This window comes from Nerophis ophidion, linkage group LG01 (genome assembly GCF_033978795.1).
Source record: "Nerophis ophidion isolate RoL-2023_Sa linkage group LG01, RoL_Noph_v1.0, whole genome shotgun sequence".
NCBI lineage: Eukaryota > Metazoa > Chordata > Actinopteri > Syngnathiformes > Syngnathidae > Nerophis > Nerophis ophidion.
Genome location: NC_084611.1, coordinates 89,838,605 through 89,982,783, shown reverse-complemented (window position 1 = coordinate 89,982,783; position 144,179 = coordinate 89,838,605). Strand labels below are relative to the sequence as shown.

The 144,179-nt window shown below is 41.5% G+C and overlaps 6 protein-coding genes across 11 annotated transcripts in view; 2 read left to right on the top strand and 4 right to left on the bottom strand.

Annotated features, from left to right (window-relative positions):
• The window catches only part of col9a1a (collagen, type IX, alpha 1a), a 19,978-nt gene extending 16,061 nt beyond the window's left edge, over window positions 1-3,917 (top strand). For both annotated transcript variants that reach the window (XM_061915311.1, XM_061915302.1), the window contains 9 exons: window positions 1,830-1,901; window positions 2,042-2,077; window positions 2,148-2,192; window positions 2,274-2,306; window positions 2,377-2,523; window positions 2,707-2,761; window positions 2,842-3,030; window positions 3,138-3,215; window positions 3,371-3,917. In XM_061915311.1, the coding sequence (XP_061771295.1) occupies window positions 1,830-1,901; window positions 2,042-2,077; window positions 2,148-2,192; window positions 2,274-2,306; window positions 2,377-2,523; window positions 2,707-2,761; window positions 2,842-3,030; window positions 3,138-3,215; window positions 3,371-3,576 (861 nt within the window). In that variant the 3' untranslated portion in view covers window positions 3,577-3,917. The remainder of the gene's footprint in view (window positions 1-1,829; window positions 1,902-2,041; window positions 2,078-2,147; window positions 2,193-2,273; window positions 2,307-2,376; window positions 2,524-2,706; window positions 2,762-2,841; window positions 3,031-3,137; window positions 3,216-3,370) is intronic.
• Window positions 3,918-11,614: 7,697 nt separating this feature from the next.
• Window positions 11,615-16,996, bottom strand: ptp4a1 (protein tyrosine phosphatase 4A1). The gene is made up of 5 exons (XM_061915268.1): window positions 16,856-16,996; window positions 16,689-16,781; window positions 14,861-14,991; window positions 12,428-12,502; window positions 11,615-12,358 (listed from the first exon to the last, which is right to left on the bottom strand). The coding sequence occupies exons 1-5, from the start codon at window positions 16,958-16,960 to the stop codon at window positions 12,241-12,243; spliced, it is 522 nt and encodes a 173-aa protein (XP_061771252.1). The 5' UTR covers window positions 16,961-16,996; the 3' UTR covers window positions 11,615-12,240.
• An 18,693-nt stretch (window positions 16,997-35,689) lies between these two features.
• Window positions 35,690-38,456, top strand: lgsn (lengsin, lens protein with glutamine synthetase domain). The gene is made up of 3 exons (XM_061915255.1): window positions 35,690-36,641; window positions 36,772-36,938; window positions 37,131-38,456. The coding sequence occupies exons 1-3, from the start codon at window positions 35,930-35,932 to the stop codon at window positions 38,322-38,324; spliced, it is 2,073 nt and encodes a 690-aa protein (XP_061771239.1). The 5' UTR covers window positions 35,690-35,929; the 3' UTR covers window positions 38,325-38,456.
• LOC133561735 (protein FAM83B-like) lies at window positions 38,363-54,934 on the bottom strand. 2 transcript variants are annotated; one of them, XM_061915233.1, is made up of 5 exons: window positions 54,574-54,933; window positions 54,038-54,507; window positions 50,791-50,955; window positions 42,694-42,818; window positions 38,363-42,576 (listed from the first exon to the last, which is right to left on the bottom strand). In XM_061915233.1, the coding sequence occupies exons 2-5, from the start codon at window positions 54,482-54,484 to the stop codon at window positions 40,722-40,724; spliced, it is 2,592 nt and encodes an 863-aa protein (XP_061771217.1). In that variant the 5' UTR covers window positions 54,485-54,507; window positions 54,574-54,933; the 3' UTR covers window positions 38,363-40,721. The 2 variants fall into 2 exon arrangements, with proteins under 2 accessions (XP_061771217.1, XP_061771226.1); XM_061915242.1 differs by having other exon boundaries at window positions 54,038-54,934.
• Window positions 54,935-55,053: 119 nt separating this feature from the next.
• On the bottom strand, window positions 55,054-123,386 carry LOC133561717 (M-protein, striated muscle-like). Of its 4 annotated transcripts, none has more exons than XM_061915190.1 (34): window positions 123,268-123,386; window positions 117,796-117,927; window positions 110,845-110,937; window positions 108,736-108,892; window positions 108,384-108,535; window positions 106,810-106,902; window positions 99,471-99,559; window positions 99,343-99,381; window positions 98,170-98,334; window positions 97,935-98,096; window positions 97,673-97,814; window positions 97,291-97,502; window positions 92,148-92,322; window positions 87,889-88,010; window positions 81,458-81,645; window positions 81,260-81,386; window positions 81,019-81,197; window positions 78,841-78,955; window positions 78,609-78,768; window positions 78,438-78,544; window positions 78,332-78,376; window positions 78,121-78,257; window positions 74,357-74,501; window positions 68,176-68,235; window positions 65,115-65,182; window positions 64,933-65,046; window positions 64,779-64,866; window positions 64,669-64,707; window positions 59,385-59,490; window positions 58,910-59,073; window positions 58,812-58,848; window positions 57,297-57,319; window positions 57,116-57,171; window positions 55,054-56,747 (listed from the first exon to the last, which is right to left on the bottom strand). In XM_061915190.1, exons 2-34 carry the CDS (start codon window positions 117,903-117,905, stop codon window positions 55,956-55,958), a joined length of 4,461 nt encoding a protein of 1,486 aa, XP_061771174.1. In that variant the 5' UTR covers window positions 117,906-117,927; window positions 123,268-123,386; the 3' UTR covers window positions 55,054-55,955. The 4 variants fall into 4 exon arrangements, with proteins under 4 accessions (XP_061771174.1, XP_061771183.1, XP_061771193.1 ...); XM_061915199.1 differs by having other exon boundaries at window positions 108,736-108,880; XM_061915209.1 differs by lacking the exon at window positions 117,796-117,927 and having other exon boundaries at window positions 123,268-123,371.
• Window positions 94,222-97,268, bottom strand: myom2a (myomesin 2a). Its single transcript, XM_061915281.1, has 2 exons — window positions 94,989-97,268; window positions 94,222-94,916 (listed from the first exon to the last, which is right to left on the bottom strand). Exons 1-2 carry the CDS (start codon window positions 95,250-95,252, stop codon window positions 94,689-94,691), a joined length of 492 nt encoding a protein of 163 aa, XP_061771265.1. The 5' UTR covers window positions 95,253-97,268; the 3' UTR covers window positions 94,222-94,688.
• Window positions 123,387-144,179: the final 20,793 nt, after the last annotated feature.

The window sequence follows — 144,179 nt, the reverse complement described above, 5'->3', positions numbered from 1 at the left end:
TCTGTTAATGCTAAACTCAAGACAAAGTTTACTTCCATTGGAATGTGAAAATTAGGAGAACATGTAAAAACTCGAGCTACGGTTGCTAGCATAGCTGATGCTAACATGCTACTTTATGATATTATTCTGTTAACGCTAAACTCAGACAAAGTTTACTTCAATCGGAATGTGAAAATTAGGAGAAGACGTAAAAACAGGAGCTGCGGTTGCTAGCATGGCTGATGCTAACATGCTACCGTATATTATTATTATGTTCACGCTAAACTCAGACAAAGTTTACTTCCTTTGGAATATGAAAATTATGAGAACACGTAAAAACAGGAGCTGTGGTTGCTAGCATGGCTGATGCTAACATGCTACCGTATAATATCATTCTGTTAACGCTAAACTCAGACAAAGTTTACTTCCATCGTCATGTGAAAAGAACTGGAGCTACTGTCGCTAACATGGCTGATGCTAACATGCTACCGTATAATATAATTCTGTTAATGCTAAACTCTGACAAAGTTTACTTCCATCGGACTGTGAAAATTAGGAGAACATGTAAAAACTGAAACTACGGTTGCTAGCATAGCTGATGCTAACATGCTACTGTATATTATTCTGTTAACGCTAAACTCAGACAATGTTTACTTCCATCGGAATATGAAAATTAAGAGAACACGTAAAAACTGGAGCTACGGTTGCTAGCATGGTTGATGTGTGGGGGAGGGGGGTGTATATTTTAGCCTGGAAGCGTTAGGGCCTCATGGGATTCTGGGTATTTGTTCTGTCGTATGTTGTGTTACGGTGCGGATGTTCTCCCAAAATATGTTTGTCATTCTTGTTTGGTGTGGGTTCACATATTTGTAACAGTGTTAAAGTTGTTTATACGGCCATCCTCAGTGTGACCTGTATGGCTGTTGATCAACTATGTCTCGCAGTCGCTGATTGTGTCTACAGAAGCCAAATACAACATGTGACTGGACTGGCACGCTGTAGACGGGGACTCCTTGATATTGTTGTTTGGGTGGAATCCGGGAGAGTGATTACCCCTGGAGGGGCGCTGAAAATTGGGAGTCTCCCGGAAAAATCGAGTACGACGCTGTAAAGCGCCATTCATATAAAACCCGGGGTCTCAAACACGGGCTGCGTGTTTGAGACCCCTGAACTGAAGTCTCTGCTCCTCCACATCAAGAGGAGCCAGATGAAGTCATTCGGGGGTCTGGTCAGGATGCCACCCGAATGCCTCTCTAGGGAGGTGTTTCAGGCACGTCCGACCGGTAGGAGGCCACGGGGAAGACCCAGGACACGTTGGTAAGACTATGTCTCCCGGATGGCCTAGGAACGCCTCGGTATACCACCGGGAGGAGCTGGACGAAGTGGCCGGAGAGAGGGAAGTCCGGGCCCCCGCAACCCGACCTCGGATTAACGGAAGAAGATGAATGGATGGATGGAGGACAAGTTGAAAGATGCTCCTCAGGGCTTAGAAACCAGCCTGCTTCCCTGCACGTATGATTCAACAGAGGGTGATTGAGCGAAATAAAGCCGATATGCTGCACTTAAGGTGTTTTTAGCACAACCATGAAAGGCCTCTCTTGTTCCACGAGGACTCTGCAGGATTCGGGACAGGAAAAGAAGCTGGGAAGCCTCAAAGACTTCTCTGTTCCCAGGAATGCTTGAGAGCAATCAGCCTAAAAAACCGCCCCAGAAACCCGACGGCTGAGCACCCGGTGGGGGGGTTGACTCCGATTATGTGGGCTCAGTGTGGTTAGGTTAGCGTGTGGGGCGGCACTATACATCCTAACAGTGGCGCTGGTGTTTGAATGTTTATGTTTGGGTTTGGACAGGGAGGCAAAGGCGACATGGGCCTTCCAGGACTTCCTGGACCTGTTGGATATCGAGGACAGAAGGGCGACAGGGTAAGTAAGAAACATCCCCATGAATCAGGATATTTTAGCCACTGATCCACAACCAAAGATGGCTTGTTAAAGCATGTCAGCTGGTCCATCACCTGGACAGATAACAGTTCTGTTGTTGGAATGGTTTTTTGTCTTCACAGGGCGCTGTGGGTCTGGACGGTCCAAAAGGAGACCAGGTGTGTGTTTCTGAACAAAATGTTCAATAAGAAACTTGGTGTTCTAACAAACCTGTGCGGTCCACTTTAGGGAGGTTCAGGTGCTGAGGGAACACCAGGAGAGCCAGGAGAACTGGTGAGGGACCAGACTTCTTAGAACACACATAAGTGGTCTTGTTGTGGAACTGCTTGTCATCTTGTTGGTGGTCTCTTGCAGGGTGAACAAGGGGAACCAGGAGAGAAAGGATCGGTGCGATTTTACCCAAATCACAGTAGCGCTTTCTTGCTAATGCTAACAATAACAGCCCTCCTCCTTGTAGACGGGACCGCCAGGAGAGACCGGCAACAAAGGACCAGAGGGGGGCCGAGGGCAACAGGGCAAGGAGGGCAAGTCGGGCCAGCCCGGACCACGGGGCATGCAGGGTGACATGGGAGTACCTGGCCTACCTGGGCGTCAGGGACCTTCGGTGAGGTGTTGGCGACGTCACAACAATCAGGACTAGTTTTGTGGTTTTGTTCAGTTGACGTTCGACAGAAATGTGCTGGAGGACTAAACTCTGTGGGACGCCACACAGTATCCGCAGTTTAGATTGAAATGCAGTACTAAGGTTTGGCCTTCTTTTGAAGTGGTTCTGCTTGTGTCGGCGCAGGGAAAAGCACCGAGTGACTCGCACATCAAACAAGTCTGCATGAGAGTCATGCAAGGTGAGCACTTCTGGATCATCCTGGGACCCAATCCGCAACAATTCGATAAAGCTGTTTTTTTTTCTTCTGTGGTATCACAGAGCAGCTGGCCCAGCTGGCAGCCAGTCTGAGCAGACCTGAGTCTGGCGTCTCCGGGCTCCCGGGACCGCCTGGCCCGCCCGGACCTCCCGGGGCGACCGGTGAGAACGGTTTCCCCGGACACAGTGGCTCTCGAGGACTACCAGGTCTAAAGGGACCGCCTGGGTTGCTGGGCCGTAAGGGACCTAAAGGTGGGATCCGGAAGGTTCTGAATGACCATGGAAAGAAAAGATTTAGGCTTTGGACATTACTTTTACCAGCAGGGGGCAGCAAGAGTCTTTTCTGCTTCTGTCCACAGGTGATCAAGGGGACAGAGGGGACAGAGGACCTACCTCCAGGGGGCTCAAGGGATCTCCAGGTGCTCCAGGTCTGCCAGGTAAAGACTACTTTAGTTATGTGAACTATATCAGGACCTGGACATAGCATTGTGCTCTCAGGAGAACGTGTCTACAATCTGATGACCAGCAGGGGGCGACCCCACATCACTGACCTAGTTTGCTGATCCCCTAATGTGTATTTGTGTGGTCCCAGGCCAGTCAGGCAGGGCGGCTTACGGCTCAGACGGCCGCGATGGTGAGCGAGGGCCTCGTGGCGCTCCCGGGACTACCGGCGTCCCCGGGCCTCCGGGTCCGGCAGGGCTGAACAGCTACTGCGAGCCATCGCAGTGCGTCCTCCCCATGGTGGCCTCGCCCGTCTCAGCCAAGGACTCCAGCATGAAGGGTCCCAGTGAGATGTGAGGGTCCAGCATGGAAGTGGACTCGCACAGAGAAACCAGTCAGAGAAGAGCCCAGAGTCGTGTTCCGTGCTCATCTGGCACTCTTGAAGGATCAGCAAACCTTCATAGGGTCAAGTCCATCAGAACCAGAAAGGTCCTTCAGTAGGTCCATGGAAAGGCATCATTTACTGCTGGAAGAACTCTTCCTCCAAATGTTTTCAGATTGGAAGTTTTTTGAGCCGGGAAGGCGGATTCTTTTGGAACCTCGGCGCCGCTTTTATGTGAACTATTTATTCTAGCAAGGTTCCACACGTGTACAGAGAAGAAAATAAAACACATTTTCTAATAAACTTCTGCATGGTTCTTCTTCCTCTGGTGCTCAATTCTTCTGGATTTTGAAGGTTCTTCACCTTCAAATGACAGACCGTTAAATATATTTTACTAATTTTAATAGTACACACACATACACACTTATATATATATATATGTATATATATATACATACATACATATATACACATATTTATAAATACAAATACGTATATATATATATATACATACTTATATATCCATCCATCCATCCATTTCCTACCGCTTATTCCCTTTCGGGGTCGCGGGGGCGCTGGCGCCCATCTCAGCTACAATCGGGCGGAAGGCGGTGTACACCCTGGACAAGTCGCCACCTCATCGCAGGGCCAACACAGATAGACAGACAACATTCACACTCACATTCACACACTAGGGCCAATTTTAGTGTTTCCAATCAACCTATCCCCAGGTGCATGTCTTTGGAAGTGGGAAGAAGCTTGAGTACCCAGAGGGAACCCACGCATTCACGGGGAGGACATGCAAACTCCACACAGAAAGATCCTCAGCCTGGATTTGAACCCAGGACTGCAGGAACTTCGTATTGTGAGGCAGACGCACTAACCCCTCTGCCACCATACTTATATATATACATATATACTGTATATATATATATATGATATATATATATACAAACACACACATCCATATATATATATATATATATACGTATGTGTATATATGTGTATATATGTATATATATATATATATATACATATATACATATATATATACATATACACAAACACACACACATCCATATATATGTATATATAAAATCAGTATATAATATATTTATATAATAACGTGTGTGGATCGATATGCATAGACAGTAACGATTCCAATTGTAGTATCAGACAGTATATGGTTATTAGATTTGATCCGTGTTAAGGAAAGAATGAATGGGGCCATGTATCCTGAGATTTTGAGCCAAAATCTCCTTCCATCAATGAGAGCTTTGAATGGTTGACCAAATACTTATTTTCCACCATCATTTACAAATAAATTCTTTAAATTCTTTAAAATTCCTACTGTATCGGTTGGGGACGTCTCTACGCTGCTGATCCGCTTGAGATGGTTTCCTGTGGACGGGACTCTCGCTGCTGTCTTGGATCCGCTTGAACTGAACTCTTGCGGCTGTGTTGGAGCCACTATGGATTGAACTTTCACAGTATCATGTTAGACCCGCTCGACATCCATTGCTTTCGGTCCCCTAGAGAGGGGGAGTTGCCCACATCTGAGGTCCTCTCCAAGGTTTCTCATAGTCAGCATTGTCACTGGCGTCCCACTGGATGTGAATTCTCCCTGCCCACTGGGTGTGAGTTTTCCTTGCCCTTTTGTGGGTTCTTCCGAGGATGTTGTAGTCGTAATGATTTGTGCAGTCCTTTGAGACATTTGTGATTTGGGGCTATATAAATAAACATTGATTGATTGATTGATACAAAGTGAATTCCTGGATTTTTCTTTCACATTCTGTCTCTCACAGTTGAAGTGTACCTATGATGAAAATTACAGACCTCTGTCGTCTTTTTAAGTGGGAAAACTTGCACAATCGGTGGTTGAATAAATACTTTTTTGCCCCACTGTATACATATACATATACACATAACGTATATATTAATATCCATATATATTCACTGTTACATGTAGCCATACTAGCGATGTGGCCCTCAAAAACGATTGTTTTGACACTCCTAGATTAAGCATTTGGATTTATTTTACGCGCACAAATACAAAAATAGTTGCCTCGGTAAGAGGCGACTTATTACCACAATTTTCTCACCGAAATCTGCCGGTTGACATGTAGTCGGGATCCATGTTCGCTTGACCGCTCTGATCCATAGTAAAGCTTCACCTCCGGGAATTTTAAACAAGGAAACACCGGCTGTGTTTTTTGTGGCTAAAGGCTAAAAGCTTCCCACCTCCATCTTTCTACTTTGACTTCTCCATTATTAATTGAACAAATTGCAAAAGATTCAGCAACACAGATGTCCAGAATACTGTGTAATTATGCGATTAAAGCAGACTTATAGCTTGGATCGGGCTGCAACATAATGTCCGCTACAACCGGTGACGTCATTTGCACGCGTCATCATACTGACGTTTTCAACAGGACACTCGGGACATGGCATTTAGGTCAAAACATGATTTAATTTAAAGTAAAAAAATATACAAACAAAAATCGCTCACAGGGGAGGCACAACTTGGGCTAAAAAACAAAGCTAACGCATAAACAGACTAAGAACATAAATCAAACAAAACTTACTTGGCATGGCATGAAACAAGTCAGCACAGGGCGACTGACTGGCAAAGACGAGCTTAAATGCTGCCTCCGATTAGTGCTCGGGAAGCAGGTGAGCGGGAATTTTGTCCACCAGAGACAGGTGGACAAAATGAGTAACCAAGGAAACCAGACAAGGGAGTGGAAAAAAACAGGAACTTAAAGAGTCCAAAGGACAAACAGCAAAAACATGATCAACAGACATGACATTTTATTTATTATTGGTTAGCTTCAGAATAACAATGTTATTAAAAAGAATAAGAGACTTATTATACTCTAAAAATGTTGGTCTTACTTAAAAATGCACGCATTTAGTTGTATTCAGTGTTAAAAAATATGAAATACATTTTGAAATATTTGGCTTTCATGGACTCTCTCAGCCAAAAAGGTTCCCGACCCCTGCTCTAGCCTTTAAATAGACCCTTTTTAGATCAGTTGATCTGCCGTTGTGTCTCTTTTTCTCCTATGTCTCCCTCTCCCTTGTGGTCCAGGTCCGGTGGCCATGGATGAAGTACTGGCTGTCCAGAGTCGGGACCAAGGATGGACCGCTCATCCAGAGTCGGGACCCAGGATGGACCGCTCGCCTGTGTATCGGTTGGGGTCATCTTTACACTGCTGATCCACCTCCACTTTGGATGGGACTCCCGCTACTATATTGGATCCACTTTGGACTTGATTCTCACGGTTACGTTAGATCCACTATGGATTGGACTTTCACAATATCATGTTAGAGCAGCTCGACATCCATTGCTTTCGGTCCCCTGGCGGGGTGCCCACATATGCGGTCCTCTCCAAGGTTTCTCATAGACATCATTGTCTGATTGATACTTTTATTAGTAGATTGCACAGTTCAGTACATATTCCGTACAATTGACCACTAAATAGTAACACCCCAATAAGTTTTTCAACTTGTTTAAGTCGACGTCCCACTGGGGTGAGTTTTTCCTTGCCCTTATGTGGGCTCTTAACCGAGGATGTCGTTGTGGTTTGTGCAGCCCTTTGAGACACTTGTGATTGAAGGCTTTATAAACATTGATTACCCTGCCTTCCGCCCAATTGTAGCTGAGATAGGCGCCAGCGTCCCCCGCGACCCCGAAAGGGAATAAGCGGTAGCAAATGGATGGATGATTGATATATTTTTAGATTTATTCTCATCTACCAACCTCTTTTAATTGGCTTTTTAAACAATTAAGTCAAACATAAATTTAAGTTGTTTTTAGTAGTTCATTAACATTATCATCATGTCAAATTTGATTACATGCAAGCCAAGAACTCTTTTGCAATATTTTATTCTGTAGCCACGCCCCCTCGGTGACATACTTCCGGCATTAGGACCTCCGTTTACATCATTTTAAAACTTTATTTTCTCCCAGGCTTCTAATATATACAATAGAACTACAATTGGTTCAGAAAAAAATTGTGTTCGGATTGTAATCATCCAAATGTGATTAACGGCAAAGGAAAAAGGCGTCAACGTTGTGGCGTCAAGCAAGCTAACTTCGACGATGCTAACTAGCGAGCTAACTAACTTCCGGCGCCACTGTCCTGTATTAAGTGCAGTGTTTAGGCAAGAGGAACAGGGAGTAACTGCAGCTGAGGTGAACGTATAAAAAAATTATGTTAAAATACATTTTTTTTGATGAATGTAGTCAGTGGATTTACATTACTCACCCACGGCACTTTTTGTTAATAGTTCCGGTCGGACGGATTATCGCGTCACACGTTTCCGGTGCTTAAAAAAAAATAAAAACCGGAAGTGTGCTCTATTTGTTTACACTCCCAATGTGAAGTGAATTATATTTATATAGCGCATTTCTCTAGTGACTCAAAGCGCTGTACATAGTGAAAACCAATATCTAAGTTACATTCCCCATTTACTATAAAAGAGATCACATTTGGCATATTTATAAAGGATGGTCACATAAAAATGTTTGTCAATATTACCAAGCATTTTTTTAGTACATAAATGTTGATTTATTAAAGTAAAACCTACATTTTCTAATAGTCTTAATATTAAATCATCAATTAAATCTTGGAAAATGATTATAAATAGAAAGCCTTTAAAATGATTGTTATTGCAAAAAAAGTGATTTAGATTAGCCTCTTTTGTCTCTTATCCTTTTCATGTATTTATTTCATTATTGATATTTATTTCCTTTACAAGTTTTGCAAAAGATCTTTGCCCAAACTGATGGACGTTTGAAATTGTTGAGATTTGTTACAAGTTATTTTATGTACATTGAGAATGTTTGTATGTACATTGTTCAAAAACAGAAAAAAAACAAAAAAAAACGTCAGCACTGTGGTACAGGGGTTGAGGCATGTGCCTCGCAATATGAAGGTCCTTAGTAGTCCTGAGTTCAATCCCGAGCTCAGGATGTTTCTGTGTGGTGTTGAATTGATTGGCGACACTAAAATGGCCCTAGTATGTGAATGTTGTCCATCTGTGATGAAATGGTGACTTGTCCAGGGTGTACAGCGCCTTCCACTCAAGCGCCATGCTGGCTGCACTCCCCGCAACGCAAAAAGGGACAAGCTGTAGAAAATGGATGGAAAAGAAAAACTCTCAATCGACTCAAATCCGTACACGGTGCAATATTACAGTAAATAAACGCGGGATTGACATTTGTGACGCGGAAATAAACGTTTAAAAAGAGACATTCACATGCCTGGATTTATCGTGGTGCAGCCCCCACCACCCCAAAAGGTACAAGCGGTAGAAAATGGATGGATGAATGGAAAAGAAAAACCCTCATAATCGACTCATATCCGTACACAGTGCAATATTTCAATAGATAAACGCGGAATTGACATTTTGACGCGGAAATAAAGATTTAAAAACAGACGTTTCACATGTCTGGATTTAATGTGGTGCACTCCCCGCAACCCCAAAAGGGACAAGCGGTAGAAAATTGATGGATGGCTGGAAAAGAAAAACCCTCAATCGACTCACATCCATACACAGTGCAATATTTCAGTAAATAAAATGCGGAATTGACATTTTCACGCGGAAATGAAAAGGTTTAGGAACGGACGTTTCACATGCCTGGATTTAATGTGGTGCAGCCCCCTGCCCCAAAAGGGACAAGCGGTAGAAAATTGATGGATGGAAAAGAAAAACCCTCAATTGACTCACATCCATACACGGTGCAATATTTCAGTAAATAAAATGCGGAATTGACATTTTCATGCGGAAATAAAAATGTTTTAGAACGGACGTTTCACATTCCTGGATTTAATGTGGTGCACTCCCCGTGACCCCAAAAGGGACAAACGGTAGAAAATAAGGGAAAAGAAAAACCCTCAATCGACCCATATCCATACACAGTGCAATATTTCAATAAATAAACGCGGAATTGACATTTTGACGCGGAAATAAAGATTTAAAAACAGACGTTTACATGCCTGGATTTATTGTGGTGCACTCCTTGTGACCCCAAAAGGGACAAGCGGTAGGAAATGGATGAATGAATGGAAAATAAAAACTCAATCGACTCAACAGTGCAATATTTCAATAAATAAATGCGGAATTGACATTTTGACGCAGAAATAATGATTTAAAAACAGACGTTTTACATGCCTTGATTTAATGTGGTGCACTCCCCGCGACCCCAAAAGGGACAAGCGGTAGAAAATAAGGGAAAATAAAAGCCTTCAATCGACCCACATCCGTACACGGTGCAATATTTCAGTAAATAAACGCGGAATTGACATTTTGACGCAGAAATAAAGGTTTAAAAACAGACGTTTCGCAAGACTGGATTTATTGTAGTGCACCCCGTGACCTCAAAAGGGACAAGCGGTAGAAAATTGATGGATGGATGGATGGAAAAGAAAAACCCTCAATCGACTCACATCCATACACGGTGCAATATTTCAGTAAATAAAATGCGGAATTGACATTTTCACGCGGAAATGAAAAGGTTTAAGAATGGAAGTTTCACATTCCTGGATTTAATGTGGTGCACTCGCCGCGACCCCAAAAGGGACAACCGGTAGAAAATAAGGGAACAGAAAAACCCTCAATCGACCCACATCCATACACGGTGCAATATTTCAGTAAATAAACGCAGAATTGACATTTTGACGCGGAAATAAAGGTTTAAAAACAGACGTTTTACATGCCTGGATTTAATGTGGTGCACTCCCCGCGACCTCAAAAGGGACAAGCGGTAGAGAATTGATGGATGGATGGATGGAAAAGAAAAACCCTCAATCGACTCACATCCATACACGGTGCAATATTTCAATAAATAAAATGCGGAATTGACATTTTCACGCGGAAATAAACGTTTAAAAAGAGACATTCACATGCCTGGATTTAACGTGGTGCACTCCCCGTGACCCCAAAAGGGACAAACGGTAGAAAATAAGGGAAAAGAAAAACCCTCAATCGACCCACATCCATACACAGTGCAATATTTCAATAAATAAACGCGGAATTGACATTTTGACGTGGAAATAAAGATTTAAAAACAGACGTTTACATGCCTGGATTTATTGTGGTGCACTCCTTGTGACCCCAAAAGGGACAAGCGGTAGGAAATGGATGAATGAATGGAAAATAAAAACTCTCAATCGACTCAACAGTGCAATATTTCAATAAATAAATGCGGAATTGACATTTTGACGCAGAAATAAAGATTTAAAAACAGACGTTTTACATGCCTGGATTTAATGTGGTGCACTCCCCGCGACCCCAAAAGGGACAAGCGGTAGAAAATAAGGGAAAATAAAAGCCTTCAATCGACCCACATCCGTACACGGTGCAATATTTCAGTAAATAAACGCGGAATTGACATTTTGACGCAGAAATAAAGGTTTAAAAACAGACGTTTCGCAAGACTGGATTTATTGTAGTGCACCCCGTGACCTCAAAAGGGACAAGCGGTAGAAAATTGATGGATGGATGGAAAAGAAAAACCCTCAATCGACTCACATCCATACACGGTGCAATATTTCAGTAAATAAAATGCGGAATTGACATTTTCACGCGGAAATGAAAAGGTTTAAGAATGGAAGTTTCACATTCCTGGATTTAATGTGGTGCACTCCCCGCGACCCCAAAAGGGACAAGCGGTAGAAAATAAGGGAAAAGAAAAGCCCTCAATCGACCCACATTCGTACACGGTGCAATATTTCAATAAATAAACGCGGAATTGACATTTTGACGCTGAAATAAAGATTTAAAAACAGACGTTTTACATGCCTGGATTTAATGTGGTGCACTCCCCGCGACCCCAAAAGGGACAAGCGGTAGAAAATAAGGGAAAATAAAAGCCTTCAATTGACCCACATCCGTACACGGTGCAATATTTCAGTGAATAAAACACGGAATTGACATTTTGACGCGGAAACAAAGGTTTAAAAACTGCCGTTGCACATGCCTGGATTTAATGTGTAAAAGAGCAACTTGACGTTGTATGACTTTAATAGATTTGTCACAAGTTGGGTGAACAAGGTACAAGTTTGCCGCTCAGTACTAAATCACCACTCACATCCATGGATAGTATAAATAGCCCACTAGTCCACATGTTCACGTACATCAAATCAGCAAGTCTTAATTGGGGGGGGAGAGGGGGACATCAAATGAAAAAGGCGTACAAAAAGAAGGAAGTCCAGTTAGAGGGAAAACAAACATGGCGGCAGTTCGTTCATTAGTAAACAAAATCGCGACAGTAAGCCGGAATATTAAAAAAAAAAAAAAAGTTACGCACGTTCGAGGTGGAGGACTTCCTGCACGAGACAAAAGCGGCGTTTCCTTGTTGGGACCGGTAGAAAAAAAAAAACGCCGGCAGGGTTGGGGGAGGAGGGGGGGGGGGGGCGTGACCCCCAGCTGCTTGTAAGGCATTGATGAAGCGACCATGTGACCATGAAGGAAGGCAGCGTGCACCTCTTCTCTCTTAAACCCACACCCCCCCCCCCCCCCCCTCAAACGTAAACTCACAACTTTAAATCTAACGGTTAACATTTGAGCCTGAAGGATACTAAAGTACTTCAACACGATGACGGGAGGGGTCAAGGGGGCGGAGCTTGGCTCTACTGGATGCAGCAGTTGTTGCGATGGCTGTTGGAGTCTTTGAAGCGGAGACGCATCTTTGGACGATACTTCTCCAGGTAGAAGAGCTGCTTGCTGTTGAACGCTCCGCGGCGCTTCCTGACGAGAAAAAAAACAACAACATGTTTAACGTCGCCGTGGCAACGGGCGCGGGAGACGACGCCTTACTGTCGAATGAACTGGACAGCGTCTTCGTATTTCATGCCGCATTCGATGAGGGCCAGGGCGACCAGGACGGGAGCTCTGCGGACAAACAAGATCTCTCAGTCCTGCCTAGTTGCGTTTTAGCCTCATTCCCGTGAGAATCCTGCGCGAGACTAAGGCACTAAGGAGTGGGACTATCGTATTTCCTTGAATTGCCGCCGGGGCGCTAATGATTTTAAAACCTTTTCTCACTCTGGCGCTTACCAAAGGCACGCACTAAATTTAGGCCTGCGCTTATAAATTTGAGTGTGATGTAAGGATACCATCATAAAAAGCACACTTAATAAAAAAAACCTCTTCTCACTCTGGCGCTTACCAAAGGCACACGCTAAATTTAGGCCTGTGATTATTAATTTGAGTGTGATGTAAGGATACCATCATAAAAAGCACATTTAATAAAAAAAACGTCATTGTGCGCAGCTCCTTCTGATCAAAAGCATTGACAACTTGTTTATAGAAGTCTTCCTTATCTTTCTTCAGTTTTAAAAGTCTCTGTCTTGATGGAGATCTTCGATTATTACCTCCTACGTCGCCGCCGGGGCGCTAATGATTTTAAAACCTCTTCTCACTCTGGCGCTTACCAAAGGCACGCGCTAAATTTAGGCCTGCGCTTATAAATTTGAGTGTGATGTAAGGATACCATCGTAAAAAGCACATTTAATAAAAAAAAACCTCTTCTCACTCTGGCGCTTACCAAAGGCACGCGCTAAATTTAAGCATGCGCTTATAAATTTGAGTGTGATGTAAGGATACCATCATAAAAAGCACATTTTATTAAAAAAAAACCTCTTCTCACTCTGGCGCTTACCAAAGGCACGCGCTAAATTTAGGCCTGCGCTTATAAATTTGAGTGTGATGTAAGGATACCATCATAAAAAGCACATTTAATAAAAAAAAACATCATTGTGCGCAGCTCCTTCTGATCAAAAGCATTGACAACTTATTTATAGAAGTCTTCCTTATCTTTCTTCAGTTTTAAAAGTCTCTGTCTTGATGGATATCTTCGATTATTACCTCCTACTTCGCCGCCGGGGCGCTAATGATTTTAAAACCTCTTCTCACTCTAAATTTAAGCCTGCGCTCATAAATTTGAGTGTGATGTAAGGATACCATCATAAAAAGCACATTTAATTAAAAAAAACCCTTCTCACTCTGGCGCTTACCAAAGGTACGCGCTAAATTTAGGCCTGCGCTTATAAATTTGAGTGTGATGTAAGGATACCATCATAAAAAGCACATTTAATAAAAAAAAACTTATTATGGTCTTACCTTTACTTATAAATGAAGTCCATGCGCAGCTCCTTCTGATCAAAAGCATTGACAACGTGTTTATAGAAGTCTTCCTTATCTTTCTTCAGTTTTAAAAGTCTCTGTCTTGATGGAGATCTTCGATTATTACCTCCTACGTCGCCGCCGGGGCGCTAATGATTTTAAAACCTCTTCTCACTCTGGCGCTTACCAAAGGCTTGCGCTAAATTTAAGCCTGCGCTCATAAATTTGAGTGTGATGTAAGGATACCATCATAAAAAGCACATTTAATAAAAAAAAACTCTTCTCACACTGGCGCTTACCAAAGGCACGCGCTAAATTTAGGCATGCGCTTATAAATTTGAGTGTGATGTAAGGATACCATCATAAAAAGCACATTTAATAAAAAAAAACGTCATTGTGGTCTTACTTTTACTTATAAATGAAGTCCATGCGCAGCTCCTTCTGATCAAAAGCATTGACAACTTGTTTATGATTTTAAAAGTCTCTGTCTCGATAGAGATCTTCCATTAATACCTCCTACTTCGATTGAAAGTCCAGTTTAGAAAAGTGTTTTATTTTAGATATGTAATCCTCCATGTTAAAAGTGCAAGCAAGAGGAAAAAATAAACTCTTGCTGCTTGTTGTCACTTCTTCTGCAGCCGAGTAGTCGCAAGAAGGATCACTAGCGCCTTCTAGCACCAGGAGGCGGGAGTCATTTAATGACTCATATTTGACACACGCAGCTACGGTATATTAATAAAACATAGCTGCTTACTGTTCTTAACATATTCAATAGCTTGGACCTTAAATCCTACTGAATAGCTCTTAATCTTCTTCCCTTTATGTGATTTCAAATGATTAAAATCAGCCTCCTTCATGTGAAATGTCACTCGTGACGTGACGAGTTTGACCCAGTGGAAATTCTAGACATGCGCTAATAAAAATAATATTTTGCCAAACGAGTTTGACCCGGCAGTAATTCTAGGCAGGCGCATACTATCTACCAGACGGCCATTCAAGGAAATACGGTATACGGGACTAGCTGCGGTGTGCTCAAACAACCACCAGGTGGCATCTGTGGGCGGATTATACTGTATGGCTGATCAGCTGGAGGCTAAAAGTGCCCCAGACCTGCAGTGTGCTCACCTGCCAAGGCCGGCCACGCAGTGCACGGCGATGCAGCAGCCGGGTTCTTCTCGGAACTTCAGTTTGAGCAGGTTGAGCCAATCATCGACAATCTGGGTGGAGGGAGGAGCGCCGTCGTCAAACGGCCAATCCTGGGGGAGGAAGAGGGACATGTGACCACACTTTCTTGAAAGGCAAAAGTGTGTACTTGTTTTTCTTGAAGTTCCCTATTCTGTGTTCTTAAGCAATGTGTCAATATTAGTTCATCTTTATCCTTTAGTAGTGTTTGAGAGTTAAAGGTGGGCAATGTTCACATTTCAACAAATAATGTACCGATTCCCGGGAACTTGGAACACATGCAGCTAACAACGCTACAAATGTTCAGTACTTTTGAGTGTAATACATTTGTATTGTAAAATACAAAAAGGTGTTATTTAATTATTTTGTGTTCTTCATTAAAGTGTCAGTGTTATTTAATTATTGTGTTAATCATTAGTGTCAGTGTTATTTGTGTGTTCTTCATTAATGTGTCAGTGTATTTTATTGTGTTTTCATCAATGAGTCAGTCTTATTTAATTATTGTGTGTTCTTCATTAATGTGTTAAGTATTATTTAATTATTGTGTGTTCTTCATCAATGTCAGTGTTATTTAATTATTGTGTTCTTCATTAATGTGTCAGTGTTATTTAATTGTGTTCTTCATTAATGTGTCAGTGTTATTTAATTATTGTGTTGTTCATTATTGTGTCAGTGTTATTTGATTATTGTGTTGTACATTGTGTCATGTTATTTAATTGTGTGTTCTTTAATGTGTCAGTGTTATTTAATTATTGTGTTGTTCATTGTGTCATGTAATTTAATTATTGTGTTGTTCATTGTGTCATGTTATTTAATTGTGTGTTCTTTAATTATTGTATTGACCATTGTCATGTTATTTAATTGTGTGTTCTTTAATGTGTCAGTGTTATTTAATAGTGTTGTTTAGTAATGTCCCTGTGTTATTTAATTATTGTGTTTTTCATTAATGTGTCAGTGTTATTTAATTGTGTTCATCACTGTCAATGTTATTTAATTATTGTGTTGTTCATTATTGTGTCGGTGTTATTTAATTATTGTATTCTTCATTAATGTGTCAGTGTTATTTAATTATTGTGCTCTTCATTAATGTGTCAGTGTTATTTAATTGTTGTGTTGTTCATTGTGTCACGTTATTTGTGTATTCTTTAATGTGTCAAGTGTTATTTAATTATTGTGTTGTTCATTGTGTCATGTTATTTAATTATTGTGTTGTTCATTGTGTCATGTTATTTAATTGTGTTCTTTAATTATTGTGTTGTCCATTGTGTCATGTTATTTAATTGTGTGTTCTTTAATGTGTCAAGTGTTATTTAATGGTGTTGTTTAGTAATGTCCCTGTGTTATTTAATTATTGTGTTCTTCATTAATGTGTCAGTGTTATTTAATTGTGTTCTTCATCACTGTGTCAGTATTATTTAATTACCGCGTGTTCTTCATCAATGTGTCAGTGTTATTTAATTATTGTGTGTTCATTAATGTGTCAGCGTTATTAAATTGTGTGTTCTTTATTCAAGTGTCAGTGTTATTTAATCATTGTGTGTTCTTCATTAATGTGTCAGTGTTATTTAATTATTGTGTTTATTCATGTGTCAGTGTTATTTAATTGTGTTATTCATCACTGTGTCAGTGTTATTCAATTATTGTGTTCTTCATCAATGTGTCAGTGTTATTTAATTATTGTTCTTTATTGTGTCAGTGTTATTTAATTATTGTGTCATGTTATTTCATGCATGTACTGTGAGTTCTGGAAATATCCGCAATGAAGACTCACCAGGACTTGAATGCCCTCCTTGACCACCATGGTGGTGTCGTACGTGGCCTCGCACACTCTGACTGCCGTGGTCACGCCGTACTTCTTCAGCTCCTGTGGCCGGGTCACATGACACGGTGAGACTCACTTCATGACAAAATCAACATTACCCGCGGACGTGCGCGCACCTCGATGAACTTGTTGAGGGTGGCGTTGGTGGGGTTGTGGGTGATGAGGAACCTCATGTTCTTGTAGGTGATCTCCACGGGCGCGGGCCTGTTCATGCGCGCCATGGCCACAGAAAGCGAGGCGGCGGCTTCGGCGGAGACGTGGAGCGTTTGGCCGGAAAAGACCGCGGAGGCGGGGGAGCCTCTGGGCAAAACAAACCAAGCGTGGACGACTCAAGAAAAGGGACGGGGTGTGGGGGCGAGGGGGGGTGGGGGGATCAAGGAAAGCGGGCAGCTTCCACCGTGGTCGTGGCCGGGCGGGAGCCGAAGGGGGGCGGTGTGCAGCGGGTCAGGTTACCCCATCCAGGCCGAGTTGTCGCTGGTTCTGGGAGGCGTCCCGGAGACGTCGGGGGCTCCCCTCCTGAGGCTCGGGTCGGTCGAGACGGTTGGCGAGTGTGGCCGATCACTCGTCTGCATAGGCGGCGTGCTGGGCCTGGCAGTAGTCTCCGCTGCCCTTCAGAAACTCCATAAATGTGCGACCCAGAACACCACAGAACTGCTGCAAGCAAACAACAAGCAACTGAGTGACTTTGCTTCCCACTCCCACTACGTTCACACAGTGGCCCACAGTTGCTTTCAAGTCGGATTTTTTCACTGCAAGTAAAATGGGATGTTTATCAGAGGTGGATAGTAACGAGCTACATTTACTCCGTTACATCTACTTGAGTAACTTTTGGGATAAATTGTACTTCTAAGAGTAGTTTTTATGCAACATACTTTTACTTGAGTATATTTATAGAGAAGAAACGCTACTTTTACTCCGCTCCATTTATCTACATTCAGCTCGCTACTTTTTTTTAATCGATCTATTAATGTTTGTTTCGTTTTTTTAAAGTAGGATCTACGCTTGCTTGCGTTTCACCAATCACATGCAGTCACTGGTGACGTTGGACCAATCAAACAGAGCCAGGTGGTCACATGACCGTAACACGTAAACCCGACTTAAACAAGTTGAAAAACGTATTGGGGTGTTACCATTTAGTGGTCAATTGTACGGAATATGTACTGTACTGTGCAATCTAATAATAAAAGTTTCAATCAATCAAAAGTGTAAAGGAAAAAAGACACTTTTTATTTCAACCGTACTTCCCATCAAAAGCCTAAAGACTAATCGCACAGTTCCTATCTTCACAATAAAAGCCTGCGCTGACAAAATAAGAGTCTCCGAAAGCCAGAGCATACAAGCTAGCAAACTACGGAGTTTTCCGCCAATAAAGTGTATAAAAACGAATATGGAAGCCGGACAAATAAGATGCCAAAAACCAACGAGTTTCATGTGGTATTAGACAGAAAGGAGGAACTTTTTGTTCTCCTCCATTTGAAAACGTGGACGTTATCAGCACTATACTGTCTGATTCCAATCAATGCAAGTCATCAGAATCAGGTAATATACCAAATTAAATTCTTGTCTTCATTAAAAATAGAAATCTATATGTTAAACATGCATGTATATTCATTAAAACACCTTTAACATGTCAACAAAAACGGCAAATTATAAATTATATACTGTATATATATATATATATGCTATGTGTGTATGTATATGATATATGTATATATGAGGTAGATCACCTCGACTTGGTCATTTATTAAGTAATTGATTAACTTTAAAAAACCTCTTTGGGGTGTTACCATTTAGTGGTCAATTGTACGGAATATGTACTGTACTGTGCAATCTACTAATAAAAGTATCAATCAATCAAAAGTGTAAAGGAAAAAAGACACTTTTTATTTCAACCGAACTTCCCGTCAAAAGCCTAAAGACTGATCGCACAGTTCCTATCTACACAATAAAAGCGCTGCTCCATCGCGCCTGCGCTGACAAAATAAGAGTCTCCGAAAGCCAGAGCATACAAGCTAGCAAACTACGGAGTTTCCCGCCAATGTATTTCTTGTAAAGTGTATAAAAACGAATATGGAAGCCGGACAAATAAGATGCCAAAAACCAACGCGTTTCATGTGGTATTAGACAGAAAAGAGGAACTTTTTTTCTCCTCCATTTGAAAACGTGGACGTTATCAGCACTATACTGTCTGATTCCAATCAATGCAAGTCATCAGAATCAGGTAATACACCAACTTAAATTCTTGTCTTCATGAAAAATAGAAATCTATGTTAAACATGCATGTATATTCATTAAAACACCTTTAACATGTCAACAAAAACGGCAAAAAATTATAAATTATATACTGTATATATATATATATATATATATATATATATGCTATGTGTGTGTGTATGTATGTATATATGAGGTAGATCACCTCGACTTGGTCATTTATTAAGTAATTGATTAACTTTAAAAAAACTTTTTTGGGTGTTACCATTTAGTGGTTAATTGTACGGAATATGTACTGTACTGTGCAATCTACTAATACAAGTTTCAATCAATCAATCAATCAATCAATCAATGTCTACTGAACCTATGGTGCTGTCAAGTTATTGTGGCTCAATGTGCCTTATTTTAATGTAGTATTATTTAATATATATTATTGTTTTAGTTGCTTAAGAGATATTCCTGGCTCTGAATTTGCTCGTTGCTATTTTTATGTTTTTGTGCATTATTTGTTGCCGTAATCATCAAACAAACAGGTTACTCATCAGTTACTCAGTACTTGAGTAGTTTTTTCACAACATACTTTTTACTTTTACTCCTTACTTTTACTTGAGTAATAAATCTCTAATCTCTTGAGTACAATTTCTGGCTACTCTACCCACCTCTGGCTGTGAGATATTGTCTGGTGTGATTATGCACCTTCACCTAATTGGTCCCCCCAAAATTTTTTGCAAATCAATAATCAGAATAATGTGTCGTTATCTACTGCCTGTGCTGTGTAGAGCTTGGCAGGGTACTCTTGTTATACTCCATATCAGTAGGTGGCAGCAGGTAGTTCATTGCTTCGTAGAAGTCGGAACGCGTCGAGGATGGTTTGTCGTGATCCCGATATGCAGTGCACAGCGGGAGACAGCGTGCAGGTAAAAAAGGTATACAACGCCTAAACCAAAAATTAACAGAATCCAAGTCCCGCTAGGACAGGGGTCGGCAACTCGCGGCTCTTTGATCACTCTGATGTGGCTCAGCTGCTAAATTGCCGACCCCAACGATTATTCCAGGAGATTTCCGGATTTTAGTGCCTCTCTCAGAAATCACCCGGGGATAACATTCTCCAATTGTCAGCAGGAATACATTATTGAAGGTGTGCAGTAGAGATACGCGGATAAGCAATTATATCATCCGCAACCGCATCACCAAAGTCGTCATCCACCCGAACCAACATTTCATTAAAGCCACACCCGCCCGCCACTATATATCTAATATAGCCGATGCAAGGCATTAGTGCAGTTAAAAAGTGTAACTCCCTCCAAATAGCACGGACACAATTACTTTCTTGAACTGATTTATTTGAAGGCTTACTTTCCCTTCAAATTCACCGTGAAAACTGTAATGAATAAAGCACATTACAAACGTAAAAAATAGGGGTGGGCAAATTAATGCGTTAATTACGAGTTAACTCATCAATCCATTAACGCCGACAATTATTTTATCGCGCATTTGCGTATGTTGTTTACATGTTTTTATTTTGTTAACGCCTTTTCTTATAAAGATGGCGGCGCCCGGACGGGCTTCGGCGTCGAGGAGCTCTTGGTAAAGATGGAACATTTGGCAAAAATACCGGACAATTCTGCAAATTTCATGGCTGGCTTACAGCGTGGTCACTCCGGGATCACTTACGACCGCCAGACAATTCTGAATGTGGATAGATCGGGCCCTTTTGGACTGAATGAGGCGTGCTTGCTAGACCGGCTAGCTAGCATGGGAATACTTTGCCGGCTACATCCAGCGGCCTGTGATGCAGCGGAGTATATGTGTTGTCTGTCTGTTTATGAATAATGCAGACCAGGAGTGTTGGCTGAGTTCTTAACGTTTGCTTTCAGAGCGTGCATATCACAACATACAAGATGCCGTCATGGCGACACACAACCTATACCGGGCTACCGCGCATGCTCGTCACTCCTGTTGCATGCTGGGTAGGGTAGTTCTTTTTTTCCCTGGCTCATAACATCACAATATAGTACCATGTATATGATGCGTTCAGTTTATCAAAGCACCAAGCAAACAATCGGAAAATTCCCATCATATCAATTCCTAGATATGGTCATAATTATTTTAAGTGCACTACGCAGAATAAACACAACATTATTAATAATGCTACTACAGATAATTTGATCAAAAATTTCCTAAAACAGCCCATTACCTATAATATAGGTTTTTTAAACATAAAAAAAAATGTTTCTGCTGTTACCTCAGAAATTGCCTGTTCAGATGTTATGATTGTGGCTCAGAGATTTGTATGTAGATTATATTTATTTTCCATAACAAACAGGATAACTTAAATACCCTGGCAGTGGCAATAAGCTTAAATGTTTGTATTTACATTTTTTGAGTTGATTTTCATAAAATATGCTATTTAACTGCTACTGTTTAACAAGGACTGATTTAAAATGTGTTTGCACAACAAATGTTTTGGCGCTTTTGTTCATGTGGGAGAATATTCCAATAAAGGTGCACTACACACTACTTTGGAATTCATTATTGGGCTTTGCGTATACAATGCAGTTAATCGCGATTAATCGGAGAAAAAGTGCGATTAACTTTGATTAAAATTTTTAATCGTTGCCCAGCCCTAGTAAAAAAATAATAACATGCACAGCATGTGGATCAAACATTTTACCAAGTAAAATACCAACAAATGACACTTTGTTGGCCATACCCGGAAGTAGCTTCCTTACATCCGTCGACGGACCACACGAGACACTTCAAAATAAAAGTATGCCCACGTACTGTTTCAAAGAGCGCTGCTCGTTTTTTGTATGTGGGTAACAACATTTAACGGTTTATAAATGGTTGATTTCTATAGGCTAGTAAGGTAAAGCAGGGGTGCCCATTACGTCGATCGCGAGCTACCAGTCGACCGCGGGGGGTGTGTCAGTCGATCTCCAGCCAGGCTTTTAAAAAAAATAGACCTAAAAATGAGTGATCATCAATCTTCACCAAGACGTCACTTAAATGACATTCACGGTACCGGAGGGTCTTGTGAGATGACGCTGGCTGCTGCAAGATCATTATTATGAAAATATGACCGAGAGGAAGGCGAGAAACACTTTTTATTTCAACAGACTCTCGCGCCGTACCTTCCGTCAAAACTCTAAAGGCCGACTGCACATTTCCTATCTTCACAATAAAAGCCCTGCTTCATGCTGCCTGCGCTAACTAAATACAGAGTCTCGGAAAACTGCCGTGCACAAGCGATCCCTCAGAAAGCTGGCGTGCACATCACTTGTGCACGCCAGCTTTCCGAGACTCTTATTTAGTTAGCGCAGGCAGCATGAAGCAGGGCTTTTATTGTGAAGATAGGAAATGTGCAGTCGGCCTTTAGAGTTTTGACAGAAGGGACGGCGCGAAAGTCTGTTGAAATAAAAAGTGTTTCTCGCCTTCCTCTCTGTCATTTTTTCATAATAATGAACTGGCAGCAGCCAGCGTCATCTCACAAGACCCTCGGGTGCCGTGAATGTCAATCAAGCAAGCTACGGAATTTGCCGCCAATGTTTTTCTTGTAAAGTGTATGGAAGCTGGATGAATTAGATGCCAAAAACCAACCACTTTCATGTGGTATTGTACAGAAAGGACAACTTTTTTTCTCCTCCATTTGAAAATGTGGGCGTTATCATCATTACTGTCTGATTCCAATCAATGCAAGTCATCAGAATCAGGTAATACACCAACTTATATTCTTGTCTTTGTGAAAGAAAGACATCTATATGTGTTACACATGCTTGTATAATCATTAAACACATTTAACTTGTTTACAAAAATGTCTCTTTCGTAAATAAATAAATATAAATGATATATATAAATGAGGTAGATCCCCTCGAGTTGGTCAATTGAAAAGTAGCTCGCCTGCAGAAAAAGTGCGGGCAGCCCTGAAGTAAAGTGTTGTAGCTGACAAGTTTGGGCTACCTTGCTTCTGCAGCCCTCATCAGAGGTGTCACGTGATGTTAGCGTGACGTCGTATGTGACGTGTTATATGGATTGTACCATCAAGAGTTGTCAGGTACAACTCTACCTACTAGCCCGTATAAACCAACCATTTATAAACACACGTCAGTAGGCCGAATTAACCTCTTCAACATAACATTTAACTATGTATAATGTAGCGGCTGGCTACGGGGTGTTAGCCAATGACTTCGGCTGGGGGGCGGGACTTCCGGGAGAGATAGGGAAGTGACGTTATCGACAGGAAGTTCGAGTTGTTCCGGGGAAAGCGTTAAGAGACATGAGAGCTGTTGTGTGGTTGTATTACATCTTGTGCAATAAAGACAAGACAAACAAAGTTTTATGAGCCTACATTCCTGGGATTATTACAATACATATTTCCGAAATGGTTCAACCGCCACCCGCCCGTATCTATTTAAAATCTATTTTTTCGTCATGTCACCCGCCCGACCCGCGGATAAACCTAGTGTGCAGTGATTGCAATGCCTTTAACCTCCTCCACAACACGTCATCGGGCCCGCTTTTACATCACGCGATCTGCATTTAATATTTAGCCTCTGTTAACATGAAAGCTACTGCAGTGCATACAGGTTACACTGAGGGTTGTAATATGAATAACTTTAACACTCTTACTAATATGCGCCACACTGTGAACCCACACCAAACAAGAATGACAAACACATTTCGGGAGAACATCGGCACTGTGACACAACATAAACACAAAATAACAAATACCCAGAATCCCATGCATCCCTGACTGTTCTGAGCTACATTATACACCCCCCGCTAGCACCAAACCCCGCCCATCTCACCCAACGCATGGAGGGAGTGGGGGGATTTGGTGCTAGCGGGGGTGTATAACGTAGCCCGGAATAGTAGGGATGCATGGGATTCTGGGTATTTGTTCTTTTGTGTTTATGTTGTGAAACAGTGCCGATGTTCTCCCGAAATGTGTGTGTCACGCGTTTGGGACGGTGTGGCGCGGTGGAAGAAGTGAAGTGAATTATATTTATACAGCGCTTTTTCTCTAGTGACTCAAAGCGCTTTCCATAGTGAAACCCAATATCTAAGTTACATTCAAACCAGTGTGGGTGGCACTGGGAGCAGGTGGGTAAAGTGTCTTGCCCAAGGACACAACAGCAGTGACTAGGATGGCGGAAGCGGGAATCGAACCCGCAACCCTCAAGTTGCTGGCACGGCCACTCTACCAACCGAGCTAAACCGAGTGGCCGTGCGCAACCCGAGGGGTCCCTGGTTCAATCCCCACCTGGTACCAACCTCGTCACGTCCGATATGTCCTGAGCAAGACACTTCCCCCTTGCTCCCGATGGGTGCTGGTTAGCGCCTTGCATGGCAGCTCCCTTCATCAGTGTGTGAATGGGTAAATGTGGAAGTAGTGTCAAAGCGCTTTGAGTACCTTGAAGGTAGAAAAGCGCTATACAAGTACAACCCATTTATCATTCTTGTTTGGTGTGAGTTCACAGTGTGGCGCATATTAGTAACAGTGTTAAAGTTGTTTAAACGGGCACCCTCAGTGTGACCCGTATGGCTGTTAAACAAGTATGCATTGCAATCGTTTGCGTGTGTCTGCAGAAGTCTCATACGACACGTGACTGGGCCGCCAAGCTGATTGAACGCCAAAAACAGCGCCATCCTAGGATGCCCATTATTATTGTAGGTCGAGGGAAATCCTGTCAACATTCGTGAGAATAGTTGATATGACATTCGGTAGTCTCTCTGAATATTCGGAAGAGTTTTTAAATGTGATGCGGTCTAGCGGCATTCATATAAAATTTGCGGGTCGGGTGTCTGAGACCCCTGGTTTATACATAGCACAAAGTAAAAATAAAACTCTGTATGCAGTGTCATTAAATTTTAAAAGAGTTTTGTGGCTCCCATTGTTTTCTTTATTTTGTGAAACAGGTCAAATTGGTTCTTTAAGTGGTAAAGTTTGCCGACCCCTGGCCGATTTGTGGCGAACATGTGGAAAAATAGGTTTTGTTGTAAAATTCAGTGGGTGCGGCTTATATACCGGTGCACTTTATATTCCAGGAAAACAGGGTAATTGTAGGCCACGCCCCTGCTCATTAAGCAATGTAATTAAGGCTGGGCGATAAAACTATAACGATATACATCGCGATAGACATGTGATCATTATCAATAGAAAATGGGGTCGATAGAGTTCTGTTAGAAAAAAATAGTAAGAAACGCAGAGCCGGAACCGCACGGCATTCTGGGGGGTGTAGGCAAAGGAAGGGCTTTAGCCTTACGACCTATCACGGCCGAGCCTGAACCGCAAGGCATTCTGGGAAATGCTAACAGGGAAAAAAAAAAAAAAAACTACGATCGCTTGATACTTTTATTAGTAGATTGTACAGTTCAGTACATATTCCGTACAATTGACCACTAAATGGTAACACCCCAATAAGTTTTTCAACTTGTTTAAGTCGGGGTCCTCGTAAATCAACAAAACGGGAATATGAGTGCGGCAGCACGAGATGAAATTGTAAATAAAAACGGAAACGTCACGTCACCAGTTTGGCAGTATTTTGGATTGTTTAAGTCCGATACGAATCATAGTAATATCAATCAATCAATCAATGTTTATTTATATAGCCCCAAATCACAAACGTCTCAAAGGGCCGCACAAATCATTACGACTACAACATCCTCGGAAGAACCCACAAAAGGGGCAAGGAAAACTCACACCCAGTGGGCAGGGAGAATTCACATCCAGTGGGACGCCAGTGACAATGCTGACTATGAGAAACCTTGGAGAGGACCTCAGATGTGGGCAACCCCCCCTGCAAACTTTGCAAGGTCGTAGTCTTGGAACACGACAAACTTATTTTACCACCTGAGCCGCTCTCACCCGCTGGAGTACCGCAGCAAACAGACACAACATCAGCCGGTGCAAGCGGAACAGCACCGAAGCGGCAACAACAGACCACCATGAAGAGGTACTCGGCGGCAGTGCCATACGACAAATATTCAAAACATTACAAAGAAATAAGGGATGCAGCGGTGTATCAATTAGCGGAGGACATAGTTGGGTAAGCATTTATTTAATGTCAATATTTTCAGATCGACCAGTATTTTCATTTATTTGACGGTTTTTCTTAATGCTGACCTCGTTCTAAAGGTTATATTTGAAATAAATATTTAAATTCAGCCTTTTTTTCTCCTGGTCTTTATTTACAATTTTTTTGGGGGTTTTTTTAATCGATAATTATCGATATCGACTGATATGAAACACTTATATCGTGATACATTTTTTAGTCATATCGCCCAGCCCTAAATGTAATGCAATGTTCTGTATTGGCTGGTGTACCTAATGAAGTGGCCGCTGAGCGATCGATCGACTTTCGGGATTTGTACAAATTACGCCAACGCGGGCCCGGAATTTGCATGACGAGTGACGTCACGCCATCATCGCGCCAAAGAAGCGTGACGTCATGAAGCTCTTCGCCATACCAGCGACGAACGCGATTAGGGGCAGGGGGGGGGATTTTTACACAAGGTCGCCGGCTTTGAGTGAGGCGTAATTTAGCCGGGAGGCCGACTGCAAGAGAGGTTACGTGACGTAAATACGTCAGCGGTTTTAATCCGCCATTGTCCGGTGTAAACCGCATCTGGCAACATGGCGGCCGACAAAGAGGAGGGGGCGGCGTACTTTAACACACCGCGGGGGTAACAAAGGGAAGAAGGGCCGTTTAGTTGACGTCATCATAGATTTTTTTTTTTTTACCACAATATTGAACGCAACGCGGCGCCATGTTGGTTTAGCTCGGCGCAAGGCCGTGATTTGACAAAAAAAAAAACTAAAAAAAAACGACGTCGAATAAAAGGACAAAACTAATGTTACTTACTGGGATATGCTTACTCATTGAAGATTGTAACTTGATCATACAGCCGGTTTCCAGGGAAAAACGTCAAGTCGAGGAAGGGTTGTTCACCATTCGAGGCCGCCTTCTTGTGTCCGAGTGGAGCCGAAGTCTCGTCCTCAGCCCGAGCGACGCTTGACGACTTTCAGACCCCGCCACTTCCTGTCGTGACCGCCAAAATAAAACAACCATTGGCCGTCTACAGGACGTTACTCTCGGCGAAACACACAACAGAATACAAGCCAGTATGTATGAAATTGAACCATGGCGAATGTGGGGGGATGACTATAAGACATACTTCCTGTATGCGGTATCGTCTTTTTCGACTGACATTATTTTGAAGGGCAGGTACAAGCGCGTCATTTCCTGCGAGACTAACCTTTACGCAGCTATTTTAAACCCCACCCTGAAACTGTTCAAAATGTAACCTATCATCATGTTACACAACTAACCAACGGCCTGTGAACACTTATTCTGGAGTACACATCACCACAACAATAAAAGCCGTTTATTAACGGCGTAATGTTAACAAAATGTCATAAAATTGTTGTAAACAGCATGGGTGTCCAAAGCGACCCAGAACTAGTTTTTTATCGGCCCTCTAATAATTAAATACAGTACTGAATTGCCGCCGGGGCGCTAATTATTTTAAAACCTCTTCTCACTCCTGCGCTTACCAAAGGCATGCGGTAAAAGTAAGCATGCGCTAACTATTTTAAAACCTCTTCTCACTCCGGCACTTACCAAAGGCATGCAGTAAAAAATTGAGCGTGATGTAAGGATACCATCATGAAAAGCACATTTAATAAAAAAAAAACATTATTATGGTCTTACCTTTACTTATAAATATAGTCCATGCCAACTACTTCTGATCAAACGCATCGATAACTTGTTTATAGAAGTCTTCCTTATCTTTTATTCAGTTTTAAAAGTATCTCTGTCTCTTCCTTTATTTACCTCCTCCAGCACATATCACGTCACTCATTTCACTTCTGCAGCCGAGTAGTGTTGGATTTGCTTGTCTTTTTATTTCCTCCAACAGCTAAAGTGTGAGCCTTTTACATAGACCTTGAATTTGGGATGTTGGAATGAAGACATAACATCCTGTTATCTCAACTGTCCAAGGTAGGGAGGAGAAGGAGAGGGGCGGCTGAGAGTGAGTGAGGAGGGAGAAGCTCCCATTTTAGGATTAGATCAATTTGGACCGTGCCTTTGAAATGTTGGATCTAGATTGATCTCCCTAAGCGCTTTGGTTATAAAATATCAAAATGAGCAACCTCTGTCTCTGATTGATTTAAAACCAGCTTATGTGTCATAAAAAAAAACCTGGGGGCGTTGACCGAAGGAAGAACGGGTCAGAACGCAACAGTAGTCACAAGAAGGATCACTAGCGCCCTCTACCACCAGTAGGCGGGAGTTATTTAATGACTCATATTTGACAGACGCAGCTACGGTATTGCGACGGTCTCAAGCCGTCGTCTTGCGGGTTCCCAGGACCACCAAGGAAGGACATGGCTTGAGCAGTTTGACTTTGTTTATTTTTCAATAAAACCTCAGTCCAGGTCGCTCTTCCGCTCCTCTCGGCTCGCTCGCCGTTTCCTCGCCGCCATCTTGGGCCGGGCTCCAGCGTGCCCTACCTGTCTGTCGGCTCCACCTCTCCACAGCTATTGTTATAAAACATAGCTGCTTACTGTTCTTTTTAGCATATTCAATAGCTTGGACCTTAAATCTTACTGAATAGCTCTTAATCTTCTTCCCTTTATGCGATTTCAAATTACCGGTATTGAAATCAGCCTCCATTTTGAAAATGATGACAGGGAAAGTGTCACTCATGACGTGACGAGTTTGACCCGGTGGGAATTCAAGGAAAAGTGGTAAATGTATTATTGAGGTACATAAGGAAGATTGTATAACTCTTAATAACAATTTGCTTTTACTACTCAAAAGCTAATATTTTTTTTTTTTCAAAAAGCTCAACACAGGAGTATCCCAACATAAAAATAAAAGCATATGGAAGGGACCAGTTTGATATCTTTTATTTTCAAAACCATAAGAAATATGATATAGAATTTCATTTGAACCTTTAGAGCAGGGGTAGGGAACCTATGGCTCTAGAGCCAGATCTGGCTCTCGGATAAATCTGAGCTGGAATTGCTTAACACGATAAATAATGAATAATTCCACTTGTAATCACAGTGTTAAAAATAACGTTCAAAATATAAAACATTCTCATGCATTTTTATACCATCCATACGTTTTCTACCGCACCTGTTCAAGAACTTGCGTAATGGTAAGAAGTTCTTTATTGGGGGTTCTTCAGACCACCAAGCACCGACATAAGAGCCTGTTTCAGGGTTACAATATTGTTTTATTTTTCAATAAGTCTCAGTTAGTTTCCAGCAATTGTATTATTCCATTTCGTTCTCGCTCACACTCTGGCTCCAGCCCCAACCCCGTCTCTCCTCCTGGCTGCTGCTTGCAACAGAGCGACAGGTGATTAGATAACAAGGCCCAGGTGGGTCATCTACGCACCTGTCGCTGATTTCGAGGCTGGTCCTGGCACACCCCAGTTCGCTGCAGGCCCGCAGGACACGCCCCCTCCACAGTTAGCTTCAGAATAACAATGTTATTACAAAGAATAAGAGACCTATTATACTCTAGAAAAGTTGGTCTTACTCAAAAATGCACACGTTTAGTTGTTTTTAGTGTTAAAAAAAATATTATATGGCTCTTATGGAAATACATTTTGAAATATTTGGCTTTTTGGCTCTCTCAGCCAAAAAAGGTTCTCGACCCCTGCTTTAGGGCTTCCCTCAAATTTGCCTTAAAGTCTTACAATTTTATTTTGATTCCAGGCATCAATCTGTAGATCAGGGGTCATCAACCTTTTGAAACCAAGAGCTACTTCTTAATGCGAAGGGCTACCAGTTTGATACACACTTAAATAAATTGCCAGAAATAGCCCATCCATCCATCCATTTTCTACCGATTATTACCTTTTGGGGTCACGGGGGGCGCTGGCGCCTATCTCAGCTACAATCGGGCGGAAGGCGGGGTACACCCTGGACAAGTCGCCACGCCAGAAATAGCCAATTTGCTCAATTTACCTTTAATAAATAAATCTATATATAAATATATATAAAAAAATGGGTATTTCTGTCTGTCATCCCGTCGTACATTTTTTTCCTTTTACGGAAAGTTTTTTGTAGAGAATAAATGATGAAAAAACACTTAATTGAACGGTTTAAAAGAGGAGAAAACAGGAAAAAAAATGAAAATTTAATTTTGAAACATAGTCATAATCTTCAATTTCGACTCTTTAAAATTCAAAATTCAACCGAAAAAAAAAAGAGAAAAACTAGCTAATTCGAATCCATCCATCCATTCATTTTCTACCGCTTATTCCCTTCCGGGGCCGCGGGGGGCGCTGGCGCCTATCTCAGCTACAATCGGGCGGAAGGCGGGGTACACCCTGGACAAGTCGCCACCTCGTCGCAGGCTTATTCGAATCTTTTTGAAACAATTAAAAAAATAATTTATGGAACATCATTAGTAATTTTTCCTGATTAAGATTAATTTTAGAATTTTGATGAAATGTTTTAAATAGGTTAAAATCCAATCTGCACTTTGTTAGAATATATAACAAATTGGACCAAGCTATATTTCTAACAAAGACAAATCATTATTTCTTCTAGATTTTCCAGAACAAAAATTTTAAAAGAAATTCAAAAGACTTTGAAACAAGATTTAAATTTGATTCTACAGATTTTCTAGATTTGCCAGAATAATTTTTTTGAATTTTAATCATATAAAGTTTGAAGAAATATTTCACAAATATTCTTCGTCGACAAAACAGAAGCTAAAATTAAGAATTCATTAAAATGTATTTATTATTCTTTAAAAAAAAAAAAAAAATACTTGAACATTGATTTAAATTGTCAGGAAAGAAGAGGAAGGAATTTAAAAGGTAAAAAGGTATATGTGTTTGAAAATCCTAAAAAAAATTTTAAGGTTGTATTTTTTTCTCTAAAATTGTCTTTCTGAAAGTTATAAGACGCAAAGTAAAAAAAATAAATGAATTTATTTAAACAAGTGAAGACCAAGTCTTTAAAATATTTTCTTGGATTTTCAAATTCTATTTGAGTTTTGTCTCTTGGAATTAAAAATGTCGAGCAAAGCGAGATCAGCTTGCTAGTAAATAAATAACATTTAAAAAATAGAGGCAGCTCACTGGTAAGTGCTGCTATTTGAGCTATTTTTAGAACAGGCCAGCGGGTGACCCCTGCTGTAGATTAACTTCAGGTCCGTCATTATAGACTATTTATTTTATGTTTTATGTCCTTTGTTTCAAAACTCTTGTTTTTTTATGGCAAAAACACAAAATATGCAATATTGCCCCCACAAATAATGTCAAAATGTAATATTGGGAATGTCGTTGTGGCTTGTGCAGCCCTTTGAGACACTCATGATTTAAGGCTATATAAGTAAAAAGTATATGATTGATTGATATTTGATGTGAACTAATTGGAGGCCTGAATATGTAAATACTTCATTATATATATTTTTTGGTTTGAAAAAACAATTTCATTAAAATTCCTGGGGAACCCACTCATAAAAATGTTACAAAGAAGTGATATTTATATATATTTTTTACTTTCAAAGCATAAGTCTCTAGATCCACTTTAAATCTATCAGTCGATAATATTTTATTATTTTTAAATGTTTCTTTTTTGCCCTTTTGTCATAGAAAGCTTTGTTTTTTATACAGTAAACACCCAAAATATGCAATGCCCCCCCCCCCCCCCCACCCCCCAAAAAATATTTCAAAGGTTAATATTTGATGTGAACTAATTGGAGATTTAAAGATGTCAATAATTAATAAAAACATTGATTTGGATTCATTATTATTTTTGGAGAAATGACAATTAAAAAAACAAATATTAACCTTATAAATGTCTTAAAAATAAGTCATATATATTTTTTTGTTACCTTTAATGCCTAAATATCTACATCAACTTAAGATCTAGCCTTTGATTATATATTTTTTAAATATTTTTACATTTTTGCTTTCATGCCCCCCAACCAAAATATGCAATTTTTCCCCCAAAAATACTTAAAAGTGGAATATCTAATGTAAACTAATTGGAAGCCTATATATATATATATATATATATATATATATATATATATATATATATATATATATATATATATATATATATATATATATATATATATAACGTATATATATATATATATATATATACATATATATACATACACATATACATATATATATATATATACATATATATACATACACATATACATATATATATATATATATATATATATGTATATATATATATATATATACATATATATATACATACATATATACATATATATATACATACATATATATACATACATATATACATATATATACATACATATATATATATATATATATATATATATATAGGGGTTAGCGGCAGCGGCGATAACCAAAGAAGAACGCGGAGTTGGAATATAATTACATTGGCGGAGTTACAATGCATAGTAGGCTACCGCCACCTACTGCACCGGAGTTGTAACTACAACCTCCATTCACAGACAGAGTCCCATTGCTTTTATGAGCGGTCGAGCGAGTCAAAAGCCGAAAATGTTTTATTTTGTTTAAAAAAAAATTTGTGGCAGCCATAATTCTTTCGTGGCTGGGCCGCCACAAATAAATGAATGTGTGGTAAACCGTGCGGCAAACACAACAAAATATGCAATATTACCCTCCCCCCCGAAAAATATTTCAAAGTGTAATATTTGATGTGAACTAATTGGAGACTAAAATATGTCGTGTTGGATCCATTATGGATTGATCTTTCACAGTATCATGTTCTCATAGTCATCAGTATCATCAGTATCACAGTATCATGTTCTCATAGTCATCATTGTCACCGACGTCCCACTGGGTGTGAGTTTTCCTTGCCCTTATGTGGGCCTACCGAGGATGTCGTAGTGGTTTGTGCAGCCCTTTGAGACACTAGTGATTTAGGGCTATATAAGTAAACATTGATTGATTGATTGATTGAGTAATTCAAAACAACATTGACTTTGATTCATTATTATTTTTGGAGCAATGACAATGAAAAACAAACATTGACATACTCGGGTTACAGACTAATAAAAGACTTAAAAATAAGTCATTAATTTTTATTTTTTTTTACCTTCAACATGTAAATCTCTACATCAACGTCAGATCTATCCGTCAATTATAATTTTTAAAAATTGTTTTTTAATGTTTTGTTAGTTTTATGCCCTTTTTGCCAAAAACGACTTGTTTTTTTATCTGGCAAACACACAAAATATGCAATAATCCCCCCCCCCAAAAATATTTCAAAGTGGAACATTTGATGTGAACTAATTGGAAGCTTGAATATGTAAATACTTCACATTGAGTCATTGTATTTTATTTTTAGTTTAGAAAAACAATATCATTAAAATTCTTGGGTATCCCATTCATAAAATGTTAAAAAGAAGTCATATACACACACATATATATATATATATACATACACACATACACACATATATATATATATACATACATACATACATACATACATATACATATACATACATATATATATACATATATATATATATATATATATATATATATATATATATATATCTTGATTGGGTTATCCAGAGAATAGTGCTCGATACCGTGGTAGAGCGCAATATGTAGGTGTGGGAAAAATTACAAGACTACTTCGTCTCTACAGAACTGTTTCATGAGGGGTTCCCTCAATCATCAGGAGATTTTAGTGGAAGCATTCACATACAATGGTTTATATAGGGCTGCCTACCCCCAGACTAAACGACTCTGAAACCAATAAGGAATGTACCTGCCGCAAGAAACCTGATTGCCCTCTCAACGGAGGGTGCTTACAAACATCAGTCGTTTACCAAGCAAAGGTAACACGCAAGGACATTAACACATCCGACACGTACGTAGGATTAACCGGAGGAGCGTTCAAAACAAGATGGAATAATCACAACGCCTCCTTTAGAAACCAGACTTTGCGGAATTCTACAGAACTCAGCAAACACATTTGGAACCTCAAAGACAATAATGTTGAATATTCAATAACATGGCAAATTCTTGCATCCAGCACACCTTACAACAGTGGTAATAAAAGATGCAACCTATGCTTAAAAGAGAAACTGTTTATTATATACCATCTAGACCTGTCATCCCTCAACAAGCGAAGTGTAATCATTTCAACATGCCGCCACAGACGGAAACACCTCCTAGGTAACACATGAGGTAATCACTACGCCCCTACGCCTGCCTGTACCCACCCACTCTGTGCTCTATATAAACCATTGTATGTGAATGCTTCCATTAAAATCTCCTGATGATTGAGGGAACCCCTCATGAAACAGTTCTGTAGAGACGAAGTAGTCTGGTGATTTTTCCCACACCTATATATATTTTAACGTTCAAAGCATAAGTCTTTAGAACTGGGGATTTCAAACTCATTTACATTGAGGGCCACATCGCAGTAATGGCTGCTTTTTAAAAATTAATTTACATTTTGCGTGTGGGTAGTAACCAGTGATTAATCATGATTAATCAAACATGCATCTGCATTTGATTATTATATTTTTTTTATGTATAACTTGCTTTAAAATCATAAACGAAGGTGACAGGCTATGATGTGAAGTCATTGGAGACTTAAATATGTCAATAATTCATAACAACACTTATTTTGATTCATTATTATTTTTGGAGCAATGACCATTTTTAAAGCAAAAATCAGCCTGCATGGCAGCTTTGTGTTATTAAAAGTCAACATTGCAACTTTTTATGTCTGTAAATTCTAACAAATATGCTCTTTTTATTACACTTTTTGTAAATATCGCTGCGGTCCACATTTTGGACACCCGACTTATTAGCACATGCAGTACAGGCTAAAAGTTTGGACACACTTTCTCATTTCAATGCATTTTCTTCCTTTTCATGACTGTTTACATTGTAGATTATTACATCAAAACTATGACACCAGTGACGTGAAAACCATTTCCGGCGACTACCTATTAAAGCTCATGGAGAGAATGCCGCAAGTGTGCAAAATAGTAATCAGAAGAAACTAGAAACAGCAGACAGGAAGGCCCTGCCGATGGAGACCACGACAGCGGAGAAGATTATCGGCCGGCCCGAGGTCATTGCTCGCCCTCGCTGCCTCGGCAACGAAAATCCTGTCAGAGGCCTCTCACCCCGATCAGCACTTAGTCAAGTTACTGTCAAGAGATTTCGGTAACACAAGATCAGGACAAACAGAATCAAACAGTTTTTACGCGCGGGCCAATAGGATATTGAATCCGTCCCAATAGCTTACATTGATTTTCACTTTTGCACTGCTCTTTGTGGCCCTGCGATGAGGTGGCGACTTGTCAAGGGTGTACACCGCCTTCTGCCCGATTGTAGCTGAGATAGGCCAGTGCCCCCCATCACCCCAAAGGGAATAAGCGGTAGAAAATGGATGGATAGATAGAATATAAAACATGTTTTCAGTTATTTCACATTCTTTTCTCCCCCCGCATTCATTTTCCAGTTTGAGTGAGGAACCCGGGAACGGGAGTGGAATTGTAGGTCTTAGTAAGTTTTGACCTTTGTGGTGCAATCATGCAAAGTAGATCCGAACGGACGGGAGGGCGACTCCGTGTATAAAAAAAAGTTGCTTTGTGTGCTGCTGGTGCGTTCCTGTTGTCGCCATGCAGGATCCCAACTTTCTGGAAAGATAAACCGCCGCTGAGCTCAGCAGTTCCCATCCGCAGTGACACAAAAGGCCCTGAATGGTGGACTCTGTCAGCCAATCGGCTCAAAGCTTTTATGCCTCCCGGACTGACAGCGAGCGGCCGGCAGGTGACAGTTCCCCAGCCGCACGCAGAGAACTGTCGGAAAGGTGCGGGAGGGGGTGAAGGGATGTTTCTCGTGGGCCACCATTGTAGTAATTGTCTATAAAAATTAATGTGCCGGCGGTGCTCGCACCTGAAGGCCATCATAATAGTTCTGATGAAAGAGCACACATGAATAAGTCTGAGGTTTTGTCGCCGACACTTTCCATGAGCTCTCATGACATGTCGGTCATCCTCCAGGACGGACCGTGTAGGAGCAAAGACCAAGTCGACGGCACAGGGGTGAGCATGGAGAGCAAGAAGGGAGTCAGGGTGACAGGAAAATGCGCCCCCCCTGTGGACTGGGTGGGCGGACGAGGCCCCAACATCGACCACACAACCTATAGCTCCTTCAGCCCTTCAGACGTTTCTACCGTCGTCGCTATCCGATGTCCCAATCCCAACGACCACGGGATGGACAAACCCGACCTGGCGGGGGATCGGATCCAGGAGGCGAAACCTCAAAATAGGGTTTGGCCCAGCGAGACAGGACTGGCCAGGCACACCGTAGAGGAGTTAAAGACCCTGGTGCGGGACAGCCCCGCACTCAACCCTCCGGGGAGTTTTGACTCCCACCAGAAGTGCAGCGGCCGAGGCGGGTGGGCTGTCCCTAGCATGCAGCAGGAGGTCAACTCACAAAGAGCGTTCAGGACCTTCAAACCTCCACCTAGCGCTTCCAGAGAGGGGGACACATTCAGTGACAGCACTTCTATTCAGCCTCCTCCCTACGTGGATTCTTCCAGCTCGTTCACAGCTGATGCCAACAAAAAACGGCAACCGCAATTCCACACTCTCAAATGCGACAGCTGCGGTTTCTACGGAGAGATGAAAGCGCTTCGCTCAGGTCAGTGCTGAAAAGATTTACCACTCAGGTCCACTGTTGCTAAAGAACGATAACACACGAGAGTTGCATCCGTGTGGTTTGTACTTCTTTTCGTTGGACATCATCACAATGTTCAAACTGTTGTCCACAGATAACGGAAACGAGATCCTGGACATCACAAGGAACCAAAGGTTCATCTCCCCGATGGAGCAGATCAAGCAACAGATTGCCAGAGAAAACATCAACTTTGTCCGCTTTGAGGCCACAGACTTGCATGGCGTGTCCAGATCCAAGACCGTGCCCGTCCGCTTCTTCCATGTAATCCCCTCATCGAGTCCTCTTTCCATTGTTGACTTGCATGAGCGGCATGTCACTCACCAGACAGTTGTAAATTAGCTGTCAAGTGGGACTTGATCCTGTGCCAGCTGCGCGAAAGTCCTCAATGTGAACCACTACCCAACCTTCCCCTCTAGCAGTTGGTATTTAATAGAAACAATGTGTGTTTTACAGGAAAAGGCGGTGTATGGAGTTCCGATGCCAAGGAGCTACTTGGAGCTGACACTGAGTCCAAAGAGTAACGAAGTGGATCACGCCAACGCCGCCAACTTCAGCAGCGACATCCTCCTGATTCCTGATCTTACCACGTTCCGGATCCTACCCTGGGCCGAGCAGACGGCGAGGGTCATCTGCGACCCCTGCACGGTGACAGGAAACCCCCTCCGCACCTCACCTCGCCTCATCGCAAAGCAGCTGCTGGGCCAGCTCCAAAGCCTGGGCTTCTCCCTGCATGCCTCCTTCAGCTACGAGTGCTGCGTACTCGGTGCGCCGGACCGAATCGGACCTAAGACGCTCCTGTTCCCAGCCACCACCCTGCTGAGCAACCACGACCTGCCTTTCTTCCAGCAGCTGGTGGACAGCATGTACTGCATGGGCGCCGACATCGACAGCATGGCCTCCGCCAGTGGGCCCGGCCAGATGGAGATTAACCTGCGTCCGGAGTTTGGGATCGCCGCCGCCGACAGCGCCTTTACCTTCCGCACCGGCATCAAAGAAATGGCTCGCAAACACAGCTACATCGCGAGCTTCTTTACAGACGATGGTCTCTGCAACGCCGGCGTGCTGTCCCACAGTTTGTGGGATGCCAACGGCCGCCGCAGCCTCTTCCAAAGTGGGGAGAAGCCGGGCGACCTGTCGGACATTGGCCGCAAATGGCTGGCCGGGCTCCTTACACACTCAGCCGCCCTCAGCTGCCTGATGTCACCTGGCCTCGGATGCCGCAGCCACATGGCCAAGACCATCAAAGACCCTAAGCGGATGCTGTACGCCACCTGCGGCTGCAACGACAACAGCAGCTCCTTCAACATTAAGAGCCACGGTGGGCGGGAGACCCACATCGACAACAAACTGGGCTCAGCCATGGCCAACCCTTACGTTGTGCTGGCGGCCACCGCTGCCGCCGGACTGGACGGGATCAGACGCAACCTGAGCATGGAAAGCAGCTTTCACAAGGCGCCGAACCAGCAGAAGGACTTTGCCATTCCGGTGAAACTGGAAGACGCTCTGGAGGCGCTGGGCGAGGATCACATAATCCGCAGTGCCCTCGGGGAGCCGTTCGTCCAGTACTTCATCGCCATGAAGAAGTTTGAGATCGAGACCCAAGAGCTGGACGACGAGCGAAACAAGTGCTTGGAGTATTTTATCTAGAAAGTTCTCCCCCGTCAAATCAAAGCATGAGACTTGAATAATGTTTGAACAGATTTCATTTTGGATTTATATCATGGCTTTTTTGATATTCAAAATAAAGGTGAAGTGGCCCTCCATGCAAAATGTGTTATTTATTCACATTAATATTTACTGCTGCGCCCGAGTGAAGTCTTCATTTTGACTTTGTACTGTACAATTAAGAAGGGGACATATAAAGTATAGAAAGTGTGAATTGTGAATTATATTTATATAGCGCTTTTTTCTCTATTGACTCAAAGCGCTTTACATAGTGAAACCCAATATCTAAGTTGCATTCAAACCAGTGTGGGTGGCACTGGGAGCAGGTGGGTAAAGTGTCTTGCCCAAGGACACAACGGCAGTGACTAGGATGGCGGAAGCGGGAATCGAACCTGCAACCCTCCAGTTGCTGGCACGGCCGCTCTACCAACCGAGCTAAACCGCCCCACAAGAAAGGGTTGAACTGCAGAACATATACAAACCCTGTTTCTATATGAGTTGGGAAATTGTGTTGGATGTAAATATAAACAGAATACAATGATTTGCAAATCATTTTCAACCCATATTCAGTTGAATATGTTCCAAAGACAACATATTTGATGTTCAAACTCATAAACTTGGTTTTTTTTTGCAACTAATAATTAACTTAGAATTTCATGGCTGCAACATGTGCCAAAGTAGTTGGGAAAGGGCATGTTCACCACTGTGTTACATCACCTTTTCTTTTAATAACACTCAATAAATGTTTGGGAACTGAGGAAACTAATTGTTGAAGCTTTGAAAGTGGAATTCTTTCCCATTCTTGTTTTATGTAGAGCTTCAGTCCTTCAACAGTTCGGGGTCTTGTTGTCGTATTTTACACTTCATAATGCGCCACACATTTTCAATGGGAGACAGGTCTGGACTGCAGGCGGGCCAGGAAAGTACCCGCACTATTTTACTACAAAGCCACGCTGTTGTAACATGTGGCTTAGCATTGTCTTGCTGAAATAAGCAGGGGCGTCCACGATAACGATGCTTGGATGACAACATATGTTGCTCCAAAACCTGTATGGATCATTCAGCATTAATGGTGCCTTCACAAATGTGTAAATTACCCATGCCTTGGGCACTAACACACCCCCATACCATCACAGATGCTGGCATTTGAACTTTGCGCCTAAAACAATCCGGATGGTTATTTTCCTCTTTGTTCCGTAAGACACCACATCCACAGTTTCCAAATATAATTTGAAATGTGGACTCTTCAGACCACAGAACTCTTTTCCAATTTGCATCAGTCCATCTCAGCGAAGCCGGCGGCGTTCCTGGGTGGTGTTGATAATTGGCTTTCGCTTTGGATAGTAGAGTTTTAACCTTGCACTTACAGATGTAGCGACCGACTGTAGCTACTGACAGTGGTTTTATGAAGTGTTCCCGAGCCCATGTGGTGATATCCTTTACACACTTATGTCGGTTTTTAATGCAGTACAGCCTGAGGGATCAAAGGTCCGTAATATTTTCGCTTACGTGCAGTGATTTCTCCAGATTCTCCGAACCTTTTGATGATTTTACGGACCGTAGATGGTAAAATCCCTAAATTCCTTGCAATAGCTCGTTGAGAAATGTTGTTCTAAAACTGTTCGACAATTTGCTTACAAATTGTTGACCCTCGCCCCATCCTTGTTTGTGAATTACTTAGCATTTCATGGAAGCTGGCTTCACGTCTGCCTCACAATACGAAGTTCCTGCAGTCCTGGGTTCAAATCCAGGCTCGGGATCTTTCTGTGTGGAGTTTGCATGTTTTCCCCGTGAATGCGTGGGTTCCCTCCGGATACTCCGGCTTCCTCCCACTTCCAAAGACATGCACCTGGGGATAGGTTGATTGGCAACACTAAATGGTCCCTAGTGTGTGAATGTGAGTGTGAATGTTGTCTGTCTATCTGTGTTGGCCCTGTGATGAGGTGGCGACTTGTCCAGGGTGTACCCCGCCTTCCGCCCGATTGTAGCTGAGATAGGCGCCAGCGCCCCCCGCGACCCCAAAAGGGAATAAGCGGTAGAAAATGGATGGATGGATTCATGGAAGCTGGTTTTATACCCAATCATGGCACCCACCTGTTCCCGATTAGCCTGCACACCCGTGGGATGTTCCAAATAAGTGTTTGATGAGCATTCCTCAACTTTATCAGTATTTATTGCCACCTTTCACAATGTTTATCAGTTTGAACATCAAATATGTTGTCTTTGTAGCATATTCAACTGAATATGGGTTGAAAATGATTGGCAAATCATTGTATTCCGTTTATATTTACATCTAACACAATTTCCCAACTGATACGGAAACGGGGTTTGTACAAGTCGAACAACATCCGAGCACACCCGATTGAAGGTTGGCATCATCTACTTGTTCTTGCCTATGAAATTCCCAACTCTCTGCATGAACTTTTCCAGTTTGTTCTCCGCGCCGCCTTGTGTTGAGTGATACGCTGGATAAGCGGAGTCAGTCTTTGCTTTGTCCAGAGGAACGCTAGAACGCAGCAAGTACTCGTAGCGACTGTACGCCTTCGCCTTGCGGCTCTCGAAGGCCGTCGTTTCCTGCTCTTCCAGTTCGCTCCGTGAGCCCTGCTCATGCTGGGCTGCTCGAGTTGTTTTATGTTTGCTGGAACGGTGAGAGGATAGTCTAGAAAAGTTGAAGGAAGACTTGGGCTTCTCGGTCTCTGACGACCTGCTGGTGAAGTTCTGGCTCGTTTGGTCCTCTGCAGTGGAAGGTTTTCCAGTGGTACACGCTCGAGACCCAGAAGAATTCTGTGATTTCAAGGAGGCCATTCTTTGAAGCGACTTGTCCTTTTTGGAGGCCTTCTTTTCTTCGGGGCTTTTCGTCCTCATGGAGTTCTTCCTCTGAGGCGATGCATCCTTTTCTGTCGGAGTTTTCACTTCTGAGGTAGTTAAGGTCTTTGGGACGGTTTCCGACGTGCCAGGAAGGGATTTCTTTCTTTCTTTAGCAGCAGGAGATGCAGACTGTCCGGATGAGGAGTCAATGTTTTCCTTGGCCACCTTTGCTTGAGGGTGGCTCGCATTCTTTTTGTCTTCTCTTCCGTTTTTGGGTCTATCGTCATCTAAGCTGCTGATAAAATGACTTGAAACTTCCTTTTCTTCAGGAATTTCAATCAAGGACTCCATTGTTCTGGGACGCTGGAGACCACTGGGGTACTTGAGGGACTGCTCTTTGAGCTTTTCATCCAGATACCCTGCTGGAGAGGACCTGGAAAGAGGCTCGTAACCGTTGTACAATGGTATGGTTTTTAATTCCGGACCTGTTTGAATGTCAAAGTATGTCGCAGAGCGGTTGCTGTCATCCTCCTTGCTGGGCCCAGAGTCTTTGTGATTGGTGGACTCCAGGCTGTTTGCATCCTCCATGTTCTGAGTTAAACAAGACTGGAACTTGGCACGATCCAGACTTTGGTACATACACCTCAGAGACTCTTGGCTCTGCCTGAGATTGTTGTATTCCTGTAAACTGAGTCTCTTTTGTCGGATTTCTTCCAACCTGGACTTCATGTCCCTGGACCTGTTGGGAATCATGTGGGGCTGTGGGTCGTTCAGGCCTGTGCGGCTGCTGTATGGCGAGGTCACAGGCGACAGGGCATCACATGATGCATCGAAATTCCCATTTAGGTATGTGTCCATCTTCCACCTGTGGAGGGACGTCTCAGAGTTGAACGGAATGAGATTCTTATCGGAACCGTAGCGACTCTGGTGTCTAACCAGCTGGTGAGACATCTTGTTGGGACCGGGCATATTAAAAGTATTGTCAGGAGCGACAGGCACGCCAATGTCTTTGGTTCCCATTCTCAAACGGGTCTTTGGATTTAGTCTCTGAAGGTCCGCACCAAAACTGTGTCCCCTCACCATGTGGCTGGTGTCCGCAAAATGGGACTGATGCAGCCGGTCTTGCATGCTGAGGCCCCGAGACATTCCAGCAACATTTGCGTAGCAATCCTCCTGAGCACTCCTCAGGCCCCGTAGGCCTCTGGAACGCATGTGAATGTGATTCAGGGACAGCTGGCTGGAGTTTGGACTGCGCAGGGTCATGCCGTTCCTCAGGTACTCCACGGTCAACCTCTCGTTGTACAGTAACTCAGGAACAGTGGAGCGGGCGTAGAGTCGGCGAAACTCCTCGTCATACGAGCAAACGAGCTGACCTGTGACCACCAGTACCATGCTTAGGTTGATCTTCTCAAAGGACCAGGTGTAGCTAGCAAGGAGGCAAGAGGGAGGGGAAAATAGCTCCTTTTAATCTTTTTGTCAGGTCAGCTGGATAGTTTGGTTACCTTCTAGAGCTACAGAAAGTGTTGGCAAGGTCTCAACTCACCTGTACGTTCCGTACAAAACAGTTCTGCAGTCCACCAGAATGAATCTCTGCTCCAAACTGCCGTGGAACTTCAATCCGGACTGACAGTGATACTGCTGACCTCGCACTGTGCGGACCCGGATGTTCTGGTAAAGAAACCAGAGGAAGGTAAAGGAACACATTAAACAAAGACTTGGTTAGTTAGCAGGATTACGGGACATAAACTTGACAGACATTGCATTTCTGATATAAAGGACTTTGTTGTCACTCTTACGAAGTGGGGAGATTTCAGACATTTGAATGCAGGAATGTTAAAGAAGTCTGAGAAGGTGTGTCGAAGAAGGAATGAGGCTTGCTGGCAGCTTTGGCAAGTCTGCATAGTCCATACTGGGCTTGTTTTGGTTTTCTTCTATAGTCGTTTGCAAATTTCCTTCGCGTTTTTTTTTTGGAATTGTTTTTGAACGTGCGTGGTAGTTTATTTGGGCTCGCTTTTCTGGGCCTGCCATAAAGCAAAATATAAGGTAGTTTTTCTTTCCTGCACCACGTTTCCTGGTTATGGCTCCCTGGTCAGCTCGGCACGAGTCCAAACACAATCCTAAAAATCAGAAATACCCGCCCCTAAACACATTTTTTTCTATAAATGTTTAAATGGAAGTAAACAAGGTAGAATACATACTTTCACATACTCTAAATATCCAATGATATTAGTTATAAATTATATATATAATTGGCAAGTATGATATGTACATATATATATATATATATATACATATATACATACATACATACATACACACACTCTCACTAGAGAAAAGCGCTATATAAATATAATTCACTTCACTTCAGGAACGGAGCTACTTCTCAGCGTGTGTTTATTCCAGCCGGCACGTATATACACTGACAAACACAACATCCGGATTACTATCATGCATTGCTTCAAAACTACGGCAAGTAGTAATGTCCAAAAATGTAACGGAGACAAAGCAGAAGAACAGAGAAGAGACATGGCGACGACGAGTAAGAAGAAGAAGTACGCTTGCAAGTTCCAAAATGATTGGAAAAAAAATAATTTCAGTTCATCCAGGACAGCTCGAAGGGAAAGGGGGTATGCTGCTTGCAAATTTTTTAGATCAGACTTCTCCATTGAACACGGTAGCCGAACGGATATACTCATTCATGAACGGATTATTTATATATATATATGTATACATCCATCCATTTTCTACCGCTTATTCCCTTTCGGGGTCGCGGGGGGCGCTGGCGCCTATCTCAGCTACAATCAGGCGGAAGGCGGGGTACACCCTGGACAAATCGCCACCTCATCACAGGGCCAACACAGATAGACAGTATACATATATATATTAAATACTTGAAAATATATAAAACCCCCTTTTTAGACACACCTTCTCGTTCAATGAGTTTTCTTTATTTTCATGACGATTTACATTGTAGATACATTCTTCGTATTCTAGTTTCTTCAAAATAGCCACCCTTTGCTTCGACTACGGTTTCGAACACCCTCAACATTCTCTCGGTGGGTTTCAAGAAATGGTTTTTTACTTCCCAGGTGTGCTTGAAGCTCACGGAGAGAATGCCAAAAGTGTGCAAAGAGCAGTAATCGGGGCAAAGGGTGGCTATTTTGAAGAAACTACAGTATAAAACGGATTATATCACCTTTTTTTTGTTAACTACACTTGTGTTCAATCATGGTTTTGATGTGAAAATCTACTATGTAAATAGTCATGAAAATAAAGAAAACATACTGAAATCAGAAGGTGTGTCCAAACTATTGGCCTGTACTGTACACACATATATATATATATATATATATATATATATATATATATATATATATATATATATATATATATATATATATACATACATTTTTTGTCCTGTAAATTAAGCATGATGAGTTGAACATATGTAAGCATGTGGCCCCACCTTTAAAGGGGAACATTATCACAATTTCAAAAGGGTTAAAAACAATAAAAAATCAGTTCCCAGTGGCTTGTTGTATTTTTCGAAGTTTTTATCAAAATTTTACCGGTCCCCGAATATCCCTAAAAAAAGCTTTAAAGTGCTTGATTTTCGCTATTTGCGATGCGACTATCCATTTCCCTGTGACGTCACACAGTGCTGCCAATGTAAACAAACAATGGGAATACCACAGCAAGATATAGCGACATTAGCTCGGATTCAGACTCGGATTTCAGCGACTTAAGCGATTCGACAGATTACGCATGTATTGAAACAGATGGTTGGAGTATGAAAGTATTGAAGAAGAAACTGAAGCTATTGAGCGAATAGCTATTGACGCTATTCATAGCCATAGCATGGTCGAATAGCTGCGTTAGCATCGCCGGTAAAATGTGCGGACCAAACGATCAGGACTTTTGCATCTTTTGACACTGGAGCAACTTAAATCCGTCGATTGGTAAGTGTTTGTTTCGCATTAAATGTGGGTGGAAGGAAACGTAATATAGTTGCAAATGCATCTACAGGTTATCCATACATCTCTGTACCATGTCTGCTTCAGCACCGTCGGTAAATAGCATGTTAGCGTCGATTAGCACAGCATGTTAGCATCGATTAGCTGACAGTCACGCCGCAACCAAATATGTCTGATTAGCAAATAAGTCAACATCAACAAAACTGACCTGTGATTTTGTTGAATTTATAGTTGCAAATGCATCTGCAGGTTATCCATACATCTCTGTGCCATGTCTGTCATCGCCGGTAAAATTTGGAGACACTCCGGCACATTCAATGGGGGTCTGGCAGCAGACACTTTGGCATCTTGGGGCCAGTGGTGCAACTTGAATCCCTCCCTGTTAGTGTTGTTACACCCTCCGACAACACACCGACAAGGCATGATGTCTCCAAGGTTCCAAAAAATAGTCGAAAAAACGGAAAATAACAGAGCTGAGACCCGGTGTTTGTAATGTGAAAATGAAAATGGCGGGTGTGTTACCTCGGCGACGTCACATTCTGACGTCATCGCCTCCAGCGCGATAAACAGAAAGGCGTTTAATTCGCCAAAATTCACCCATTTAGAGTTCGGAAATCGGTTAAAAAAAAAAGATGGTCTTTTTTCTGCACCATCAAGGTATATATTGACGCTTACATAGGTCTGCTGATAATGTTCCCCTTTAAGTATTTTTCAAACGCTTCTAGCAAATGTTTATTTACAGTAAGTCATCAATTTGACTTAGTCATTATTTTGTCTTAGTAAATATTGACTTACTAAGACCAAATAATGACTAAGTCAAATTGATGACTTGCTGTAAATATCCATCCATTGATTTTCTACCGCTTATTCCCTTTGGAGTAGCGGTGGAAGGGGTTCGCCGGTGCCTATCTCAGCTACAATCGGGCGGAAGGAGGGGTACACCCTGGACAAGTCGCCACCTCATCACAGGTACTGTAAATAAGTGTTTGAAAAAGAGTGGCACTATACGATATATATCTTGACATTTTTTCCGTAAAGTAAAAACAAAACACAAAACAGTCCTAGTTACCTGAGATACTAAGTATGTCATCATTTTGATTTAGTAAATATTGACTTACTAAGACAAAATATTGACATAGTATCTCTGGTAACTAGGACTGTTTTGTGTTTTGTTTTTACTTTACGGAAAAAATATCAAGATACTGTATTTCGTTGAATCGCCGCCGGGTATATAGTATGCACCTGCCTAGAATTACTGCCGGGTCTAACTCGTTTTGCAAAATAATTAGCGCATGCTTAGCATTAACGCCGGGTCAAACTCATTTGGCAAAATATTATTTTTATTAGCGCATGTCTAGAATTTCCGCCGGGTCAAACTCGTTTTGCAAAATAATTAGCGCATGTCTAGAATTTCCGCCGGGTCAAACTCGTCACGTCACGAGTGACACTTCACCTGTCATTTTTTTCAAAATGGAGGAGGCTGATTTCAATAATTTGAAATCGCACAAAGGGAAGAAGATTAAGAGCTATTTAGTAGGATTTAAGGTCCAAGCTATTGAATATGCAAAAAAAAACAGTAAGCAGCTATGTTTTATTAATATACCATAGCTGCGTGAGTCAAATATGAGTCTTTAAATGACTCCCGGCTCCTGGTGGTAGAGGGCGCTAGTGATCCTTCTTGCGACTACTCGGCTGCAGAAGAAGTGACAACAAGCAGCAAGAGTTTATTTTTTCCTCTCGCTCGCACTTTTATCATGGAGGATTACATATCTAAAATAAAATAGTTTTCTAAACTGGACTTTCGATCGGAGCAGGAGGTAATAAAGGAAGATCTCCATCGAGACAGAGAGAAAGATAAGGAAGACTTCTATAAAAAAGTTATCAATGCTTTTGATCAGAAGGAGCTGCGCATGGACTTCATTTATAAGTAAAGGTAAGACCATAATAACGTTTTTTTTATTAAATGTGCTTTTCATGATGGCATCCTTACATCACACTCAAATTTTTAAGCGCAGGCCTAAATTTACCGCATGCCTTTGGTAAGTGCCGGAGTGAGAAGAGGTTTTGAATTAATTAGCGCCCCGGCGGCAATTCAAGGAAATACGGTATGTATCGTACATAGCCACTCAGCATACGGAGAGGAAAACACAACTAAAAATTGTAGGCTTCTTCATGTGACGAAGCAGGCCTACTTCACCACAGTCTGTAGTCTACTGCCCCCTCCTGGCTGTGTGGTGAGATGGAGACGGGATGGTGGCGACAGGACAAATTACACAGTTCCTTAAACCCACCCAGCCGCTTCCCCGTCTGTCCACCTTCCCCCTGGAAAGACAACACCTTAACTAACACATTTTCTGGGGGCCCCAAGTCAAAAACTTAGGACACCCCTGGTCTACATCGACACATTTGACACAGGTGGTATGTCGGGCTTCTTTTAGACTTGTTTCCACAGAGCTCGCATCTCGGGTGAGATCTGCAAGGTTGCTCGGCGGAGGTTAGCAGGAAGTCATCTTAACAAGGCCGGGCTGTTTGCACACGCTCGCGGGTTTGGACGGCGTTTGCCTCCCTCCCTCCCTCTCTCGTCTTGTTTGTTCTGCACAGTCGGAACCCGCGCCGCTCGACAGGAAAATCCTGCCGCGCTGAAAACGAGCGGACTTTGACACCCCGCCGGATGGAGAGGAGTAGACGGCGAGAGCGGGGAAGTGTAGACGGTGACGAGTCGCGCGGCGGTATTTCAGGGATGTGGTCACGTGACCCAGACAACTGCATTCCAGGTGGACTTTCCAAATCCGCATTCCGACCTGCTTGAGCGCCACAATTACTGAACGTGACGAACGAACCACTTTGTATTTGCGTTGTCCCTTTTTGACGCCGTCCTCGGCATTTTGAAACGTCCGTCTCGGGATTGACCAAGAAGCTCTTTGACTATCCAGCTCGTTAGCTTCCTTCCTCGCAAGTAAACAAAAGTAGGTAAAGAGACAAGGGGGTGGAAATCAATCAATCAATCAATGTTTATTTATATAGCCCCAAATCACAAATGTCTCAAAGGACTGTACAAACCATTACGACTACAACATCCTCGGAAGAACCCACAAAAGGGCAAGGAAAACTCACACCCAGTGGGCAGGGAGAATTCACATCCAGTGGGACGCCAGTGACAATGCTGACTATGAGAAACCTTGGAGAGGACCTCAGATGTGATGGTGATGCTGTATAAGAGTACAGACCAGACGTCTCTCCTTAAATGAGCCAAATTTAATTCTGTCTCTGTTTCAATCAATCAAGCAATCCTTCATACGCGTTTGTGGTTTTGTTAGAATAATTGCATCTAAGTTATCACAGAACTTTGTGTTTCAACGAGTTCCCGGCGAGCAGATCCTACCAAGCAGAAGGCTTGTACGACTCCACTGTGTAGGATGGGAAGCAACATGAAGGCGTTCTGTTTCTTTGATGTATTGTAATCCACAGAAAGATTTTGTCTTGACCCGAGATCTACAAAGCGAAGAGGACTCCCCTCCAGGGACCTTTTCTTTGAACTGTTTTACGACCGTCCTTGAACAGTTTTAATCAAAGACAATGGCTGTTTATGACCCCCAGTCCCTTTAGAAACAACTGTTGCCATGTAATCAGGGAAAGTCCAAATAAAAGAGGAGGCATACAATCTTTCGTCAGGAGTGTATAAGAGTACAGACCAGATGTCTCTCCTCAATTGAGCCAAATTTTATTCTGTCTCTGTTTCAATCAATCAAGCAATCAATGTGTATTTATATAGCCCTAAATCACAAGTGTCTCAAGGGGCCGCACAAGCCACAACGACATCCGCGCTACAGAGCCCACATAAGGGCAGGGAAAAACTCACCCCAGTGGGATGTTGGTGTTTAACTCCTTGCTTCTTGTCTTGTTTAATAGATGTCATCAGTGTTTGAACCTGACACAACACTGCCTCTAAATGCATTCAAAAACTGTCAACAACAGTTCAGTGACCTGTTTAATAACCAAGTTGTAGCGACATTGGTGCGCTACGCTATTAGCCTCAGACGCTAACTACGGAAAGAGATAAGCTAGCTTCTATGTCAGCACAAAACATGTTTGAGTTAGTAATGTACACCAATGTGCTCTAACACCAAACTGTACTGAGCGAAAAACATGAACTATCATATTAATCAGGGAAAGTCCACATAAAAGAGGCGTACAATCTTACGGCAGAGCGTGGAACAATGTACAAGGGTACAGGTGTACACGTTTCTCCCCAGTGAGCCGAATTCAATTCTGTCTCTGTTTAATTCCTTGCTTCTTGTCTTGTTTAATAGATGTCATCAGTGTTTATATTGAAGCTTGTGTCATATACATCTGATTTATGGCACCAAAAACGTTCAAAGTTTGCAAGTAAATAAATATGATCAATACAGTGTTGGTACCGGTACCAAAATTGTTTTCGATACTTTTCTAAATAAAGGGGACCACAAAAAATGGCATTATTGGCTTTATTTTAACAACAAATCTTAGGGCACATTAAACACATGTTTATTATTGCAATTTAGTCATTAAATAAAACAGTCAACATACTAGACAACCTGTCTTTTAGTAGTAAGTAAACAAACAAAGGCTCCTAATTAGTCTGCTGACATATGCATTTAACATATTGTGTCATTTATCTAGAAGATGTGATGCCAAAAAATATTGATGTAATCATAGTAGTATCGACTAGATACGCTCCTGTACTTGGTATCATTACAGTGGATGTCAGGTGTAGATCCACCCATGGCGTTTGTTTACATTGTGACGCCGGTGAGCTATTGTATCCTCCTACGGTGTGTAGTGAAGCATGTTTAGCTATTCCTCGTCGACCGGTACTTTTTAGAGGCGGTATAGTACCGAAAATGATTCATTAGTATCGCGCATACCATAGATCAATATAGTATCAATCTCTTGGAGATTCCCGAGATATTTCGAGAGATAATGAGGAAGCCAGTCATGTGATCCGTGACGTAGAAGAGGACTCACTGATCCCTTCCCCATCAACAACAATGCTAATCAAGCAGACTTTGTGAGAGCCAACAAGGATTACTTTGTGGGAAATTATGATCCAAAACCAAATGTTTTTGAGCCCGAAGACAACGAGGACGAGCAATAAGTTTTAGAGACGGAATGATGGATGTAGTTTTATCGCGATACATTTTCAGGTCAGTTTTTCAATGCTATCAGTGCACCGTTAAAATAGTCCATCTGTGTAAGTGCTTATAATAACAATATCACTCATATTTGGTTCATTTTCAGAGTTTTGTTGGTGCCTTTATTCGTGAAGAAGCGCATGTAAAATGCCAATAAATGCATGACAGGGCGCTTCATATGAAATTTTTACCTCAACTCCTTTTTGTTTTGTCATTGATAAAACTATGACGGCAAAATGGCCTAACATAGAAGGACTGTAATTTTATGTTTTGATTATCCCAATTTGTTTGAACAATTTAGTTTACATGAAACGATTTTTAGTACAAAACGTTAACCAAATGAAATTAAAAATGGATTTAAAAAATATAAAGTCATTGTAACGTGTCCTCTGAATGAGTCCACGCACACGGGAAGTCGAGCGCTAAAAACAAACCAATCATGGCCCGCTTTTTTTTTTTGGAAGCAGACAGGAAGTGCGGTGGGAGGAGCCTCACCTTCAGGTCCTGGATGTTGACGCCCACTCTCTGCGACATGGCGTGGAAGCTGCCGTAGCGGCTCTCGTCCAGGAGGATGTAGACCGCCACCCCCCGAAGCGTGGCGCCGATGACCTCCTTGAAAATGTCCACGTCCGTGAAGACGTCCATCGCTATGGCGACCATCTGGGGAGAGCATGTTTGATCAGGTTCAAGCAGAAGGTCCATTTTGTACATGGAAGGTACTAAAACCAGTACCAAAGTATGGTAGGCCAGGGATTCTTCACCTCACTGCAATATGGGACGGCGTGGCGCAGTGGAAGAGTGGCTGTGCGCAACCCAAAAGGCCCTGGTTCAATCCCCACCTAGTACCAACCTCGTCACGTTTGTTGTGTCCTGAGCAAGACACTTCACCCTTGCTCCTGATGGGTGCTGGTTAGCGCCTTGCATGGCAGCTCCCTCCATCAGTGTGTGAGTGTGTGTGTGAATGGGTAAATGTGGAAGTAGTGTCAAAGCGCTTTGAGTACCTTGAAGGTAGAAAAGCGCTAAACAAGTACAACCCATGTATCATAACCCATTTATTAGTCCTGATTGGAATCAATCAATCAATCAATCAATCAATGTTTACTTATATAGTCCCAAATCACAAATGTCTCAAAGGACTGCACAAATCATTACGACTACAACATCCTCGGAAGAACCCACAAAATCAAGTTCAATAATGACATCAATATTATCTACTTCACACATGAACCTTAGGCTTAGGTTTCGACCTTGTTAAAGTGAAAAAACAATATTAAAAAAATTATTTTGTATTTTTTTTATCCATCCATCCACCCATCTTCTTCCGCTTATCCGAGGTTGGGTCGCGGGGGCAGCAGCCTAAGCAGGGAAGCCCAGACTGCCCTATATATATATATATATATATATATATATATATATATATATATCCATCCATCCATTTTCTACCGCTTATTCCCTTTCGGGTCGCGGGGGGCGCTGGCACCTATCTCAGCTACAATCGGGCGGAAGGCAGGGTACACCCTGGACAAGTCGCCACCTCATCGCAGGGCCAACACACACACATATATATATATATATATATATATATATATATATATATATATATATACATTAAAAAAATAAATATATATATATGTATATATATATATATATAAAAAATATAGATGTGTGTGTAATGTATATATATACATATACATATTTATATATATATAGACGTGTGTATAATATATAAATGATAAATGGGTTGTACTTGTATAGCGCTTTTCTACCTTCAAGGTACTCAAAGCGCTTTGACACTACTTCCACATTTACCCATTCACACACACATTCACACACTGATGGAGGGAGCTGCCATGCAAGGCGCCAACCAGCACCCATCAGGAGCAAGGGTGAAGTGTCTTGCTCAGGACACAACGGACGTGACGAGGTTGGTTCTAGGTGGGATTTGAACCAGTGACCCTCGGGTTGCGCACGGCCACTCTCCCACTGCGCCACGCCGTCCCTTATATATATATATATATCTTATATATATATATATATATATCTTATATATATATATATATATATATATATATATATATATATATATATATCTTATATATAAGTGATTTATATATATTTAGACATATAGATGCATGTGTATTATATATATATATATATATATATATATATAAATATATGTACACACACAGATGTGTGTATGATATATGTAGAAATACAGATATAAATTATATTTCATATATGTATATATATATATCTAAAAACACATATAGTTAATGTGAATTGTATGATGAATGAACAATATATATATATATATATATATATATATATATATATATATATATAGTATATTTATTTATATATTAATTTATATAACATTTGTATATTTTGATTTTATTTGTTCATTAAAATATAAAAAAAATATGAATAAAAAAATAAAAAAGTGCAACAACAAAAAAAAAAAATATATATATATATATATATAAAAACATTTAATAAATAAAAAAGTAAAATAAAACATGTTTAGGACAAAGTCTTGTAAATATGTTATTAAGATGCCAGCAAGACCCACAATGCATTGCATTACCACGTCACACTTTCAAGCCCTATTAGGCCAGTTTCGTTTTTTTGTGTGTGTAATGTTCCAATCCAGGCTGTGTTTATTTTCGTCCCTAGAACAGAAGATGCGGGCCACACTTTGGACACCTCTGCTTTAAAGGTCCTTCCGCGGTCCGTCCCACAAAACCCCAAAAGAGCTCTGAGTCGACAAAACAATATTTTTTTTCTAAATTAGCACGCAAGTTCAACCTTTTCCTCCAGAATGAATTTAGACACAAGAGTTGTGTAACTACGGAGGACAACAAAATTTGTCCCTGATCCAAAAAGATCAGAATGTTTTGTCCTCACGTTGCCATGGTGACAACATCAACACATCCAAACGCGTGTTGTTTGACGAACTGGCAACATAATGCACGGGAATGGGGACCAATTATCGGTACTCAACAATAACAATTTACGGTACTTTTGTGTGTGCTAATAGATATTGTTTATGATAATTACGTTTATTATTGCAACATTTAATGAGCTGACTATGCTAACCGCTGTCCAGAGGCTATCTTGTTTTATTTAAAAAAACGCATCTCTGAGTCTTATTTACAATTGCCAGTCCCAGGTTTTAGATGGCAGTAGTGTATAGTTTGTTAGTCAGTCTGTTGCGCCCCACAAAGTGTTCATACTATAAGTATTGTGATTATCACGCACCAGCTGTTTGATTGCAACGTGCATCTTAGTTGTAGTCGTCATTGGCGGTAGTGTATAGTTTATGGTGGGTTGGTCAGTCTGTCGCCCCCTACAAAGTGTTCATACTGTAAGTATTGTGCTTATTACGCACCAGCTGTTTGGTTCTAACGTGCGTCATAGTCGTAGTTTTCATTAGTACATTTGGAGGTGTTAAAATCGCCATGTGCACTTGCTAATGCTAATAATTAGCATCAAGCTAGTGCATTGAGTAAATCACTTTGATAAATTGCAACATTAAGGCGAGATAGTTTGGCGGATGGAGTGGAATAAAGTATCACTGCTGCTGGAGGGATCCCCTAGGGCCGACGTCGCACGCAAACCAGGTACCAAAACATGGCACTGTTAGATTCTACGTGAATCCGTGCCCGGTACTACCAGCGGGATTTGGTCTGTGCCTTATAAGTAATATATTCAGTACCCATCCCAAACTGTTGGGGGCGCTCACCTGCTTGGCCTCCTGGATCTGCTTGCGGACCACCTCCTTGATGGTGGGGGTGTTGAGTCTGGGCGGGTGGAACAGCAGGCTGATGCTGGTGTCCAGGTCATCCAGCTTGACCTCAGGCCAGCCCAGGTCCAGGTCCGGCACCTCCTCGTCGGACTCCACGGGGAAGTAGGTGGACGGGTTCGGCTCGCCTCCGAACGGCCGCCGCCCCTCCGGATCGTCCTCCACGACGGGCACCTCGGCATTGTCCAGGATGAAGAGGATCTCCTCCTCGGACAGGAAGTGGCTGATCTGCTCCGCCTGCAGAAAATCCTCGTAGGCGGTTTTCCCGCCGCATAGCAGAGCGTAGATGGCCAGACGGTAGGACTCCTTGTAGTGCGGCTGGACGTAGGGCGGGCAGTCGTCGTCCTTCAGCGACGATATGCACAAGTTGGACTCGTTGGACGCCATGACTGCACTTGACCTGATGAAGACTAGATAGACCAGAAGGTCAGTCACCTCCAGAATTTACTCAAAGTCCACTTCTCCTATGTGCATACCTTCAAGGCTACAAGTCCACTTGATGTTCCCCCAGGAGGTCTTTGGATCGCATCACCCCAGCATGGTTCTTCCTATTCGTCCACTTCTTTCTCAAAAGTGAACGTAGTGCTGACAGAGCCACTAATACGTTAAGCAAAGATGTGGAACCAGTCTGTCGAGTGCGAGTAAACATGAGGCGAGTCTCACGCCGTCACACGTCCCAGGACTTGGTCAACACACCCGCTCATCCTGGCGGAGGGAGACACACTTACTCGGTTCTGGTCCGGCCGGCCTCAAGTCTCCTGAGAGGATTCGGAGAGTTGCGATGTGGAGTCCTGCATCGTGTCCCCGCGCGTACGAGGTGTGGATCAGCCTGTTGTACCTGCTGTGCACACACACATACACACAGAGACAGGCTCCGCCCACTTTCCTGCAGGCCCGGAGCAGGTTTGTTCAGCCAGCAGCCGGAGAAACGACACCAATCACAAAAACCACCTTGGTACGTTAGGTATGGTTTATTGGGGGGGAAACAGGAAGTCACATAGACCAAAAACATCCCAGATGTAGAAGAAAAAACTTGCTAAGGTGCTAACTCGCATGACTCGTGTTTACTTCCCGTTAGCTGACTACTCGGGAGGACTTTCTAATGGTGGCAAAAACCAAAACTCTTCATCACGTTTACGTACCCCCAATGAATCAAGACATTTCCACTACCACGGACGAAGGTACCCCCAATGAATGAAGGCATTCCACTACCACGGACGAAGGTACCCCCAATGAATGAAGGCATTCCACTACCACACGGACGAAGGTACCCCCAATGAATGAAGGCATTCCACTACAACGGACGAAGGTACCCCCAATGAATCAAGGCATTCCACTACCACGGACGAAGGTACCCCCAATGAATCAAGACATTTCACTTCCACGGAAGAAGGTACCCCCAATGAATGAAGGCATTCCACTTCCACGGACGAAGGTACCCCCAATGAATGAAGGCATTCCACTTCCACGGACGAAGGTACCCCCAATGAATGAAGGCATTCCACTAACACGGACGAAGGTACCCCCAATGAATCAAGACATTCCACTACCACGGACGAAGGTACCCCCAATGAATCAAGACATTCCACTACCACGGATGAAGGTACCCCCCAATGAATCAAGGCATTCCACTACCACGGACGAAGGTACCCCCAATGAATCAAGACATTCCACTACCACGGACGAAGGTACCCCCAATGAATCAAGGCATTCCACTACCACGGACGAGTGGAAGGTGCATCTTTGAATACATATCAGAAACATCTGCTAGCAGCCGCCGTAAAAGTTCAGTTTTTACTTTTTGAAACTTTCAACTTTAACTTCTGCAGTCATGCTAAAACCCGCTCGCCAGCGTCGCCTACTTCCTGGCTGGGGTTGGAGACTTCACCAATCCGGACGGGGTGGGAGACTTGACGCTGCGAGCAGGGGAGGAGGACGGGGACTTTGGGGGTGCACTTGGGGCCTTTGCCAAAGGGGTCGGAGACTTGACTCCTGGAGATGGCGGGGTAGGGGTTGGAGATTTGGGGGCCGGGGTTGGAGATTTCGGAGCCGGGGTTGGGGATTTCACAGCTGGGGTTGGAGATTTCGGGGTCGAAGGTGGGGATTTCGGAGCTGGGGTTGGAGATTTCGGGGCTTCGGTTGGAGATTTCGGGGTTGTGGTTGGGGATTTCGGGGCTGGGGTTGGAGATTTCGGGGCTTCGGTTGGAGATTTCGGGGTTGGGGATTTCGGGGCCCGGGTTGGAGATTTAGCTTTCGGGGCCGGAGTTGGGGATTTCGGAGCACGGGTTGGAGATTTGCCAGTGGAGGTACGGGTAGGGGTCTTGGAAGGGGGAGTAGGGGACTTGGGACTCCCAGGTGTGACGACGGGCGTGGCCATTTTGGGCTGCCCCAGTTTGGCCTCGGGGATTTTGTCACCGGGCCTGTACACGCTGACGGTGATCTCAACAAACTCGCCGCCGTACTTGTTGCGCACGTTGATGCTGTACTTGCCGGAGTCTTCGGGCGTCACTTGGTTGATGATCATGCTGGCAAACTTACCGCCGTCGAACGTGATCCTGGTATGCTCGTTGGAGGCCACTTCCTGTTCGTTCTTGAACCAGGTGACCTCGGGAGTGGGCTCCCCCCACACGGTGCAGGTCAGACTCAGGGACTACAAGAAACCAGAGGTCAATGAGTATGAGCAACACCAGCACAGATTTGGTAACATCTAACACCTGCCAGAATGCTAGTTGTAGGTAATCCAATGCATTTTGACCGTATAGCTCACAGGTGCACCACACCCCGGACTGACCGGCAGGTAAGTGAAAAACTACCAGAGCAACATGTTTGCATGCTTGTTTTGTTGAGTGGAATGAAGCTGATGCGCTCTTTGTGTCCACATCTGCCTCACACCACAACATTCAGAGGGCGTGGCGTGTTTACTTCCCGCGGCGGCGCCGGTCTCTTCGGAATGCTGCCGGGGAACTTGAGCTTTACCCGAAGCCAACAAGTCAAGGTGTGAGCACGCCGGGCACCCACCTTCTGCTCCATGATGGTGACCACGTCCGGCAGACCGCCCATCACCCTGCCGCGGTCTGAAGGGGACACAAGCACAGGTGGACTTCACGGTCGGGGAACCACAAGACGTCGGCCAGACCTCGGAGAGACCAGACCTCCAAATGTTGCCAAAAAAAAAGGAGGCGGAGGATGAAATACTCACTTTTCTCTGCAAAGGCCGCCGCCCTGAAGGGGAAAAGAGTGGAAGTATTGGTCAGTTACAACAGAGTAAATATTGATAGGTTATAATATTGTAAATATTGATATGTAATAATATAGTAAATATTGAAAGGTCAAAACATAGTAAATATTAATAGGTAATAGTATTGTGAATATTGATAGGTAATATTGTAAATATTGATAGGTAATAATATAGTAAATATTGAAAGGTCAAAACATTGTAAATATTGATCGGTAATACATTTTAAATATTGATAGGTAATATTGTAAATATTGACAGGTTATAATATTGTAAATATTGATAGGTAATATTGTAAATATTGATAGGTTATAATATTGTAAATATTGATAGGTAATAACATGGTAAATATTGATAGGTAATAACATTGTAAATATTGATAGGTAATAACATTGTAAATATTGTTAGGTAATAATATTGTAAATATTGATAGGTAAAAACATGGTAAATATTGATAGGTAATATTGTAAATATTGATAGGTAATAATATTGTAAATATTGATAGGTAAAAACATGGTAAATATTGATAAGTAAAAACATTGTAAATATTGATAGGTAATAACATGGTAAATATTGATTGGTAAAACATGGTAAATATTGATAGGTAATATTGTAAATATTGATAGGTAATAATATTGTAAATATTGATAGGTAAAAGCATGGTAAATATTGATAGGTAATAATATTGTAAATATTGATAGGTAAACGCATGGTAAATATTGATAGGTAAAAACATGGTAAATATTGATAAGTAAAAACATTGTAAATATTGATTGGTAATATTGTAAAAATTGATAGGTAATAACATGGTAAATATTGATAGGTAATAAGATGGTAAATATTGATAGGTAAAACATTGTAAATATTGATTGGTAACATTGTAAATATTGATAGGTAATAATATTGTAAATATTGATAGGTAAAAACATGGTAAATATTGATAAGTAAAAACATTGTAAATATTGATTGGTAATATTGTAAAAATTGATAGGTAATAACATGGTAAATATTGATACGTAAAACATGGTAAATATTGATTGGTAAACATGGTAAATATTGATAGGTAATATTGTAAATATTGAAAGGTTATACTTTTGTAAATATTGATAGGTTGTAAAATTTTAATTATTGACAGGTAATATGATATAAATTGATGGGTAATAACATTGTAAATATTGATAGGTAATAACATGGTAAATATTAATAGGTCATAACATTGTAAATATTGATAGGTAATAACATTGTAAATATTGATAGGTAATGTGGTAAATATTGATAGGTAATAACATGGTAAATATTGATAAGTAATAATGTAGTAAACATTGATATGTAATAATATTGTAAATACTAAAAGATGATAATAACTTAAATATTGACAGGTAATAACATGGTAAATATTGATAGGTAATAATATTGTAAATAATGACAGTTCATATGATTGAAAGAATGAAATATGTATATATGAAAGAAAAGACTCACTTGAGTCTCAGGTACTCTTCGTAGGCGTCAGTGTACGCTGCAGAGCAAGAAGGTGTTTGATGAAATTGGAAGTTGGACAAGACAAGTTGAAGCCTCACCCTGTCCAGAGAGGTCAAAGGTCCTGGCGTGAGTCTTCTCGCCGTCATAGATCTCCATGGTGTAGAGACCCTTCTCCCGGTCCGAGGGGTCGCAGACTTGCATCCAGGCCATCTCGGACGTGCCTCCGATCCTCATCTTCTCGGAGGAGGCGATCTTGCTCTCCCTGTAGAGGACGAAAGCGCGGTCACGTGTTCGCCGTCAGACTTTTGGCGCCGTTAAATCACACGTCAGGTGAGTTCCTGTCCGTCAAACTCCACAAAAACTTGTTTTATTCGACTAGTTTTTCCGCGGCGCTTGCTGCCGACACGCGTCCTGGAGGGCTTGTAAGGGTTTTAGGATTAAGAAAGGTTCAAGATGGACCACTTGGTCGGACTTGGTCTTTGGGAGGCGGGGCTTAAAGGGAGCATTTGGAAAGTTGACATCTTGTGTGGAGTTATTTGACAAAAAACCTGCTGGATTTCAAAGGCAACCTACTTGTGTTTCCATACGGTCTTCATCTCCTCCGTGTAGTAGTTCATGTAGCACTGCAGACGGATGCCCTCCGGAGTACACTGGAGCACGATGTCGGAGGCCGACTCACCTGAAATAACAGAAATATACATTTTTATTTATTTTTATTAAGACAAAAACATGTTTGGAAGGTATAATGTACTGAAATATTTGTTGCAATATCGGATACTATTAAAGCTTAAAAGGAATGCAATTTCAAGCAGTACATATATTTTTTCTGAAACATAAGAATAAGAAAATACAAACCCCGTTTCCATATAAGTTGGGAAATTGTGTTAGACGTAAATATAAACAGAATACAACCCGTATTCACTTGAATGCACCACAAAGACAACATATTTGATGTTCAAACTCATAAACTTTTTTTTGTTGTAAATAATAATTAACTTAGAATTTCATGGCTGCAATACGTGCCAAAGTAGATGGGAAAGGGCATGTTCACCACTGTGTTACATCACCTTTTCTTTTAACAACACTCAATAAATGTTTGGGAACTGAGGAAACTAATTGTTGAAGCTTTGAAAGTGGAATTCTTTCTCATTCTTGTTTTACGTAGAGCTTCAGTCCTTCAACAGTCCGGGGTCTTGTTGTGGTATTTTACGCTTCATAATGCGCCACACATTTTCAACGGGAGACAGGTCTGGACTGCAGGCGGGCCAGGAAAGTACCCGCACTCTTTTACTACGAAGCCACGCTGTTGTAACACATGGCTTGGCATTGTTTTGCTGAAATAAGCAGGGGCGTCCATGATAACGTTGCTTGGATGACAACATATGTTGCTCCAAAACCTGTATGGACATTCAGCATTAATGGTGCCTCCACAGATGTGTAAGTTACCCATGCCTTGGGCACTAATGCACCCCCATACCATCACACATGCTGGCTTTTGAACTTTGCACCAATAACAATCCGGATGGTTATTTTCCTCTTTGTTCCGGAGGACACCATGTCCACCGTTTCCAAATATAATTTGAAATGTGGACTCGTCAGACCACAGAACACTTTTGCACTTTGCATCAGTCCATCTTAGCCGGCGACGTTCCTGGGTGTTGTTGATAAATAGCTTTCACTTTGCATAGTAGAGTTTTAACTTGCACTTACAGATGTAGCGACCAACAGTAGCTACTGACAGTGGTTTTATGAAGTGTTCCTGAGCCCATATGGTGATATCCTTTACACACTGATGTCGGTTTTTGATGCAGTACCGCCTGAGGGATCAAAGGTCCGTAATATCATCGCTTACGTGCAGTGATTTCTCCAGATTCTCTGAACCTATTGATGATTTTACGGGCCGTGGATGGTAAAATCTCTAAATTCCTTGCAATAGCTCGTTGAGAAATGTTGTTCTAAAACTGTTCGACAATTTGCTTACAAATTGGCGACCCTGGCCACATCCTTGTTTGTGAATGACTTAGCATTTCATAGAAGTTGTTTTTATACCCAATCATGGCACCCACCTGTTCCCAATTAGCCTGCACACCTGTGGGATGTTCCAAATAAGTGTTTGATGAGCATTCCTCAACTTTATCAGTATTTATTGCCACCTTTCCCAACTTCTTTGTCACACGTTGTTAGCATCAAATTCTAAAGTAAATGTTTATTTGCAAAAAAATAAATGTTTATCAGTTTGAACATCAAATATGTTGTCTTTGTAGCACATTCAACTGAATATGGGTTGAAAAGGATTTGCAAATCATTGTATTCTGTTTATATTTACATCTAACACAATTTCCAAACTCATATGGAAACAGGGTTTGTATATATATATATATATATATATATATATATATATATATATATATATATATATATATATATATATATATTTATATACATATATATATATATATGTGTGTGTATATATATGTATATATATATATAGTGTACATACACACAAATGTGTAAATATATACATACAAACAGATGTATATATATATATATATATAAATAAATATATACTTACAGATATACATTACATTATTATATAAGATATACAAACCCCAAAAGCATTGAAGTTGTCACGTTGTGTAAATGGTAAATATAAAGAGAATACAATGATTTGCAAATCCTTTTCAACTTATAGACTGCAAAGACAAGATATTTAATGTTCCAACTGGAAAACTTTGTTATGTTTTGCATATATAAGCTCATATTTCAACATATTTCAAAAAAGCTGGCACGCGTGGCAAAAAAGACTGACAAAGTTGAGGAATGCTCATCAAACACTTATTTGGATTTCAGTAAAAACTTTACATGTACAAAATTTTACTGTGAACTATAGCGTTTCAACATTTTTTTTTTTACATTTGACAGTAAATGGAAAAACAGTACCACTGTTTTTTAGGTGTTTTTGTTTAGCGTAAAAATCTGGCAGCTTATTTCCGAGAATTTTTGTGTTCAATTGATGTTTTCTTACAACATTATATTGTTCATGGAAAGACAGTACATGTTCTTTTTTATTCTGGCAAAGTAGCTGTCAGTTTTTCTACTGTAAAAACAAATGTAGCGTCTGTCCGTCTCCACCGTTAAAATCAACAAGTGTAGATTTTACAGTCAAAAATTGGCAGCTCAGTCAACAGAATTTTAACGCAAAAAAAACACTAGTCGTTATTTTTCAGTTTATAGAAATAAATCAACGAAAAATTATTGTCATTTTTATTAATTCAATGGGTTAGAATTGGCTGTAACTGTCAGAATAATTGTATCCGAGTTATAACAAAACTTTGTGTTTCAATGAAGACAAAAGCTGTCTTTGATCCTACCAAAAAGAAGGCTTGTAAAACTCTTCTGTGTAGGATGGGACGCAACATGAGGGTGTTCTGTTTCTTTGATGTATTGTAATCCACAGAAAGATATTGTCTTGACCCGAGAACTACGAAGCGGAGAGAAAGCTGGGCCTGCCCAAGTTCCAGGCACCTTGTCTTTGAACTGTTTTACGACCTCTTCTTTGAACTCTTTTCCGACCTTTTCCTTGAACCTACCTGTCAGGCTTGTCCCTGAGAGTTTGGTTTTGTTTCCTGTCAGCGCTTTTATTTTGGTCATTTCCTGCTTTTCTCCCTGAGCGCTGTTTCCCCTCAGCTGCGGCTAATTGGCACCTGGCCACACCTGTTGTCAATCAGCCCGCTCTTATTTAAACCTGCTTTGTCCTCCCGTCAGTGCTGGATTATTGTCGTGTCGGTGTCACCACTACCTGTCAATGTCGTTATTATTTATCGTTGTAGCTTTGTCTACTTCTGTTCACTCTGTTCATGCCATAGTTCTTTTGTGTCACGGTAAGTGTTTTTGTCCATACCAAAGTTTGTTCAAAACCTTGTGCACACCTTTTGTTAGTACCCTTTGGTTTGTTCTTGTTTTAGTGTTTAAATTAAAATCATGTTTCCTTACTCAATGCCTGCCGCCTTCTCTGCATCTTGGGGTTCGTCAACAACAACTTGTGACACTACCCTTTCTTTGAACTGTTTTGTAATCAAAGGCGATGGCTGTTTATGACCCCCGCCCCTTTAGAAACGGCTGTTGAAATGTAATCGGGGAAAGTCCAAATAAAAGAGGAGGCGTACAAACTTTCGTCAGATCGTGGTGGAACACAGGTGTATGCGCTCTCAACGATTGAGCCAAATTGAATTCTGTCCCTGTTTAATTCCTTGCTTCTGGTCTTGTTTAATAGATGTCATCAGTGTTTGTACCTGACAGTAAAGTTAAGTGTTTTTATATATTTTTATTAAGACAAAAACATATTTGGAAGCTATGATAATCCATCCATCCATCTTCTTCCGCTTATCCGAGGTCGGGTCGCGGGGGCAACAGCCTAAGCAGGGGAAGCCCAGACTTCCCTCTCCCCAGCCACTTCGTCAAGCTCTTCCCGGGGGATCCCAAGGCGTTCCCAGGCCAGCCGGGAGACATAGTCTTCCCAACGTGTCCTGGGTCTTCCCTGTGGCCTCCTACCGGTTGGACGTGCCCTAAACACTTCCCTAGGGAGGCGTTCGGGTGGCATCCTGACCAGATGCCCAAACCACCTCATCTGGCTCCTCTCGATGTGGAGGAGCAGCGGCTTTACTTTGAGTTCCTCCCGGATGGCAGAGCTTCTCACCTTATCTCTAAGGGAGAGACCCGCCACACGGTGGAGGAAACTCCTTTTGGCCGCTTGTACCCGTGATCTTATCCTTTCGGTCATGACCCAAAGCTCATGACCATAGGTGAGGATGGGAACGTAGGTCGACCGGTAAGTTGAAAGCTTTGCCTTCCGGCTCAGCTCCTTCTTCACCACAACGGATCGGTACAACGTCCGCATTACTGAAGACGCCGCACCGATCTGTCTGTCGATCTCACGATCCACTCTTCCCCCACTCGTGAACAAGACTCCTAGGTACTTGAACTCCTCCACTTGGGGCAGGGTCTCCTCCCCAACCCGGAGATGGCATTCCACCCTTTTCCGGGCGAGAACCATGGACTCAGACTTGGAGGTGCTGATTCTCATCCCGATCGTGAACCGATCCAGTGAGAGCTGAAGATCCTGGCCAGATGAAGCCATCAGGACCACATCATCTACAAAAAGCAGAGACCTAATCCTGCGGTCACCAAACCGGAACCCCTCAACGCCTTGACGGCGCCTAGAAATTCTGTCCATAAAAGTTATGAACAGAATCGGTGACAAAGGACAGCCTTGGCGGAGTCCAACCCTCACTGGAAACGAGTCCGACTTACTGCCAGCAATGCGGACCAAGCTCTGGCACTGATCATACAGGGAGCGGACCGCCACAATAAGACAGTCCGGTACCCCACACTCTCTGAGCACTCCCCACAGGACTTCACGGGAGACACGGTCGAATGCCTTCTCCAAGTCCACAAAGCACATGTAGACTGGTTGGGCAAACTCCCATGCACCCTCAAGAACCCTGCCGAGAGTAAAGAGCTGGTCCACAGTTCCACGACCAGGACGAAAACCACACTGTTCCTCCTGAATCCGAGGTTCGACTATCCGGCGTAGCCTCCTCTCCAGTACACCTGAATAAACCTTACCGGGAAGGCTGAGGAGTGTGATAATGTACTGTAATATTTGTTGCAATATCGGATATTATTAAAGCTTAAAAGGAATGCAATTTCAAGCTGTACATATATTTTTTTCTGAAAAATAAGAATAAGAAAATATGAATTACTTTATTGACACATATCATTCAGATGTTTGTGGGCCACATCTGAGTTTGACACCTGTGATCTTAGCCTTTGAAGATCTTACGCTGATGAGACTTACCGGCATTCCTGGCGATGGCGTTGATGATGTCATCGAAGACTGCCAATCAAAGAGACAGAGAGGAGGTCAAACATGGCGCCTGATACGCTGTCGTCACCGACTGGAAGTACCTTGTCCGGAAACGTCAATCGTGGACGTGTCTTTTCCGCGCTCGTCGCCGACCACGGCCTTGTAGACGCCCTGGTCCTTCCTGGAGAACTAGAACATTCCCCCCCCCCGGGCGTTAAGAACCCGGCAGCAACCCGGCGGCGCTCGGTGGCTCACCAGCGGGATGGGAAGGGCGCAGACCCCCGACATGACGCTGGGCGGGCTCTCCGGAACCACCTCGGCGTCCTCCTTGTACCAGTGGAAGGTGGTCTCCTTCTTCACGTTGGCCAGCTGAAAGACGACACAGGCGTTGGCGGCAAGGGCGACTCAAGAGGGACTACGTGCGGACTACGGGAGACCTTGCAGGCCAGCATCACGGTGCAGTCCTCGGTCACCGCGAAGTTCAGCGCCTCGGAGAAGTGTGCACCTGGAAGGACAAACGCCTGTCAAGTGTGGAGTCGGCAGTTCAAGTGCACTGCGAAAAGTCAGTGTTCAAAAACAAGAAGAAAAAAATAAAAAATGAGGAGTATTTTACTTGAACTGAGCAAAATTATCTGCCAACAGAACAAGAATACTTTCCAAAACAAAATTAGCTACCCTCAACGAACCCAAAAATACGTTAAAATAAATATATTGTCACTAATAACTAGTGCACTTTTCTTGGTAGAAAAAAAAAAAAGAGACCTTTTTGCTCAATATGTTGAAAAATATGGACTGGACTCTCTCACTATTATGTTAGATCCACTATGGACTGGACTCTCACTATTATGTTAGATCCACTATGGACTGGACTCTCACTATTATGTTAGATCCACTATGGACTGGACTCTCACACTATTATGTTAGATCCACAATGGACTGGACTCTCACTATTATGTTAGATCCACTATGGACTGGACTCTCACTATTATGTTAGATCCACTATGGACTGGACTCTCACTATTATGTTAGATCCACTATGGACTGGACTCTCACTATTATGTTAGATCCACTATGGACTGGACTCACACTATCATGTTAGATCCACTATGGACTGGAGTCTCACTATTATGTTAGATCCACTATGGACTGGACTCTCACTATTATGTTAGATCCACTATGGACTGGACTCTAACTATTATGTTAGATCCACTATGGACTGGACTCTCACTATTATGATAGATTGACTATGGACTGGACTCTCACTATTATGTTAGATCCACTATAGACTGGACTCTCACTATAATGTTAGATCCACTATGGAATGGACTCTCACTATTATGTTAGATCCACTATGGACTGGACTCTCACACTATTATGTTAGATCCACAATGGACTGGACTCTCACTATTATGTTAGATCCACTATGGACTGGACTCTCACTATTATGTTAGATCCACTATGGACTGGACTCTCACTATTATGTTAGATCCACTATGGACTGGACTCACACTATCATGTTAGATCCACTATGGACTGGAGTCTCACTATTATGTTAGATCCACTATGGACTGGACTCTCACTATTATGTTAGATCCACTATGGACTGGACTCTAACTATTATGTTAGATCCACTATGGACTGGACTCTCACTATTATGATAGATTGACTATGGACTGAACTCTCACTATTATGTTAGATCCACTATAGACTGGACTCTCACTATAATGTTAGATCCACTATGGAATGGACTCTCACTACTATGTTGGATCCACTATGGAATGGACTCTCACTATAATGTTAGATCCACTATGGAATGGACTCTCACTATTATGTTAGATCAACTATGGACTGGACTCTCACTATTATGTTAGATCCACTATGGACTGGACTCTCTCAATATTATGTTAGATCCACTATGGACTGGACTCTCACTATTATGTTAGATCCACTATGGACTGGACAGTCAATATTATGTTAGATCCACTATGGACTGGACTCTCACACTATTATATTAGATCCACTATGGACTGGATTCTCACTATTATGTTAGATCCACTATGGACTGGACTCTCACTATTATGTTAGATCCACTATGGACTGGACTCTCAGTATTATGTTAGATCCACTATGGACTGGACTCTCACTATTATGTTGGATCCACTATGGAACGGAGTGGCAACAACAAACAAAACAGGACCGGGAGAGTGCCAGGCCAGAAGAACAAAATCTGGATTTTCCTGACATAAAATAGAAGTTTTGACCAGAAGGGGGGGAAAAATCGAACAAGAACTCAGAGAAATGCTTTTTTAAAATATCAAACCATTTGGGGAGAATTATTGACAGAGTCATTTTTAATCTTAGATGAAGAAGGAGACATTTTCTCATGCAGGGTAACAGGCTCACTAATTATTCATCTTTTTTAATAATAAATACTGGTATTGTATTGTGAAGAGGGGGGGGGGGTGTGTGGCCTGCAGGCCTGCCGCAGAATGGAGTGTGCCAGGACCGGCCTCGAAGACAGCGACAGGTGAGTAGATGGCCCAGGTGGGCATCGTTATCTAATCACCTGTCGCCTTTATTAGCAGCAGCCGGCATGAGACACGTTGTTGGAGTTGGAGGTGCTGATGAGCGGGACGCAGGAGGAAATTACATTGTGCTGGAACGCAGAAGCCTATTGCTGTCTATGAAAATAGTGTGGTGGTCCGAAGAACCCACTAGAGGGCAACCTCTACATATATGTATATATGAAAAAAAAATACCAATACTGGTACCTATAAAAAAAAAATGCTGATAACGATAAACGTCAAAATGGCCGATAATCGGTTAATCTCTAATCCTGTGTAAGCAGGTCCTCCCTGCCCCATTTTCCTGTATCAGCCTTCTCGCATGCCGTCACTCGGATCGAGACCAAGTACTGGATCTGTTCTTCCCCCCAAAAATATGTGCACGGTCTAAAGCAGTGTTTGTTTACCAACAGGACCCTTTGCTGGGCTTCTTGCCATATACTTTCCCACCACCTGTGGCAGTAATGACAACATCCAACAAACAGAAGAAGCTTGGAATTTGTTAAGCGCAAAAATTATGACTAAAGTGGTGAATTTGTATTTTTTTTTTGACAATTTAGTTCAGAAACATACTCAGTATCAATTTTACTTGAGCACAACATATATATATTTTTTAATCAGTTATTTAAGAGTCATTTCTGGTTAGTACTTATTTTTCTAATCAGGCTGACCTAAGCCTAAGTTTTATGTGTAAAATAAATATTAATCTTTATGATGAACACCTGATTTGACGAGGTTTTGAACTGTAATTATGAATGCGCATTAATATCAAGAGTGTGATTACTGTTTCGGTGGGAATATTCAGGTGGGGGCCCCGGGCCCTTCTGTAGTGGAAAAGTTGTATTTTTTTTTATTTTTGGTTAGGAATTTTCAACATAAGCCTTTAATCTTTGGGAACATACTTCCAATTCTCTGAAAAGTGTGTTTTTCTTGCCTTGTTTCCTGACGTACTCTCTCCTCTGGAACTCCGCCTCCTTCACTGCGGCGAGGAAGACTGCAAGCAGAAAGCAGGTAAAAAAACCAAAAATACAGCGTCAGACAAAACCGAAGGCTGGATTTCAATCAGGAAAGACCACATTAGTGCGAACAGTTACACTTTTTGGCAGTGGCCAGACTCACAGACCTGAGGTGTCAAACTCAAGGCCCAGGGGCCAGATCTGGCCCGCCATTTCATTTTACAAAAAATATTCAAGTTTCCATTTTGACAGAGAAAATACAAGCACTGCAAGTAATTTCATGTCAATCAAACTTGATCAAATATTAATGAGCAAACCATTTTTTTTGTTAAGAATCTAAATAAGTTCTTAACTATTAAAGCCAGTTATCCACGGTAAAAAAAAAATATTACCATAACAAACTGGTAGGTCAGTGGCCAAAGTTTTACCATAAATGAAAACAAATCTCGTATCGTTTTTCCATTCATAGCAGGGGGTGTCCAAACTACGACATGCGGCCCGCCCAGCCTCTTCAATTTGGCCCGTGAGACGTCGTGAAATCAACAAAATTCATCTTAAATACCAGGCAGTCTACGGACGCCACATTATTGCTGCAGTCTTGTGGAAAATGTGAGTAAATCAGATCAATGACCCCTTGAAAGTACTTTGAAACGACACCACAGCATTTACTTGTATGACACAATCCAAACAACCTTCCCTAGTCATGGTGCAAAAAAAAAATACAAATGCAATTAACATAAATGTCAACACACATGTTCACACATAACACAACCTGCTCACTGAACTTTGTGGATATTATGAAAAAACGTCCAAACACCATACAAATATTTAATGACACAATCCAAACAATCTTCCCTCGTTATGGTGCTAAAAAAAACAAAAAAATGCAACTAACAAATATCTACCCACATGGTCACACATAACACAACCTGTCACTGAACTTTGTGGATATTATTAAAACTTCCAAACACAACACACATATTTAATGACACAATCCAAATAACCTTCCCTAGTCATGGTACAAAAAAAATGCAACTAACATAAATGTCAAAACATGTGTTCACAAATAACACAACCTGCTCACTGAACTTTGTGGATATTATGAAAAACGTCCAAAAACCATACAAATATTTAATGACACAATCCAAACAACCTTCCTTAGTCATGGTGCAAAAAAAAAAATGCAACTAACATAAATGTCTACACACATGGTCACAGAATACACAACCTGCTCACTGAACTTTGTGGATATTATTAAAAACTTCCAAACTCAACACACATATTTAATGACACAATCCAAATAACCTTCCCTAGTCATGGTACAAAAAAAAAATGCAACTAACATAAATGTCAAAACATATGTTCACAAATAACACAACCTGCTCACTGAACTTTGTGGATATTATGAAAAACGTCCAAAAACCATACAAATATTTAATGACACAATCCAAACAACCTTCCTTAGTCATGGTGCAAAAAAAAATGCGACTAACATGAATGTCTACACACACGGTCACAGAATACACAACCTGCTCACTGAACTTTGTGGATATTATTAAAAACTTCCAAACTCAACAAGCATATTTAATGACACAATGCAAATAAGCTTCCCTAGTCATGGTGCAAAAAAAAAATGCAACTAACATAAATGTCTACACACATGGTCACAGATAACACAACCTGCTCACTGAACTTTGTGGATATTATTAAAAACTTCCAAACACAACACACATATTTAATGACACAATCCAAATAACCTTCCCTAGTCATGGTACAAAAAAAAAATGCAACTAACATAAATGTCAACACACATGTTCACACATAACAAAACCTGCTCACTGAACTTTGTGGATATTATGAAAACCGTCCAAACACCATACAAATCTTTAATGACACAATCCGAACAACCTTCCCTAGTCTTTGTGCAAAAAAACAAAAACAAAACCAGCAACTAACATAAATGTCTACACACATGTTCACACATAACACAACCTGCTCACTGAACTTTGTGGATATTATGAAAACCGTCCAAACACCATACAAATCTTTAATGACACAATCTAAACAACCTTCCCTAGTCTTTGTGCAAAAAAACAAAAACAAAACAAGCAACTAACATAAATGTCTACACACATGTTCACACATAACAAAATCTGCTCACTGAACTTTGTGGATATTATGAAAACCGTCCAATCACCATATAAATCTTTAATGACACAATCCGAACAACCTTCCCTAGTCTTTGTGCAAAAAAACAAAAACAAAACAAGCAACTAACATAAATGTCCACACACATGTTCACACATAACACAACCTGCTCACTGAACTTTGTGGATATTATGAAAACCGTCCAAACACCATACAAATCTTTAATGACACAATCCGTACAACATTCCCTAGTCTTTGTGCAAAAAAAAAACAAAAAACAAGCAACTAACATAAATGTCAACACACATGTTCACACATAACAAAACCTGCTCACTGAACTTTGTGGATATTATGAAAACCGTCCAATCACCATACAAATCTTTAATGACACAATCCGAACAACCTTCCCTAGTCTTTGTGCAAAAAACAAAAACAAAACAAGTAACTAACATAAATATTTACACACGTGTTCACACATAACAAAACCTGCTCACTGAACTTTGTGGATATTATGAAAACCGTCCAAACACCATACAAATATTTAATGACACAATCCGAACAACCTTCCCTAGTCTTTGTGCAAAAAACAAAAACAAAACAAGCAACTAACATAAATGTCCACACACATGTTCACACATAACACAACCTGCTCACTGAACTTTGTGGATATTATGAAAACCGTCCAAACACCATACAAATCTTTAATGACACAATCTAAACAACCTTCCCTAGTCTTTGTGCAAAAAAACAAAAACAAAACAAGCAACTAACATAAATGTCCACACACATGTTCACACATAACACAACCTGCTCACTGAACTTTGTGGATATTATGAAAACCGTCCAAACACCATACAAATCTTTAATGACACAATCCGAACAACCTTCCCTAGTCTTTGTGCAAAAAAACAAAAACAAAATAAGTAACTAACATAAATATCTACACACATGTTCACACATAACAAAACCTGCTCACTGAACTTTGTGGATATTATGAAAACCGTCCAAACACCATACAAATCTTTAATGACACAATCCGAACAACCTTCCCTAGTCTTTGTGCAAAAAAACAAAAACAAAACAAGCAACTAACATAAATGTCTACATACATGTTCACACATAACACAACCTGCTCACTGAACTTTGTGGATATTATGAAAACCGTCCAAACACCATACAAATCTTTAATGACACAATCCGAACAACCTTCCCTAGTCTTTGTGCAAAAAAACAAAAACAAAACCAGCAACTAACATAAATGTCCACACACATGTTCACACATAACACAACCTGCTCACTGAACTTTGTGGATATTATGAAAACCGTCCAAACACCATACAAATCTTTAATGACACAATCCGTACAACCTTCCCTAGTCTTTGTGCAAAAAAAAAAAAAAAAAACAAGCAACTAACATAAATGTCAATACACATGTTCACACATAACAAAACCTGCTCACTGAACTTTGTGGATATTATGAAAACCGTCCAATCACCATACAAATCTTTAATGACACAATCCGAACAACCTTCCCTAGTCTTTGTGCAAAAAACAAAAACAAAACAAGTAACTAACATAAATACCTACACACATGTTCACACATAACAAAACCTGCTCACTGAACTTTGTGGATATTATGAAAACCGTCCAAACACCATACAAATATTTAATGACACAATCCGAACAACCTTCCCTAGTCTTTGTGCAAAAAACAAAAACAAAACAAGTAACTAACATAAATACCTACACACATGTTCACACATAACAAAACCTGCTCACTGAACTTTGTGGATATTATGAAAACCGTCCAAACACCATACAAATATTTAATGACACAATCCGAACAACCTTCCCTAGTCTTTGTGCAAAAAACAAAAACAAAACAAGCAACTAACATAAATGTCCACACACATGTTCACACATAACACAACCTGCTCACTGAACTTTGTGGATATTATGAAAACCGTCCAAACACCATACAAATCTTTAATGACACAATCTAAACAACCTTCCCTAGTCTTTGTGCAAAAAAACAAAAACAAAACAAGCAACTAACATAAATGTCCACACACATGTTCACACATAACACAACCTGCTCACTGAACTTTGTGGATATTATGAAAACCGTCCAAACACCATACAAATCTTTAATGACACAATCCGAACAACCTTCCCTAGTCTTTGTGCAAAAAAACAAAAACAAAATAAGTAACTAACATAAATATCTACACACATGTTCACACATAACAAAACCTGCTCACTGAACTTTGTGGATATTATGAAAACCGTCCAAACACCATACAAATCTTTAATGACACAATCCGAACAACCTTCCCTAGTCTTTGTGCAAAAAAACAAAAACAAAACAAGCAACTAACATAAATGTCTACATACATGTTCACACATAACACAACCTGCTCACTGAACTTTGTGGATATTATGAAAACCGTCCAAACACCATACAAATCTTTAATGACACAATCCGAACAACCTTCCCTAGTCTTTGTGCAAAAAAAAAAAAACAAAACCAGCAACTAACATAAATGTCCACACACATGTTCACACATAACACAACCTGCTCACTGAACTTTGTGGATATTATGAAAACCGTCCAAACACCATACAAATCTTTAATGACACAATCCGTACAACCTTCCCTAGTCTTTGTGCAAAAAAAAAACAAAAAAACAAGCAACTAACATAAATGTCAATACACATGTTCACACATAACAAAACCTGCTCACTGAACTTTGTGGATATTATGAAAACCGTCCAATCACCATACAAATCTTTAATGACACAATCCGAACAACCTTCCCTAGTCTTTGTGCAAAAAACAAAAACAAAACAAGTAACTAACATAAATACCTACACACATGTTCACACATAACAAAACCTGCTCACTGAACTTTGTGGATATTATGAAAACCGTCCAAACACCATACAAATATTTAATGACACAATCCGAACAACCTTCCCTAGTCTTTGTGCAAAAAAACAAAAACAAAACAAGCAACTAACATAAATGTCTACACACATGTTCACACATAACACAACCTGCTCACTGAACTTTGTGGATATTATGAAAACCGTCCAAACACCATACAAATCTTTAATGACACAATCCGAACAACCTTCCCTAGTCTTTGTGCAAAAAAACAAAAACAAAACCAGCAACTAACATAAATGTCCACACACATGTTCACACATAACACAACCTGCTCACTGAACTTTGTGGATATTATGAAAACCGTCCAAACACCATACAAATCTTTAATGACACAATCCGAACAACCTTCCCTAGTCTTTGTGCAAAAAAACAAAAACAAAACAAGTAACTAACATAAATATCTACACACATGTTCACACATAACAAAACCTGCTCACTGAACTTTGTGGATATTATGAAAACCGTCCAATCACCATAAAAATCTTTAATGACACAATCCGAACAACCTTCCCTAGTCTTTGTGCAAAAAAACAAAAACAAAACAAGCAACTAACATAAATGTCCACACACATGTTCACACATAACAAAACCTGCTCACTGAACTTTGTGGATATTATGAAAACCGTCCAATCACCATACAAATCTTTAATGACACAATCCGAACAACCTTCCCTAGTCTTTGTGCAAAAAACAAAAACAAAAACAAAACAAGTAACTAACATAAATATCTACACACGTGTTCACACATAACAAAACCTGCTCACTGAACTTTGTGGATATTATGAAAACCGTCCAAACACCATACAAATCTTTAATGACACAATCCGAACAACCTTCCCTAGTCTTTGTGCAAAAAAACAAAAACAAAACAAGCAACGAACATAAATGTCTACACACATGTTCACACATAACACAACCTGCTCACTGAACTTTGTGGATATTATGAAAACCGTCCAAACACCATACAAATCTTTAATGACACAATCTAAACAACCTTCCCTAGTCATGGTGCAAAAAAAAAAAAAAAAATGCAAGGACTTTGACAAAGTGAGACAGTTTACCGTCTCCAACCAGGACCAGAGAGCTCTGTGCCTTGGATTTGCCGTCCTGGATCTGGACCGTGTACGTGCCCTCGCTGGCCCTGGTGAAATTGTCCACGATCATCTGGATGACGCCCGTGGACACGTCGTGACTCATCTTGTGGCCCTGCCAGCGACACCACAAAACACTTTTTACACTCAAGTTTGTTAAAATTGTGCAAATATGGAAGTTAATTGGTGTCTTTTTCACAAAAAATTTTTTTACACTGAATTTATGTAACTGTTTTTTTTTTCTTTTTACATCAAATCATGCTGACAGTTTCATTGAATAAAAATCTGTGAGCAAAATATGTGTTTAAAAATTCAGTTAAAATAAAGTGTTTCAAAAAGCAAGACTCCTTTCTGGAAAAAAAATTTTTTACACTGAATGATTCTACACTAATTGTTTTAAACTGAATTTTACTCAAATAAATTTTTTCAAACAACATTTTTCTGTACTGAATATTTTTTACACAGAATTTTTTTTTTTACATGAAATGTTTCTGCAGTAATTATTTTTAGACTGAAATTTTATACGTAGAATTTTTTTACACAGCATTTTATTTTTACACAAAAAATTTCTGCACAAAACATTTCTGCAGGGAATGTTTTTACAAATATTTTTACACTGAATTTTTCTACAGTAAATGTTTTTACACTAAAATTTTAACAGTAAATGTTTCTGCATTATTTGTTAATAGACTGAATTTTTATACACTGAATTTTTTTACACGGAATTTTATTTTTACACACAATTTTTCTACACTGAACAATTCTGCAGGGAATGTTTTTCCAATTATTATTATTTTTTTTTTTTTAAGTGATTTTTTTTTTGCACGAAATGTTTCTGCAGTAATTGTCTTAAACTGAATTTTTATACACTGAATTATTTAAAACCAAATTCTCCTGCACCAAATTTATTTTGCAGTGTATGCTTTAAGACTGAATTTTTACACACTGAATTTTTTCCACAGAATTTTTTTAGACGGAATTTTATTTTTACACAAAATTTTTATGCAGGGAATGTTTTTACAAAAAAAATTTTATACACTGATTTTTTTTCACACTGAATTGTCCTGCAGTAAATTTTTTAACACTGAAATTGTAACACTAAATGTTTCTGCATTAATTGTTTATAGACTGAATTTTTATAGACTGAATTTTTTTAAACTACATTTTCCTGCAGCAATTCTTTTTTGCAGCAAATGTTTCAACACAAAATTTTTATTCATTGAAATTTATCCTTACACAAAATTTTTCTGCACTCAACATTTCCACATGGAATGTTTTTACAAATATTTTTTTACACTGACTGTTTCTGCAGTAATTATGTTTCTGCTGAATTATAATAAACTGAATTTTTTTACACAACATTTTTCTTTACTGATTTTTTTTTTTGCACTGAATTTTTTTTTACATTAAATATTTCTGCAGTATTTGTTGTTGGACTGAATTTTTATACACTAAATAAAAATTAAAAAAACGGAATTTGATTTTTACACCAAATTTTTCTGCACTGCAGGGAATGTTTTTACAAATATTTTTTATACACTGATTTTTTTTTTAACACTGACTTTTTCTGTAGTAAATGTTTTTACACTGAAGTATTAACACTAAATGTTTCTGCATTAATTGTTTAAAGACTGAATTTTTATACAGTGAATTTTTTCAAACCAAATTTTCCTGCGGAACATTTTTTTGCAGCGAATGTTTCAGCCCAAAATTTTTATACACTGAATTTTTTTTTTACACAAAATTTTTCTGCAGAGAATGTGTTTACAAAGATTTTTTTTACACACCAAATTTTTGTTACACTGAATGTTTCTGCTGTGATTCTTTTTAGACCGACATTTTATACAAATAATTTTTTAACTACATTTTCTGTACTATATTTTTCTGTAGTAAATGTTTTTACACTGAATTTTCAACACTAAATGTTTCTGCATTAATTGTTTTTAGACTGAATTTTTCTACACAATTTTTTTTTACACTGAATGTTTCTGCAGTGATTGTTTTTAGACCGAAATTTTATACAAATGATAAAAAAAAATTTTTTTACTACATTTTCTGTACTATATTTTTCTGCAGTAAATCTTTCCACACCGAATTTTGAACACTAAATGTTTTGCATTAATTGTTTTTACACTGAATTTTCAACACTAAATGTTTCTGCATTAATTGTTTTTAGACTGAATTTTTATACGCTATTTTTTTTTACACTGAATGTTTCTGCAGTGATTGTTTTTAGACCGACATTTTATACAAATAATAATTAAAAAAAAATGTAACTACATTTTCTGTACAATATTTTTCTGCAGTAAATCGTTTCACACTGAATCTTTAACACTACATGTTTTGCATTAATTGTTTTTACACTGAATTTTCAACACTAAATGTTTCTGCATTAATTGTTTTTAGACTGAATTTTTATACACTAATTGTTTTTACACTGAATGTTTCTGCAGTGATTGTTTTTAGACCGAAATTTTATAGAAATAATAAAAAAAAATTTTAACTAGATTTTCTGTACTATATTTTTCTGCAGTAAATCTTTCCACACTGAATTTTGAACACTAAATGTTTTGCATTAATTGTTTTTACACTGAATTTTCCACACTAAATGTTTCTGCATTAATTGTTTTTAGACTGAATTTTTATACACAATTTTTTTTTTACACTGAATGTTTCTGCAGTGATTGTTTTTAGAGCGAAATTTTATACAAATGATAAAAAAAAATTTTTTTACTACATTTTCTGTACAATATTTTTCTGCAGTAAATCTTTTCACACTGAATTTTGAACACTACATGTTTTGCATTAATTGTTTTTACACTGAATTTTCAACACTAAATGTTTCTGCATTAATTGTTTTTAGACTGAATTTTTACACACAAATTTTTTTTACACTGAATGTTTCTGCAGTGATTGTTTTTAGACCGAAATTTTATACAAATGATAAAAAAATTTTTTTTTTACTACATTTTCTGTACAATATTTTTCTGCAGTAAATCTTTTCACACTGGATTTTGAACACTAAATGTTTTGCATTAATTGTTTTTACACTGAATTTTCAACACTAAATGTTTCTGCATTAATTGTTTTTAGATTGAATTTTTATACACAATTTTTTTTTACACTGAATGTTTCTGCAGTGATTGTTTTTAGACCGAAATTTTATACAAATGATAAAAAAAATTTTTTTTTACTACATTTTCTGTACAATATTTTTCTGCAGTAAATCTTTTCACACTGGATTTTGAACACTAAATGTTTTGCATTAATTGTTTTTACACTGAATTTTCAACACTAAATGTTTCTGCATTAATTGTTTTTAGATTGAATTTTTATACACTAATTTTTTTTTACACTGAATGTTTCTGCAGTGATTGTTTTTAGACCGAAATTTTATACGAATGATAAAAAAAAAATGTTTGACTACATTTTTCTGTACAATATTTTTCTGCAGTAAATCTTTTCACACTGAATTTTTAACACTAAATGTTTTGCATTAATTGTTTTTAGACTGAATTTTTATACTTTTTTTTTTAAACTGCATTTTTCTGCCCTGAATTTTTTGGCATTTAACGTTTTTAAACAAAATGTTTATATTCAGATTTTTCTTACACACTCTACTATAAAAAGAGTGTATTTTAACAAATGGAGTTGTTAAACACACCAAAAATCTGTGCAGACAAAGAAAGGACTTAACGTCCGCATGCAAAGATGGAAAGGGAATTGAACGTCACCTCGCCGCTGGTCACTTCCTTGTCGTTGACGACAAATCTGTACGACAAGGACGGCGAGATCTTCACGGCCTGCACCCAGAAACGCACGTGACCTTTCTCCAAGACCTCGTAGTTGAGGCCGTGCTTCAGAGGGACGACTGCACGTGGACAAAGGCCAGCGGGTTAGTCGGCGACCACGTGGCGCCGCCCGGTGGCCGAGCGCGACACTCACCGGGGTTCCTGATGGCGTGGCTGAGCTCCAGCATGGCGTTCAGTGCTGCAGAGGGAGAAGATCAACGCGCGAGAAGTGGACGGCGTCACGCGGCCTGCGAGCTTACCGTCTTCAGTCAGGGTGTGGCTGGCGGACACGCCGTCCGTGTCGGTGACCACCACGGAGTAGCGACCCAAATCGTCTTTATCGGGGTTGATGAAACTCAGCCTGGAGCTGCAGACGGACAATTTACTAGGAACCGCTTCGGACAAAACGGCGGGAGGAGCAGCGAGCTTACGTGCGGCCCTTGGTGGTGACTGCCATGCGGGGACATTCCCCGATGGGCTTGTAGTTCTTGGACCAGACGAAGTCGGAGGTGGCGCTGATATCGGAGGCTTCCAGAGACAGGAAGATGTCGCCCGTCTCTTCATCCACGCCCGCCACGATCTCCTTGGTGCCTGGCCGCGCCGATGATGTTCGGGTTTTTAACACACTTTGAAGGTTTTTTTTTTTTACTCCGGGGGTCTTACCTGGAGGGAGTCTGGCACAGACGGCCTCGGTCACCATGGAGGGTTTACCGATGCCGTGCGCGTTGACGGCCCGGACTCTGAAGACGTATGACTCCCCCTCCTCCAGGTCAGTCACCTGCCAAGACAAGTTGCTCTCACCTGTCGCTCTTACCAGCCTCATATATAAGGCTGTCAAAATTAGTGCGATAATAACGCTTTTTTTAGTTATTGATGAGCCACAAGCGGGAAACTAGCGGGCAGAAATGGACAAGGAAAAGTGTACATAATGGATATATGAAGGTTTAAACAACATATAAGCCACTACACCTTAAAAATATGTGTGTTTTTTGTTTTTTTACGTGAAAACAACACAAAGGAATTTGTAATGTATTGTAGCGGAACAAGACGCTCTTTTTAGCTTTTACTGCCAATTTTATGCTAAAAACAGGCCCAATTCCAGCATTTTTCCTTCCGTAGACACACAACACTTCCTCATTTTATGCCGACACGGTGTGTTCACAGACCATGGGAAAAATGAACGCCATAACACACTAACATACACATTAACACCAGTTTGAAGTGATATATATATATATATATATATATATATATATATATATATATACCTATATACATACACATATATATATATATATATATATGCATATGTAATAATAACGGTTTACTGCTTTTTTAGTTATTGATGAGCCACAAGCGGGAAACTAGCGAGCAGAAATGGACAAACATATATCAGGTTTAAAAAACATATTAGCCGCCACACCTTAAAATGTGTGTGTGTATGTTTTTTTTTTTAATGTTAAAACAAAAAGTAATTTAATTTAACATGCGGAACAAGACACTCTTTTTAGCTTTTATTTCCAATTCTATAATAATAAAAGGCCCAATTCCAACAAGTATTCCATCAGAAGACACTTCCTCATTCTCCGCCCACACGGTGTGTTCACAGACCATGAGAAAAATGACCATCATAAAACACTCACATACATATTAACACCAGCAGGTAGTTACAGTTTGAATATATATATATATATATATATATATATATATATATATATGTATGTATGTATGTATGTATGTATGTATATATGCATTTGTGGACGAATGAATGAATGCATGCATGAATAGATGAAGTCTTGGGATGGAGGAATTCATGAATCGACGTGCAAATGGATGGATAAATGCATGCATAAATGGATTAATGCACGAATGAACAGATGGATGAATGTATACACGTATGAATGGATGAATGAATGGACTAATTATTTGATGGGATTCTTGGCTGGACGGATGAATTAATGGACGGATGCAAGAACAGATGGCTGAATGCGTGAATGGATTAATGCACACACTAAGGAATGAATAAACAAAGAAATTAATCCATGCACGAATGGATGAATGGCTGGATGCAAGAATGGATGGACGAATGGCTAAATGAATGCATGAATGGAATAATATATTAATGCATAGATTAATAAACTAATGCACACAATGGATGAATGCAACGATGGATGAATATATGCACGTATGAATGGACGAATGAATGGACTAATTATTTGATGTATTCTTGGATGGACGGAGGAATTAATGGATGGATGAAAGAATGGACGGATGAATGCATGAATGGATTAATGCACACATTAAGGAATGAATAAACAATATGGATGAATGCATGCACGAATGGCTGAATGCATGCATGAATGGATGGATGCGAGAATGGACGGACGGATGGCTAAATGCATGCATGAATGAACGATGAATGGATTAATATATCAATGGAGAAAAATAATGCATGGATTAATAAACTAATGCACACGATGGATGAATGTAACGATGGATGAATGCGTGCATCAATGGATGCATTCTTGGTGGATGAATTATTGAATGTATATATATATATATATATATATATATATATATATATATATATATATACATATATATATATATACATATATATATATATATATACATATATATATACATATATATATATATATACATATATATATATATACATATATATATACATATATATATATATATACATATATATATATATATATATATATATATATATATATATATATATATATATATATATATATATATATATATATATATATATATATATATATATATATGGAGCTAGACACAGTCAGTGCAAAGCCGCTTTCTGACCTGAAAGTAGCGATGAGTGATGGCGTCCTGATTGAGAGTGACCCAGTCGCAAGAGCCCTTCTTGGCCATGTCCACAAAGTAGCCGGAGACGGCAGCGGCCCCCGTGTAGACCGGGGCTTTCCACACGAGGACCAAGGAGTGACTCCGGACCTCACTGAACGTCAGGTCGTAAGCTGGACCTTCAGTGGAGAAAAGGGTTGGCGACACACGCTCACTGGTGAAGTATCAATGTCAGACGTACCCGGCTGCTCCGTGGTCCAAGCCTCACACTTCATGGGGTAGCTGGGAGCCGAGGGAATACCCACGCCCGCTATGTTGGCGGCCTGGACCTTAAACTCGTAGAAGGATCCCGCGGTCAGGTTGTCCACCTGAAGGCACAGATGGCGACACCTGGGTCAGACCGGCGGAGGACGCGCCGGGGCGGTCCCTGTCAACTCACGGTGCAGACTCGGTCCGCGATGGCGCCCGTGTTGACCTCTTTCCAGACCAGGGTGTCGGCGTCGCGCTTGTCCACGTAGTAGGCGGTGATTTTGGAACCGCCGCAGCGTTTGGGGCTCATCCAGGCCACGGTCATAGAGGAGCCGTCGCAGCTCAGCATGCAGATGCCGTAAGGGGAGCTGGGGGTGGCTGCGTCACAATCAATCAAAAGTTTATGTACAAACCCAAAACCAGTGAAGTGAAATGGTAAATAAAAACAGAATACAATGATTTGCAAATCCTTGTCAACCTATATTCAGTTGAAGAGACTGCAAAGACAAGATACTTAACGTTCAAACTGGTTAACTTGGTTATTTTTTGCAAATGTTAGCTCATTTGGAATAGGATGCCTGCAACCTGTTTCAAAAAAGCTGGCACAAGTGGCAAAAAAGACTGAGAAAGTTAACGAATGCTCCTTAAACACTTATTTGGAACGTCCCACAGGTGAACAGGCTAATTGGGAACAGGTGGGTGCCATGATTGGGTATAAAAGCAGCTTCCAGGAAATTCACAAACAAGGACGGGGCGAGGGTCCCTACTTTGTCAACAAATGCGTGAGCAAATTTTTTAAAAACAACATTTCCCAACCAGCTATTGCATGGAATTTAGGGATTTCACCATCTAGACTCCACAATATTATCAAAAGGTTCAGATAATCTGGAGAAATCACTGCACGTAAGCCATGATAGTACGGACCTTCCATCCATCAGACTGTACTGCATCAAAAAGCGACATCAGCGTGTAAAGGATATCACCACATTGGCTCAGGAACACTTCAGAAAACCACTGTCAGTAACTGCACTTGGTCGCTGTGTCTCTAAGTGCAAGTTAAAACTCGACTATGCAAAGCGAAGGCCGTTTATCAACAACACCCAGAAACTCTGCCGGAGTCGCTGGTTTTAGGTTTTGTATATAGCCCTTAATCACAGGTGTCTCCAAGGGCTGCCCCTGGACCCGCATCCAGGGAAGGAAACACTCTAAACCCAAAACGGGAAAAAACAAGCTTTGGGAAGGAGCCACAGATGCGGGGTGCCAAGTGGGTACAGGTATTACAAATTATTCATGATAATGTGGGAGTCTAGTCCTTTGGGGGCGTGCAGAGGATTGTAGGAGGTCTCCATCCACATTTGCCCATGATTTAGAACAGCTAGCAAATCTTCCAGACTGGTATCTCTCCAGGGATTATCCATAGCCATCTGAACAAGTAGACATATACAGTACAGGTGGCCTACAGTACACTTGGGGCCTCATGTATAGAACGTTTATTTTCCTTTGATTCGGATCTAAAACACACGTTTGCCGATCTAAAACAAACTTAAGCAGATCTAAAACAAAAGTACACCGATCTATAACAGACGTATGTGGATCTAAAACACAAAAACACGGATCTAAAACCCACGTACACGGATCTAAAACCCACATACACAGATCTATAACAGACGTACGTGAATCTAAAACACATTTAAGTGGATCTAAAACACATGTAAACAGAAATAAAACATGTAAACGGATCTAAAACACGCAAACAAAATCTAAAACACATGTAAGTTGATCTAAAACACATGTAAACAGATCTAAAACACATGTAAACAGATATAAAACACATGTAAACGAATCTAAAAGACATGTAAGTAGATCTAAAACACATTTAAGTGGATCAAAAACACATGTAAACAGATGTAAAACATATGTAAACAGATCTAAAACACATGTAAACGGATCTAAAACACATGTAAACGGAACTAAAACATGTAAACGGATCTAAAACACATGTAAGTGGATCTAAAACAAATGTAAATGGATCTAAAACACATTAGATTGGATCTAATACACATGCAAACGGATCTAAAACATATGTACGCAGATCTAAAACTCATGTAAGCGGATCTAAAACACATATGATTGGATCTAAAACACATGTAAATGGATCTCAAACGAATGTAAATTGATTTAAAACACATTTGATTGGTTCTAAAACACATGCAAAAGGATCTAAAACACATGTACACAGATCTAAAACATGTAAACAGATCTAAAACACATGATTGGATCTAAAACACATGTAAGCGGATCTAAAGCACATATATGTGGACCTAAAACGCATGTACGCAGATCTAAAACTCAGGTAAACGGATCTAAAACAAATGTACGCCGACCTAAAACACATGTACGCGGATCTAAAACACATGTATGTGGATCTAAAACACATGTACGCGGATCTAAAACACATGTATATGGATCTAAAACACATGTAAACGGACCTAAAACAAACATATGTGGATCTAAAACACATGTAAGTGGATCTAAAACACATGTAAACAGAACTAAAACATGTAAACGGGTCTAAAACATGTAAACTGCTCTAAAACACATGTAAGTGGATCTAAAACACATGTAAATGGATCTAAAACAAATGTAAATGGGTCTGAAACATATTTGATTGGATCTAATACACATGCAAACGGATCTAAAACACATGTAAGCGGATCTAAAACACATGTAAGCGGATCTAAAGCACATATATGTGGACCTAAAACGCGTGTACGCAGATCTAAAACTCATGTAAACGGATCTAAAACAAATGTACGCCGACCTAAAACACATGTACGCAAATCTAAAACACATGTATGTGGATCTAAAACACATGTAAACGGACCTAAAACAAACGTATTTGGATCTAAAACATATGTATGTGGATCTACAACAAATGTACGCCGACCTAAAACACATCTACGCAAATCTAAAACACATGTATGTGGATCTAAAACACATGTAAACGGACATAAAACAAACGTATGTGGATCTAAAACACATGTAAACGGATTTAAAACACATGTAAACGGACCTAAAACAGACGTATGTAGATCTAAAACACATGTAAACGGATTTAAAACACATGTAAACGGATCTAAAAAACATGTAAATGGACCTAAAACAGACGTATGTGGATCTAAAACACATGTAAACAGATTTAAAACACATGTAAATGGATCTAAAACACATGTAAGTGGATCTAAAACATGTAAACTGATCTAAAACAGACGTATACGAAGCTAAACATATGTACGTGGATATAAAACACATGTAAACGGATCCAAAACACATGTAAGTGGATGTAAAACACAAACTGATCTAAAACAGACGTATGTGGATCCAAAACACATGTAAACGGACCTGAAACAGACGTATGTGGATCTAAAACACATGTAAAAGGATCTAAAACACAAGCAAGCGGATCCAAAACACATGTAAACTGATCTAAAACAGACGTATACGAATCTAAAACAGACGTATGTGGATCCAAAACACATGTAAACTGATCTAAAACAGACGTATACGAATCTAAAACAGACGTATGTGGATCCAAAACACATGTAAACGGACCTAAAACAGACGTATGTGGATCTAAAACACACGTAAACGGACCTAAAACAGACGTATAAGGATCTAAAACACATGTAAAAGGATCTAAAACACAAGCAAGCGGATCTAAAACACATGTAAACGGACATAAAACAAACGTATGTGGATCTAAAACACATGTAAACGGATTTAAAACACATGTAAACGGACCTAAAACAGACGTATGTAGATCTAAAACACATGTAAACGGATTTAAAACACATGTAAACGGATCTAAAAAACATGTAAATGGACCTAAAACAGACGTATGTGGATCTAAAACACATGTAAACAGATTTAAAACACATGTAAATGGATCTAAAACACATGTAAGTGGATCTAAAACATGTAAACTGATCTAAAACAGACGTATACGAATCTAAACATATGTACGTGGATATAAAACACATGTAAACGGATCCAAAACACATGTAAGTGGATGTAAAACACAAACTGATCTAAAACAGACGTATGTGGATCTAAAACACATGTAAACGGACCTAAAACAGACGTATGTGGATCTAAAACAGACGTATACGAATCTAAAACAGACGTATGTGGATCCAAAACACATGTAAACTGATCTAAAACAGACGTATACGAATCTAAAACAGACGTATGTGGATCCAAAACACATGTAAACTGATCTAAAACAGACGTATACGAATCTAAAACAGACGTATGTGGATCCAAAACACATGTAAACGGACCTAAAACAGACGTATGTGGATCTAAAACACACTTAAACGGACCTAAAACAGACATATGTGGATCTAAAACACATGTAAAAGGATCTAAAACACAAGCAAGCGGATATAAAACACATGTAAACTGATCTAAAATAGACGTAAGTGGATCTAAAACATGTGAACTGATCTAAAACAGACGTATACGAATCTAAAACAGACGTATGTGGATCTAAAACACATGTAAACGGACCTAAAACAGACGTATGTGGATCTAAAACACATGTAAAAGGATCTAAAACACAAGCAAGCGGATCTAAAACACATGTAAACTGATCTAAAACAGACGTATACGAATCTAAAACAGACGTATGTGGATCTAAAACACATGTAAACGGACCTAAAACAGACGTATGTGGATCTAAAACACATGTAAAAGGATCTAAAACACAAGCAAGCGGATCTAAAACACATGTAAACTGATCTAAAACAGACGTATACGAATCTAAAACAGACGTATGTGGATCTAAAACACATGTAAAAGGATCTAAAACACAAGCAAGCGGATCTAGAACACATGTAAACTGATCTAAAACAGACGTATACGAATATAAAACATATGTACGTGGATCTAAAACACATGTAAATGGATTTAAAACACATGTAAAAGGAGCTAAAACACAAGCAAGCGGATCTAAAACACATGTAAACTGATCTAAAACAGACGTATACGAATCTAAAACATATGTACATACGTGGATCTAAACACATGTAAACTGATCTAAAACAGACGTATACGAATCTAAACATATGTACGTGGATATAAAACACATGTAAGTGGATGTAAAACACAAACTGATCTAAAACAGACGTATGTGGATCTAAAACACATGTAAACGGACCTAAAACAGACGTATGTGGATCTAAAACACATGTAAAAGGATCTAAAACACAAGCAAGCGGATCCAAAACACATGTAAACTGATCTAAAACAGACGTCTACGAATCTAAAACAGACGTATGTGGATCCAAAACACATGTAAACTGATCTAAAACAGACGTATACGAATCTAAAACAGACGTATGTGGATCCAAAACACATGTAAACGGACCTAAAACAGACGTATGTGGATCTAAAGCACACTTAAACGGACCTAAAACAGACGTATGTGGATCTAAAACACATGTAAAAGGATCTAAAACACAAGCAAGCGGATCTAAAACACATGTAAACTGATCTAAAATAGACGTAAGTGGATGTAAAACATGTGAACTGATCTAAAACAGACGTATACGAATCTAAAACAGACGTATGTGGATCTAAAACACATGTAAACGGACCTAAAACAGACGTATGTGGATCTAAAACACATGTAAAAGGATCTAAAACAGAAGCAAGCGGATCTAAAACACATGTAAACTGATCTAAAACAGACGTATACGAATCTAAAACAGACGTATGTGGATCTAAAACACATGTAAAAGGATCTAAAACACAAGCAAGCGGATCTAGAACACATGTAAACTGATCTAAAACAGACGTATACGAATATAAAACATATGTACGTGGATCTAAAACACATGTAAATGGATTTAAAACACATGTAAAAGGAGCTAAAACACAAGCAAGCGGATCTAAAACACATGTAAACTTATCTAAAACAGACGTATACGAATCTAAAACATATGTACATACGTGGATCTAAAACACATGTAAACTGATCTAAAACAGACGTATACGAATCTAAACATATGTACGTGGATATAAAACACATGTAAACGGATCTAAAACACATGTAAGTGGATCTAAAACACATGTAAACTGATCTAAAACAGACGTATACGAATCTAAAACAGACGTATGTGGATCTAAAACACATGTATGTGGATCTTAATACACAGACTCAGAATAATATACAGACACACAAATGAGTACACACACACACACGTGAACTGGATTACACACAGATTGAGATACACCTTTTCAAAGCATTTACCACAGTCACACCCCAGAGTCCACCCTGTTTCAGTAGGAAACCCAGGTGACTGTGGACATGAGGCCCCCGCTGCACACTGTGTGGTTCCGTGCAGGGAGCACGCGTGTCTTAGCAAGGCGTGAGTTGGGGGAGTGGTGATAAAAAGTCAGGTAGGTGTGCGGGTGATTGGGGGCGGGGCATGATACATACCACACAGAACCCCCCCACCTGGCAGGACAATCAAACAGCACAACACTTCTCAATCTTTCTTAGATGACTTTGATAAACGAGAAAAGGTTGTGGGTGCTCTGAGGTCTCGTTCCACTCACCAAGGGCCGACTCCACTTCCACGGGAGACGACTCCTGGGATTCATCGCTGAGCCCGAAGACGTTGACGGCTTGGACGCGGAACACGTAGCTCTCCCCCGGCGTCAGACCGTGCACCACAAACCTGGAAGGTGCACACTTGGGTGGTGACTTTTAAAAAATAAGTACCACTGATTGTCACACAAACACTAGTTGTGGCCAAATTATCTTCTGCATTTGACCCATCACCCTTAATCCCCCCTGGGAGGTGAGGGGAGCAGTGAGCAGCAGCGGTGGCCACGCCCGGGAATCATTTTGGTGAAATAACCTCCAATTCCAACCCTTGATGCTGAGTGCCAAGCAGGGAGATAATGGCTCACATTTTTATAGTCTTTGGTATGACCCGGCCCTAGGGTTGCAAAATTTCGGGAATATTCAAAGTTGGAAACTTTCCATGGGAATTAACGGGAAATTAAAACGGAATAAACATGGAATGCAAGATTCTAGATCAGGGGTGCCCACACTTTTTCTGCAGGCGAGCTACTTTTCAATTGACCAACTCGAGGGGATCTACCTCATTTATATATATCATTTATATTTATTTATTTATGAAAGAGACATTTGTGCAAACAAGTTAAATGTGTTTAATGATAATACAAGCATGTGTAACACATATAGATGTCTTTCTTTCACGAAGACAAGAATATAAGTTGGTGTATTACCTGATTCTGATGACTTGCATTGATTGGAATCAGACAGTAATGATGATAACGCCCACATTTTCAAATGGAGGAGAAAAAAAGTTGTCCTTTCTGTACAATACCACATGAAAGTGGTTGGTTTTTGGCATCTAATTCATCCAGCTTCCATACACTTTACAAGAAAAACATTGGCGGCAAATTCCGTAGCTTGCTTGATTGACATTCACGGCACCCGAGGGTCTTGTGAGATGACGCTGGCTGCTGCCAGTTCATTTTTATGAAAAAATGACAGAGAGGAAGGCGAGAAACACTTTTTATTTCAACAGACTTTCGCGCCGTCCCTTCCGTCAAAACTCTAAAGGCCGACTGCACATTTCCTATCTTCACAATAAAAGCTCTGCTTCATGCTGCCTGCGCTAACAAAATAAGAGTCTCGGAAAGCTGGCGTGCACAAGTGATGTGCACGCCAGCTTTCTGAGGGATCGCTTGTGCACGCCAGTTTTCCGAGACTCTGTATTTAGTTAGCGCAGGCAGCATGAAGCAGGGCTTTTATTGTGAAGATAGGAAATGTGCAGTCGGCCTTTAGAGTTTTGACGGAAGATACGGCGCGAGAGTCTGTTGAAATAAAAAGTGTTTCTCGCCTTCCTCTCGGTCATATTTTCATGATAATGATCTTGCAGCAGCCAGCGTCATCTCACAAGACCCTCCGGTACCGTGAATGTCATTTAAGTGACGTCTTGGTGAAGATTGATGATCACTAATTTTTAGGTCTGTTTTTTTTAAAAGCCTGGCTGGAGATCGACTGACACACCCCCCGCGGTCGACTGCTAGCTCGCGATCGACGTAATTAATGGGCACCCCTGTTCTAGATCTTGCAGCACGATTACTAAATAAAACAACCCGATTTAATGCAAGTTCAGTTGAATTGGAACCCTGAAGTTGAACTGAAAATTCCAGGATTTCAGTGATATGGTTTTCTACACCAAGATTCATCTATTTATTAAAATTCTTCTACTTCTTCTTCTCCGGATTTTGGCACGCTCTACCGTCGCCATTTTTCACCCGATTCATACCGTTCCAACTTCAAACTGCAATCCAGGCCAATTGGGAGACATAGTCCATCCAACATGTCCTGGGTCTTCCCCGTGGTCTCCTACCAGTCTGACATGCCCTAAACACCTCTCTAGGTAGGCATTCGGGTGGCATCCTGACCAGATGCCCGAACCACCTCATCTGGCTCCTCTCCATGTGAAGGAGCAGCGGCTTTACTTTGAGTTCCTCCCGGATGGCAGAGCTTCTCACCCTATCTCTAAGGGAGAGACTCACATCCCGGTGGAGGAAACTCATTTCGGCCGCTTGTACCCGTGATCTTGTCCTTTCGGTCATAACCCAAAGCTCATGACCATAGGTGAGGATGGGAACGTAGCTCGACCTGTAAATTGAGAGCTTTGCCTTCCGGCTCAGCTCCTTCTTCACCACAACGGATTGATACAACGTCCGCATTACTGAAGACGCCGCAGCAATCCGCATGTCGATCTCACGATCCACTCTTCCCTCACTCGTGAACAAGACTCCGAGGTACTTGAACTCCTCCACCTGGGGCAAGATCTACTCCACCCTTTTCCGGGCGAGAACCATGGACTAAAAACGATTTTTACCCTGCACTGTGCATTCCTAGTATTTTAGCCCAAACACTTAATCCAGTCAGGTAAATTTTGATATTTATTACTGTGGTAAATATAGAGGTATGTTATTTTATATAAGTATGGACGGTGTTCAACTTTGAATAATCCCAAAAAAATGGTCAAAATTTCCCGAGGTTAGCTTCCCGTGGCAAATTTCCGGAAATTTACCGGAAACTTTCCAAAACCCTTTGCAACCCTAATCACAAGTACTTCATCAAGTACTTCACTTATTTAAATACTATTTCAGTATTACACACCGAAAGAAGTAGTATGAAACAAGTACTATGACTGAATGAAAGTTCAGGTGCGCATTTTGGGGTTTTGGGTGATTCTCCCTTTTCTAAACGGTATTTCTTTCTTCCAGTTCTCGTCTTAGATCAGGGGTGTCAAACTCAAATACAGAGTGGGCCAAAATTCTAAACTGAACAAAGTCGCGGGCCAAAGTTGAACAACTTAACCTTTTAATAGGGACCCAAATAAGTTTTGCATTGAATATTGAACAAGCAAGGCTTATACAACTTTATAGTGACATGCAAAATCGAGTTTTGTTGGTAATGGGGGTGTATATTGTAGCGTCCCGGAAGAGTTAGTGCTGCAAGGGGGTTCTGGGTATGTGTTTATGTTGTGTTACGGTGTGGATATTCTCCCGAAATGTGTTTGTCATTCTTGTTTGGTGTGGGTTCACAGTGTGGTGTAACAATGTTAAAGTTGTTTATACGGCCACCCTCAGTGTGACCTATATGGCTGTTGACCAAGTATGCATTGCATTCACTTGTGTGTGTGTAGAAGCCGCATATATTACGTGACTGGGCCGGCACGCTGTTTGTATGGAGGAAAAGCGGACGTGACGACAGGTTGTAGAGGATGCTAAAAGCAGTACCTTTAAGGCACGCCCCCAATATTGTTGTCCGGGTGGAAATCCGGGAGAATGGTTGTCCCGGGAGATTTTTGGGGGGGGGCACTGAAATTCGGGATTCTCCTGGAAAAATCGGGAGGGTTGGCAAGTATGTAAATTTGCGTTGAATGCGGTGATACAGCGACACCGCCACTGTTTAATACCGGTGGGCCAGCTCTAATGTTAATTTATTATTGCCTCAAGGGCCAAATGAAATTACACGGCGGGCCAGAGTTTGACACCCGTGTCTTAGATGAACTGTTTAGGCATACATCATTTGCGGGGAGAAAAGTGTTGTTAGCTTCACGTGAAGATGTTTACTCTCCGCTCCTTCTCAGCCGGGGTTTGAACTCCTAACCTACCGATCTCAGGGCGGACACTCTAACCCAGGGGTGTCAAACTCAAACACAGAGTGGGCCGAAATGTAAAACTGAACAAAGCCGCGGGCCAAGGTTGAACAAATTTACCTTTTAAGAGGGACCCAGACAGGTTTTGCATTGAATATTGAACGAGCAGGGCTTATATAACTTTATAGTGACATGCAAAATCCAGCGTCATCTCACAAGACCCTCTGGTACCGTGAATGTCATTTAAGGTGAAGATTGATGATCACTAATTTTTAGGTCTATTTTTCTTAAAAGCCTGGCTGGAGATCGACTGACACACCCCCCGCGGTCGACTGCTAGCTCGCGATCGACGTAATGGGCACCCCCGGGTTAGAGTTTCCGCCCTGAGATGGGTAGGTTATGAGTTCAAACCCCGGCTGAGTCATACCAAAGACTAAAAAAATGGGACCCATTACCTCCCTGCTTGGCACTCAGCATCCAGGGTTGGAATTGGGGGTTAAATAACAAAAAAATGTTCCCGGGCGTGGCCAACGCTGCTGCTCACTGCTCCCCTCACCTCCCAGGGGGTGAACAATGGGATGGGTCAAATGCAGAGGACAAATTTCACCACTTGTGACAACAATCGGTACTTTAACTTCAACTTGTCACGCTTACCTGTTGAGTTTGAAGGGCTTGTGGTTGCAGGGGAACCACTCCTTGGTGCCGACGGCGCGGCCATCGATGTAGTATCCCATCAGGCCCTGGGCGTGCCTGGGCGCCTCCCACTGGACGAAGACCGACGACTTGGTGTTCCTGGTGGCCACCACCTGGCCGGGAGCGGACAGCACGCCTGTTGTGTCACACCAGGGAGCGACCGTTAATGTTCATTTCACCGCATAACAATGTTTTCCTAAAAAGGTAGAACGTCAACAAGTCATTTTACATGACGAGTAACTGATATAATACGGTAGAAACTCGATTTACGCACCACTTTTTTTTAACGTTTTGATTTACGAACTTTTGGATGGAGTCAAATATGCCTCCGTGCACCACCCTTGTGTCGGTCCACGCATCATTCATTCATTCAGGGCTGCGAATCTTTGGGTGTCCCACGATTCGATGAAATATCGATTCTTGGGGTCACGATTCCATTCAATTCAATTCAACACGATTTTCGATTCATAAACCATTTTTTCCCGATTCAAAAGGATTCTGTATTCATTCAATACATAGATTTCAGCAGCATCTACCCCAGTCTGCTGACATGCTAGCAGAATAGTAGATTTTTTATAAAAAAAGCTTTTATAATTGTAAAGGACAATGTTTTATCAACTGATTGCAATAATGTAAATTTGTTTTAACTACTAAACGAACCAAAAATATGACTTATTTTATCTTTGTGAAAACATTGGACACAGTGTGTTGTCAAGCTTATGAGATGCCATGCAAGTGTAAGCCACTGTGACACTATTGTTCTTTTTTATTATTTTTATAAATGTCTAATGATAATGTCAATGAGGGATTTTTAATCAATAAGTACTATCTCTCTCTCTCTCTCTCTCTCTCTCTCTCTCTCTCTCTCTCTAAATATATATATATATATTATATATATATATATATATATATATATATATATATATATATATATATATATATATAGAAATGTATACATGTATGTATACATGTATATATGTAAATATATACATATATACATACACACTTGTATAAATATACATATATACATACATATATACTTATGTATATATACAGTACATACATACATATACTATATACATAAATACACATATATTTACATACATGCACCTAGATACAGTATATACATATACATATATACAGACATACATATATACACAGTGTGCATATATATATATATATATATATAAATATATATATATATACATAAAAAAATTAATATATGTATATATATAATATAGATGTGTGTGTAATATACATATTTATATACATATATATACATATAAATATTTATATATATATATAGATGTGTGTATAATATATACATATGTATACATAAAAATAAATAAATATATGTATATATACGTATATATATATATATATATATATATATATATATATATATATATATATATATGTATATATATATATATATACATATATATATATATATATAGGTGTGGGAAAAATCACAAGACTACTTTTTCTCTACAGAACTGTTTCATGAGGGGTTATTTTTTTCCCCCTCAATCATCAATCTCCTGATGATTGAGGGGAAAAAAAATAAATAATAATAAATAAATAAATAATCTCCTGATGATTGAGGGAACCCCTCATGAAACAGTTCTGTAGAGATGAAGTAGTCTTGTGATTTTTCCCACACCTACATATTGCGCTCTACCACAGTATCGAGCACTATTCTCTGGATAATCCAATCAAGACATATATATATCCATTTTCTACCACTTTTCCCTTTTTGGGGTCGCGGGGGGTCGCTGGAGCCAATCTCCGCTGCATTCGGGCAGAAGGCGGCGTACACCCTGGACAAGTCGCCACCTCATGGCAGGGCCAACACAGATAGACAGACAACATTCACACACTAGGGACCATTTAGTGTTGCCAATCAACCTATCCAGGTGCATGTCTTTGGAAGTGGGAGGGGCTTATCCCCAGGTGCATGTCTTTGGAGGAGGGAGGAAGCCGCAGTATCCGGAGGGAACTCACGTACATATACATTATATCTTCAAAATGTGCATTTCTTTTTACCAAAATAGGGACTTTTGTTGAGGCTGGAACACAATTATTTACATCTACATTGTCTTTTATGGGGAACTCTGCGTCCCTATACAAACTTTTGGATTAACAAACCACGCTGTAGAACCAAATAAGGCCGTAAATTGAGCTCCACTGTATTCGATATAATTGCAAACATTGTCTGTCCATTTCTACAAGCTTTATGAAGATATTTTACACACTACACGTGAGAAGGGAACACACGAGTGGTGACGTGTTGAGGTGAAAGTAGTGAACACTCTCCACTGGGACAGCTGCTGTGTGGCGTGCACAGAAATTGCTAGAACACAGAAGCAGCAGGAGAGTGGACGGAGGGATCGAGCGGGTGTGTGGAAGTGTGGGAGGGGAAGATGTACACGTACGTACCAATGGGCAGCTCGCAGCCTGCAACATACATCATGTACACAATGTGCATCATCATCAACACGGTCACATGACATGTGAGTCGCTGACATGTTCATGTCGGGCCTCACCGTCCACGTCAACCTTGCGGATCGGCCCAGAGGGTGCCGAGGCCTGGCTGGACCCGTACACGTTGACCGAACACACCCTGAACTGGTACTCTTGGCCGTCGTGCAGGTCAAAAACCGGGCAACGGGGCGAGTGCAGCCTGACCGCGGCGTTGACCCGCTGCCAGACGCCGGTGCCCGCCACGCACTGTGGGAGGAGCCCGCGTGAAAAAAAGAAACCCGACAGTACACGGTGCTTGTCCGGAGGCGACACACGCACCTTCTCCACGACGTACCACAACGGCGCTGGGCCGCGCGGGCTGGGAGGATCCCAGCTGAGCACCACATACGATTTGAAAATCTCAGAGGCGTGCAGGTCGGTGGGCTCCCCCGGGGTACGTACCTGGCCTGGGTCGACAATGAGCCTTGTGGCACCATCAAGAGCGCAGAGAGTGCGTTCAAGATGGACACTAAAGGCCAGACACTGGCGCACTTTGAACCTCCCGAGTTGGGAAACCAAAGAGTTTGTCACAGTCAAGTCCATTTAACGATACATGAACTCTAGTCAGAAAGGACAGAGGTTGGCTTAAAGGGGGACCTAGGATGACATTTGATAAATAATACATGTTACAATGTTGGCTACTATTGTTAAACAATACCAATGTTTTGTCCTATTTTGAAGTTGGTTTGAGGTTGGGTTGGAGGTGGGTTTAAGGTTGGCCTAAGATTGGCTTTGAGGTTGGTTTAAGGTTGGGTTTGTAGTTGGTTTAAGGTTGGGTTTGTAGTTGGTTTAAGGTTGGGTTTGAAGTTGGTTTAAGGTTGGCCTAAGATTGGCTTTGAGGTTGGTTTAAGGTTGGGTTTGAAGTTGGTTTAAGGTTGGGTTTGTAGTTGGTTTAAGGTTGGGTTTGAAGTTGGTTTAAGGTTGGCCTAAGATTGGCTTTGAGGTTGGTTTAAGGTTGGGTTTGAAGTTGGTTTAAGGTTGGGTTTGAAGTTGGTTTAAGGTCAGGTTTGAGGTTGGTTTAAGGTCAGGTTTGAGGTTGGTTTAAAGTCGGGTTTGAAGTTGGTTTAAGGTTGGGTTTGAAGTTGGTTTAAGGTTGGGTTTGAAGTTGGTTTAAGGTTGGGTATGAAGTTGGTTTCAGGTTGGGTTCAAAGTTGGTTTGAGGTTGGGTTTGAAGTTGGTTTAAGGTTGGCCTAAGATTGGCTTTGAGGTTGGTTTAAGGTTGGGTTTGAAGTTGGTTTAAGGTCAGGTTTGAGGTTGGTTTAGGGTCAGGTTTGAGGTTGGTTTAAAGTTGGGTTTGAAGTTGGTTTAAGGTTGGGTTTGAAGTTGGTTTAAGGTTGGGTATGAAGTTGGTTTAAGGCTGGGTTTGAGGTTGGTTTAAGGTCAGGTTTGAGGTTGGTTTAAAGTTGGGTTTGAGGTTGGTTTAAGGTTGGGTTCGAAGTTGGTTTAAGGTTGAGTTCGAAGTTGGTTTAAGGTTGGGTTCACAGTTGGTTTAAGGTTGGGTTCACAGTTGGTTTAAGGTTGGGTTCACAGTTGGTTTAAGGTTGGGTTTGAGGTTGTTTTAAGGTTGGCCTAAGATAGGCTTTGAGGTTGGTTTAAGGTTGGGTTTGAAGTTGGTTTAAGGTTGGGTTTGAGGTTGGTTTAAGGTCAGGTTTGAGGTTGGTTTAAAGTTGGGTTTGAGGTTGGTTTAAGGTTGGGTTTGAGGTTGGGTTCGAAGTTGGTTTAAGGTTGAGTTCGAAGTTGGTTTAAGGTTGGGTTTGAAGTTGGTTTAAGGTTGGGTTTGAAGTTGGTTTAAGGTTGGGTTCACAGTTGGTTTAAGGTTGGGTTTGGTGTTGATTTAAGGTTGGGTTCAAAGTTGGTTTAAGGTTAGTTTAAAGTTGGGTTTGAGGTTGGTTTAAAGTTGGGTTTGAGGTTGGTTTAAAGTTGGGTTTGAAGTTGGTTTGAGGTTGGGTTTGAAGTTGGTTTAAGGTTGGGTTCACAGTTACTTTAAGGTTGAGTTTGAAGTTGGTTTAAGGTTGGGTTTGAAGTTTGTTTAAGGTTGAGTTCACTGTTAGTTTAATGTTGGGTTTAAGGTTGAGTTTGAAGTTGGTTTAAGGTTGGGTTTGAAGTTGGTTGAAGGTTGGGTTCAAAGTTGGTTTAAGGTTGGGTTTGAGGTTCATTTAAGGTTGGCTTTGAGGTTGGTTTAAGGTTGGGTTTGAAATTGGTTTAAGTTTGGGTTTGAGGCTGGTTTAAGGTTGGCTTCAAAGTTGGTATAAGGTTGGGTTCAAAGTTGGTATAAGGTTGGGTTTGAATTTGGTTTAAAGTTGGGTTTGAGGTTGGTTTAAGGTTGGGTTTGAGGTTGGTTTAAGGTTGGGTTCGAAGTTGGTATAAGGTTGGGTTTGAGGTTGGTTTAAAGTTGGGTTCGAAGTTGGTTTAAGGTTGGGTTTAAGGTCAGGAGAGCTTACCAGGAGAGTCCAACTATGCTAATGTACCTTCCAGGTCTTCATTCCTGATCACTACGTCGTACTTCCCATCCCTCTTAATGACTGTTGAGCAGTGAGAGAGTCGATTCGGAATGACGTTCCTACAGGACTTCTATATTCACCTTCGTGGCTACCTTGCAGCCTCTCGTTCTCTGCGGTGTCCAAGGCGGTCACGCTGTCCGACTTGCGGGACGGCCTGCTGATGCCGGCGCTGTTCACGGCTCTGACCCGGAAATGGTAGCGGTGGCCGACCTTCAGGCCGTGCACCGGGTACTTGCACACTTTCACGGGGGCGTCGTTGCACTGGACCCACGCGTCGCTGCCGACCTCGCACCTGCACACCCAACGATGACATCAGCAGTGGAAAACTAAGAGTCTTATTTTTCCTAATGACTAAAGGAAGAAACGTTGCCACGGTATTCCAGCAACATGACTAAAGCATCTTGAATTTTGAAAGTACATGTGTCAGTGTCACATGACTTGTGAAAACGGGCGTATGCTGACCTGTCCACGAAGTATCCGGTGATTGGCGCCTCGTTGACCGTGTTGGGGGGTCTCCAGGCAACCAGGACATATTCAGAGTTGATGTCATACGCCTTGACGCTCATCGGGGCACCGGGAGCCCCGGCTGCAAGGGTGGGGGCATCTAAGGAACAAGATCAAAGGTCGGGGGGCCAAGTTTTATCCCTTAAATACTATTCCTGGAAGTGGCGCCCAAAGTGATAAACCCAAAAGTGAAAAATATCATCCGGTCACCGGGTGCTACCTGAGACAAAGAGGTACGCGCAGTGCTCCGACGTGCCGTCCTTGCTGTAGACCCGGAGCGTGTACAGACCCTCGTCGTCCTTGGCCAGGTGGGGCAGCACCAGCCGGGCCACGCCCCCGCGCATCGAAGTTTCGGCCAGATGACCGAGCTTCACTGGCTTATCTGTCAGACGCCAAGATGGACGACGTTGTTGTGCATTTCTTTGTCAAGTGATCAGACGGAGAAAGTAACCTACCGTCTCTGTACCACTGCACCACGGGTGGTAGGTTGGGGAGGTCGGGCACCACCACCATGGTACACACCAGACTGGCGGACTCGCCCTCCACACCAAAGGTGACAGGGAAACACTCGACCAGGCTGACCTCCAGCTTACTGGGGTGGATCTCGGTCAGGTGGGGAACTAGCGGGCAGGAAGTGGGAAGAAGCCTTGAAAGAAGCCGCGGAACTGAGCCAGAGCCTCCGTGCTACTACCAAGAACCTTTAGTGCTTGGTGTCTAAAGTGTCGCCGTTTACAGCCCACAACTAAATAACGGTCCGGGGCACATTCTAAAAATACTATTTATAACAAAGCATAAAAAAGTGTAATTAAAGGGCGAGCAGGTATAATGTAACAGGTTACAATGTTGACTAAAACGAGAGAATGCTGAAAATCTGAAGCCGAAATGAAATGTTAACAGTTAGCACGCTAGCCAAAACATGTACCAGCTACCATGCCAACCAAAATGTATGAGTCTGGGGTGTACACCTTCAAAAAGATATAACAAACTAACATACTAAAGTTAGCATTCTAACAGTAAACTTGCGTCAAATACCAAAATATATGACCGAGGTGTATGCTGAAAAATTTGCCCAAAAATGTGCCTAATTTTAGCATGCATCAAGTACCAAACTATGACTAGCTTACAAAAACAACATTAGCATACTCACAAGTGTCATTCGTTAAGTAACAAAATATTTTACCCAGAGGAGTACGACTGCAAAATTAGCACAAAAAAAAGCTAGCACGCTAATATAAGAATGCTAACGATTGTGCCGCAGGCCGTCAAAAAAAATCAGCTACGGGCCGCACTTTGAAACCCCCGATTTCTATAAATGTGTTTTTATATCATATCTTATTATTTTATCTAACAGAACAGTTGTAGTAGCACATTTTTCTTCCAGTGGGTAATCAAAAGAAATATATAACTACGTATGAACCAAAATATCAAGGTGAGGTGTATACCGGCAAAATTGTCCAAAAAGCTAGCGTGCTAACATCAACATGCTAACTGTTAGCATCTGTTATGATTTACTGACTGCGATGTAAGGCTCCAATTTTAACACCCGTAACTTAATAGTACGAGAGAACCACAACTGTGAAGACCAAAGACGTCGACAGAAACACTCTAATTCTGGTGTGTCCTCTCACCGAGTCCGATCTGGCTGGACCAGCCGCCTCCGGTTCCTCCTGCCGGGGACGTGAGAGGGTGAGTAGCGTGATGACTCAACAAAAACAGCGGACATAAGTCAGCAAGAGTTACTTAGGTGGAGACTTACTCCTGACATTCACGATGGCGGCGCTCGTCGCCGTGCCGTACGCGTTGCTGGCCACCGCGCTGTACTCGGCCGTGTCGCTCACCGCACACCTGGGAAAGGACATCAGCGCCGCGACTGAACATGTGCCGTGGTTCTTAATGATATGGAGGATGTTTTCTATCATTTACATCAGCCAGATAGCTTCAAGTCACAAAATTATGAAGATGAGCTAAAAAAAAAAGCTAGCATGCTAACAGTACTATGCTAACAATTGCATGCTTACAGATAGCATTGGTGAAATACCAAAGCGTACGACGCTAAGATGTGTACCTGATAAATTAGCCAAAAAGCAAGCATGCTAATTTTAGCATGCTAAAATGCCAACTGTAAATATGTCAGTCTAAATTGTTTAAAATGCTAGCATGCATCAAGAGCTGGCATACGAATGTTTGCATGCTAGCAAGTATCATTTGTCAAGTAACAAAACTGTAACTGCAAAAAGGCCAGCATACTACTATGAGAATGCTAACGTTGATCCGCGGGCCATTCACAAATCCCAAAATGTATATACCCGTGTCTTCATAGCATAGTTTATTATTTTATCTAACAGAACAGTTGCAGTAGTTTGTTTTTAAAAAAAAATTTCAAACTTCACTGCCCACACCGCACCAAACCGTCCGTCAATCTTGCGTTCCATTCTTCCCTCACTCATGAACAAGAACCCCGAGATACTTGAACTCCAAGATACTTGCCGAAGTGCGGCCAAGTCGGCAACTCATTTCTGCCTCTTGTACACGCCACCTTCGTGACCACATGTGAGGATGGGAACGCAGACTGACCGGTAAATCGAGAGCTTTGTGTTCTGGCTCAGCGCCTTCTTCACCACAACAGACCGGTACAGTGACTGGATCACTGCCCACGCTGCACCAATCCGTCTGTCAATCTTGCGTTCCATTCTTCCCTCACTCATGAACAAGACCCTGAATTACTTAGACTCCTCCATTTGAGGCAGAACTTCACTCCTGACCCGAGGGGTGCAGTCCACCCTTTTCCGACTGAGAACCAAAAAAATGGAACGCACTGTCAGCGCTGCTGAAATGATCGCCAAGTGCCGAAGTGCGGCCGAGTCGGCAACTCATTTCTGCCGCTTGTATCCGCGACCTTGTGATCTTAGGTGAGGATGGGAACGCAGACTGACCGGTAAATCAAGAGCTTCGTCTTCTGGCTAGGCGCATTCTTCACCAAAACAGACCGTTACAGTGACCGCATCACTGCCCACGTTGCACCAAACCGCCTGTCAATCTTGCGTTCCATTCTTCCCTCACTCATGAACAAGACCCTGAGATAATTAGACTCCTCCATTTGAGGCAGAACTTCACTCCTGACCCAAGGGGTGCAGTCCACCCTTTTCCGACTGAGAACCAAAAAAGTGGAACGCACTGTCAACGCTGCTGGAGTGATCGCCAAGTGCCGAAGTACGGCCAAGTCGGCAACTCATTTCTGCCACTTGTATCCGCGACCTTGTGATCTTAGGTGAGGATGGGAACGCAGACTGACCGGTAAATCAAGAGCTTCGTGTTCTGGCTCAGCGCCTTCTTCACCACAACAGACCGTTACAGTGACCGGATCACTGCCCACGCTGCACCAATCCGTCTGTCAATCTTGCGTTCCATTCTTCCCTCACTCATGAACAAGAACCCGAGTTACTTGAACTCCTCCATTTGGGGCAGAACTTCACTCCCGACCCGAGGGGTGCAGTCCACCCTTTTCCGACTGAGAACCAAAAAAATGGAACGCACTGTCAGCGCTGCTGAAATGATCGCCAAGTGCCGAAGTGCGGCCGAGTCGGCAACTCATTGCTGTCGCTTGTATCTGCGACCTTGTGATCATAAGTGAGGATGGGAACGCAGACTGACCGGTAAATCAAGAGCTTCGTCTCCTGGCTAGGCGCATTCTTCACCAAAACAGACCGTTACAGTGACCGCATCACTGCCCACGTTGCACCAAACCGCCTGTCAATCTTGCGTTCCATTCTTCCCTCACTCATGAACAAGACCCTGAGATACTTAGACTCCTCCATTTGAGGCAGAACTTCACTCCTGACCCGAGGGGTGCAGTCCACCCTTTTCCGACTGAGAACCAAAAAAATGGAACGCACCGTCAGCGCTGCTGAAATGATCGCCAAGTGCCGAAGTGCGGGCGAGTCGGCAACTCATTTCTGCCGCTTGTATCCGCGACCTTGTGATCTTAGGTGAGGATGGGAACGCAGACTGACCGGTAAATCGAGAGCTTCGTGTTCTGGCTCAGCGCCTTCTTCACCACAACAGACCGGTACAGTGACTGGATCACTGCCTACGCTGCACCAATCCGTCTGTCAATCTTGTGTTCCATTCTTCCCTCACTCATGAACAAGACCCTGAATTACTTAGACTTCTCCATTTGAGGCAGAACTTCACTCCCGACCCGAGGGGTGCAGTCCACCCTTTTCCGACTGAGAACCAAAAAAATGGAACGCACCGTCAGCGCTGCTGAAATGATCGCCAAGTGCCGAAGTGCGGCCGAGTTGGCAACTCATTTCTGCCGCTTGTATCCGCGACCTTGTGATCTTAGGTGAGGATGGGAACGCAGACTGACCGGTAAATCGAGAGCTTCGTGTTCTGGCTCAGCGCCTTCTTCACCACAACAGACCGTTACAGTGACCGGATCACTGCCCACGCTGCACCAATCCGTCTGTCAATCTTGCGTTCCATTCTTCCCTCACTCATGAACAAGAACCCGAGTTACTTGAACTCCTCCATTTGGGGCAGAACTTCACTCCCGACCCGAGGGGTGCAGTCCACCCTTTTCCGACTGAGAACCAAAAAAATGGAACGCACTGTCAGCGCTGCTGAAATGATCGCCAAGTGCCGAAGTGCGGCCGAGTCGGCAACTCATTGCTGTCGCTTGTATCTGCGACCTTGTGATCATAAGTGAGGATGGGAACGCAGACTGACCGGTAAATCAAGAGCTTCGTCTTCTGGCTCAGCGCCTTCTTCACCACAACAGACCGGTACAGTGACCGCATCACTGCCCACGCTGCACCAAACCGCCTGTCAATCTTGCGTTCCATTCTTCCCTCACTCATGAACAAGACCCTGAATTACTTAGACTCCTCCATTTGAGGCAGAACTTCACTCCTGACCCGAGGGGTGCAGTCCACCCCTTTCCGACTGAGAACCAAAAAAATGGAACGCACCATCAGCGCTGCTGAAATGATCGCCAAGTGCCGAAGTGCGGGCGAGTTGGCAACTCATTTCTGCCTCTTGTATATGCCACCTTCGTGACCACAGGTGAGGATGGGAACGCAGACTGACCGGTAAATCGAAAAGCTTCCTCTTCCGGCTCAGCGCCTTCTTCACCAAAACAGACCGGTACAGTGACTGGATCACTGCCTACGCTGCACCAATCCGTCTGTCAATCTTGCGTTCCATTCTTCCCTCACCCATGAACAAGACCCTGAAATACTTAGACTCCTCCATTTGAGGCAGAACTTCACTCCTGACTCAAGGGGTGCAGTCCACCCTTTTCCGACTGAGAACCAAAAAAGTGGAACGCACTGTCAACGCTGCTGGAGTGATCGCCAAGTGCCGAAGTGCGGCCAAGTCGGCAACTCATTTCTGCCGCTTGTATCCGCGACCTTGTGATCTTAGGTGAGGATGGGAACGCAGACTGACCGGTAAATCGAGAGATTCGTGTTCTGGCTCAGCGCCTTCTTCACCACAACAGACCGTTACAGTGACCGGATCACTGCCCACGCTGCACCAATCCGTCTGTCAATCTTGCGTTCCATTCTTCCCTCACTCATGAACAAAAACCCGAGATACTTGAACCCCTCCATTTGGGGCAGAACTTCACTCCGCCCCCCGAGGGATGCAGTCCACCCTTTTCCGACTGAGAACCAAGAAAATGGAACGCACCGTCAGCGCTGCTGGAATGATCGCCAAGTGCCAAAGTACGGCCGAGTCGGCAACTCATTTCTGCCACTTGTATCTGCGACCTTGTGATCTGAGTTGAGGATGGGAACGCAGACTGACCGGTAAATCAAGAGCTTCGTCTTCTTGCTAGGCGCATTCTTCACCACAACAGACCGGTACAGTGACCGCATCACTGCCCACGCTGCACCAAACCGCCTGTCAATCTTGCGTTCCATTCTTCCCTCACTCATGAACAAGATCCCAAGATACTTGGACTCCTCCATTAGAGGCAGAACTTCACTCCCGACCCGAGGGGTGCAGTCCACCCTTTTCCGACTGAGAACCAAAAAAGTGGAACGCACTGTCAACGCTGCTGGAGTGATCGCCAAGTGCCGAAGTACGGCCGAGTCGGCAACTCATTTCTGCCTCTTGTATCTGCGACCTTGTGATCTTAGGTGAGGATGGGAACGCAGACTGACCGGTAAATCGAGAGCTTCGTCTTCTGGCTCAGCGCCTTCTTCACCACAACAGACCGGTACAGTGACCGCATCACTGCCTACGCTGCACAAATCCGTCTGTCAATCTTGCGTTCCATTCTTCCCTCAATCATGAACAAGAACCCGAGTTACTTGGACTCCTCCATTTGGGGCAGAACTTCACTCCCCCCCCGAGGGGTGCAGTCCACCCTTTTCCGACTGAGAACCAAAAAAATGGAACACACCGTCAGCGCTGCTGAAGTGATCGCCAAGTGCCAAAGTGCGGCCAAGTCTGCAACTCATTTCTGCCACTTGTATCTGCGACCTTGTGATCTTAGGTGAGGATGGGAACGCAGACTGACCGGTAAATCAAGAGCTTCGTCTTCTGGCTAGGCGCATTCTTCACCACAACAGACCGGTACAATGACCGCATCACTGCCTACGCTGCACCAAACCGCCTGTCAATCTTGCGTTCCATTCTTCCCTCACTCATGAACAAGACCCTGAGATACTTGGACTCCTCCATTTGAGGCAGAACTTCACTCCTGACCCAAGGGGTGCAGTCCACCCTTTTCCGACTGAGAACCAAAAAAGTGGAACACACTGTCAACGCTGCTGGAGTGATCGCCAAGTGCCGAAGTGCGGCCAAGTCGGCAACTTATTCCTGCCTCTTGTATACGCCACCTCGTGTCTTAAGGTGAGGAGGGGAACGCAGACTGACTGGTAAATTGAGAGCCTCAAGACCCAGAGATACTTGGATTCTTCCACCTGAGGCAGAACTTCACTCCCTATCCGAGTGGTGCAGTCCACCCTTTTCCAACTGAGAACCAAAAAAAAACTAGGATAGACAAAATATAATTAGTCATGATTACAATGTAGTTTAATTGAGGTGGTTCGGGCATCTGATCAGAATGCCCCCCCAAACTTCTCCATGGGGCGGTGTTTAGTGCGCGTCCGACCATTAGCAGACCACGAGGAAGACCCGGGACAAGTTGGGGGGAACTATGTCTCTTAGCTGGCTTAACAATGCCTCAGAATCCCCCGGGAGGAGCTGGACAAAGTGGCTTGGGAGAGGGGAGTCTGAGCGTCTCTTCTGCCCCCGCAACCTGACTTCGGATAAGCGGAAAAAGATGACTATGATACAAGTAAATAGCTCTTAAAACTAGGGAAATTTCTAGAAATATAGTTCTGAATCTTGGCAAGTGGAAAACGATTTGCAGTGCTTTGAATCGAGAGTCTTTTGTGCTTGAAACTGTTGCTCCAAGAACGGTAATGGAGTTGTCAGACTCACATCCCTAACAACAATCTCAGTTTCCATGTCGTCCTGTTTCCTGGGCAACACCAGGACATGTGTAGACCCTGGCAGACACACCGTCGTGCTGCGTTTGAAGAATGACCTCAGGCCCCGGGGAAGGTCATGTGACCGTCAAAGTGCTCACAGACAATTTGGAAGGTGAGCCAACGTCCTGAGAGTCGGCCCTCCCGACTTTTCTTCTTAGGCTCATAACATTTCTTCCATTTTGACTCGCCAGGAATATACGGTAGCGTCTCCTTGGCTTCTGTCCGGGGGGGCCAAGCAAGTGGGAAGAATTTAAGGCTCGAATGACGCAAAGGTCAGCGCTTTGGCATGAACAGCTGATGAGTCTTGAAGAAGAATGGCCCGGGGCCGCCTCCTCTATTTCACTGCACTAAAACTGCCTTTGCCCAAAGGTCTTCTCCAAATGGTTACAGCAGGTGTGTCCAAACTAGGGCCGACCAGACGTCATGAGTGGAATCTTACCCGCAGGGAGTTTGCATTCATACTGTCGCATTTTTGTGCAAAACGTGGGTAAACCAGGTCAGTGACCTTTAATTAAACTCCCAACAATCGTATGCACAGCATTAACTTGTATGACCCACAGCAAACAACCTTCCATAGTCATGGTGTTGAAAAAAATTAAATCAGCCAGCTCAAAAATGTAACAAACCTGCTCCCTGAATTTTGTGGATATTATTAACAAAAACGTTCATGCGCCGTCAAATAAAAATCTAAATGACACCCATTACAAAGCATGATGGGAAAACTGCAAAACACTCTCCACACTTATCAAATGTTTGGCGCATTTTAGCTGCTTGATATTTCTGATTGATTAAGAAACTTTAGGTAGGTTGTCAAGGATGTAAACAAGGTAGGATTCATACTTTTACATACTCTTAATATCCAATTATCTCAATTATTAATTATGTATCCATTATCCATCCGTCCATCCACCTTCTTCCGCTTATCCGAGGTCGGGTCACGGGGGGCAGCAGCCTAAGCGAAGAAGCCCAGACTTTCCTCTCCCCAGCCACTTGGTCCAACTCTTCCCGGGGGATCCCGAGGCGTTCCCAGTCAGTCTTCCCAACGTGTCCTGGGTCTTCCCCGTGGCCTCCTACCGGTCGGATGTGTCCTAAACACTTCCCTCTTGAGGTGTTCGGGTGGCATTCTGACCAGATGACCGAACCACCTCATCTGGCTCCTCTCCATGTGGAGGAGCAGCGGCTTTACTTTGACCGGAACCCAAAGCTCATGACCATAGGTGAGGACGGGAACGTAGATCGACTGGGAAATTGAGAGCTTTGCCTTCCGGCTCAGCTCCTTCTTTACCACAATGGATCGATAAGGCGTCCGCACTCTTCCCCCACTCGTTCAAGGTACTTGAACTCCTCCACTTGGGGCAGGCTCTCCTCCCCAACCCGGAGATGGCACTCCACCCTTTTCCGGGCGTATATCCACTATATTCACATTTGTATTCTGTATATACACACACACACAAATATATACATATGTTACCTCGGCCCTCAACAATATTTGTCCAAGTCCAAAAGTTTGTACACCCTGTGTTAGAGGTTAGGGTGCTAACAACAAAAACAAGTGTGTTTAGTAATAAACATCTCATAGACGGTTGTTACCTGCTTATGATCAAACTGTGGACTCCATACTTGCTCTCAATCTTGTACTTTCCTGGTGCGCTCAGCGGGTCCACCGGCACCCCTCCTTTGTACCTGCGCACACACGTTTAGAGGTCGACCGATGTGGTTTTGTCGGTGCCGATACCGGTCATCAGTCCTCAAGGAGGCCGACGAGGCAATATTGATTATCAGTAAAAGTTTATTAAACATGAATAGTGTATGTCAGACGGCTGAAGTCATTTATTCCTGGATGCTACAGAAAGTATGAGAATGTGTGAGCTGCTGCCTGCTATTCTTTACTTTCATAATCATCTCATATTTGTCAAGATTTACATTTTTGTCTGATCATCTTTTCTGACGTCATTCCCCTCCATCTCTGTCGTGTTATTATCCGATGGAACATGAAACTCGTGGCGCTCGTTGCGGACGGAGGCCTGTTAAGCGGCTCCGTCGCTGCGGTAGCCAAAATGAACACAACGGGAACGGAAAGACGGCGGGAAAGAAGGACAAAAACGGGATTTCTCTGCAAAAATGTTACATTTTGACGGGTAGTCAGAGGAGACGTACTTATTGAATTATTGACAATGAGAGTAATCTTTACTCTTAAATGAATACATTTAAGTAAAAACTTTTCTCATGCAGGCTGGCGCTTGAGCAGTGTTTATTATTCATCTACTTCAATCAATCAATCAATCAATCAATCAATCAATAAAAGTTTACTTACATAGCCCTTAATCACAAATGTCTCACAGGGCTGCACAAGCCACAACGATTATGTATTTATTTCACTAATTATTTACTTTTTAAATACTAAATACCGGTATCATACGTGTAAATATTGTATCTGTCAATGTACTTCTGTTGTCGTTGTAAAAAAAAAAAGGCTGATACCGATAAAAAAAAGGCTTGTTAGAATGATTATGTGTAAGTTATCACACAACTTTAGTATGCTTAAAGTCTGTTGCTATAGTTTTTAGCTATTGTGCTCAAGCTGTACTTTTTCTATCTGTGCAAGGACGAAACTTCTTGTCTTAGGGTTGGTCCCAGCCACAGATGTTATCTTTGTTTTAGCCCGCCAACAGCCAAGGACTTCAAGGACCTCAACGCAGATAAGGCGACAGCACGCAGACGAAGCAGAGACAAGGCCAAATCACAAGGCCCCCAGCGCATTCCGTCACGTATTGTGCCTACCGGACCTGCTTTGCATGATATATGTGTCCACTCCTTTTAGAGACGGCCTCAGTGATGTTGACTGGGGAAGTCCTGAATAAATAGAGGGACTCGGGAGCTGTACCATAGAGCGTAGGGCGAAACTGTGATTAAGTGCGCAGATCCATGCGTTCTCCTTATGAGCTAAATTGAACTCTGTCTCTGCATGATTCCTTGCTTCTTGTCTGTTTAATACATGTCATCGGTGTTTGAACCTAACAATATTGTACGTCAAAATGCGAAGTATCGACCCAGTCGATAACGGTTTATTGCATTGAAGTTATGTCCGACATTCAATTGTTTCAGTGTAGCTAAAAAAATTTTTTGCCTTTAAACTTTAAGAGAAGGTGAATCAAAGTCCTGACCATTTCACGATGGGCCTGGGGTTCCCCAGCACGGTGCAGAACAGCTTGACGGGGGTCTTCTCCCACACCGTGTGGGACCGCAGGGCCACGATGAAGTCGGGCAAGCGGGGGATTTCGTCCAAAACCACTTTCTTGTACATCATCTGCTTGACCTGGGACACAAAATGGCTTCTTTCAGGGATTCTACAGTCAACCTGCCCCAATAAACCGAACAAAGATGAGGGTTTGCTGCCCCACCCAACCCCCCAAAAAATAATGAACCAAAAGCAATGTTGTTATGATTGATTGCTCTATGAAAATGAAGTTGTACAAAAAGATTGTAAGAAAAGATCATCGGACGAGGACAACTTGCCTCTTTCTCGATAGCGAGATTATCCACTTGAGTCTTGGTGGCAGTCCTGATCCTTTGGAGTTCTTCCTGAATGGCAGCCAATCCTTTTTCCACCTTTGTGGTGACTCTCTGGTACTCTTCGGTCTCTTCCGTCTCCTCAGTGGTCCTAGCGACATGCCTGTTATTGAACATCAGTCCATGCAACACACAGTTGCCCTGATTTTCATCATTCCAAACACTTTTAGGTGATTTGAACAGTGGGATCTCCATTTATCAACCCAAACTGTTTGATTGACAACCTTTTTGATGTAGACAAATATGTCTCTGTGTACAACCGTGTGTCTGTGTACGAACCATGTCTCTGAATAAGAACCATGCCTCTGTTTTGGAACTATATCTCTGTACACGAACCATGTCTCTGTGTATGAACCATGTCTCTGTGTACGGATCATGTCTACGTGTATGAACCACGTCTCTGCGTACAAGCCTTGTCTCTGTGTATGAACAATGTCTCTGTGTATGGACCATGTCTCTGTGTACGAGCCATGTCTCTGTGTACGAACCACGTCTCTGTGTACGAACCATGTCTCTGTTTACGGACCACGTCCCTGTGTACGAACCATGTCTCTGTTTACGAACCACGTGCCTGTGTGCGAGCCCCGTCTCTGTGTATGAACCATGCCTCTGTGCACGAACCACGTCTCTGTGTACGAACCATGTCTCTGTGTACGAACCACGCCCCTGTGTACGAACCACGCCCCTGTGTACGAACCAAGTCTCTGTGGATGAACCATGCCTCTGTGCACGAACCACGTCTTTGTGTACGAACCATGTCTCTGTGTATGAACAGAGACATGTTTGTTGTGTACAAATATTGTTTCTGTGTACGGCCCATGTCTCTGTATGAACCACGTCGCTGTGTATGAACCACGTCGCTGTGTATGAACCACGTCTCTGTGTATGAGCCACATCTCTGCGTATGAACCATGCCTCTGTGCACGAACCACGTCTCTGTGTACGAACCATGTCTCTGTGTACGAACCATGTCTCTGTGTACGAACCACATCTTTGTGTACGAACCATGTCTCTGTGTACGAACCACGTCTTTGTGTACGAACCATGTCTCTGTGTACGAACTACGTCTTTGTGTACAAACTATGTCTCTGTGTATGAACCGCGTCTCTGTGTACAAATATTGTTTCTGTGTACGGACCATGTCTCTGTGTATGAACCACGTCGCTGTGTATGAACCACGTCTCTGTGTACAAATCATGTCTCTGTGTACGAACCATGTCTCTGAATAACAGCCATGTGTCTGTGTACGAACCGCGTCTCTGCGTACGAGCCATGTCTCTGTGTATGAACTGCGTCTCAACGTACCAGCAATGTCTCTGGGTACAAACAATGTGTCTGTGTATGAACTGCGTCTCTACGTACAAACCATGTCTCTGTATACAAGCCATGTCTCTGTGTGCGAACCATGTCTCTGTAAGCGAGCAAAGACTCCGTTTACAAACAATGTCTCCATGTACGAACCATGCCTCTGTGTACAGACCATCTCTTTGTGACCGAACCATGTCTCTGTAACCGAACCATGTCCCTCTGTGTGAACCAACCATGATATTTGTGATTTCTGATCATTTGTGAGGGCACCCAAGGGACTTGTGTGTGTGTGCGCGTGTTGGCAGAGCAGAGCATACAGAGGACCGTTTAGCTTGTTGTACTTTTGTCTTGTTAGTACAAAGAAAGTCGATCCATCACGTCCTTGTTATGTCTGCTTGATATACAGTACTGTGTAGTACTTTATACTGTCTTAAAAGTGTACAAACCTTCACTAAAATATGGCTTTTGGTGAGGCCGAAACCCGTTATTCATATTTATTCAAATGTCCTTCACTATACAAACTTTTTCATTGATGAACTTCTGTTCAAGAACCAGTCAAGTTCTTAAATCGAGATTCCACTGTACTTTCACACATGACGCCCTACATTTTTCATGAACATCGTTATTGCTATCATTCCACCGTAGTCGGCATATCGTGACACTCGGCTGCCAGACTGAGTAGGTGTGAGCTCACACCCGAAATAGCGTGACATGTGACCGCCAGCCTTGAGGGGGGGGGGGCCTCACCTCTGCCGGAACACCGGGATGGTATAGGCTGCTTCCGCCATAGCCTCTGTGGCCTGGGCCTGCACCTGGGTCGCCGACTTAGAACTTGATTTCCTGCAGGGGGGGAAAAGGCCCGTCAATAAATCTACGGAGTGGATCTTCTGGTCGCATGGAAACACTGCCAAGTCCCCAATGGGGATGGTCCTCCTACAGGTGAACACTTTTGTTCTTGGTGGTAAAACATTGCAACGTTATACTTATATCAAGATACTGTATTTCATTGAATTGCCGCCGGGTATATAGTATGTGCCTGCCTATAATTACTGCCGGGTCAAACTCGTTTCGTAAAATAATTAGCGCATGCTTAGTATTACCGCCAGCTCAGGATTAACGCAATATATTATTTTTATTAGCGCATGTCTAGAATTTCCGCCAAGTCAAACTCGTTTCGCAGAACAATTAGCATATGCCTGGAATTTCCTCCGGGTCAAACTCGTCACGTCACTGTCATCATTTTCAAAATGGAGGAGGCTGATTTCAATAATTTGAAATCGCATAAAGGGGAGAAGATTAAGAGCTATTCAGTAGGATTTAAGGTCCGAGTTATTGAATATGCTAAAAAGAACAGTTTTATTAATATACCGTAGCTGCGTGTGACAAATATGAGTCATTAAATGACTCCCGCCTCCTGGTGGTAGAGGGCGCTAGTGATCCTTCTTGCGACTACTCGGCTGCAGAAGAAGTGAAAACAGGCAGCAAGAGTTTATTTTTTCCTCTCGCTCGCACTTTTAACATGGAGGATTACATATCTAAAATAAAACAGTTTTCTAAACTGGACTTTCGATCGAAGCAGGAGGTAATAAAGGAAGATCTCCATCGAGACAGAGAGATTTTAAAACTGAAGAAATATAAGGAAGACTTCTATAAACAAGTTATCGATGCTTTTGATCAGAAGGAGCTGTGCATGGACTTTATTTATAAGTAAAGGTAAGACCATAATAACATTTTTTTATATTTAATGTGCTTTTCATGATGGTATCCTTACATCACACTCAAATTTATAAGCGAAGGCCTTTGGTAAGTGCCGGAGTGAGAGGAGGATTTGAATTAATTAGCGCCCTGGCGGCAATTCAAGGAAATACGGTAAGTCGGCAACCCGAAATGTTGAAAATACAAAGACAAATCTGTCTGGAGCCGCAAACAATTAAAAGCCATATTACATACAGAGAGTGTGTCATGAGATATAAATTGAATTAAGAGGACTTAAAGGAAACTAAATGAGCTCAAATATAGCTACAAATGAGGCATAATGATGCAATATGTACTTATAGTTAGCCTAAATAGCATGTTAGCATCGATTAGCTTGCAGTCATGCAGTGACCAAATATGTCGGATTAGAACGCCACACAAGTCAATAACATCAACAAAACTCACCTTTGTGCATTCACGCACAACTTTAAGAGTTCGGTGGACAAAATGAGACAGAAAAAGAAGTGATATAAAACACGTCTTAGAAAGTCGGAGGAAGTTGTACTTATAAACAAACTACGATGAGTTCAAGGACCGCCAAAATTAGTGGGACAAAACGGCGCTCGCCAAAGACTCGAATCAGTGAAGCATGTTTAATACAAACAGTGTGCTTTATAACAGTGGTTCTCAACCTTTTTTCAGTGATGTACCCCCTGTGAACATTTCTTTAACTCAAGTACCCCCTAATTAGAGCAAAGCATTTTTGGTTGGAAAAAAAAAGAGATAAAGAAGTAAAATATAGCACTATGTCATCAGTTTCTTATTTATTAAAGGCCTACTGAAATGAGATCTTATTCAAACGCGGATAGCAGGTCCATTCTATGTGTCGTACTTGATCATTTCGCGATATTGCCTTATTTTTGCTGAAAGGATTTAGTAGGAGAACATCGACGATAAAGTTTGCAACTTTTGGTCGCTAATAAAAAAAGCCTTGCCTTTACCGGAAGTAGCAGACGATGTGCGCGTGACGTCACGGGTTGTGGAGCTCCTAACATCTGAACATTGTTTACAATCATGGCCACCAGTAGCAAGAGCGCTTCGGACCGAGAAAGCGACAATTTCTCTATTAATTTGAGCGAGAATGAAAGATTTGTGGATGAGGAAATTTAGAGTGAAGGACTAGAAGAAAAAAAAAGGCGATTGCAGTGGGAGCGATTCATATGTTATTAGAGACATTTACTAGGGATAATTCTGGAAAATGTCAGAGTTATTTGGTGACGAACCCCAAGATGCAGAGATGGAGGCAGGCATTGAATGGGAAAACATGGTTTTAATTTAAAATACTACAACTAGAACAAACAAAGGGTACAAACAAAAAGCACGCATGTGGGGCGGGTATAACAAACTAAGGGCTATGAACAAACAAATCGAAAGCAGGGAACAAAAAAACAGTAAACTACAAACATTTACCAAATATAACTTACTGCTACGCTGCAATCACAGGACCAGTAGGAATGACAAGTAGAAAATGACACAACAATACAATGATCCAGCCCTGACTGGAGGAACAAAGCAGGTAAAATAGGAGCTGGCTGATTGACACCAGGTGTGGCCAGATGCCAATCAGCCGCAGCTGAGTGAAAACAGGACACAGGGAGACAGACAGGAAGCCGAACCAAAATAAGAGCACTAGACAGGAACTACTAAACACAGAGAAAACAAATGCAGAAGAAAAAACTAAAACGTAGTCAAACTGTCAGAGGAAAGCCTGACAGAAAATCCCTTATCTTTCTATTGTGTTGCTAGTGTTTTAGTGAGATTAAATAGTACCTGAAAGTCGGGAGGAGTGTGGCCACGGGTGTGTTGACGCCAGAGTCTCTGAGCGAAGTCACGCAGCTGCAGGAGGACGGAAGCTCCGCTGATGTCTCCGGTAAGAGCAGACTTATTACCACAATTTTTTCACCGAAAACTGACGGTTGACATCTAGTTGGTATCCATGTTCGCTTGACCGCTCTGATCCATAGTAAAGCTTCAACTTCGGGAATTTTAAACAAAGAAACACCGGCTGTTTGCGTGGCTAATGGCTAAAAGCTTCCCACCTGGTCCCACCGGGTCTCAGCTCTGTTATTTTCCGTTTTTTTGACTATTTTTTGGAACCTTGGAGACATCATGCCTCGACGGTGTGTTGTCGGAGGGTGTAACAACACTAACAGGGAGGGATTCAAGTTGCACCACCGGCCCGAAGATGCCAAAGTGTCTGCCGCCAGACCCCCATTGAAAGTGCCGGAGTGTCTCCACATTTTACCGGCGGTGCTAAAGCAGACATGGCACAGAGATGTATGGATAACCTGCGGATGCATTTGCAACGATAGTCAACGAAATCACAAAGGTGAGCTTTGTTGATGTTGACTGCCAGCTAATCAATGCTAACATGCTACGCTAATCGATGCTAACATGCTATTTACCGGCGGTGCTAAAGCAGACATGGCACAGAGATGTATGGATAACCTGCAGATGCATTTGCAACTATATTACGTTCCCTTCCACCCACATTTAATGCGAAACAAACACTTACCAATCGACAGATTTAAGTTGCTCCAGTGTCAAAAGATGCGAAAGTCCTGATCGTTTGGTCCGCACATTTTACCGGCGATGCTAACGCAGCTATTCGGCCATGCTATGGCTATGAATAGCGTCAATAGCTATTCGCTCAATAGCTTCAGTTTCTTCTTCAATTCTTTCATACTCCAACCATCTGTTTCAATACATGCGTAATCTGTTGAATCGCTTAAGTCGCTGAAATCCGAGTTTGAATCTGGGCTAATGTCGCTATATCTTGCTGTGGTATTCCCATTGTTTGTTTACATTGGCAGCACTGTGTGACGTCACAGGGAAATGAATAGTGGTTTTGAAGATAGCGAAAATAAGGCACTTTAAAGCTTTATTTAGGGATATTCCGAGACCGGTAAAATTTTGAAAAAAACTTCAAAAAATACAACGAGCCACTGGGAACTGATTTTTATTGTTTTTAACCCTTTTGAAATTGTGATAATGTTCCCCTTTAAACCATTTTCTCAGGCATTTAACAGTTCGAGATGCTACCTCAGTAGAAGCATTTAAGTCTCACCTTAAAACTCATATGTATACTCTAGCCTTTAAATAGACCTCCTTTTTAGACCAGTTGATCTGCCGCTTCTTTTCTTTCTCCTATGTCCCCCCCTCCCTTGTGGAGGGGGTCCGGTCCGATGACCATGGATGAAGTACTGGCTGTCCAGAGTCGAGACCCAGGATGGACCGCTCGTCTGTATCGATTGGGGACATCTCTACGCTGCTGATCCGCCTCCGCTTGGGATGGTTTCCTGTGGACGGGACTCTCGCTGCTGTCTTGGATCCGCTTGAACTGAACTCTCGCGGCTGTGTTGGAGCCACTATGGATTGAACTTTCACAGTATCATGTTAGACCCGCTCGACATCCATTGCTTTCGGTCCCCCAGAGGGGGGGGGTTGCCCACATCTGAGGTCCTCTCCAAGGTTTCTCATAGTCAGCATTGTCACTGGCGTCCCACTGGATGTGAATTCTCCCTGCCCACTGGGTGTGAGTTTTCCTTGCCCTTTTGTGGGTTCTTCCGAGGATGTTGTAGTCGTAATGATTTGTGCAGTCCTTTGAGACATTTGTGATTTGGGGCTATATAAATAAACATTGATTGATTGATTGATTGTTGACAAAGTGGGGACCCTCACCCTGTCCTCGTTTGTGGACGACTGAGCATTTCATGGAAGCTGCTTTTATACCCGATCATGGCACCCACCTGTTCCCAATTAGCCTGTTCACCTGTGGGGATGTTCCGAATAAGTGTTTGATGAGCATTCTTTTTTGCCACTTGTGCCAGCTTTTTTGAAACACGTTGCAGACGTCAAATTCCAAATGAGCTAATATTTGCAACGTTTTCCAGCTCGAACGTTAAGTATCTTGTCCTTGCAGTCTATTCTATTAAATATAGGTGGAAAAGGGTTTGCAAATCTTTTTATTCCGTTTTTTTTTACCATTTACACATCGTGACAACTTCACTGCTTTTGGGTTTTGTGGTTGAGTAGCCCTGACGTAGACAAAGTATCAAAAGTTGCTGCACAGCCCAGCACTAAAACAAGCGCAGTGTTGGCAGAAGCTGCGGAGCGTTAGTGGCTGTGAGAAGACCGGAGAAGCCTCGCCTTGGCCTCTGGCGACAACCGCTGCCGTGTCGCAACAACGGGCTCTCCGAGTCTTCCCAGGTGATCCTTCCCAGGCCGGACCATAGCGCCTTCTGAGCTCGAGTCAAGCTAAAGCAGCATGAAGCGCTTTCGGTGGCGACTTTGTGCGTAAAGCGGTCCAACGGAAAGTTCTTTGGCAGTACAGTACCTCAGGCGCACCAGTTTGTCAGGACACAAGCAGTCTACCGTATTTCCTTGAATTGCCGCCGGGTATATAGTATGCGCCTGCCTAGAATTACTTCCGGGTCAAACTCGTTTCGCCAAATAATTAGCATATGCCTAAAATTTCCACCGGGTCAAACTCGTCACGTCACGAGTGACACTTCACCTGTCGTCATTCTCAAAATGGAGGAGGCTGATTTCAATCATTTGAAATCGCATGAAGGGAAGAAGATTAAGAGCTATTCAGTACTGAATTGAACGGAATTATGTTTATATAGCGCTTTTCTCTAGTGACTCAAAGCGTTTTACATAGTGAAACTAAATATCTAAGTTACATTTAAACCAGTGTGGCACTGGGAGCAGGTGGGTAAAGTGCCTTGCCCAAGGACACAACGGCAGTGACTAGGATGGCGGAAGCGGGAATCGAACCTGCAACCCTCAAGTTGCTGGCACGGCCGCTCTACCAACCGAGCTATGCCGCCCCAGTAGGATTTAAGGTCCAAGCTATTGAATAATGCCAAAAAGAACAGTAAGCAGCTATGTTTTATTAATATACTGTAGCTGCGTGTGTCAAATATAGGTCATTAAATGACCCCCGCCTCCTGGTGGTAGAGGGCGATAGTGATCCTTCTTGCGACTACTCGGCTGCTGAAGAAGTGACAACAAGCCGCAAGATCGTGTATTTTTTCCTCTCGCTAGCACTTTTCACATGGAGGATTACATATCTAAAATAAAACAGTTTTCTAAACTGGACTTTCAATCGAAGCAGGAGGTAATAAAGGACCATCGAGACAGAGAGACTTTTAAAACTGAAGAAAGATAAGGAAGACTTCTATAAACAAGTTATCGATGCTTTTGATCAGAAGGAGCTGCGCATGGACTTCATTTATAAGTAAAGGTAAGACCATAATAAATGTGCTTTTCATGATGGTATCCTTACATCACACTCAAATTTTTAAGCCCAGGCCTAAATTTACCGCATGCCTTTGGTAAACGCCGGAGTGAGAAGAGGTTTTAAATTAATTAGCGCCTCGGCGGCAAGTCAAGGAAATAGGGTAACTGCGATGTGGCCCTCGGTGAAAACCACTTTGACGCCTACCATGAACTGATTAACGTGGACCCCGACTTAAAGAAATTGAACAACTTATTGGGGTGTCACCTGATGGTATTGCTAGGGTTTGCAAAATCATTCCCGCTCAGTTCTCGTCGCCTCGCATTATTCATACAGCTTTAGAATAAAAGAATCTGCGAGGACTCTCCCCTGTGGTCCCAACAACTTGCAACCCGAGGTAGTACTGCACTTCTATTTCCATGTTGTCTCACTGATTTGGAACTGGAAGGAGTTAGAATGGAGAGACTGTGTTTGTACGGACACGGTTCCTGAGTTTATGGGATCTGAAAGAACACTGGTCTGTCCATTTTTAAGGACAAAGAGGGACCAAAGGACGCCAAGGGGTGACACCATCACCGACCCAAGTCCGTCTGCGATGGGTCACGTGTAGGAGGGCCAGCGAGCTGTCAGCCAGGACGTGGACACGAGCCTTTAGCGGCAAGCACACACAAGCCAGAGGCCGGCGGACGTCACCTTCGTACCTTTGTGTCTGCTGGCTGACCACACGCTTAGTGCTGTACTGATACGCTAAGTCACTTTTGACCTGGCTGCCGTGCTTCCTCCTGTACCAGGGAAGGACTTTGGAAGCCATGACTGGAACGCTTCAAGGAGACCTTCGCCACATGGACCGGGTTGGGGGGGGAGAAGGGAGGGGTGTTAGACCACATACGTGCATCAACAGAAGACGTCCTGTTAGCGCCGTTAGAGGCTCTGTCAGAATAATTGTATCCAAGTTATCACACAACTTTTGTGTTTCAACGACTAAAGCTGTCTTTGATCTTACCAACCAAAAGGCTTGTAAAACTCCACTGTGTAGGATGGGAAGCGACATGAAGGTGTCGGTTTCTTTGATGTATTGAAATCCACAGGAAGATTTTGTCTTGAACCGATATCTACAAAGCGGAGAGGAAGCTGGACCTGACTCCCTCTCCAGGCACCTTTCCTTTGAACTGTTTTGTAACCGAAGGCGACGGCTGTTTACGACCCCCCTTCTTTTAGAAACAGCTGTCGCCATGTAATCAGGGAAAGTCCAAATGAAAGAGGAGGCGTACAACCTTTCGTCAGAGCCTGGTGGAGGACTGTACGAAGAGTACAGCCCAGACGTTTCTCCTCAATGAGCTAAATTGAACTCAGTGTCTGTTTAACTCCTTGCTTCTTGTCTCTGTAATAGATGTCATCAGTATTTGAACCTGACAGGCTCAAGGGGACAAAAGCTTTCTTTGATCTTACCAATCAAAAGGCTTGTAAAAACTCCACTGTGTAGGATGGGAAGCGACAAGAAGGTGTCGGTTCCTTTGATGTATTGTAATCCGCAGGAAGATTTTGTCTTGACCCGAGATCTGTCTATCTGTACTGTAGCGTTCAAATCTGAATGACAATAATAAGGAAGTCTAAGTCTAATCTACAAAGCGGAGAGGAAGCAGGACCTGACTCCCTTCTCCAGGCACCTTTTCTTTGAACTGTTTTGTAACCAAAGGCGACGGCTGTTTACGACCCCCCTTCTTTTAGAAACAGCTGTCGCCATGTAATCAGGTAAAGTCCAAATAAAAGAGGAGGCGTACAACCTTTCGTCAGAGCGTGGTGGAGGACTGTACATAGAGTACAGCCCAGACGTATCTCCTCAATGAGCTAAATTGAATTCTGTCTCTGTTTAACTCCTTGCTTCTTGTCTGTTTAATAGATGTCATCAGTATTTGAACCGAACGGGCTCAATGCGACAAGAACTGTCTTTGATCTTACCAACCAAAAGGCTTGTAAAACTCCACTGTTCAGGATGGGAAGCGACAAGAACGTGTCGGTTTCTTTGATGTATTGTAATCCGCAGGAAGATTTTGTCTTGACCCGAGATCTGTCTATCTGTACTGTAACGTTCAAATCTGAATGACAATAAAAAGGAAGTCTAAGTCTAATTTACAAAGCGGAAAGGAAGCAGGACCTGACCGCCCTTCAGGCACCTTTTCTTTGAACTGTTTTGTAACCAAAGGCGATAGGTGTTTACGACCCCCCTTCTTTTAGAAACAGCTGTCGCCATGTAATCAGGGAAAGTCCAAATAAAAGAGGAGGCGTACAACCTTTCGTCAGATCGTGGTGGAGGACTGTACAAAGAGTACAGCCCAGACGTTTCTCCTCAATGAGCTAAATTGAACTCTGTGTCTGTTTAACTCCTTGCTTCTTGTCTGTTTAATAGATGTCATCAGTATTTGAACCGAACGGGCTCAATGCGACAAGAACTGTCTTTGATCTTACCAATCAAAAGGCTTGTAAAAACTCCACTGTGTAGGATGGGAAGCGACAAGAACGTGTCGGTTTCTTTGATGTATTGTAATCCGCAGGAAGATTTTGTCTTGACCCGAGATCTGTCTATCTGTACTGTAACGTTCAAATCTGAATGACAATAAAAAGGAAGTCTAAGTCTAATTTACAAAGTGGAGAGGAAGCAGGACCTAACCCCTCTCAAGGCACTTTTTCTTTGAAATTTTTTGTAACCAAAGGCAACAGCTGTTTATGACCCCCGTCCCTTGGAAACAGCTGTTGCCATGTAATCAGGTAAAGTCCAAATGAAAGAGGAGGCGTACAACCTTTCGTCAGAGCGTGGTGGAGGACTGTAAAGAGAGTACAGCCCAGACGTTTCTCCTCAATGAGCTAAATTGAACTCTGTCTCTGTTTAACTCCTTGCTTCTTGTCTCTTTAATAGATGTCATCAGTATTTGAACCTGACAGGCTCAAGGGGACAAAAGCTTTCTTTGATCTTACCAATCAAAAGGCTTGTAAAAATTCCACTGTGTAGGATGGGAAGCGACAAGAAGGTGTCGGTTCCTTTGATGTATTGTAATCCACAGGAAGATTTTGTCTTGACCCGAGATCTGTCTATCTGTACTGTAGCGTTCGAATCTGAATGACAATAAAAAGGAAGTTTAAGTCTAATTTACAAAGCGGAGAGGAAGCAGGACCTGACTCCCTTCTCCAGGCACCTTTCCTTTGAACTTTTTTGTAACCAAAGGCGACGGCTGTTTACGACCACCGTCCCTTAGAAACAGCTGTTGCCATGTAATCAGGGAAAGTCCAAATAAAAGAGGAGGCGTACAACCTTTCGTCAGAGCGTGGTGGAGGACTGTAAAGAGAGTACAGCCCAGACGTATCTCCTCAATGAGCAAAATTGAATTCTGTCTCTGTTCAATTCCTTGCTTCTTGTCTGTTTAATAGATGTCATCAGTATTTGAACCTGACAGGCTCAATGGGACAAGAGCTTTCTTTGATCTTACCAACCAAAAGGCTTGTAAAAACTCCACTGTGTAGGATGGGAAGCGACACGAAGGTGTCGGTTCCTTTGATGTATTGTAATCCACAGGAAGATTTTGTCTTGACCCGAGATCTGTCTATCTGTACTGTAGCGTTCGAATCTGAATGACAATAAAAAGGAAGTTTAAGTCTAATTTACAAAGTGGAGAGGAAGCAGGACCTGACTCCCTTCTCCAGGCACCTTTCCTTTGAACTTTTTTGTAACCAAAGGCGATGGCTGTTTATGACCCCCGTCCCTTAGAAACAGCTGTTGCCATGTAATCAGGGAAAGTCCAAATAAAAGAGGAGGCGTACAACCTTTCGTCAGAATGTGGTGGAGGACTGTAAAGAGAGTACAGCCCAGACGTTTCTCCTCAATGAGCTAAATTGAACTCTGTCTCTGTTTAACTCCTTGCTTCTTGACTGTTTAATAGATGTCATCAGTGTTTAAACCTGACAGGCTCAATAGAACTTTTCCCACCACAGGAACTTTACCGTTTACTCACTTTATTTGTTGCCCTGGAGGTAAGGACTAGTGATTTAGAAGTAGCGGATGGATGTTTGCCAGCCATGTCTTAAAGCAACTCTTCCTGATGGCGTTTCATTGTTATAACTAGAGATGTCCGATAATATCGGACTGCCGATATTATCGGCCGATAAATGCTTTTAAAATGTGATATCGGAAACTATCAGTATCGGTTTCAAAAAGTAAAATGTATGACTTTTTAAAAACGCCGTTGTACGGAGTGGTACATGGACGTAGGGAGAAGTACAGAGCACCAATAAACCTTAAAGACACTGCCTTTGCATGTCGGTCCAATCACATAATATCCACGGCTTTTCACACATACAAGCGAATGCAAGGCATACTTGGTCAACAGCCATACAGGTCACACTGAGGGTGGCCATATAAACAACTTTAACACTGTTACAAATATGTGAACCCACACCAAACAAGAATGACAAACACATTTGGGGAGAACATCCGCACCGTAACACAACCGAACAAATACCCAGATTCCCTTGCAGCACTAACTCTTCCGGGACGCTACAATATATCATACACCCCCCGCTACTCCCTTAAAAAAATTAAAAAAATACTTTTCAAACAGAGTATAGTAAAGTTTTTGATTCATTAGAACCGCCATACTATATTAGTACCAGTACAACCCAGGAGTGTATATTGTAGCGTCCCGGAACGGAGGCTACAGCAATTCTCAAATCCCTTCAATGTCTTCCTGTTCCACTCAGGATTGAATACAATGTCTCCAGACTAACCCAGCAGTGCCTCCATGGAAATGCCCCACCTTCTACCTCAAAGAACTACTCACCCCCAAATCATCCACACGACACCTCCGCTCCAAACAGGCACAACCACCTCCAAGGACAAAGCTACGAACTGCGGGAGACTGTGGAACGCTCTCCCTGACCACCTGAGGGCACCACAGACTGTGAATGCTTTTTAAAAAGGCTTAAAAACACTTTTTTTTTTAAAACAAAAAAGTATTTTTATAGATATACGCGTACTAGTTCTAGCTATTAGGCTGTTCTAGTTTTTATTTTTTTTAATTTTTATTATCTTTTAATTATTATTATTATTATTATTTTTTATTTTTTATTTTATTTTATAATTTTTGGAATACACTGTAACACTTTGAGGTTGTTTGCTCAATGTAAAGTCCTTTTGTACATAATGAAGTGAAGTTAAGTGAATCATATTTATATAGCGCTTTTCTCAAGTGACTCAAAGCGCTTTACATAGTGACACCCAATATCTAAGTTACATTTAAACCAGTGTGGGTGGCACTGGGAGCAGGTGGATAAAGTGTCTTGCCCAAGGACACAACGGCAGTGACTAGGATGGCGAAAGCGGGAATCGAACCTGCAACCCTCAAGTTGCTGGCACGGCCACTCTACCAACCGAGCTATGCCGCAAGGGGGTTCTGGGTGTTTGTTCTCTTGTGTTACGGTGCGGATGTTCTCCCGAAATCTGTTTTTTATTGTTGTTTGGTGTGGGTTCACAGTGTGGCACATATTTGTAACAGTGTTAAAGTTGTTTACACAGCCACCATCAGTGTGACCTGTATGGCTTTTGACCAAGTATGCCTTGCATTCGCTTGTATGTGTGAAAAGCTGTAGATATTATGTGATTGGACCGACATGCAAAGACAGTGTCTTTAAGGTTTATTGGCGCTCTGTACTTTTTAAAAATAAGTCATAAATTTTAGTTTTTGAAACCGATACCGATAATTTCCGATATCGCATTTTCAAGCATTTATCGGCCGATATTATCGGACATCTCTACTTTTTTTCCTATGCAACAATTCGCGAGGAGAGCGCTTGAAATGTTTGACCTCACCACCTTGCAATGCCGGGCTATGAATAGCTCGTGGTCGTCCGAGATGAGGAAAAAGTGGAGGTTAAAAATGAGTCGTCATGTTTTTTTTTTACCATATATTCAACGTCTCACAATCAAGCGGAACATCTTTTTAAAACTAAGAGGTTCGGGTACAAGTCCACTCATTCAACGAGTCAGGCTGGTCGACACAGGAAACAAGTCAAACCTCGGCGGGTAGACCCCACCCCACCCCCACCCGCTCAGCTGCTACCACAACAACCCGCCTGTGGAAGGTTCTAACCCCCCGTCAGGTAAATAGTGAGAAAAGAGGACTCACCCCGGGAGATTAAAAGAGTGCAAAGTGGTGGCAGGGCAGGCGGACGTCGCTTGGGAAGCACTTGCTGATGGTAAGAGGAATATTAGCCCCTCATCAGGGGGTTGGGGGGTTGGGGGAGGAGGAGGGGGGGGGGTGCCGCTCAGCCTACCACCCCATGTATGGATGCACCACAACTATATTTAGCATTTACCTACAAATTCTGCTCTCATTCAGTTTGGACAAACTTCCTCAATAAACACAACATCCACCAGCTATTGTCTTTAAATCCGCATTTTTTTTTTAGGGCGACCATTCCTAAAATAGTTATCATCCTGATATCAAACTGGTGCTCAGTGCAGGTAATTCTTTCAAAATAAGTATGTCACACAAGGTATGTCGTCATTATTATTTATTGACCTACTTACTTACTTCTTGACTGTACTTAAATGTAGAATATACGTAATATATATATATATATATTATTTGCATGTGAATAATGCTGTATTTATGTTATTCACATGTGAATGATGCTGTATAATAGACTGAATTTATGTTATTCACATGTGAATAATGCTGTATAATAGACTGTATTCATGTTATTCACATGTGAATAATGCTGTATAACAAACTGTATTCATGTTATTCACATGTGAATAATGCTGTATAATTGACTGTATTTATGTTATTCACATGTGAATAATAATGTATAATAGACTGTATTTATGTTATTCACAAGTGAATAACGCTGTATAATAAACTGTATTTATATTATTCACATGTGAATAATGCTGTATAATAGATTGAATTTATGTTATTCACATCTGAATAATGCTGTATAATAGACTGTATTTATGTTATTCACATTTGAATAATGCTGTATAATAGACTGTATTTATGTTATTCACATGTGAATAATGCTGTATAACACTGTATTTATGTTATTCACATGTAAATAATGCTGTATAATAGACTGTATTTATGTTATTCACATGTAAATAATGCTGTATAAAAGACTGTATTTATATTATTCACATGTGAATAATGCTGTATAATAGACTGTATTTATGTTATTCACATGTAAATAATGCTGTATAATAGACTGTATTCATGTTATTCACATTTGAATAATGCTGTAAAATTGACTGTTATTTATATTACTCACAAGTGAATAATGCTGTATAATATACTGTATTTATATTATTCAAATGTAAATAATGCTGTATAATAGACTGTATTTATATTATTCACATGTGAATAATGCTGTATAACACTGTATTTATGTTATTCACATGTAAATAATGCTGTATAATAGACTGTATTTATGTTATTCACATGTAAATAAAGCTGTATAATAGACTGTATTTATATTATTCACATGTGAATAATGCTGTATAATAGACTGTATTTATGTTATTCACATGTAAATAATGCTGTATAATAGACTGTATTCATGTTATTCACATTTGAATAATGCTGTAAAATTGACTGTTATTTATATTACTCACAAGTGAATAATGCTGTATAATATACTGTATTTATATTATTCACATGTAAATAATGCTGTATAATAGACTGTATTCATGTTATTCACATTTGAATAATGCTGAAAAATTGACTGTTATTTATATTACTCACATGTGAATAATGCTGTATAAGATGCTTTATTTATATTATTCACATGTGACTAATACTGTATAATAGACTGTATTTATGTTATTCACATGTGAATAATGCTGTATAATAGACTGTATTTATATTATTCACATGTGAATAATGCTGTATAATAGACTGTATTTATGTTATTCACAAGTGAATAATGCTGTATAATAGACTGTATTCATGTTATTCACATTTGAATAATGCTGTAAAATTGACTGTTATTTATATTATTCACATGTGAATAATGCCGTGTAACAGACTGTATTTATATTACTCACAAGTGAATAATGCTGTAAAATAGACTGTATTTATGTTATTCACATGTAAATAATGCTGTATAATAGACTGTATTTATGTTATTCACATCTGAATAATGCTGTATAATACACTGTATTTATGTTATTCACATTTGAATAATGCTGTAAAATTGACTGTTATTTATATTACTCACATGTGAATAATGCTGAATAATATGCTGTATTTATATTATTCACATGTGAATAATGCTGTATAATAGACTGTATTTATGTTATTCACATGTAAATAATGCTTTATAATAGACTGTATTTATATTATTCACATGTGAATAATGCTGTATAATAGACTGTATTTATGTTATTCACATTTGAATAATGCTGTAAAATTGACTGTTATTTATATTATTCACATGTGAATAATGCCGTGTAACAGACTGTATTTATATTACTCACAAGTGAATAATGCTGTATAATATACTGTATTTATATTATTCACATGTAAATAATGCTGTATAATAGACTGTATTCATGTTATTCACATTTGAATAATGCTGAAAAATTGACTGTTATTTATATTACTCACATGTGAATAATGCTGTATAAGATGCTTTATTTATATTACTCACAAGTGAATAATGCTGTATAATAGACTGTATTTATACTATTCACATGTGAATAATGCTGTATAATAGATTGTATTTATATTATTCACATGTGAATAATGCTGTATAATAGACTGTATTTATGTTATTCACATGTAAATAATGCTGTATAATAGACTGTATTAATATTATTCACATGTGAATAATGCTGTTACTGTGGTGCTGAATTTCCCCCAGGGATCAATAAACTACTTCCTATTCTGCTATTCTCCATCCATCCATTTTCTACCGCTGCTATTCTATTCTATTTTATTGCCTTTTGGAAGGTCAGAGATTGTTTGACAGAAGGGAAAGACACAGGAGACCTTTTTAGGTTCCGGCAGACGCCCGGGCTCCTTGACGTGACACTTGTGGCCAGCAGTCGGGTATTTTTAACTCCGCAGCTCCGATAACGTCTTACTGTACGGCCCCCTGCTGCTATTTTCACTCTCAAGTCAGCACAAGTAGAAAAGTGGCCGAAAAACCAGTGTGGCCCCCCATCTCGCTGGGTGGGCAAGGAGTGAAAAACAATCTAAAGACCCCAACCCCCTTTTATTAGGGAGGGCACCCCGATCCTTCTGTTCCGAGGCTGTCTAAAAGGAGAGGAGTGTCATGTTGTGTTGGTGACGAACCCCAGGATGCAGAGATGACGGCAGGCATTGAGCAGGAAAACATAATTTAATGTTAAAAATTAAGGCAAAAAACCAACCTGGAACTCGGAGACAGGAAACAGGATGCCAGGAACAGGAACTAGAAGACGAGGAACAAAACAGACAGCAGGCTGCAAGCAGCTACAGGTTGAGGTACAAACGGTCAGCGCTACAAGTCGTGATGATAATAATCCAGCCCAGAGTGGAGGAACAAGCAGGTCTAAATAGCACCTGGCTGATTGACACCAGGTGTGGCCCGGTGCTAATCAAATGAAGACAAAATAAGAGCGCTGACAAGAAATAAGACAAACACAGAGGAAAAACTAAAACATGACCAAACTGTCAGGTACAAACCTGACAAGGTGGCTGGAATTGAAGTTGAACAATTTATTCTACAGTTGAACAATTTGTGATTTTTTTGTGTGTTTTTTTTGCACATAATAATTATCTTAGAATTTGATGGCAGCGAAACGTTGCCAAAAAGTTGTGACGGGGGAATTTTGTACCACTGTGTTACATGGCCTTTCCTTTTAACAACACTCAGTAAACCTTTGGGAACTGAGGAAACACATTGTGAGGAGGCGTGGCCTGCAGCCCTGCAGCGAGGCGTGGTGTGCCGTGGCCGGCTCAGAGATCGACGCCACCTGGGTGCAGTTGCCTGATCACCTGTCACTCTACAAAAGGGCAGCAGCCGAGAAGGACGTGGGGGAAGAAGTTGGAGCCGATGAGAGAGAGAGAACCTGAGAGCGAGACAGAGACGCGGAAGGCTGAAAAGCAACCCAAAGAGCGCGACGGTCACCAGAGGCGAGTGCTGAAAAGCAGAAGGGGCAAAGAAAAGAAGAGTTTGTTGCAAAATAAACACAATCTCCAAACTGCCACGCCTGTCATGTCCGTCCTCGGCGGTCCGAGGTGCGAGTCTTCCACACACATTTTTGAAGCGTTTCAGGTGGAATTATTTCCCATTCTTGCTTGATGTACAGCTTAAGTTGTTCAACAGTCCGGGGTCTCCGTTGTGGTATTTTACACGTCATAATGCCTGTGACAGTCTCTTTTGCTGTCATCGTGCGGGTTCAATGGACCACCCAGGAAGGACATGCTTTTGAGCACATTTGACTCTTTTTTTTTTTTTCAAATAAATATTGTCTTTTGCGTCGTCCCGCTCCCGCTGCTCGCTCTCCGTCTCTCACTCTCCGATTCGCTCTTCAGCCGGCCGCGTCTCCGTCTCTCGTGTGCTGTTCTCTGTTGCTCTCGCTTCTCATGCACTGCATCTGCTGCGGACACTCCACCTCCATCCTTGATCTGTCCTCCTTCTCCTCTTTTATACTACAGAGATAAGTAAATCGTGTGCCGGTGCGCGATCCACGCACCTGAATCAGATTATGGCGGCGTCGCTCCGGGCACGCCCCGCCTCTCCGCTCCGCCGCATTCTCCGTCTTCTTGCCGCCATCTTGGGCAGGGTTCCAGCGTACCCTGCCCCGCCGTCGGCCCGCCGGCTCCGCCTCTCCACAATGCCCTACGCATTTTCAACGGGAGACAGGTCTGGACTACAGGCAGGCCAGTCTAGTACCCGCACTCTTTTACTACGAAGCCACGTCCTGCTGAAATAAGCAGGGGCGTCCATGATAACGTTGCTTGGATGGCAACTTAGTTGCTCCAAAACCTGTATGTACCTTTCAGCATTAATGGTGCCTTCACTGATGTGTAAGTTACCCATGCCTTGGGCACTAATACACCCCCATACCATCACATACGCAAAAACTATTTGAAATGTGGACTCGTCAGACCACAGAACACTTTTCCACATTTCCATGAGTCCATCTTCGATGAGCTCGTGCCCAGTAAAAGCTGGCGGCGTTTCTGGGTGTTGTTGATAAAAAATATGTGGCTTTGCATAGTAGAGTTTTAACTTGCACTTACAAGTGTCGCGACTAACTGTAGTTACTGGCAGTGTTTTTTAAAAGTGTTCCTGAGCCCATGTGGTGATATCCTTTACGCACCGATGTCGCTTTTTGATGCAGTACCGCCTGAGGGATTCAAGGTCATGGGTTTTCAATGTTGGTTTTAGGCCTTGCAGTGATTTATATCCAGATTCTCTGAACCTTTTGATGATATCACGGAGCATAGATGCTAAAATCCCTACATTCCTTGCAATAGCTGGTTGAGAAATGTTGTTCTTAAACAATTTGCTCACGCATTTGTTGACAAAGTGGTGACCCTCGCCCCGTCCTTGTTTGTGAATAAGTGAGTTTTACACAAGGTGCCAACTTCACTGGTTTGGGGTTTTGTATAAAAAAAAGTTGCAGTTTTACGCTATTTTGATGTACGGTGTGTACCTGGACAGAGTTAAGAAGGATTCATCCGAATTTTAACCAGTAAGAACATTTATATGTTTAAAAAATATTATCAACTACTTTATTTATTCTTTTCTAACTAAAGTGCACCTGGAAAATATTATTTTATTTTATTTTATTTTTACCACATTTTGTAATGTCGCCTTAATCAATTCATGTTTGGCTTAAAAACTCTACACAAAATAACTCATAATGACGATGTGAAAGTTTTTTTGGGTATTTTTTTGTATTTTTTTTTATTTGACGAAAAAAACACATTTAAGCTGCAAGCAGCGATGAACGGGACCAACTTTTGCTGGTGTTTCCTGCCTTTACCCATTCAACATATCTTTACCTGCACATTACCTACCTTCCCTGCATCCTGGGGTCACACTGGTGCTTCTTTCTTTCACCCATACACGCTGGTGCTTCCTGCCATCACCCAGACAACATATCTTTACCTGCACATAACCTACCTTCCCTGCATCCTGGGGTCACACTGGTGCTTCTTTCTGTCACCCATACATGCTGGTGCTTCCTGCCATCACCCAGTCAACATATCTTTACCTGCACTTTACCTACCTTCTCTGTATCCCGGAGTCAAACTGGTGCCTCCTTCTTTCACCCAGTCAACATATCTTTACTTGCACAGTACCTACCTTCTCTGCATTGTGTGGTCACGCTGGTGCTTCCCGCTTTTAAGCGTCCATCTTGAGACGGCAGCAGTTCTTTGAAGGCTCGTAAAATCGAAACCGGAGCAGTTAGAAAAAGCTCTTTGTGCAACTTTTAATCAGAAGGGTTCAATCTCTCTCCTGTGCGAGTTTGAAGCCGACACAACAAACGCGCTCAGAGGAGATAATGTTTGAAAAAAGATTACATGTTTTTACAAAACTTTTGTTTTGAAGGGGTAATTGCCAACTTTCTGTTGATTTTTGCTGACAAATGTCAATAAATGAAATGTAGGTCTAAGTGAGACCTACATAGAGTTTTTGTTTCATGTCTCTACGACATTGCTACCGGAAGTTACAAGCAGTTTTATCTGTTTTCTTCCTAGGAGCAGTTTTGTCTGTGTTTTATTCCTAGGAGGCGCTAGAGTGCAATTTTAACTTTTGGTGTTTGTTTTTTTTATTGGATCGCAATTTTCACCAGTACTGATGTGTGTGTCCAGTTTGGTGCGTTTTGAAGCATTTTAAGGGGGTCAAATTTACAACTCAAAGAGGCAAAAATGAAATTTTTTAGTAAACTTTGGTTTTGAAGGGTTTTTTGCCAACTTCCTATTGATTTTTGCTGAAGAATGTCAAATAATGAAATTTAGGTCTAAGTGAGACCTACATAGAGGTTTTGTTTCATGTCTCTACGGCATTCCTACCGGAAGTTACAAGCAGTTTTATCTGTTTTCTTCCTAGGAGCAGTTTGTCTGTGTTTTATTCCTAGGAGGCGCTAGAGTGCAATTTTAACTTTTGGTGTTTGTTTTTTTTATTAGATCGCAATTTTCACCAGTACTGATGTGTGTGTCCACTTTGGTGAGTTTTGAAGCATTTTAAGGGGGTCAAATTTACCACTCAAAGAGGCAAAAATGACATTTTTTAGTAAACTTTGGTTTTGAAGGGTTTTTTGCCAACTTCCTATTGATTTTTGCTGAATAATGTCAATTAATGAAATGTAGGTCTAAGTGAGACCTACATAGAGGTTTTGTTTCATGTCTCTACGACATTCCTACCGAAAGTTACAAGCAGTTTTATCTGTTTTCTTGCTAGGAGCAGTTTTGTCTGTGTTTTATTCCTAGGAGGCACTAGAGTGCAATTTTAAGTTTTTTTTTAATTTTTATTTTATTAGATCGCAATTTTCACCAGTCCTGATGTGTGTGTCCAGTTTGGTGAGTTTTGAAGCATTTTAAGGGGGTCCAATTTACAGCTCAAAGAGGCAAAAATGACATTTTTTAGGAAACTTTGGTTTTGAAGGGGTAATTGCCAACTTTCTGTTGATTTTTTTCTGAAGGATGTCAATTAATGAAATGTAGGTCTAAGTGAGACCTACATAGAGTTTTTGTTTTATGTCCCTACGACATCCCTATCGGAAGTTACAAGCAGTTTTAACTGTTTTCTTCTTAGGAGCAGTTTTGTCTGTGTTTTATTCCTAGGAGGCGCTAGAGTGCAATTTTAACTTTTGGTGTTAGTTTTTTTTATTAGATCGCAATTTTCACCAGTCCTGATGTGTGTGTCCAGTTTGGTGAGTTTTGAAGCATTTTAAGGGGGTCCAATTTACAGCTCAAAGAGGCAAAAATGACATTTTTTAGGAAACTTTGGTTTTGAAGGGGTAATTGCCAACTTTCTGTTGATTTTTTCTGAAGGATGTCAATTAATGAAATGTAGGTCTAAGTGAGACCTACATAGAGTTTTTGTTTTATGTCCCTACGACATCCCTATCGGAAGTTACAAGCAGTTTTAACTGTTTTCTTCTTAGGAGCAGTTTTGTCTGTGTTTTATTCCTAGGAGGCGCTAGAGTGCAATTTTAACTTTTGGTGTTAGTTTTTTTTATTAGATCGCAATTTTCACCAGTACTGATGTGTGTGTCCACTTTGGTGAGTTTTGAAGCATTTTAAGGGGGTCCAATTTACAGCTCAAAGAGGCAAAAAGGACAGTTTTTAGTAAACTTTGGTTTTGAAGGGGTTTTTGCCAACTTCCTGTTGATTTTTGCTGAAGGATGTCATTTAATGAAATGTAGGTCTAAGTGAGACCTACATAGAGTTTTTGTTTCATGTCTCTACGACATTCTTACCGGAAGTTACAAGCAGTTTTATCTGTTTTCTTCCTAGGATAAGTTTTGTCTGTGTTTTATTCCTAGGAGGCGCTAGAGTGTAATTTTAAGTTTTGGTGTTTGGTTTTTTTATTAGATCGCAATTTTCACCAGTCCTGATGTGTGTGTCCAGTTTGGTGAGTTTTGAAGCATTTTAAGGGGGTCCAATTTACAGCTCAAAGAGGCAAAAATGACATGTTTTAGGAAACTTTGGTTTTGAAGGGGTTTTGCCAACTTCCTATTGATTTTTGCTGAAGAATGTCAATTAATGAAATGTAGGTCTAAGTGAGACCTACATAGAGTTTTTGTTTCATGTCTCTACGACATTCTTACCGGAAGTTACAAGCAGTTTTATCTGTTTTCTTCCTAGGAGCAGTTTTGTCTGTGTTTTATTCCTAGGAGGTGCTAGAGTGTAATTTTAAGTTTTGGTGTTTGGTTTTTTTATTAGATCGCAATTTTCACCAGTCCTGATGTGTGTGTCCAGTTTGGTGAGTTTTGAAGCATTTCAAGGGGGTCACATTTAAAGCTCAAAGAGGCAAAAATGACGTTTTTTAGGAAACTTTGGTTTTGAAGGGGTAATTGCCAACTTTCTGTTGATTTTTGCTGAAGGATGTCACCTTATGAAATGTAGGTCTAAGTGAGACCTACATAGAGTTTTTGTTTCATGTCTCTACGACATTCCTACCGAAAGTTACAAGCAGTTTTATCTGTTTTCTTCCTAGGAGCAGTTTTGTCTGTTTTATTCCTAGGAGGCGCTAGAGTGCAATTTTAAGTTTTGGTGTTTGGTTTTTTTATTAGATCGCAATTTTCACCAGTCCTGATGTGTGTGTCCACTTTGGTGAGTTTTGAAGCATTTTAAGGGGGTCAAATTTACAGCTCAAAGAAGCAAAAATGACATTTTTTAGGAAACTTTGGTTTTGAAGGGGGTTTTGCCAACTTCCTGTTGATTTTTGCTGAAGAATGTCAATTAATGAAATGTAGGTCTAAGTGAGACCTACATAGAGGTTTTGTTTCATGTCCCTACGACGTTCCTACGGAAAGTTACAAGCAGTTTTATCTGTTTTTTTCCTAGGAGCAGTTTTGTCTGTGTTTTATTCCTAGGAGGCGCTAGAGTGCAATTTTAAGTTTTTATTTTTATTTTTATTAGATCGCAATTTTCACCAGTCCTGATGTGTGTGTCCAGTTTGGTGAGTTTTGAAGCATTTTAAGGGGGTCCAATTTACAGCTCAAAGAGGCAAAAATGACATTTTTTAGGAAACTTTGGTTTTGAAGGGGTAATTGCCAACTTTCTGTTGATTTTTTCTGAAGGATGTCAATTAATGAAATGTAGGTCTAAGTGCGACCTACATAGAGTTTTTGTTTTATGTCCCTACGACATCCCTATCGGAAGTTACAAGCAGTTTTAACTGTTTTCTTCTTAGGAGCAGTTTTGTATGTGTTTTATTCCTAGGAGGCGCTAGAGTGCAATTTTAACTTTTGGTGTTAGTTTTTTTTATTAGATCGCAATTTTCACCAGTACTGATGTGTGTGTCCACTTTGGTGAGTTTTGAAGCATTTTAAGGGGGTCCAATTTACAGCTCAAAGAGGCAAAAATGACAGTTTTTAGTAAACTTTGGTTTTGAAGGGGTTTTTGCCAACTTCCTGTTGATTTTTGCTGAAGGATGTCATTTAATGAAATGTAGGTCTAAGTGAGACCTACATAGAGTTTTTGTTTCATGTCTCTACGACATTGCTACCGGAAGTTACAAGCAGTTTTATCTGTTTTCTTCCTAGGATAAGTTTTGTCTGTGTTTTATTCCTAGGAGGCGCTAGAGTGTAATTTTAAGTTTTGGTGTTTGGTTTTTTTATTAGATCGCAATTTTCACCAGTCCTGATGTGTGTGTCCAGTTTGGTGAGTTTTGAAGCATTTTAAGGGGGTCCAATTTACAGCTCAAAGAGGCAAAAATGACATGTTTTAGGAAACTTTAGTTTTGAAGGGGTTTTGCCAACTTCCTATTGATTTTTGCTGAAGAATGTCAATTAATGAAATGTAGGTCTAAGTGAGACCTACATATAGTTTTTGTTTCATGTCTCTACGACATTCCTACCGGAAGTTACAAGCAGTTTTATCTGTTTTCTTCCTAGGAGCAGTTTTGTCTGTGTTTTATTCCTAGGAGGTGCTAGAGTGTAATTTTAAGTTTTGGTGTTTGGTTTTTTTATTAGATCGCAATTTTCACCAGTCCTGATGTGTGTGTCCAGTTTGGTGAGTTTTGAAGCATTTTAAGGGGGTCAAATTTACAGCTCAAAGAGGCAAAAATGACGTTTTTTAGGAAACTTTGGTTTTGAAGGGGTAATTGCCAACTTTCTGTTGATTTTTGCTGAAGGATGTCACCTTATGAAATGTAGGTCTAAGTGAGACCTACATAGAGTTTTTGTTTCATGTCTCTACGACATTCCTACCGAAAGTTACAAGCAGTTTTATCTGTTTTCTTCCTAGGAGCAGTTTTGTCTGTTTTATTCCTAGGAGGCGCTAGAGTGCAATTTTAAGTTTTGGTGTTTGGTTTTTTTATTAGATCGCAATTTTCACCAGTCCTGATGTGTGTGTCCACTTTGGTGAGTTTTGAAGCATTTTAAGGGGGTCAAATTTACAGCTCAAAGAAGCAAAAATGACATTTTTTAGGAAACTTTGGTTTTGAAGGGGGTTTTGCCAACTTCCTGTTGATTTTTGCTGAAGAATGTCAATTAATGAAATGTAGGTCTAAGTGAGACCTACATAGAGGTTTTGTTTCATGTCTCTACGACGTTCCTACGGAAAGTTACAAGCAGTTTTATCTGTTTTTTTCCTAGGAGCAGTTTTGTCTGTGTTTTATTCCTAGGAGGCGCTAGAGTGCAATTTTAAGTTTTTATTTTTATTTTTATTAGATCGCAATTTTCACCAGTCCTGATGTGTGTGTCCAGTTTGGTGAGTTTTGAAGCATTTTAAGGGGGTCCAATTTACAGCTCAAAGAGGCAAAAATGACATTTTTTAGGAAACTTTGGTTTTGAAGGGGTAATTGCCAACTTTCTGTTGATTTTTTCTGAAGGATGTCAATTAATGAAATGTAGGTCTAAGTGCGACCTACATAGGGTTTTTGTTTTATGTCCCTACGACATCCCTATCGGAAGTTACAAGCAGTTTTAACTGTTTTCTTCTTAGGAGCAGTTTTGTATGTGTTTTATTCCTAGGAGGCGCTAGAGTGCAATTTTAACTTTTGGTGTTAGTTTTTTTTATTAGATCGCAATTTTCACCAGTACTGATGTGTGTGTCCACTTTGGTGAGTTTTGAAGCATTTTAAGGGGGTCCAATTTACAGCTCAAAGAGGCAAAAATGACAGTTTTTAGTAAACTTTGGTTTTGAAGGGGTTTTTGCCAACTTCCTGTTGATTTTTGCTGAAGGATGTCATTTAATGAAATGTAGGTCTAAGTGAGACCTACATAGAGTTTTTGTTTCATGTCTCTACGACATTGCTACCGGAAGTTACAAGCAGTTTTATCTGTTTTCTTCCTAGGATAAGTTTTGTCTGTGTTTTATTCCTAGGAGGCGCTAGAGTGTAATTTTAAGTTTTGGTGTTTGGTTTTTTTATTAGATCGCAATTTTCACCAGTCCTGATGTGTGTGTCCAGTTTGGTGAGTTTTGAAGCATTTTAAGGGGGTCCAATTTACAGCTCAAAGAGGCAAAAATGACATGTTTTAGGAAACTTTGGTTTTGAAGGGGTTTTGCCAACTTCCTATTGATTTTTGCTGAAGAATGTCAATTAATGAAATGTAGGTCTAAGTGAGACCTACATATAGTTTTTGTTTCATGTCTCTACGACATTCCTACCGGAAGTTACAAGCAGTTTTATCTGTTTTCTTCCTAGGAGCAGTTTTGTCTGTGTTTTATTCCTAGGAGGTGCTAGAGTGTAATTTTAAGTTTTGGTGTTTGGTTTTTTTATTAGATCGCAATTTTCACCAGTCCTGATGTGTGTGTCCAGTTTGGTGAGTTTTGAAGCATTTTAAGGGGGTCAAATTTACAGCTCAAAGAGGCAAAAATGACGTTTTTTAGGAAACTTTGGTTTTGAAGGGGTAATTGCCAACTTTCTGTTGATTTTTGCTGAAGGATGTCACCTTATGAAATGTAGGTCTAAGTGAGACCTACATAGAGTTTTTGTTTCATGTCTCTACGACATTCCTACCGAAAGTTACAAGCAGTTTTATCTGTTTTCTTCCTAGGAGCAGTTTTGTCTGTTTTATTCCTAGGAGGCGCTAGAGTGCAATTTTAAGTTTTGGTGTTTGGTTTTTTTATTAGATCGCAATTTTCACCAGTCCTGATGTGTGTGTCCAGTTTGGTGAGTTTTGAAGCATTTTAAGGGGGTCAAATTTACAGCTCAAAGAAGCAAAAATTACATTTTTTAGGAAACTTTGGTTTTGAAGGGGGTTTTGCCAACTTCCTGTTGATTTTTGCTGAAGAATGTCAATTAATGAAATGTAGGTCTAAGTGAGACCTACATAGAGGTTTTGTTTCATGTCTCTACGACGTTCCTACGGAAAGTTACAAGCAGTTTTATCTGTTTTTTTCCTAGGAGCAGTTTTGTCTGTGTTTTATTCCTAGGAGGCGCTAGAGTGCAATTTTAAGTTTTTATTTTTATTTTTATTAGATCGCAATTTTCACCAGTCCTGATGTGTGTGTCCAGTTTGGTGAGTTTTGAAGCATTTTAAGGGGGTCAAATTTACAGCTCAAAGAGGCAAAAATGACATTTTTTAGGAAACTTTGGTTTTGAAGGGGTTTTTGCTAACTTCCTGTTGATTTTTGCTGAAGGATGTCATTTTATGAAATGTAGGTCTAAGTGAGACCTACATAGAGTTTTTGTTTCATGTCCCTACAACATTCGTACCGAAAGTTACAAGCAGTTTTATCTGTTTTCTTCCTATGAGCAGTTTTGTCTGTGTTTTATTCCTAGGAGCCGCTAGTGTGCAATTTTAAGTTTTTTTTTTTTTTTTTTTTATTAGATCGCAATTTTCACCAGTCCTGATGTGTGTGTCCAGTTTGGTGAGTTTTGAAGCATTTTAAGGGGGTCCAATTTACAGCTCAAAAAGGCAAAAAGGACATTTTTTAGGGTTTTTTTTAGGAAACTTTGGCTTTGAAGGGGTTTTTGCCAACTTCCTGTTGATTTTTGCTGAAGGATGTCATTTTATGAAATGTAGGTCTCAGTCAGACCTATGACATTCCTAACGGAAGTTACAAGCAGTTTTGCCAGTTTTTTTTCTTCCTAGAGGGCACTGGAGCTTAATTTTGAGTTTTTGTTTTTTTGTTTTTTTATTAGATGGCAATTTTTGCCCGTCCTGATGTGTGTGTCAAATTTGGTGAGTTTTGAAGCATGTTAAGGGGGTCCAATTACAGCTCAAAGAGGCGGCGGTATTAATAATAATAATAATAATAATAATAATAATAATAACAATAATAATAATAATAATAACCTTAGAAATACAAAGGGGACATTCGGTCCCTAAAAATTGGACTACGTGGCAACAAAGGAGAACGGCGTACATACGTGCAACATCCATCCATCCATCCATCCATTTTCTACCGCTTATTCCCTTTGAATTGTTTAACGTGGACCCCGACTTAAACAAGTTGAAAAACTTATTTGGGTGTCGGACACTTCAGCGGTGTGTTGAGCGTTTTGTTGGCCGATATTGAACCCTGACACCCGGGTTCCCAGAGCTCCAATTTCCGCCAGTGCAAGACCGCGCCGTTCCAATAGCAACAGTGACCTCTGCCGCCCACTTTGAGCATTGCACAAATCCCCACATTGGAACTAGGTCACGTGATTGAAGAGGCATCATGTCCCAACTCCAAGTAACAATATCACGACGTCTTATAAACTATTAATTAGCACCAGTAAATGTTTGAAACAGTAAATGTCACACATTTTAGGTTTTATTATTTTATATTTTATTTCATAGCCATTATTCTTACCATTTTATGTTGTCATGTGTGCTATTGAGTTGGTTATTATGTGAACCACGGACATCTTATGAGGTTACACAGCATGGAGCGCTGCGGCCTATTGGCGAAGACGAGACGCCCGGCCGCCATCTTGGAGTGGTGATCCGCAATTCTCAAATCCCTTCATTGGCTTCCTTTTCCACTCAGGATTGAATACAAAGTCTCCCCACTAATCCTCCAAGGAAATGCCCCCCTCTCGGCTCAGATCCCACATCAGGGCAAGGAAAAACTCAACCCAATGGGACAAGGAGAAACCTTGGAGGGGACTGCAGATGTGGGGAGACCGTGAGAGTTCAGTCCGTAGTGGATCTAACATATTAGTGAGAGTCCAGTCCATAGTGGATCTAACATAATAGTGAGAGAGTCCAGTCCATAGTGGATCTAACATAATAGTGAGAGTCCAGTCCATAGTGGATCTAACATAATAGTGAGAGTCCAGTCCATAGTGGATCTAACATAATAGTGAGAGTCCAGTCCATAGTGGATCTAACATAACAGTGAGAGTCCAGTCCATAGTGGATCTAACATAATAGTGAGAGTCCAGTCCATAGTGGATCTAACATAATAGTGTGAGAGTCCAGTCCATAGTGGATCTAACATAATAGTGAGAGAGTCCAGTCCATAGTGGATCTAACATAATAGTGGGAGTCCAGTTCATAGTGGATCTAACATAATAGTGTGAGAGTCCAGTCCATAGTGGATCTAACATAATAGTGAGAGTCCAGTCCATAGTGGATCTAACATAATAGTGTGAGAGTCCAGTCCATAGTGGATCTAACATAATGGTGAGAGTCCAGTCCATAGTATATCTAACATAATAGTGAGAGTCCAGTCCATAGTTGATCTAACATAATAGTGAGAGTCCAGTCCATAGTGGATCTAACATAATAGTGAGAGTCCAGTCCATAGTGGATCCAACATAATAGTGAGAGTCCAGTCCATAGTGGATCTAACATAATAGTGAGAGTCCAGTCCATAGTGGATTTAACATAATAGTGAGAGAGTCCAGTCCATAGTGGATCTAACATAATAGTGAGAGTCCAGTCCATAGTGGATCTAACATAATAGTGAGAGTCCAGTCCATAGTGGATCTAACATAATAGTGAGAGTCCAGTCCATAGTGGATCTAACATAATAGTGAGAGTCTAGTCCATAGTGGATCTAACATAATAGTGAGAGTCCAGTCCAAAGTGGATCTCACATAATAGTGAGAGAGTCCAGTCCATAGTGGATTTAACATAATAGTGTGAGAGTCCAGTCCATAGTGGATCTAACATAATAGTGAGAGAGTCCAGTCCATAGTGGATTTAACATAATAGTGTGAGAGTCCAGTCCATAGTGGATCTAACATAATCGTGTGAGAGTCCAGTCCATAGTGGATCTAACATAATAGTGTGAAAGTCCAGTCCATAGTGGATTTAACATAATAGTGAGAGTTCAGTCCATAGTGGATCTAACATAATAGTGTGAGAGTCCAGTCCATAGTGGATCTAACATAATAGTGAGAGTTCAGTCCATAGTGGATCTAACATAATAGTGAGAGTCCAGTCCATAGTGGATCTAACATAATAGTGAGAGTTCAGTCCATAGTGGATCTAACATAATAGTGAGAGTCCAGTCCATAGTGGATCTAACATAATAGTGAGAGTCCAGTCCATAGTGGATCCAACATAATAGTGAGAGTCCAGTCCATAGTGGATCCAACATAATAGTGAGAGTCCAGTCCATAGTGGATCCAACATAATAGTGAGAGTCCAGTCCATAGTGGATCTAACATAATAGTGAGAGTCCAGTCCATAGTGGATTTAACATAATAGTGAGAGAGTCCAGTCCATAGTGGATCTAACATAATAGTGAGAGTCCAGTCCATAGTGGATCTAACATAATAGTGAGAGTCCAGTCCATAGTGGATCTAACATAATAGTGAGAGTCCAGTCCATAGTGGATCTAACATAATAGTGAGAGTCTAGTCCATAGTGGATCTAACATAATAGTGAGAGTCCAGTCCAAAGTGGATCTCACATAATAGTGAGAGAGTCCAGTCCATAGTGGATCCAACATAATAGTGTGAGAGTCCAGTCCATAGTGGATCCACGCACCCGACCTCGGATCCACGCACCCGATCTCGCTTGTGGCGTCGCTACCGGCACCCCCGCCTCGCCGCTCGCTCGCATTCCCCGCCTCCTCGCCGCCATTCCGCTCTGTCGGACCATCAGCTCCGCCTCTCTACAGTCGACTTTAATAACACAAGGCTTTTTTTTTAAACTGTCATTGCTCAAAAAAATAATAATGCATCAAAACTTAAATGGTCCCTAGTGTGTGAATGTTGTCTTTCTATCTGTGTTGGCCCTGCAATGAGGTGGTGACTTGTCCAGGGTGTACCCCGCCTTCAGCCCGATTATAGCTGAGATGGGCACCAGCGCCCCCAAAGGGGAACAAGCGGTAGAAAATGGATGTGTAACGACCTGGTCGCATCGTGATATGGGTTTCGTTCTCCCAGGGATGCAGACGGGCTTCGGACACAACGTCCAGGTAGGAAATGATTTATTTAAGAATAAAACAAACTTTGACCAAACCAAAAGAGCTAGCATGGGAGCTAGAAAACAAAAAAGGGCCTTAGCATGGAAGCTAGCATAAACGGAACCGGCAACAAAAGTCGTCACTCGTATAGCAAATTAGGAAGCAAGGCAGGCTAAATAATGGCAGCAATCCCAAAACAGGTGCACGTCAGGAGCAAGCGGCAGGTGAAAATAATGAGTAACCATGGAAACCCCCTGGGAGGTGCACAAACGGTAACCGAAGGAGTCCGAATCCAACATAAAACACAAAAAGACTCAAAAATCTAAATCATAATATGGATGGATGGATCTAGAAACGTATGTCTACACACTGTTGTCTGCTTGTAAGTACTCTGTGATTGTGCGCTGCCGAACATGCTCCTTTGCTCGTAAAACCAGCAATGTGATGACGTGACGACGCCATCATCCCCGTTAAGGAAATAAACAAATAAATACATTGGGAACTGGTACTTTTCAAACAGAGTATAGTACTGTTTTTGATTCGTTAGTACCACGGTACTATACTAGAACCGGTATACCGTACAACCCTACTTTGAACTGTCAGGCTTAATTGCCACTGACAGTTTGTTTGTGTTTTACTTTTTCCTTTGTGTGTTTAGTATTTCCTGTTTTTAGTTCCTGTCAGCGCTCTTATTTTGTCTGTTTCCTGTGTTTCTCCCTGAGCGCCTTTTCCCCCTCGGCTGTGGCTGATTGGCACCTGGCCACACCTGGTGTCAATCAGCCCGATTTCTAATTGAGTCTGTTTTTGTCCTCCAGTTGCTACATGTCATGTATTGTCGCTCCTGGCCTGTCGTATCTTTGCAGCGTAGCGGTAAGCTATATTTCGTTAGATGTTTGTAGCTTACTGTTTTTTGTGCCCTGCTTCCAATTTGTCTTTATAGAACACGTAACGACTATTATTCCCGGTTCTGTTTATGCTAGCCTCCATGCTAAGCCCTATTTGTTTTTGCTAGCTTCCATGCTAAGTTCCTTTTTGTTTTCTAGCTCCCATGCTAGCTCCCTTACTTTGTGCGCGCTTTGTGTTAGTACCCGTTTTTTTTTTCTTGTTTTATTATTTCAATTAAATCATGTTGTCCTATTCAATGCCCGACTTTGTCTCTGCATCTTGGGGTTGGTCACAAACCAACTCTGACATGAACAAAGCGAATGTAAATGTTTCAGCGAAACACAATTCCGTTGTTGTTTTATTTTGAAAGTGCCCCACTCCTCTCGGTGGGGAATAAAAGAGATTATTGGAGCGTGGTAACGAGTCGGGGGGGGCCAAAGCTGCGTTCATCTTTCCAAACTTAATGATGGAGCGCGTGAGAAAGTTCAACAGCGAACAAAAGACAAAAGTCGATGCCGAGGAAGGCAGACGTCGTCGTTCTTATGAACTTTATTATTCACCGATAAAAGAAGCGATCCACTTTTATGGTCTTCTTCCTGCCTGTTTGTCGGCAGGACAAAAGGTCGCCCTTGGGCGGCCATGACGGGCGGGCGGGAGGGGGGGGTTGCCATGGCAGCGACACCACCACCTCCCCTCCCCACCCTCCACTTTCTCTTTTACTTTTCAGCGCGGGGGGGAGGGGAGAGGGTGACCAAAAGAAGGAAAACCCTTTCGCACGCCGCTGAGTCGACGTCACGCCCCCGAGGCGAGCGAGGGGGGCGGGGCTTGCGGCCGTGACGATGATTTGGAGGTCACGTCACGCCACATCGGTGATGTCGGTCAGGTTGCATGGCGCATATGAATCGAGCTCATATTTTTATATTCAAATCTATTTTTTAGACATTGTGGAGGGGGGGGCGTGGCCTGCGGGCCTGCGGCGAAACGGGGTGTTGCCAGGACCGGCCTCGAAGACAGCGACAGGTGCGCGGATGGCCCTTGTTATTTCATCGCCTGTCGCCTTTATTAGCAGCAGCCGTGATGAGACGAGGAGTTGGAGATGCTGCTGAGCAGAAAAGCAGAAAGATTTGCATTATTTATGAAAATAAAACAGTGTTGTACCCGGAATTCCTGGCTCTCCTGGCAGTGTGCGGTGGCCTGAAAAACCCACTAGAACAGTGAAGTGAAGTATATTTATATAGCGCTTTTCTCTAGTGACTCAAAGCGCTTTTACATAGTGAAACCCAATATCTAAGTTACATTTAAACCAGTGTGGGTGGCACTGGGAGCAGGTGGGTAAAGTGCCTTGCCCATGGACACAACGGCAGTGGCTAGGATGGCGGAAGCGGGAATCGAACCTGCAACTCTCAAGTTGCTGACACGGCCACTCTACCAACTGAGCTATGCCGCCCCAAGAAGGCAACCTCTTGTGGGTTCTTGAGGTTGCTGCTAATAAAGACAACAGGCAATTTTCCCTCCAATTTTTCATGTGTGTGAGCAAACGCCAAAACTCCTTGAGCATTCAGCGACGGCAGACGTGCACACTGTTATGCACTTATCTTTTTATTCAATTTTGTGCACGGCGTAGATTTTTTATACGTGAGCAGTGTGCAATTGCACAGGCGCGTACCTTAGAGAGAACGTTGGCGACAGGTGATTAGATAAAAAAGGCCCACCTGGGCCATCGACATACCTGTTTTCAACAAAAAACTTAGCGGGAAATTTCAAAATGTAATTTAGTAAACTAAAGCGGCCGTATTGGCATGTGTTGCAATGTTAATATTTCATCATTGATATATAAACTATCAGACTGCGTGGTCGCTAGTAGTGACTTTCAGTAGGTCTTTAAAGGGGAACATTATCACAATTTCAAAAAGGTTAAAAACAATAAAAATTAGTTCCCAGTGGCTTGTTGTATTTTTTTATGTTTTTTTCCAAATTTTACCGGTCTCGGAATATCCCTAAATAAAGCTTTAAAGTGCCTTATTTTCGGCTCTCTGCGAAGACACTGGCCATTTCCCTGTGACGTCACACAGTGCTGCCAATGTAAACAAACAATGGGAATACCACAGCAAGATATAGCGACATTAGCTCGGATTCAAACTCGGATTTCAGTGATTCAACAGATTACGCATGTATTGAAACAGATGGTTGGAGTATGAAAATATTGAAGAAGAAACTGAAGCTATTGAGCGAATAGCTATTGACGCTATTCATAGCCGTAGCATGGCCGAATAGCTGCGTTAGCATCGGCGGTAAAATGTGCGGACCAAACGATCAGGACTTTTGCATCTTGTGACACTGGAGCAATTTAAATCCGTCGATTGGTAAGTGTTTGTTTCGCATTAAATGTGGGTGGAAGGAAACGTAATATAGTTGCAAATGCATCTACAGGTTATCCATACATCTCTGTTCCATGTCTGCTTTAGCACCGCCGGTAAATAGCATGTTAGCATCCATTAGCGTAGCATGTTAGCATCGATTAGCTGGCAGTCAACATCAACAAAACTCACCTTTGTGATTTCGTTGACTATCGTTGCAAATGCATCTGCAGGTTATCCATACATCTCTGTGCCATGTCTGCCTTAGCATCGCCGGTCAAATGTGGAGACACTCTGGCACATTCAAAGGGGGTCTGGCGGCAGACACTTTGGCATCTTCGGGCCAGTGGTGCAACTTGAATCCCTCCCTGTTAGTGTTGTTACACCCTCCGACAACACACCGACGAGGCATGATGTCGCCAAGGTTCCGAAAAATAGTCGAAAAAACGGGAAATAACAGAGCTGAGACCCAATGTTTGTAATGTGTTGAAAATGAAAATGGCGGCTGTGTTACCTCGGCGACGTCACATTCTGACGTCATCGCCTCCAGCGCGATAAACAGAAAGGCGTTTAATCCGCCAAAATTCACCCATTTAGAATTTGGAAATCGGTTAATAAAATAGATGGTCTTTTTCCTGCACCATCAAGGTATATATTGACGCTTACATAGGTCTGCTGATAATGTTCCCCTTTAAATGCTTCTACTCAGGTAGCATCAAACAACGGACATGACAAGGTTGGTAGAAGGTGGAGATTGAACCAGGAACCCTCATGTTGCTGGCACGGCCACGCATCCCGAGATTCGATTCTGAATCGAATCATCACCGCCCT

What these genes read in the sequence shown, in the direction of transcription:
- myom2a (XM_061915281.1), bottom strand. Translation starts at nt 95,252, where the DNA reads ATGGACTTGACTGTGACAAACTCTTTGGTTTCCCAACTCGGGAGGTTC. An exon ending in TGTGGTACGTCGTGGAGAAG is followed by an intron (nt 94,917 to 94,988) that starts GTGCGTGTGTCG and finishes CTCCTCCCACAG; the next exon opens with TGCGTGGCGGGCACCGGCGT.
- ptp4a1 (XM_061915268.1), bottom strand. Translation starts at nt 16,960, where the DNA reads ATGGCGCGCATGAACAGGCCCGCGCCCGTGGAGATCACCTACAAGAAC. An exon ending in CCCTCAACAAGTTCATCGAG is followed by an intron (nt 16,782 to 16,855) that starts GTGCGCGCACGT and finishes ACCCGGCCACAG; the next exon opens with GAGCTGAAGAAGTACGGCGT. An exon ending in GCTGTCCAGTTCATTCGACA is followed by an intron (nt 12,359 to 12,427) that starts GTAAGGCGTCGT and finishes TTTTCTCGTCAG; the next exon opens with GAAGCGCCGCGGAGCGTTCA.
- lgsn (XM_061915255.1), top strand. Translation starts at nt 35,930, where the DNA reads ATGAATAAGTCTGAGGTTTTGTCGCCGACACTTTCCATGAGCTCTCAT. An exon ending in GATGAAAGCGCTTCGCTCAG is followed by an intron (nt 36,642 to 36,771) that starts GTCAGTGCTGAA and finishes TGTTGTCCACAG; the next exon opens with ATAACGGAAACGAGATCCTG. An exon ending in TGCCCGTCCGCTTCTTCCAT is followed by an intron (nt 36,939 to 37,130) that starts GTAATCCCCTCA and finishes TGTGTTTTACAG; the next exon opens with GAAAAGGCGGTGTATGGAGT.
- LOC133561735 (XM_061915242.1), bottom strand. Translation starts at nt 54,484, where the DNA reads ATGGCGTCCAACGAGTCCAACTTGTGCATATCGTCGCTGAAGGACGAC. An exon ending in AGATCCAGGAGGCCAAGCAG is followed by an intron (nt 50,956 to 54,037) that starts GTGAGCGCCCCC and finishes TGCTCTCCCCAG; the next exon opens with ATGGTCGCCATAGCGATGGA. An exon ending in TCAACATCCAGGACCTGAAG is followed by an intron (nt 42,819 to 50,790) that starts GTGAGGCTCCTC and finishes TTTCTTTACCAG; the next exon opens with AACATCCGGGTCCGCACAGT.
- LOC133561717 (XM_061915190.1), bottom strand. Translation starts at nt 117,905, where the DNA reads ATGGCTTCCAAAGTCCTTCCCTGGTACAGGAGGAAGCACGGCAGCCAG. An exon ending in GGAAGTGGAGTCGGCCCTTG is followed by an intron (nt 81,646 to 87,888) that starts GTGAGTGGAACG and finishes ATTGTGACGCAG; the next exon opens with CCACCCCCAGCTCCCCTTAC. An exon ending in CCACGCCATCAGGAACCCCG is followed by an intron (nt 78,258 to 78,331) that starts GTGAGTGTCGCG and finishes GTCCACGTGCAG; the next exon opens with TCGTCCCTCTGAAGCACGGC.